Source organism: Poecilia reticulata, chromosome 19, assembly GCF_904066995.2.
Source record: "Poecilia reticulata chromosome 19, P_reticulata-male-v2, whole genome shotgun sequence".
NCBI classification, from domain to species: domain Eukaryota; kingdom Metazoa; phylum Chordata; class Actinopteri; order Cyprinodontiformes; family Poeciliidae; genus Poecilia; species Poecilia reticulata.
In genome coordinates this window covers 22716124-22857095 of record NC_088848.1, presented here as the reverse complement: position 1 = coordinate 22857095, position 140972 = coordinate 22716124, and the positions used below count along the sequence as shown (strand labels likewise).

Here is a 140972-nt window from a genome sequence, read left to right as displayed (position 1 = left end):
AAAAATAAAAAAAACCAGAGTGACAGAGTGCGGCATGTTGTTGTGGTTACACAGATGCCAAGTGAGAAATTGCAGGGATATAAAAGTTTTCTAGATGACATATACGCCCATAAATCACTTTCTCTCTTTGGTGCGACAAAGCCCACGTAAGCCTATAAATACGATCAATTTTCAACACACTGTAAAACAGAAAACAGGTGATCCAAGTAAAAAAAAAAACTGAAGTTAATATGCTGCAAATAATCAAAATAAGTCTATCCATGTAAATATATTAAGCTTATTAAATCGTCGTGTTAAACAAATGGAAATAAATTCGATTACATGTAACAGATTAACTACATTTTTTAAGTTGGTGATCCATTCTGGGGGGGGAGAGGGGTTTCAAAACTTTGCAAATACAAATTTTTCAAACTTTACAGGTAGAAAGTCAGTATTTTTTTTTTATTTGTTCTTATTTTTTTAATTGGAATTCAAGTCAGATTTCTTGGCGCGAGTCCCAAGGGCATGTTTCACTTTTTAAAATTGATGCTATGATAAAGCAAATGATGATCAACCTGCATAAGTCTTATTAGCCCTGCCATGTATCACTTATCGAGCCGTTATGGCAGCACCATGTGCACACAAAGTGACAGCAGCTATTATAAGTAAAACCTGCCCAATTCATCACCAGTTTGCTTTGTTTGGTTTGCTAATCGCACCTTTTTATCACATCAATAAGCAACTGCAGAGCGCAGCACTATGCTTACAATGCCAGCTTGTTCCAAGGCACAGAAAGGCTCCACGGGGCCATATAGGAGTTTTCATGCGCTGCAGTTTGACGGGACAAGATAATAAAGAGGTGATATCCACCTATAATCCTCCCTGCAAACAGTCGCACATGCAGCTGTGTGTGACTGCCAGTAAACCACGCTGGAGGACATTTTTGCAATGAACCACCGCAGCAAGAGAGTGAAAGATGATTGACCGAAGAGCACACAAAACCAAAGACGCGTTCACATTTTCCGTTCCTCGCACACACAAACACACACAAACACACACACACTCTGATCTGGTTCAGTGGGGTCTGTTCTGCAAGTAATGACTGCGCAACACACTTTATTTTTCTTACTCCCTTACAGTTGACTCACGCTCCACTGCCTCTGTGTGTGTGTGTGTGTGTGCGTGTGTGTGCGTGGGCGTGCGTGGGCGTGTGTGTATGTGTGCGTGCGTGGGCGTGCGTGTGTGCGTGTGCGTGCGTGTGTGTGTGTGTGTGTGTGTGTGTGTGTGTGTGTGTGTGTGTGTGTGTGCGTGTGTGTGTGTGTGTGTGTGTGTGTGGACAAGCTAACAGAGTTCTCTCCTCTTGCATGCACAATAACTGATGATGTGGGGCGATCAGTGACTGAAGCCAAAACTATTGCAGACATGTTTCAAAATGAGTTTGAGGAGGAGCTGTTAAAATTTTCAACTGACTGGTCGTTGAAAACTTCAGCTGCTTAAGTAAACAGGCAACTGCGTCCAAACACGCACACACAAACACACACACACACATGCACACACACACATATACTGTACATGCAGGCTCATCCACACACACCAACACGCACAAATGCATACACACAAAAGCCTTGAGGAAACGAGTGATAAAAAGGCAGCGGAAAGCTAACTCATGCTACTTAATGTTAAATCATGGTTGAGCATAAAAAAGTCATTTTATCTGTTCTGCTCACATTTACATGTAAAAGTTAGAGAACAGGAACCAATGGGAAGGCATGATGTTTATAAAAGTGTTCAAACTTTTCATTTTGTCAATGTCACTTCCACACACTTCATCGGATTCATGTTGGATCGCCTGACAGGAAGTAGTGAGTCATTGCGAAGTAACAGAATGGTCCCTCATACTGAGCCAGGTTCTGGTTCAGGTTCTGCTGGAGGTTTCTTCCTGTTAAAGGGGATATTTTCCTTTCCACTGTCGCTACATGCATGCTCGATGTGAGTCTTTACAGAGTAAAAAAGGGCTAAAAACAGATTTTACAAGGTTTAAATAAACCAAGTGTCATGCTAACACGGGGAAACAGTTGTTTGCATTGTTGTTTTACAGCAACAGGTCTCCTGTTTAGGTCTCTAAATTGCACGTAGGAATGTGTGTGTGTGTGTGTGTGTGTGTGTGTGTGTGTGTGTGTGTGTGTGTGTGTGTGTGTGTGTGTGTGTGTGTGTGTGTGTGTGTGTGTGTGTGTGCGTGTGCGTGTCTGTGTCGCTGTGTAGCTCTGGACTAGCAGCCTGTCCAGGGTCTCGCCAAATGATCGATGGAGGCAGAAAGCAGCGCCCCCTATGAGGCTACGTGGGTAAGTGTGTGTGCAGGGATTGGATGGATGGCTTATCCATGTCCTTCTGCTGGAGCTGCAGGAAGAAATGCATTACTCTGTGTTGGTCTATAACATTAAATCGCAATAAATATGTTGAAGTTTGTTGTTGCAATTTGACAAAACGTGAATAAATGCGACGGTTATGAATATTTCAGCGATGGATTTGGTAGCACGCATTGTGGGCCTGCAGTGCAGAGGCGCTCAGTAATTGAAAACAGGCTGAATGATCCGAGAGAATGACAGTCCTGAAAGATTATGTGAACTCAAACATTAACACAATTAAGTGTGTGAGCAGTGGGGTATGGTGCGACATTAGACACTGTCTTAATAGCCCCCCAGCACCAAGATAGAGGAGTGTGTGAGTGTGTGTGCATGAGATAGAAAGAGAGAGAGAGACAGAGAGAGAGACAGAACGCATGCATGACAGCCCGTATCTCCATGACAAGATGAAGAAAAGCCCAGAACCGACTCAGAGGCATCAAATGCTCCTCGTCATATCGGCTTGATTACAAACGCAGAAATTCAACCGGACCACGACAAGAAAAGCACGGCGATAACAAATGCTCTTCTTCTTCTTTTTTCATAGCAGCGATCCGCTTGTTAAAGACAGCCGCTTTATCAGAGGCCGAGCAAAAATGATTCAATTGTGCCCTGGTGATTCCGCACCTTAGCAACAGCCGGCGGGTCGGCGTGGCGGCGGCCCGGTTCTGATTTATCTCGCCAGCCTGCACTCAGGTGCTGTTTTGTTAACAGGATTGCAGCCATTTATAACTGTGTTTCATTACTGTACTAAGAGGCGATAAGATGATCACTCACACACACACACACGCACACACATGCGATGGCACACACAGAGGCGCTAATTCAATCCGCTGACAGGGAAACACGGCAAACAACATCCATTATGGCCTCGGAGCTAATTGGTTATGTGGGGGGGGCTGAAGGAAGCCTGGGTTTGGTGTTGGGGTGCCGAGTAATTCTTCTATTTTTCACCTCCCATTGTTTGCAATTATTCATCGCATTTATCTCTCTCACTCTTACTTTCTATCCCCCCCAAAAAACAACAATAACAACAACAACAACAAAAACAGAAGCAAGTTTCTGGAGCTCGCTATGCTAGCTAGCACTAATTCCTCTTCCGGTCTCTCCTTGTACGTACGCCACGGGGGTGAACTGGAGATGAAAACACCTGCCAATAAAGCTAATGCATCCATCTGACCAGCAGCAAGCAGTCCAAGCCCAAAACAAAGATAGCATCTTGGCCCCAGGTGGCATCAAACCCATCGGTGACATTTAATAATGTCCTCTCTCTGGCTAACCTCCGCCCCCAGCCCCCTCCACCCTCCTCCATCACCTGACTCACTATTACTATTCCAGATAAATCTTCTCCTGTGGAAGAAACCGGGGAGGTAGAGACGGGGTTGGTGATGAATCACCTTCATTCATGCAAAGACCAGATCTTTTAGGATTCCTGGCTTTGGCTCTGTTTATTTACTTCCTCCATCACACCACATCACCCGGCAGAGTGATGGCGGATGAATGGCTTCACGGGAGAGGCAGATCATCAGACAGATGGGGCTGCAGGAAGAAATAAATAACGCCGAGAGAGGTGTTTAAGGACAAAGAGAGAAAGATTATAATAATAAAAGGGCAGAAAAGGGGAAGAAAACGGGTTTGATGGCTTGAAGAAGTGAGACGGATAAACAGATAGAGGCAAGTAGAGACAGAGGAGACAGAGAGCGATGGGAAGGTGATGGTGGTGATAAGGGCTGGGGGTAATTGCTACTGCGTACAATGTTTACATGCAGCAATGTGTTGCTGAACATGTCGGCTTGCTTATGTCATCAGCTGAAGCGCATGCAGTTAGCAGACGATGGTATGAAAACACACTCAGAGCAGCAAAAGGTGCTGACATGTTAAAACAGGGGTGTCAAGCTCATTTTCGTTTTGGGCCAAATCAAGATCATGAATGTTCTTAAAGGGCCGGTCATATCAGAATGTGTTGATAAAGCCCATTAACAAAGTGTTAAAATATTAATAAATAACTGTCTTTGCATTTTATAAGTAGTTCTTAAAATTAAACATCTTTATATATTGTTCAGTCCCTCTAGGATTTTGCAATTGATTTTGTGGGGTTTTTTTTGTTTCAATAAAATCACAAATTTTGTTGAGCTAATTTAGAAATATTTTCAATGAATTTTGTAATATTTACGTTTACATGTGACGTTAAATGTGACTTTAATCGTCACATCGATCACGGACTAATCACTTGACATCAAATAAGGTTAAAGCAGCGATGTTGTAAAAGTACAAAGTACTGCCACCTACAGGAGGGAGTAAGTACTCGGTTAAACCTAATGTTTCTGACCATGTTTGCTGAAAATTTGCAGTTTTGCATTAGCGAGAAAAAAAGTGGGAATCTGTTGATTTTACGTAAATTTCCATAATCACACGAAACTGTGAGGACTGATTGATATAATTCGGCACCTGGAGTCTTGAGGGCCACGCAAAAAACTATGGCGGCCCAGATTTGGCCCCCAGACCTTTACTTTGACACGTATGTGTTAAAACATAAGCAAGGCTTTGATACTTAGCATGTTGGCAGATCCTGTTTAAAGAGCCGGTGTTTTGTGATTTCCAGCCACATAATCACATTTTATAGCACAATCAAGTAACCATGTTACCTACAGTTGCTACAAAAGTGCTGCATATGTGTGATAGGACTTAAAAGAAATGACACTTTTCAAAAACCATTGGCTCTCAGTGTCAGTTCTAGTCCTGGCGTAGCTTCTGTGGAGGTGCGACTCCATCAGTCACCGGGCGAGAGGCAGTTCACCCTGGACAGGCTGCTGGTCCATGACAGGGTGACACAGAGAAACACATGACACGCAACCATGCACACACTCATTCATAACTAATGGCAATTCAGAGTAACCAATTAAACTAGCTTAATGTGGTTCTGTGCTGTGGGAGGAAGCTGGAATACCTGGAGGTAAGCCGAGCATGCACAGGGAGAACAGGCACACCCCACGCAGGAAGAGCAGCAGCATTCAGACACGTCCTGCTGCAGGCAGCAGAGCGAACAACTGCAGCACCACACAGACAAGTTCCACCCATTTCATATTTCTTTGAGATTCTAATAAACTTGAATCGCAATATATTTCAATTAAGTCTTCAGGTTTAAACAGAAGTAATTCCTAAAGGCCTTCAGTTTTTCAACTGCTTTGGCTATTTTGTCTCATTAATGCTGTTGTATGCAACTTTTATTTTAGAAAAACTGTTTTTTGTGTATTTGTTAAATGATCTTTATGTCATGACAGTATAACGCAGATAATCTGTGAAGAAATTGAGCTTTCTCTCAGTTATTCCAGGAGAAGGGTCTTAGCATTGTCAATCACTCTCACTACAGCTGGTTCACCACAACATAGCCTGCCACCAGTGCTAATGCTAGTTAGCATAGCCAGCAAATAAAAAGTTTTCCTGCAATGTGACATTATTTCTCTACCATTAGAACCATTCACAAGGTTGATGGACAGCGCTAAGCCCCTCCTCCTGGCTCTGATTGGTTGCTTTTGACCAGGAGAAGTGCATTTCTTGATCTTTTTTTTTTCTAAGGTTTTATTGGTTCTAATGGCCTTTATTTGAGAGAGGTTAGACAGGAAAGTGGATTTTGGGAAAAGAAGGAAGACATGGGGCAAAGGTCATGAGGCCTGGAATTGAACCTGTGACGTCTGTATTGAGGACTAAGGCCTCATTACATGGGTTGTGCTTTTCGTCTGCGCCACCACAGCAGCCTAGAAATTGATCTTTTCACAGATAATCTGTGTCATAGTGTACTGCCATGGCATGGTGAAAGTTTTAACAAATATGTAAAAAGCATATTTTGTAACATTACATACTGCAGCTTTAAAGGAAAGAAATATCCAAAGCAACCTGGACCTATGTGATTATATCTGCCCCTGAGCCTACTAATGGTGTGTCACATTAGAGAATTTCGATGAAGAACATGAATGGCCTGTTTGAGGTTATGCATCAGTATGTTGATTAGATTTAAGTCTAGACTAAGCCATTCAAAACCCTTATTTTTTCCTTTTAAAGCATTCACAGTGCTGTGACTTGTGTGTCACTGTCCTGTTGTATAACCCAACACGCTTGAGCTTACAGTCACAAGCTGAGACAGGCCGTTTGTGGATAATGGCTCTCAGTGTGGCTCAATAGAGCCCCAAAGTCTTAGAAATGGTTTCATAACCTTTCCCAGACTGAAACATCAGAATTTATTTCTCCTCTGATAAATTTCTTTAAATCGGAGCATGATGTAATACTGTTCAAGATCTTTTAACATGTCTAGGTTCTATCCAGGAAATGTTTGCGACTCCTCAGGTCTGCTTGATGCGGCTGGTGCAACTAACTTCACTTTGCAGTTTATTATTTCCTCTCTTCCATCTTTTCGTCTTTGTGCTCATCTGGAATCATCATGTTCTTGATCCAGTTTGGTCATGACATTTGTCACGTTCTGCTGTGACTTTGGCAGCAATTACTTCTAAATCCCAAACACATTGGGGGAAAACAATACACTCTCATTAAAGCATTCACAAAAAACCAAAATGTGAAACCAAAGATTCTCCTCCTGTTAATAACCATTCACTAATTGCAAGTTCCCTTGACAAAGCAACATACCATCCTCCTAGATACATAGCTGTGAAAAGCATTTCATTACCTTGGTAACACTTTTGGTGCTAATATCCCTGCTTGCCCAGGCAACAGTTTTATCACAAGCTAGAGCATGAATATCATACCTCCTGTCAGGTTAGTGGCATGGGAGAAACAGCTTTAATGACTGCGTAGTGCAAGAAAAGCACAAAGATGGAGTGATGGGTTGCAATTCCGTTTATTGTACACTGCCTGCCCCCGAAAAAAAGGGAAATAAAATTGCCACAAATTTTTTTTCAATATTTTAAATGTTCGCTTGACACTGCTGTCAAAAAGCTGTCATTCAGCATTTGGACCAGAAATGCTTAAAAACTGGACCTTGTATGTAGAATGCAACCAGCTCTGTTTGGTCATTCAGCTCTTTCAGTTTTGTTGTCTTTTCAGCAGCTTTTCTTTACTATTCTTGGAGGAATGTAGGTTTTCCTAATGTTATTGTTTATGCATCTTTAATTCTTCTTATGAAACAGTTGACTGGTGTAATGATGAAGACTTCTCGGGTTGATCAACCTTCACATATCATTCTGTCAGTGTCTTAAATCTCCTCAACCCTTCAACCAAGAAAGAAAATCAAAAGAAACCACAGAACAAATTTATTCCTGAACCAAACTCTAGATTCAAGCTCCTGCTAACAGATCCAAACACAAACCATAAATCAAAGAAGATGCAAAGGCAATGTGGTTGGACTTTATAGATCAATGTGCATGTAATTTGTGCAGTAGTAGATCTAAGCATTATGTAAACATATTTTAATACCCAAAGGAATGGAGGAAAAAAAGCCTATCAGGAGAGAGACGGCTGACATTGTTGAGTTCTTCGACTTCTTCCTGTTCCCCCCGCCCTCCCCCGTTCCCTCTACCTCTCTCTTAGCTGTTACGTTGATGGATGCAGCACACTCAGCAATATTTCAAGGCATGATAGGGGCACAAAAAAAAACCTTTCATGGCAAAACAAACAGGCTTCGAGCAGCTTAGGCATGTGTTGACAAATGGAGAAGGAGCATTAAGTACAGTCAGAAATGGCTACATGAATCCCCTGAAGAATAGCAAGAAAAAAAATCTGACTACTTGGTTGGGCCATAAGGCTGGGTAGGTTTTACACTGACACACATGCGCGCGCACACGCACGCACACGCACACACACACCGAAGCAGTCCTTTGAGGAGCCTCGGGCCTAGAGGGAATAATGGTTAGCAACCTGAAAAATGCCCTCATCACAAAAGGCCTCAGACAGTAATAAATGAAATAGTTGAGCCGACCACATTAATCCATGCCACCGCGTCAGAAAGTGTGTGTGTGTGTGGGGTGTGTGTGTGCGCGCGTGTGTGTGTGAGTGCGTGTTTTACGTGGTGAGTGTGTGCATCCCTGTTTGCGTATTTCTCTGCACTTTGCTGCTGGTATCTGTGTTTTTCTGTCTAGTCACGCAGGCTGGAAGCCGTGGTCTCAATTTGTATGTGTGTGTTTCAGTATGTTTGATGAAAAAAAGAGAAGTCTGTCACAGCGTACGACCGTGGTAGATGCTAACACACTGCCAATGCAAATATCGTTCCTGCCTCTTCAGAAAGCCCGGGATATTTGTGAAAGCAACATGGGCACATGTTAGCATTCCAGTAAGCAAAGTCTCAAAGGGAATATTTGGAAAACTGACCAGCAGGTAGTTCTTCACAAAGCAGCCAATCTTGAAGCACCGTTCATGTTCCTCAGCGCTGATTGGTTAAACCCTAAGACCTGAGATAAGGAAGACTGGGAATGTTAGCTTCTGCTGCACAGCCAAGTTGGTTTACTCTGTATGCAAAAATGCATACATTTGGTATTTTAATTATTAAAATAGGCATATGTAACCTTTAGACATTGTCTCAAGGATTTGTAGATTTCAGCTATTCAAGGGCAGTTGTGGTCACTAACTCCAAAAAATACTGCAGAACTACTGTACTTAAATGTCATGAAAGTAAACAAAAGATCTCATGCCCTTGAACTTAAATATTAAATTAAATATTAATATCAGTTGACAGTGAAGTATTTGGTGATTTATTATGGAGATAAATAATCACAAGAATGATTATTTATTCCACTTCCTCCAACTACTGAGGAAGTGGATTCATCCTGTAGAAATTCAAGTGGGCCAATCAGGAGAAGTTGTGAACGGTGACATTGTTTTTTCTGTGCTGTTTTTCTATTTGTGGTCTGCCTGTAGTTTTAGCTACAGCAGCATAGGAAGTGAAAAAAAAGCCATTCAGTCTGTGTTGGTCAGGCATCCAAATATTGAATTAACATTATGGGTAATTTGGTTCAGATCAGCACTTCTCTCTTCGCAGAGATTGATGGTTGTTTACAGTGCAGGTAGATTCCAATAAGCTTTATGGCGTCAAACTGCCACGTAACATACGTCACGGACAAATGTTAGCAATTGGGTCAAATTTAAACCCTCAACAGAGTCCAAGCTTCCAAGCCCGAAACAATCGTTTCTCAGTAGCCAAGAGTTCAAACTCTCTGAACGAAGCAAATAGCATTGAACCAGGGGCTGATTTTACTAGAATACTGTTGTCGCAAATTTGCCTCAAACCAAAAAACAGCCAAAGTGGAGTATTTACATCACTAATCCCAGCTGGTGAATAATATTCTACACATGTCAATAATCATGTTGGAAACACTGTTTGTCAGTCAATTCCACCCCAAATATGTCTAATTTGAGTCATTTGCATACTAAATACCTGAATTTATGCCTATTGTATTTGCTATGTAATGCTGCTTGACAGTAAAAACACAAATATTAAATGTTTTTACAATTATAAATTAATTCAGACAGTAAGACGTTAAATACACACACACACACACACGCACACACACACACACACACACACACGCACACAAACACACAAGATGAGGGTAATCTGTGACTTTAGCTTATTGATCTTTGAATTCCACCCCAAAATATTGGCACTATTCAAAATTTCCAGGCATGTTGCTAAACAAGCTGAATGGAAGAGCAAAGATCTTTCTCCAGATTGTTGACGGAAATGTTCAGAAATGTAAAACATAGAAGCCTGCATCAGATGCATGTGTAAAAATGGATGTCATCAACGGTTAAACCAACCCTTATAAACTCAGCATGGATTTTTACACTACCAAAATAATTCTTGGTGCTAAATTGATGCTGACCTCAAAACACTGGACATCTTTCTTATGGCTATGTAAAGTTGGTCAGTTCTTGTCTTTATTTAGCCAAGAAAAACAGACTGAAAATTGAAACTTTCAAAGTCTCGTCCAAATTTTACCTAAACAAAAACATTACAAAGTCAGAACTAGTTAGCCCATTTGATCATCTCCAACCACTTTTTAACCGCAGTTAGACATGTGGCAACATCATTCTAGCCCTAACCCTACATTTTGCTTGGGGCACTGCTGTTTGCCTGAGACCAGGTATTTATGTTTCCACTGGAAAAGCACAGACTCCAGCCCAGTAAAACTGGCTTCATGTTACCATCCAGTCTTTGTCTGGGCCAGAAGAAGGAGTCGTAATTATCAGGGTCCAAGAATGTTCCAAGCAGCCAATTAAAATGCTGCAAGTGCCATGTTAAAAACTCACATGGTTTCACTTTTAGCTTGTCTAATTTTGAACAAAAACAAGAAAAACATGGCCATTCCAGATGAACAAATATCAGGTTAAGACAGGAGACGAATAACCTCATTGTCTGTAATCTTCATGTTTCTTAAAACACAATCTGTTGTCCAGTGAACATGGGTTAATGCACAACATAGAACCCCAAGCTGAATTTATAAACTCAACTTGTTTTTGTTACTGATGATTAATTTAATATTTTTTCATTAGTCTTCATGATTTCTTCCTACAATAGCAATTGCCACACAAGTTATTGTTCTAAACACCTTTTAGAGAGGTCTCATAAAATACTGTATGTCTAGTTTATTATTTGAGGAAAAAAAATCATAATAAAATTCATTTAGGTTTTGTTTGGGGGGGAGGTGGTGGTTTACAGTTTTTTTGAGTGCTTGCAACTTGGTGATTTTAAGTCTCTTGGCAAGAAGTTTGGAGAACACTGGTATAAATAAATCTCCACAGGGACCGCATAGGCCTGTGCATAGCTGAAATCAGTGAATGCTTGAGACTCCTTCTAAAAACACTTATAACTGCCTGTTTTATTGGTTCAAACACCAAATATACAGTAATATGCATCAATACAGCAGAAACTGAAGTTAGCAAAAGCTAACATCTACAGATTTCCTCATCTCTTGGGTACAGCCAATCAGTGACAAGGAAAATACAGTTTCTGGATTGGCTGCTTGCAAATTCCACCTAAGACATGTCAGATAGCAATGCAGCCAGGTACTTCAGCTTCTAACGTTGCATTTTCTTTGCAATATTTCAGACAGCATAATCTGCGAATGGATGAATTTTGTGCAAATAGTTCGGAATCATGTTCCACAGAAAAATCCATGAATACTAAACTATGAATAAATGGAGGTCTATTGTATACGTTTCCCCTTATTTTGTTTAGAAAATGCATATTTCTAGTCAGCGCTTAGCTTAGCTTGTTCCTCCACTCCTTCCCTTTGCCACTGCTCTTTTCCTCTCTCCAAACTGTGTGTATTTTGGTCTGTCTGTGGGGAGTCAGGGGTCATTATTAATCTTGCTGCCTCTTCTACCTTCAGGCAGAACAGCAGGGCAGCATCGTTCTGTGTGTGTGCATGTGTGTGTGTTTAAGTGAGAGTGAAAGGAGTGGTTGCAAATGAGTCAGTTATGCTATTCAAGTAAGGTGTGAGTTCTAGGGAAAGCACCGTTCATGTCGTAAGGTGTATTTATGCTGCTGCAACGCGCAAGTTTGTGTGTAATGACTGAAAAGGACGGAAGCTGTATTCTGGCATGATGGATCATGAGAGAGCAACATTCGTAGGACACACTCGCACAGGACACACACCCATGAGAAATGAAGGAGAGAAAGAGAGGAGGGTGGAGGCTTGGGGGGTGTGGGGCGGGTGACAGGGAAACCCAGACCGAGAGAGAATAGAAGGAGTAGAGAGGGAGAGCGTGGTGAGTCCCCCGTTTCTCCTGAACTCATTAACCGCCGTCCTCTCTGCCCTCCCTCCTGCACTCCCACAATGCCGAGCAGCGGCGTGCATCAATAACACCGGTGACAGCACGAGGGGGACGGGTCAGACAAGCAACTGCCATCTCCCTGGCAACCACCGCTACGGCCACCATCACCAGGACAACAAATGCCGAGCTCAAACAGGCTACGGTGGGGAAGTGAGGGGGGTTCCCCTACCCCCCTTCACGCCCCCCACAGCCCGTCACGCAGCGAGGGCCGCCGCGCCCGCTGCTGCTGGATCAGAGGCGAGCTAAATCCCCAGCACGGCTCCGGCGCAGGATGAGGTGAGAGAAAGCTGACTGATCCCCATTCTGAGGTGATCTGAACGGACGGGGGGGTTCAGCCTGAGCCGAGGTTACCAGCGTTATTCAGCTTTTCAAGAGGAGGACGGGGAAGAGGACGCCATGATGGAAGGAAGGGAGGAAAGTTCATCTGCAAAAATTCATGTCCGGAAGGAAAAGTCTACCGTTTTCTGGAGAAAACTAAAAATTTCTGTGCAACCCACAAGAGTTAGGGGTGGAAAATAGTAACTCTATGTCCTAACGCTACCCTTACCCTTACAGAACTATGCAACAATCTTTTTTTATTTTTTTACTTCCGTTACTGGTCCAATTCAGTGCTTAAAACTAGCACTTTTAGTCGATTGTTATATCAGATTAATCACACTCTAAAATTTGTAACCTTGAAGTGTAAAAATGCACATTGTCCTAAATATGTTGAAGAAAATGTTTTATTGTCTCAAACCAAACATCCGATTTCCAGATTTCTATATTTAGGACGGTTTGAAAGTAATTTTGTTTCAAACGTAATTACAAATGTCAACTATAAACTGCTGTGGTTCAGTGGAACGAACATTCATTGTTGAAATAAGTTGCATACTACCTTGTTTTTTATCCAAAGTTTTTTATAAATCAAAATTTGCCGCTGGGCAGTTTGACTCTTCTCGCTCATCTTTAAGACCGCGCTGCTGTGAAGCAGGTAACCCTCCATGGGAGAGAGGTGTTTAGGTCAAACCAGGTGATGCAATTAATCTGCACTGTGTGATATTAAGGCGTTAAACCATTAGTTTAGCAATCTTGATCAAACGTGTAAAAGCAACACAACTTGAATTTGTTCAATCAGTGCAATTAATAGTAGAAGAGCCAATGTAAAAATAAATAATAAAGAAACTGAAACTGACAAAAATAATAGGTAGACTACCTTGGTCAAACATATAAGAAATTAATTGCAACAAACCATTCAAATGGTTCAGCAAGTGAAACTAGGGATTCTAAATATAATGTCAAATAAATAATAAAGCATTATGTGTTCTATGGATAGGATACATTGTCATTAATATTTTGGATTTTTCTTCAATATCAGGACGTGATAATATCATTATTATCAGGACTAGTGATGCACCAATCTCACTGTATAGAGATCGGTGCGTCTTTATACAGAACTACATCTTAGAAAGCCACACCCAGCAAGGGGTGAGAACCCAAAACGGGTCTCTGCTCTACGCTGAACAACACAAACACACTCAGGTTAGTCTTTGTCATGAAAATTGGTTCCAAACTGAAAGTCGAAGCAGCCACAGACGCAGCTCCCACTGCCACTCAGCTTCATCCCCACTCGGTGTCTTTTGACGGTGGAGGTTTTGATTTACTTCCCTGAAACCCGAAGCACAGACCAGCCCATCTCCTAAATCTAAACACCTCATCATCTGGATCAAACCAGGAGCAACAATTATTTGTTAACATCCAACACCTCCCACTGGAGCTCCCATTAGGCTTTGACGGCATGCCAAAGTCGGAGCTTTTGCTCTCCTCGACGCGAGCACACTGTGCATTTTTTGGCACCCAGAAGCACCATTATGCAATGACTGTTCCGGAAGCTTCTGACGGTGCTCACTTTACGTTATTTAGCAGCTAATTGAATTAATACGCAATCTAAAGCTCAAAATTACCCCAACAGATAAAAAACCCTGCTAATTTAGTCTGTTTAGCAACTAAAATGCACATTTATTGGTAATTTTCCTGCAACTGTTGAAGACTGTTAATAGGTAATTAATGATTTCCCACATGCGCCGAGATGTACTTCTATTGTAGTTTAAATTGTTCTATGACTACACCTACCGCAATTCTCAAGAATTACTATTTAAATTAATTGAATTTTAAAGTAACTGAATGTGCTTTTTTTCCTTTTATATATGTTAAGACATCAGGTTATTAAATGCACCATAATTTGAAATATATATATATACTAATACAAATAATGTTACAGCACCTTTTAATTTGTTCAGTATTTTACTTTTTGACTTGCTCACAGCTGATCTATCTTCACCTGTTTTCTAGATCTATTAAGTTGTACCAATCTCTTGTCCACAGCCCTCTCCAGTTGATCATAAGGAGGTAGCGAGCAATGTGAACATAACATTTTATCACAATATTTTGTAGCAATAATCATAATAACAATGAAAGTATTTGTAGCTTATTTTCCGTATTTCTAGGTAACTGCACAATTTCCATTTGGAAATAAGCTTCTTCAGGATATAAGTGATGTAAAAATGTGACTCCTAACACTAAACTGCACATAGTCAATGTATTTAGTCATATTTATTACATGTCACATGGAATCGATCGAACCAACACTACAGTCAGTTTTTGGTGTTTCATACATCTTTCATTGGAAATTATTGTTGCTACAATAAATTTAAAGTTCTTATAAGAAATTTTAGTGATTTGGTAAATGATATGATAAATGCCAATCCCTACTCCTATAGATCTTCAATCACTTTCATTTCTGGACTGGCTAATCCATTCCAGAACATTCCAATGCCATTCATAAAGTTATTCTTTGGTGTGCTGCTGAAAAATAAAATTCAGCTTTCTTCATCAAGAGATTTCCGAACTGTTTATATTGTCCAATACCCCAATCCCATCTAAAGAAACAAAACCCAATAGCATGATGTTGTTACTAAATCATGTTTCACTGTGAGTATATTCGTTTGGTAATTTTTACTGTTTTGGTTTCAAACGTATCTTTGAGAACTTGGGCGGAAATGCACTGGATTGGTTTTATTTTCCCACAAGGTTTAAGGTTTTAGCCATGACAGAGTGTTTCCTTTGCAGACAGGACTTCTGTTTTAACAGCCCCATTTATGGCGATAACAAATCTTGGATACAGCAGGTTTGGATGTGGTTCACACACAAGCTGATTTCACTCACCAACATTCAGACGTCAGATAGGAAATCTCTCAAAACGTCTCAAGACCAAACCTGAGGTCAGCGTAAGCAAACATGGCCGACTGGGAAGAAGCAATGACAATAGTTTGTGGACTATATTTAACAGAAAAACAAAACAAAACAAGGACGTTTTCAATGTCCAACGGAATTTCTCTTGCATAATGGCAGTTGTTGTGTTTTCTGTGTACTCGCCGTCTTTCTGTCACCTCGCTTTCTGATTGGCTAAAAGTCATATTCAACAGGTTGTGCTTTTGTTTGTCCCAAAGAAACACTCCTCACCCTGAGATATAGAGCCAAAACAATCCAACATTTTGAATATCCTCAACTTTAGATCGGATCGGTCCCATTGTCTTTCCGAGCAGACCAGATCACTCTTAACACACCACACACTGCAGGAATTTCTCCTAAGATTAACTTTACAACCTTTCTGATAATCGGGGCATTCTTACGATTGTCAGAAGAGAAAAATCAGGGCAAAAATCTGCATAAAAATCTTGTTGTGTCAACTAGGGGTTAGGTGCTATCTACCTACCAAATGGTTGTAGTTTTTATGTTCTACCATACCAACTTAAAGATTTGCTAAACACAACTGGTACTTTACCTGGTTTGGATGAGATTAAGATCTAGGGCCTGCCCACATGGGAACATTTTCTCCTAAAACAGGTTGTCAGTTTCAAAAACAATTGTGTCCACATGGGACAGTTTCAAGAAATGTTTTTTACCCAAACAGAAACACCAATAATAGCCCAATATACTGTTTACTCCCCCAGATGTGTTAGTGGTGCAAAACATGGAGTATGTATGTGACTCCATACAAGTGTAACAGTAAACAGGACAAGAAAACAAGAATAGAAAACAGGAATGGCAAACAAGGGGCGAGTGGAGTCTTGTAGAACTTCACTCTTGTTGCTATTGTGATGTGTTTGGGATGGTAGATGAGGTTAGAGGTTTGGCTAATATGTCAACTTTTTCACATGAATTTGTTGTGCACATGAATATGTGAGGGCAAACTTTTAACACTCTGGAACCCATTTTGGCTCCCCTAAAACATAGTTTGCATGTGTATCTGAATCTATCTATCTATCTATCTATCTATCTATCTATCTATCTATCTATCTATCTATCTATCTATCTATCTATATCTGTAGATAGAATAAAGGAGTAAAACTTTTGGAAGTTTTCTGAGTCACATAATTTCAAATTTTGAAACTCAGAAATTCCTCAATTTTTTCTAGAATATTTCTAAGACTAATGTAAAAATTTCAGAGTTTTTTTGGCTTAAATTTATTACTCCTTTTTTCATCTACAATGGCCCTGATACTCCATTGTACATCTATCTATCTGAAATGCACATGTATCCGTTAGAATTTTGGACAGATTTGAAAATCCTTACAACGAACATGAAGGCAAAGGAAAAAATGAATATGCCGTTTACTTTGGTAAATGGGTGAGGTTTTAAAAGATACTTCAGAGTTTGCTCATATTTACTTGTATAAAGGGTTGACCAATGAAAAGGTGTGCTGGTTACGGCTTGAAAGGACGGCGGATGGTTCCTTTGAAGACCAGAGGAGAACAAGAGAGCAGCATGTCATAGACATTCGCGCTAAAAATGGAAAGTCCTCCTCCGGAGCTGTCGACGCGGAGTTAAATATCATGTCAGATAATCGTTTGTGCTGTTCTTGTTTTTTATAATTTCAGAACGGTGAAACGAGCGGTGAGAGTCCGCTACCTCCTGATAGATGTGACGCTGCGGCGGGCGGCAGCAGAGAGAGATTTCCTTCCCTCGCGGACGGACAAACAAGGCGCGGAGAGGAGAGCGAGAGGGAGCCAATCACACGTCCAGACCAGCGGTGGGCGGAGCTAAGCGGCGGTGTCTCAACCAGTGAAAGCTCGCGAAGAGAGCCGAAACCCCACGTGGGTGTTAAGATCCGAACGACACCGAGAAGAATTCTGGCCAATCAGGGCCCCGAAAGGTGTTAATCTCGACGCTGATTGGCTCAATGTTTTTTCTCGCTACAGAGTCCCGTCACTCAACACGCTTAGCCCATCGTTTTTAACTCTTTCCTACCACACGGGATGGTGCTGCCCATAAAGCACAAACCTGCTCTGTAATAGCTAAATGTGAATTAATGAATGACTCAGAGGCGGTTTGTTTTTAGAAACGCGATACATAAGTTAGTCCGGACTGATTCAAAGCCTCGTTTCAGACATATTCAAAGAAAGCAAGGGTGACATGGTGAAGAACTATAGTGGAGCAGCGGATCAGTGCAGCAGCTTTCTGTTATTTAACGTGTTGACTTGATCATAATCAAATCAGCATGCAAGAAAACGATTAGATTAAAAGCACATGAGAAGACCATGCTTAGCAGTGAGGTATAACCCACATTCACACACCCAGAGCCTAAAATTGTTCTCCTTCCCCAAACTGGGCACAAAGAGAAGCCGAGTCAGGCACTGAGCATTGACTGAAAGACAACAGTCTCTCCAGTCCATCCTTCTTATTTTAAGAATAACTGCACTGATCTTTGATAGTCGATGACGCCTCACGTGTCGTAAGCTCTTTTCACTTTATGCAACGTCCCCCCTCCCCCTCCACACACACATACACACCCCACACCCCCCAAAAAAGCAATAAACATTAACGCATCCATTTTAAATAGCACTACAGTCCGTCCCTCCGCGCTATGCAGTCATACAGGCACCAACACTGACAAACCGAGCATCAATCTTCTCTCGTTCGTTTTTTTTTTTTCCAACCTCCGAAAAATATATAGGAAAGGTAGTCATATCAGGAAGGAGCAGGAGAAGGCTGACATCGCCTCTCTGTGGTTGCTTTGTGAATAGAAAAGAACCGGTCAGAGTGTGTGAGAGAACAGAATGATTGGATGTGGGTTTGATCTTTTGAGTTATTTGTGTCGTAGTTCTATAGTGTTACTGGATTCCGGGCACGTGCGACTTGATATGCGCATCTCAGTCTACTGAGACGACATGACGCAAAAGTTTATTTACCCCGCAAATCCAATTTAAAAGTCAGTCTGATTTTTAAGATTTTTGAATTTATTATTATTATTATTATTATTATTATTATTATTATTATTATTATTATTATTATTATTATTATTATTATTATCTGACATCAATAAGGCATGTCTTTTAACACAGAAATGCAAGTATTTCCATACGCTTGTACAGAGTTCAAAACTTGGTTGGGTCTTATTTTTGGAGGAGTTACTGCATCAATGCAGCGTGACACGGAGGAGACCAGTCCGTGGTTGTGCCGTTGCCAAGGAAAACCAGGTTTCTTTAATAGCATTGTTGGTTCTGTGGGTCTAGTTTTGGTCATTGGAGTTTTCTCCAGTCAATCACAGTGATTCCATAGATACTAAAGTGAGTATTAGTACCTTTGGCTGTATAGCTAGGTGTCCAGGCTGCTGGAAAATAAAATCATCTTCTCCATAAAACTTTGTAGCATAGAGGGTCAGTGTTCTAAAATATCTATGGACTCAATAAGACCAAGTGGACCAACACTAGCAGGTGACATGACATTCCACATCATCTCAAGCTGTGTTTCCATTACAAATGTGAACAAAAATGTGTCTATTCTCAATTTCTGTGTTTCCGTTAAATAAGAAACGTAATTAAAATCACACATGAATAAGTTTGTTCACATGATTAAGTCATTAAAAACACGCAGCACCATCGTCCTACCACTTCCTGCCGTTTTCTTCTTTGTGGTTTGCATCAGCGGCGTCATCCTGTTGTTGATCATGTGACTCATGTGATGCGCAAAAACTGTTTCCATTGCAGTTTTGAGAAATGAATTCAATGAATTTCAACACGAGAGGGAGCCGTAAATCGCAACATAGCCAAAAACAAAAAACGAAAACACCTCATCCTGATGCCAAAACCTTTAATCGAAAAACACGTTTCTTTGAGATTGAGGTTTATTTTCGAAATATCGACTTGCTCAATTATGGGGTCAATGGAAACGCAGCTACTGACTGAAAATTTCACCCAGAACCAGAAGCATCATGGATTCTGGACTCGTATTTCCACTTTCAAATGAAACATAAACTTTACTTTCTCCTAAAATGTATTTTAGAAAAAGAGGTTGTTGGTATTCCCTCTGGTTCCAGAAGACTTTAAAAGAATGCTACCATTCTGGATACTGACTTCAGGGAAATCCACTCGTTGGGAATTTCCCTGAATCTCTATAACAATTTTTCCTTTCACAGAACTTTCCTTTAATCAACTTGCATACTGCATTCTGTAACATCCAGCTTCTTTACCAGCGGCAATTTACGGCTCCCTCTTGTCAAGTTTCAATGACTGTCTGTGAACAACTGCCAAGTCGGCAATGTTCCCTTCAATTTTTAATTCAGATATTTTTTAATTTTAATTTGCCTATTTATTTTATGTAGTATTCTAACTTTCTAAGAACCACATTTTATTTCTTTTCTCTTTGATAATGATTTGTTTTTTTATATATAGAATGAAAATGGAGAAAGATATTTACAGATGTATTTCTGTAACAAGTGATTGAAATGATCTTTTTATGGACATTGTGGTTGTTTCAGATGGATGTTTTGTCCAGGAAGAATATGTTTTGTAGTGAAAAAAAGTGATCAGAATTTACAGCAGAGACCAGGAGAACTTCCTTTCCCTCTGCTCATCTCTAAAGCGTGGCAAAGGAGCAGAGAAAGAGGGGGGAAAAAACAGAGATGAGGCCGAAGATGAAAGGCTCAGCTTGATGGACATGGAGGAGAGGTTCCACTAAAAACAACCGGTGACTCTCTTTTCTGTTCCACATCCGACGCGTTTCACACCGCCTCGTTTACACCGGGCCTTCGTCGGCTGCGACAGCTAGCTGGTCTCAGACTCATTCACGCCCGCTGCAGCTCGTTTTATTTTCCAGGAAACAAAAAAAAAAAAAAACAGGTCTTAACTTTCTGATTAACCAATTCATAGTTCCTTAGAATAATTTTAAAAAAATAGTCAGGTGCGCAGCTGCCAGAGAATTGTGGAAAATCCCGACATCAGAACTTAAAGAAAGATTATTTGTTTTTTATCTTAGGTTTTGTTTTCATAAGCAAATATTTACAACAGATTTCTGCTCTTTTACCTTAAACAGAAGAATCAGACTTAGCTTTAGTTGTCATCACATGCTCACAGCATTACAAACATGTAAACTTTAGAGGAGGTTATTTAAAAAACAACTAAAGGAACACTATGTACATATCAATGTGCACAGCTAATACTTCCTTGTTATGAATAGTGCAAATATGTTCATCTTGTTTCACAGCAGAGAAGCTGACTTACCTAGGCTGTGAGGGGTTCATTGTGTTCATCAGAGACAGCCTGGGGGAAGAAACGTTCTCGGAGGCGGCTGGTTTTATCGCGTTGTAGCACCGACCTGAAGGTAAAAGTCTAGGCAGTTTGTGTCCAGGATGTGTGGGGTCTGCAGAGATGCTAGCGGCCCCTTTCCAGTAGTAACATCTGACTGTTGATCATGTGACTCACGTGATGTGAAAAAAAGGAGTTTCCATTGCAGCTCTGCGAGACACATCTGTTCTATCTGCAGATGAAAAACCACCTGATCATAGCTCAGAAACTTGAGTGAGCTTTTTCAAAACAGTCTTGTTTCCTTAAGTAAATTTATTTTTGCAATTTCAATTTGCGCAAATTTATTGTCAGTGAAACGCAGTTACTTATACTCCAAAACAGGAGTCTCTAATCCTGGTCCCTACCATCCTGCAGGTTTTCGATGAATCACTGCTTCAGCACCCCTGAATCAAATGACTCATGACCTGCTGAAGAGGTCGTGCAATCACTGTAATGCACGCACACACTGTTGTATAGTCAAAGTTCAATACTCCAAGTTGAGATTCATTTCCGCTGTTAATGTGTGTGAAGTGTGCAGGAAACAGGAAAAGCCGTGAACGGCATCCAAAAGCCTCCAGGTGAAACCCTCTCTTGTTTTGCAAGAAGCGACAACTCGGACAAGCGGCGGACTCAGACATAGATCCGGTTGATCCCGCTTTCATTCACTTCGCAACCTGTGGAAATGAACTGAAGGCCAGACAGGAAGGACGGGGAGGAAGACCGACTTATTGGACTTACAAGAAAAAAAAAACAAAAAAAAAAACAAGAAACGGAGGAGATGAGAACGACTAGAGGAAGAGACAGAGGAAGAGTGTGAGTCTGAATAGGAAGGGATGGTGGGTAAGGGGGTGTCTATGTGGTGATTGTGTGTGTGTTGGTGGTGGGGACTGGGGGAGGTTCACTGTGGGGTACGAGGCAGCACCCTGCAGTTCCTAGTAATGGCAGAATAGAACTTAATAGGGTAGAAAAAGGCTGGAGGCTGTTAACTCGCAAACGGTCATTTTAAATTCCCCGTTCTCCATCTTTCCCTCTCCTCCGTCCCTCCGTGCACTTTGTGCATCTTTAACTCTTCCCATCCATGTCTGCCTGCCTGTGCCCCCCCACTGCATCCCCCGAAACACACACACACACACACACTTTTCATCTCTTTTACCTCTCTTTTAACCACTTCTCTCTCCTACCTCTTCCTTCCCATCACTCCTTGCACCCCCCGCCCCCCGGCCTCTCCTTGGAGGAGGTGTAATGATAGCTATTTGAGTGTCATCAGAGGATCGCTGTAATGGCTTCTAAAGCAACATCCCACGGTTGCCTCAGTGAACCTGGCACAGCCGCTGTCCCAAAAGAAGAGGGTAGAAAAAAGAAAAGAAGAAAAAAAAAACACATCTGGTTGGTTGTAGACAGGCGTCGCCGTGCCGACAGCAGCAGCAGCAGATGATGACGCGACCCCGAGGGGCCACAGAGAGCGAGCTAATGATGCGTGGGATAGGATACATATGAGGACCAAGTACAGTAATAGTGATAATAGAGAGAGTAATGAAAACAATAGCGCTGATAATGATAACAGTGTGTGATTTTTCTGATTTGTTAGCACCATGTCTGACTCTGTCTTCCACATAAATGCACCTTTTTTTTCCTCCTCTCTTTTTTTCCCCTCCTTTGTTTTGAAGATTTTTTGCTTTAATTTAAGGAACGGAATGGAAAGGAGGAGATCCACGATTAGAAATTCAAGGATGCAGAAGCGCAGATCTTATTTCCATTTTAATTCCTTTATTTTTTTTGTTCATTTTTTGATTTTTTTGAAGAGCTGGAAGCTGAGCTGACAATGAATTTCATGCATGCACACGCATGCCCGCCACGGAGCCCGTCGCTTAAACATTAGGTAAAAAAAAGAAGGGAGGAGTGAACGTTAATAGGTGGAACAGGAGAAAACGATTGGATTTCTGATGTTTAAAATAAATGTGAAACTACAGCTTTACGCGGTTCAGGCTTGAACTGGACCTTCTATGTGTTGAACAGCGATGCCCTCTGTAGGTCAGACAGCAGCAGTAGTCAGGACGACTAGAGCTGGTCTAGATTCCAGTTCCTCCTGTTTGCAGCTAATTCTAAGCATCCATTTAATTTAATTCTTTTTCTGTATCATCCTGAAAAATAAGGCAGAGGCAAGAAAAAACAGCAAAGGGGTAAACTTGAAGGTAAGAGGTGAAGGAAACATATTTTTAAAAAATCATTTAAAATGAATTAAGATGTAACATGAATTAAGATGTAACATGAACATACTGTCACTCATTAGGCCTGCATGTCATAATGATCTTAGACTTCTAAACCTCTATTTGAATTGTTATTTTTCCAGAATCGAGTAAAACAGGAACTAGTTGCCAGCGTTTTACTTCTTTTTTCCTATCCAGCATTCGGGATCTATGCTCCACAAATCTGGAACAAACTTCCAGAAAACTTCAAAACAGCTGAAACACTGAGTTCCTTTTAATCCAGACCAAAAACCCACCTGCTTAGAGCTACTGAACCATAATAAATGAAACTTTGACCACCATATTTGATGTTTATCAATAATTTTGAACAGTGACCTGCGTCCGGGCGAGAGAACACTGTTCATCAGAAGAAGTCGTTAAGTTAGGACCTGTTTGCAATTCTACCAACCAATGACCAATTAGATCCTTGGATCACTGGGACTCTCAAACCCCTCCACATGGTAAGGTGGCTGCCTCGGAATCCTTTTCCTGGAGGAACTGGCCCATGTAGCTGGGTAGAACAAAGTCTAGGCCTCTCCCCTTAGACTGTTGCCTCCGACATGATGGATGGACAGACATTGGGGTGCAGCTAAGTTCTTTTTGAGGTGTATGCAGACACATTACAGGCACTGCCACAGTAGTTTTCAATGCACAAACAGCTGTTAAATACAGAAAATGCCAATAGAAATAATTATTCCACCATGTTTTGGCGCCTCCTCTAGTGTGGCATCACTATGCATCGCATATAGTACATACCTACTTTTTGTCCCACAGGATGGACGAATGGAAAGATGAAGGAGGAGGACTACTTCCAAGTTCTTCAATTTCATTTCAACTCAAAAGACAAGGTGGTAAAAATCAAGACACAGTTTGGTGTTCCAGCAGGACCGTGAGCCAAACCCACACCAAAACTGGGTTTGGAAAGAATAAAGACAGCAAACATTAAGTTTCTGGAATTTAACAGTATTGAAAATTTGTGCACTCTGCGCTAAAAGCAGCGTTTGCATCAGGAAGTCGACTAATTTACCATTACAAGAAGTAAACATCCAGCAGAAGGCATGTGAGAAGCTTTTAATGGTCACAAAAATATGTTTCCATATAACTATTTAAGGCACATTCAACATAATATTTGGGGTGTTGGTCTATATCTGAACCTGTATATCTAATGTTTACACCATCTGGACAGGAACACAAAAACCCACAATCAAATCTGTACACACAATTCCTGTTTTTCAAATTACTTGAAATGAACTGAAGTTGAAAAAAAGTGAAAGCTAAAAAACAATGTTGTTATGGCTGTTGATGAGTGGGTGTAAACTTTTCACCGGCACGATTAATAATTATTTACTGAAGGTCTAACCAGTTTCAAACTTTAAACATGTTATGTCCCATCCAGCCTTGGAAAGGTGACAGCAAGATTTGCCCTTTGAATTTCTATATCATAAATTTTCATAATTCTCAGTTTTCCAGTCCAAAACTGTAAGCTTTATAATCCAGCTGGATCCAACTGGATTTAATGTTCCATTTTTTCCTCCTGTTTTCTATTTAGCGCTAATAAATCTCCACAAAACTAATTTGAACCCAGCTGTTTTATCCCCCTGCATCTTCACAGTTACAATCGTTCTCATCTCTCTGCTGTTAGGGTATAAATTTAACATTATTACTTATTATGCTTTTTGTATTTTCGCAATATCAAATTCCTCATTTATTATATTTTTGCAGTATCAGGGCTTGTGGTTATGCTATTTACTTTTATGCTTTCCTTTCCTACTTTATGGAAATGCTCAAGTCTTAGTGCTCAAGTCTTCCAGCAGCATTTTCAGACTTCTAAATTAGAAAAAATTATGTTTTTGTGAATGAAATGTGGCAAGTCATTAATTAAGAATAGAACTTTCTGGTTATAATCATGTAGAAATGTTGAGTCTTAGGTGTTCATTTAAAAATATATACATAAATAACATCTGCCACCAAAGGAGTAAACTTTTACTTCTGAGATACAAAATGCCATATTGTAAAATGAAAATGTATTTATTTTTTCGCATCCACCTGAAAAATGTGTAGTTGCGCCACTGCCTAATGCAATAGTTCACACTACACCATTTTTTGCTATTTTCCCCTTACGACAATCTTAGATCGTTGGCCGATCTAACCGATCATCCTGCAGTGTGTGGTGTGTTACGGTAGATCGTCGTGGCCGCTCCGATCTAAATCAGGGGTTTTCCCCGTCTGGGAGCTTAACACAGCCCGTTGAATGTGACGGGTAGCCAATCAGAAAACGCGGATTCTCCTCCTGCTTTCTGAGGGGAAATTATGGAGTGGAATCCCAAACAGCTGACACGGCGCAACCCGAAGTCCAGCGGACATCGGAGATGATATGTGGTATCATTAATGTTTATTCAGCATTTTGTGCAAAGAATATAGAAATGACAAGGGGAGGTGTTGGAGCCAAATTGCTACCTCAGTTGATAAACCCGGTAAGTTTTCAGCTGTTCTTAACGTGACATAAATAGGTTATAATAATTTTCATTCAGTCAGGACTTTACGCTGACTCTAGCCACATGCTTCACAGATTCTAGTAAAGCATTGATTAATGCCGGATTTTAAAATTAGTTAACTGGACTTGTTGCCATTATTTTGTGCCCATGTGGCTGGACACCACACGGCACGACGAACCCGATCGAACCGTTATACCTGGGATTTCTGTCAGCTAATGTGTGTCTCAGGTTTTGAAAATGGGCCGACAACTCGTGTAATGTGCGCTGGACATTAGACTAAGGAAATGAGGAAGGGAAGGTCAGTGGAGAGCACCGGAGCTGAGCCTTTTTTTTATTCAGTGTCATCAACAGAAAGAAAAAAGGCCGGAAGAGACGATAAAGACGATAATTAAAATGAGGTCGATAGGTTTAATTTATCGTCCGATTAATTGATTTATCGTTTATCGCGACAGGCCCACTTGGGAATAATAAAGCTTACTTAACTTGACTAGCTAGGTGATGCTACTAGTTATGTTCACTTAGCTCACATTACCTGTAGCCCAAACATAAAGAGAAAATGATGTTAGCTTTTTAAATGTTCAAAAATAAACCACCCCCTCATCAAAGTATTGTGTGTTTTCTGGAAGTAATAGTTAGGGTGTGTAACTTCTGTTTCCAGTGTATCAGAGCTAATGCTATGACATTAGCATAGTGTAGTGACATTAGCATAGTGGATGAATTTGACACGTCACTTGGATATTACAACTTTCCAAAGAAAGTTTTAATGTCCAAGGATGAAAACATGTTATTAGCTGTTGCTCTGGAGAAAAAAAAGAATCTCTTGTTACTGCTCCTGTTTACATGCAAGCTAATGTAAGCATTGCAGCATAGCTAGCTGACTCAGATAGCTAGAAAAGTGGTCCCATCACACACTTGTGTGAATTTGACCAAACAGATGTCAAAGCTTATTTGGATAAAATATACTGCAGTATTTGTACTGTTGGGTGCTACAAACGTGCCTTGCTAATCTGCTCACTTGATGATCCTTATCTTTGTCTTAATTTATACTCAAGCCCCCCAAAAACTGGGTTACTTGGTGAGCAAGCCATGGGTTGATTTAACACAATAGGGCTGGTTATCAGTTTGACCCAAACTACTTTGTGGTATTTTCACCTCAAAAATCGGATTGGTATAAGTAATGTTTGATAGTAAAACTATCATGAAGTCAGTTGAAAAAAAAAAAACTCATGTTACATGGTAACTAGATAAGTAATTTTTTGGTAATTAATTATTCATTTTCTACAAAACCAAACTCCAACAGTTTCCCAGGACATATTGCAACACAAACACAGAATTTAGAATTTATTAACATAATGTGCATGACTTGTCTTTTTTATTGTGGAGGGAAACTGGAGTAGTGAAAGAGAACCAATGCATACACAGAAAGGGCCCAGTTAACTTCAAACCCTTGACCCAGGTTTATAGCCACAGCTAACAGTGCTAGCAACAATCTTCAAATAATAAATATCGGCAAGTAACTGACTTTAAAAAACAAAACCCATGCTCACTATATAAAACTGTAAAAGATATGGCTTGTCTATATTAACTTTGTGACCAAGTCTTTATTAGCCACTATTGTCAAATCAGTAACTTTGTTGCTATGTTTAAGAGTTCAGACCCATACAATGACTCTTGAAAAATAACTAAAGTGGCTAGGGAGAAACCTTTTAACTTTTTATGAGTCAACGAAAGCTTTTGGAGACTGTAACATGAAATCACACAACATTCCTGCTCATATTCAGAATCACAAGGCACGGAAACCCAAGTTATTAACATTTATTAATGCAATAATTGTGCCATCATGTGCAGGGTGAATGGCTATAACATTTCATCACCTTCCTAAAATAATGGCTTGAGTCTTTTTTTCTTTTTTTGCCATAAGTAATTTTACAAAAAAAAGAAAATCACCACCATTTTCTTTCAAAAAGATGTCATAGGCCAAAAAAATAAAGAAATAAAAATCACTTTTGTCAAAAATGATGTAGGCCATTGAGTCTTTGAGTTACATTGTCAGCATTTGTGTGAGATGCATTGTCCATTCTAGTTTATGCATAAGTTTAGTACTCGTTCTTCAGGAGTAAACCTCTGTTGGCTGTTGTGTTGTGTGAGGCCAGGGCTAGTGGCCATTTCCCAACAGTAGTTGGACAAGAAGGAGGCAGGAAGGGGAAGACATGTGCTAAGGGTACTGAGGTCGGGAATCGAACCCAGAACAACCACTACAAGGACTATCACTTCTACATACGGGGCACCCACTGTACCTACTGCGCCACGCGATGCCCTACTCTCTGCTTGGTGATGACATCTACATTACTCTGTGTCAGTGAGTCATTTCCACTGACAAGCAGAGTAAATGTCATCATGTGTGATGTGAGGGAGTGTGCGTGTGTGTGGAGTGGCGGGGTGTGTATGTTTGAGGGTTGGGGAAGGGTGGTTGCAGTAGATTAGCCAGGTTGGGATGATTGGGTTGAGGATTAGATGGATTCAGGAACAGACACGTCTGTTTACTCCTCAAAGGCGACCTATAATAGGCTGATTGGCAAGGCTGATTACACACACACATGCACATGCATGCACATGCACACACGCAGAGGCAAGCACACATATTCAAAACCTTGCATGATCATTAAGTTGTTGCCTTTATACCCAGCATCTCCTTTCCTAAATTTAGATGTAAAGTCTGCCTCCCCCTTCATCTCAGACACACTTCCCATTAGAATGGAGAGAGCTTGCAATCAGAGACAGTGTGTAACCAAACCCAGCACAGGCAGGTAAGGGGAGCCGCAGTTAGGCAAGTACCCCAAAGGCAGAGGTAGTGCTCTGGTTACCCGGCGCTATGGGAGCATACATGAGCATTGTCTCTACTCACTTCTATTTATGTGCAGGAGACAGAGGTGAAGAGCAGAGTTCCAAATGAGGTGAAGAAAAAGAGAAAGGCAGGATTAGATACCTTGCAGGTTAGAGAAAGGCAGAGAGGGAAAAGAAGAGGATGGGAAGAAAAATCGTCAGGGAGCGGTTTAAGATTACAAAGGGGAGCATCATTCATAGCTGGCTTGAGTTGTGATAGACAGCTTATGCTTTTAGACGATTGAAGCGGTCCTCCAGTTTTCTAGGGCCTCTGAGGATGTTCTCCATCCCTGCTTAAACTTGCTTTTCACAATCTAGAGTCTGAGGTACACAGAAAGGTAAAGCACAGTGTAAAGCTAGTTGATATGATTGATCCAAACATATTATAGGCAAAGAAGCCAAAGGGAGGAACAGACAACACCCAAGAGAAGTCAAGTCTTGGGGAACCAAATGATTGAGCCTTCGGGGTAAATAACAAGTCATGCAAGAACAGGGGTGAAGCTGTTCAGCTGGAGAGACGAGGGAAAGAGGGATATAGGCTTCACAAGGCGAGCTAAGCAGTCCAGAGCAAAATTAGTCCACAGAGAAAGAGGGGGCTGACACTGGACAGAAAAGAGATCAAGGCTGACTCAAGTCTCTGCTGCCTCTAACCTGATTAGGGAGAACAGGAGCGGTGAAGGAGCTGAGTTCGGAGACCCGATCAGCAGAAAGTTCAAGCCAGCAAGAAAAGAAGAAAAAAGAGAAGGAATTACAAGAGGGAGCCTGACGAAAGAAGCCTCTTAAATCTGGGAGCTGGAATTGGAGCCGCAGGAACTGCAGAGGGGAAGCCACAAAACCGCAGTAAGTAAATTAGGAGGCTGCGGCTGGAAAAATGTATAATGAAGTCATGGGCGGGGGAAAGAATTTGTGGTTTTCGGAGTGCTTTATGTACTACACCTTAATGAATTGATTTCCTGCTTTTACAGCATTTCCATTTCACCATTCACTTTGATGCTTCTCTTATTCTTCACAGCTTAAAAACCTCTCCTCTTTCTTCAGTCTAGTCAGACTTTTTCTTCTGTATCTCCTTTCCCCGGATTTTAACTTCTTATTTCTCTCTCCCAATTCTTGTCACATGTCTTTCCTTACTCTCTGGACTCAACATACCCAAAGGTGAAGATGCCTGCTAACGGAAACCATCCCTTGAAGTTACAGTTTGGTCTCATCAATCATGAGGGTCGTTACCTCACTGCAGAAAACTTTGGTTTCAAGGTAAACAGTGCAAGCTAATGAAACTGTTTTGGTGGTGGTACATGTCATCTGTAGACATAATGTATTTAAAGGACACCTTTTTGTGTCTCAGCTGAATGCATCAGCTCCAAGCCTAAAGAAGAAGCAGATATGGACTCTAGAGCAAGACTCCCAGGAGACCCAAGTTGTGTATTTACGCAGTCATCTGGGACGCTACTTGGCTTCTGACAAAGATGGCAAAGTCACCTGTGAGGCAGATGGCCATAACTCCGACTGCCGCTTCCTCATCATACCGCAGTCAGACGGCCGCTGGGCCCTCCAGTCTGAGCAATACCTCCGCTTCTTCGGTGGCTCTCGTGACTACCTGTCTTGTTTCGCTCAGATAATCACAGATGCCGAGCTTTGGGCAATGCACCTGGCTCTGCATCCGCAAGCCAACCTGCTGTCTGTCGCCCGTAAGCGCTATGCCCACCTCTCTACGGAGGATGGGGAAATCGCCGTGGACAGGAACATTCCATGGGGTGTTGAGGCGCTCCTGACTCTCGTCTACCTGAACGGGAAGTACTGCTTAAAGACCTGTGACAGCCGCTTCCTCAGCAGCGATGGAAAGCTGCTGAAAGAGAATGGGAGGGCCACAGCATACACACTGGAGCTGAAGTGTGGGAAGCTTGCCTTTAAAGACTGTGAGGGAAAATATTTGTCTCCCATGGGCCCCACAGGGACCCTGAGGTCAGGACGATGCTCCAAGCCAGGCAAAGATGAACTGTTTGACTTGGAGGAGAGCCACCCACAAGTGGTTTTGATAGCAGCTAATGGCCGTTATGTCTCCAACAGACAAGGTAAGAAAACACAGACCTATTTTTAAAATAGTTTCCTCTCTAAAATCCTTAGATTCATTGAATCTCTGCTCCAAGGTCATCTTGCTAGTCTTCTAGAAACTTTGCACAGACTCCCAACAAGCTGATTGAATGAACAAAGGCTGACCTTCAGTGCCTTTGCTGATGGTCAAGCAAGCTTTTGCTGACACATGCTGACCTGCTTACATTCATAAAGAAGCTGAAAATGATGATTGGTAAGGGGTGCATGGTAATTATGAGTAATACACTTTGCACTTATTATGCATAAGTTACAGTTAACAGATGCATCTTTCCATTAAAATAAGACAGATACGACTGATTCACAGTGTGGGCCTCGTGCAGAGCACCAGAGGGGAACGGCGGATTTTGGAATGGGACTTTGTCTTTGAGACAAAGTAATTACCCCTAAGTCCATTGGCTTCACCACCTGCCAACCAGCACTGGCATTAACTGAGAATGAGTCAGTATGCATGATGTTTGGCCAACTCTTTTATTTAAATGATATTGGAGGATTTTCCAGCATGATCGACCTTTTCAAGTTCACACCTCAACATCTCTGTCAGAGTTAAGTCCAGGCTTTAGTGATGTCAATCCAAAATTTTCACTTAAAATCAACTTTACATGATTTTGTAAATAATGATAATTTAATGCAAAGTTGGCATTTTAATGGACTTTCAATGCAACCTTTAGAGCAACTTTGCATTAAAAGTGTCATTATTTACCAAATGATAAAGACTTCTTCATGTTCATGACATGTTTATGACAGTGTCATGTCAGTGTCATGTCAGTGTCATGTCAGTCTTATGCACACCCTTCAAATAAAGTGTTACCATTAGTTTTATGCCACATGTAGGAAATTCATCCCTTACAACGCATTTCCATTTTGTCTTGGCAGTCCACTGAAAATTGTCCGGAAAATTCAAGGACATTATCAAGATGCTTTCTGGCTAATTTGTGATGGACCTGTATATTCTTTTTGGTCAACAGTGATTCTTGTCTTGGGGTGTAGTGGTTTTCTTTTTTACATATTTGTTAAAACTGTCACTATGTCGGGACACTATGGTATGAAACTGATAATCTGTGAAAAAAATCAAGCTCATCTTCCTTCTCCCAGTGCTCCCAGTTCTAACTAAAAATGACAAATAACAGTCAGGCGGAGAGTCTTAGCACTGTTAATCATGCTTGTGGTTGCTGCTCCACACCCCTCACTCCCTGCTTTCTGCTATGCTAAAGCGTCTTCCCAACAGCAGAGCCTGCCATGAATGCTAGGCTAGTTAGCAGAGCCACCCATGACGGCAGATAAACAGTTTTTCCTTGAACGGTGAGTTGTGGTATCACATTGTGCAGCGTGTACACAAGTTTGATTGACAGTACTAAGACCGTCACACTTACTCTGATTGGTTGTTTTGGTGGGAAACAGTGTATTTCTTCAGACAGAACATCTGTCTAGTACTGTTGTGACATGTTGACAATTTTAACAAGCAAGTAAAAAACATGTTTTTATAAAAGTTACATACTGCAGCTTTAAGTGATGCAACTGAGGCCACTCCTGAGAATATTTAGTAACCTACTGTTCTGTTTTCTCTATTTGTGGATGATGGCTTTTTATGTGGTTTATTGGAATCAACTTTGTAATCCTTAGATTGGGGCATGAAGTGTTGTTGATGGTTTCATGTTGTGTGACAGATTATATTGAAGTGGTTTTGTGATTGTACAGTTTGGCAGTAATCAGGCCTGAAGGTGACAAGTAAAACTGGGTATAGTGGACCAAGAAATTGAATTAATTACAGTTCATTTGTGATTAAAGCAACTGAGATTTTGTCATAAAATGGCCTCAACATAATAAATACATACGTTAATTGTTTTACATCTCTGCTATCTCGTATGCTTAAAATACATTTTGTATTTGTCCCAGTTCATTTAGCTCTCTGCTCTCAGTGATGCGGCTGCCTGTGTCTGTGTTGATATTGAATTATGTCTTTACTCTTCAGTCTTGTGATAGGGGAACTTCAGGCGTTATTTGATCTTGGTGTTAGGCATGACATCACGTCATTGTGCTGATGGACTCCTCGTTGACCCCAAAGTAGTTTCCTCTCAAAACCAAGGTTGAATTTGATCATTGTAAAAACCAGAGCAGTTCTAAATTAGAGTGTCACGTTTCATCTAGTTGAGTTGCCAGAGTCACTTGCCTAGAGTTTCAGTCGCCATGGTCAAAGGACCCATTGGTCTGATTTCAGAATGGATTTGGAGGTAGATTAGCATAGACCAATGGCGGTTGTCAGCACATTAGGTCATGTCAGCCATCACTAGGCAGATTCTAGTCTGCAAGCTCAAGTTGCTACAACCCTGGATGCTGTAACTGAATCTCTCCTTACTCATTGTTCCTGGTTAGCAATGGCCGCTCCGAGCAGGAACTAAATTGCTGGAAGTATGTAAACTGATTACCATTTGGTTTCATATAAAACAAACATTTGGGATACCATGCTATGTACATTTATGCATGCTGATTATTTTTGGCTACATGCTGCTCCTCATCCTGTTTTTTTTTTTTACTCTTTTAGCCCTCTCTATCCACAAACAAAAGCCTCATATTTTTTTCTGCAGCGCTCGCCCACTCACAATCATGCTATCCTGCTGAGACGAGTGGTGAGTTGTTTTGAATTATTGATGAAGTTGGCCCCCGTTCCTGGAGGGCGAGGGGGGTGGGTGGGGAATCTGCTTTCAGAAACCCAAGCTGCCTCTTACCTGCAGCCAGAACTTCCACCCCATGAGTCCGGCTCTAACCCGCTAATCTAACCTGCAAACAGTAAGGCTGACGGGTTTATTTGGCTTTTATTATACATTAAGAACTAAATGTGTATAATGAGATTTATACACATTATACACATTTGGAGGACAGTGCATTATACACATTTAGTCCACGTTATGGTCAAAATTCCTGTGTTAGTCCAAGAGGTTTATATCCAGCTTTAGCTAGTTTAGAGACAAAGCTAACACTAACGTTTACTTCTTAAAGGGGTAGTATTGCATAAAATCAACTTTTCTGAGCTTTAAATCATGATATGATGTTATGCCTTCATCAAAAACATACTTGAAATGTTACCTTGATTCTTTCATGAATGTTTGAGAAATTTTTGTATTTCCCATGGCAACCAATCAGCTGTGTAAAACACCTGGGTGGACCGAGCACCACTTTCAAGACGCAGCTCCTTCTTGGAGCTGCAGCTTCTGAACTTTCGCCTCTCAGAGTAGCAGTCCTCCACTCAGCTCCTTCAGACTAGCCACCAGCAATTAGCAAACATCTAAAGGAACTGTACACCTGCTGAGCTCTCTGTAAGACCGCTGGTAAAAACATTGTTAAAGGGTTAATGAGGAGCCATGTTGTGATGTCTTCCTGAAGGCGTAGCTTCAGAACGAACAGGAGTTTTTAAAGGGACAGAGGTCCAATTTCAAGGCTCTAAGTTACAAAGCCAAAGTTCTTATAAGTCATATTTGATAATTACAGCATTTTTATAACAACTGAAGGTAACATAGCTACTTGATCGTGCTATAAAATGGCACGATGTGACACACATACTGCTCCTTAAACTGAGACAGATGTTACCAATGAATCACACATCTTAGCTGTGGTTGCCAGGGAAGAAATTCACACCTCAACAGAAATTACTTCAAAAACACCAGTAAATCTATAAAAGCTGATTGAAAATATGATTCTGGATTAGGAAATTTTGAATTTTACAGCATGCACCCTCGACAGATCATGAAACTTTTGGGTTGATTGGACAAACGTTTTGTGCTTTGATTGATGAATAAAACATAAATTGTAAATAAATTATACAGCCTCCTCTTAGCTCTGATTGGTTGTTTTTTGTTGGGAGTGAAGCATTTCTTCAGATGACAATAGTAGCTCAGGGACGAGGTGGACGAGATCAATCTTTTCACAGATTAACTGTCTCATAACAGTTTTAGCAAATATCCATCCATCTATTTTCTTTACACCCTTGTCCCTTAGTGGGGTCAGGAGGGTTTGCTGGTGCCCATCTCCAGCTAACGTTCCGGGCGAGAGGCGGGGTTCACCCTGGACAGGTGGCCAGTCTGTCGCAGGGTTTTGCAAATATATAACATCATATTTTTGTAAAAGTGACATACTGTAGTATAGAAGTATAAAAGATGATTATTTTATGGATTCAGTGAGTCGGTATGTATTGTATGCAGTGTGTAATGTTTAGTCTCATGATCTTTCACTGGTCAGTCACAACTTTCTTGATAAACATTTCCACAAGAGTCAATGTAAAAATGACTAAAGCCAAGAAACAAGCTCTGTATTTTCCAAAACAATAGACTTTCTCCATCCATACACAAAGCCTAGGACAAAATGTGTTGGAAAAAGTACAAAAATAAACAAAGGAAAGTGTAGTCGTGATGGATGAAAAGCTGGGAGCTCATGGATAATAAGGGACGCTGGGATAGTGGCATCGGCTTACTATTAATAATTGATGTCAGAGCCGACTATCGTTGATGGATTAGTTAGGTCTGCCCCACTTCCAGACTTGTAGGTAGGACAACCTGAGGAAGGGGAGCTAGATCTGGGCTTCGATCAGAAATAAGACACTAGAACCTGTGTGTTATTCAGGAGCTCCTGGAAGTGCACTGATCCATTTGTTTCTCTCCTCCTTTGCTTTTTCTTGACCATCAAGTGTGTCAAAGATGCTCATCAACAATACCGTCAATAAATAATCATGCCAGCTCGGATTAGAGCACATCCAATCTCCCTTCCCCTCTTTTTTTGGCTTTCTTTTCCTTCTTCCTCCACCTTTCCTTCCACTGTCGGCTCTTGTCTCATCTGTCAGACAGCAACTATAAGGTCCCAGCTGAGCTCTGTCTGAAGATCATTTCTGGGTTGAATTAGTGTGAAATAGACATACGGAATAGGTAGACTAAGCATGACATTGAGCTGGGATGAGAGAGAATGGGAGTGATAGGCCCCCAGGCGTCGCTACGGAGTGGAAGGGCTTAAATTTATGCTTCAGATGCACTTAAGATCAATGATAATTTAACCAGCTGTACGACCTAATGATACCTAGTTTATCAAGTGTGAATAAGATGTGATTAAACCATCCCTGCAGCTCAGTGAGCGTGACATCTCTGTCGCGTATCATCCCCTCTCTTCTACCGGTTTATCTCTGCGGTCGCTTTTCAAATGCCCCAAAAGAATATTTCAAACAAATTGGATTAACACTGTCACGAACGAGCCGATGAAAGCTGAGCATCTAGTTTGGAGACTTTATACTGACAAAAGTCATCTGCAGCTCTTTTGCCTTTATATTTTGCTTGAAAGAAGTCAGACTTTTTCTCTCACCTGTTAAAGTGCTCTTCAGCTCACTGGGGTTTAGAATGCGGATTTGACTCATTTAGATTTAATAACAATCGCACAGCTTTCCCATGTTGTTTGATTATAAACAAACTAAAGGTTAACACATGATCTGGAACAACAGGGACAAGAACAAGAACAAAATTCCCACTGGCCAGGACATTCCATACTTCACAGGAACTATTTTGAAATCTTCACTGGTCAGTCCTACTGCAGAGTTTGTATAATAATGGCTGCACACCAAACAGGGAACGAGTTCTGACCAGGTAAATGTGACAAGAACAAACTGCAAGAACTCCCAAACTAGAGCTGCAAGAACACAATTTAAAGGGGAAGTATTAAGTGTTTTCTAGGCATATAGTGCCATTTTAGAGCACAATCAAGTAGCTATGTTAACTTCAGTTGTTATAAAAAATGCTGCATATACTAAATATAGCTTAAAAGAAATTTGACTTTTATATTTAATGCCCTAAAATTGGGCCTCTGCCTCTTTAAAATCTCCTGCCCTTTCTGAAACTCCGCCTTCAAGAAGTCACAAGGCTCTTCTATTAACCCTTTAACCCTCTGATGCATGAATTATGAATCCCTGAGTCAAGATTTTTTTTTTTTAAATGTGTTTTTACTCTTCTTGGGGCATAAAAAAAACAAACATGAACTTTTTTTTTCAAAAATTTAATTTTTTCAGGAAGTCACAGAAATGTCCACTACGGTGGACTACATGCGCTTCAGCACTCAACATAGAACAGTATGAACTTAATTGAAGAATACTTTAATCTGAGTTTGACCCCTTATTCCATTGTGGGCTTTGAAAAGCACTTGAACATACTTTCATACACTCTAACATTCTATAGCCCTTCTGTTTAGTCCAAACCAAAAGAACAATCTTCAACAAACACCTGCATCTCCAGAAATTCTCTTCTAACTTTTCTCCTAACTCATTTTCCTAACTCCTAGGCTACATAAAAATTGGCAAAGCATCCAGGGCACAGTGCCACATGGCACTGTTTGGAGATGTATTTGGTCTTCCTTGAGCATGCAGCATCGTGGCATCTGTTTGCATTTTTGACTTGGGTGAGTCCAGGCCAGTGATTTTCTGCGCTGAACCTGACTTCACTGGGTACTTTGGTCACTGCTCTGCACTTTGCTGAAGGTGGGGCTCCATTGGGTCTTCCTCTACTGTTTTGCTGAATGGAGTTAGAATTTATCAGTGCATGGGCCACAGAAGCTTTGAAGATAAGGAGATTCATATTTTCCAATCCAGACATCAGGTAGAGTCGCCAGGCATTTACAACAGTCACATCCAAAAAATGAAAGAACACTGATGTTCCATCGCTTGTTTCTACATCTGTGGGGATACATTGCCACACACTGGTCAACAAGATCCACCCCACCCATGTGTTGGTTATAAAGGGCCACTGAGTAGGGATGTTGCACACTGATCTTGGTTTGTTCTTTCTTCAGCCATCTTTGGGCCGTGTCTTCAGGGGACTGACCTGCACAGGTTGATGCCATGTGGATGACTGAGCTGTCAAGCCAACGTGTGACAGTGATGTTACTGTTTGTACAACAGAGCAGGCTCCTCTGCCTTCTTTTCTCAGTTGTTTTTCACTCTTAAGTTTCTGACTCGCTCCTTTCACTCTGTTTGCTCTGCGTGTACCTGTGCCATAGATGCCTAGGTATTTCAAGGCCTCAAGGAGTGGAATGCTGCAGAAGAAGTTGTCAAAAAACACCTTGTGGTTTTGGGGCTTTAATTGGCGCATCACTACATCTCCAGTCATTCCCAAACCACTGCTCTGACCTCTAATTGCTGAGCCCTGGTACACTTCAAATTTGTACATACACTGCTCAAAAAAATAAAGGGAACACTTAAACAACACAATATAACTCCAAGTAAATCAAACTTCTGTGAAGTCAAACTGTCCACTTAGGAAGCAACACTGATTGACAATCAATTTCCCCTGCTGTTGTGCAAATGGAATAGACAACAGATGGAAATTATTGGCAATTAGCAAGACACACTCAATAAAGGAGTGGTTCTGCAGGTGGGGACCTTCTGCTTTCACACTCGTGGTAGCATGAGACGGACTCTACAACCCACACAAGTGGCTCAGGTAGTGCAGGTCATCCAGGATGGCACATCAATGCGAGCTGTGGCAAGAAGGTTTGCTGTGTCTGTCAGCGTAGTGTCCAGAGGCTGGAGGCGCTACCAGGAGACAGGCCAGTACACCAGGAGACGTGGAGGAGGCCGTAGGAGGGCAACAACCCAGCAGCAGGACCGCTACCTCCACCTTTGTGCAAGAAGGAACAGGAGGAGCACTGCCAGAGCCCTGCAAAATGACCTCTAGCAGGCCACAAATGTGCATGTGTCTGCACAAACGGTTAGAAACCGACTCCATGAGGATGGTATGAGGGCCCGACGTCCACAGATGGGGGTTGTGCTCACAGCCCAACACCGTGCAGGACGCTTGGCATTTGCCAGAGAACACTAGGATTGGCAAATTTGCCACTGGCGCCTTGTGCTCTTCACAGATGAAAGCAGGTTCACACTGAGCACATGTGACAGAGTCTGGAGACGCCATGGAGAGTGGTCTGCTGCCTGCAACATCCTTCAGCAACTCAGAATTTGCTCATATCTGTTTACAGACATACCATCTGCAATTATTAAAAGACGAAGGTCATCCTCACTGGACCAGTACATCCTTGTCCAAGGATACTGAATGTGCCCCATGACCATGTTGAAAAATGTGCATTTCTTCGCTTGTCACTGCCAGATTTTCTTTCCCTTTCTGCAGCACATACATGTTGGTGTTATGCACTGTCTCATCAATGAGATCTAAGGGAAACAAATACCTAAAGAAATCAATTGGTTCTCTTCCATCAACATTTACCCTTCTTTCTCCTAGAAAAGGTGGCAGGTCTCCATCAAAGTTAGTCTTGAACTTTGCAGACATATTTGCGGGGTTGAGTGCAGACATGGCCCTTGTGAACATTTCTCTGAGTAGGTATCATGTGGACATTTTCCTCAGCTCCCTCATCTTGCTGACCTCCCTCTGCAACTTGTCCTTCATCATCCTGACTCTCATCATCTTGACTTTTAGCATTCTAACTGTCTGCATCTCCTTCATCATCCATATCTCCTATATTTCTAGTGTTCTCTGGTAGCCACACCTCATCACTGCTGTCACTATACTCATCATCAGAGGAGTCAGAGGGAATTTCCTTGACTATTCTATAGTGTTCCTTATTCTTTGCTGCACTTGTGGTCTAAAAGTATGAGAAAATTATAATTTTACTAAGAAATTATAAAAAAGTATATTTTTAAAACTAACTTATAGATATACTCAAAATGAATTAAATTACAAGCAAAACAGTTATAATGAAAGATAAATCAACTACATGACTTATGTTAAAAATATAGTCAGCAATGCATGATGTCCACTGTGTTGGACACATGGTTAATCACAATTTCCTACTTATGTGAAATAAAATTTTCCAAACTAAGTTAATAATATTGTTACTTAGATACTCCTACATGTCAGCATATATTTTTTACCTCTAGGATTCTCTTAGAATAGAAGGATTGAGAGGATATTCCAGGAGTGGTCATCGAGTGTGTCTGTCTGCCAGCCATCTTGGACTCCGATGACATTAACTTGTAGTTACAACAATTTGCCACTGAATTAACCTCAATGGAGGGGAGCAGTAGAGAGCATTCTAAGGATTGATATGCAATTCCACCATAGAAACCATTGCATTTAGGAAACAATGAATTTTAAACAGCTGTCCACTGTAGTGACCGCTACGCACCAGAGGGTAAACCATGTTTTTATCAGCGTTTGCCTGAGAAGTAGCTCCCATAATGCTAATTGCTGCTGGCTAGTCTGGAGGAGCGGAAACTCGGAAACCGCAGCTCAGAGGAAGAAACGTCTGAAGGCGGTGCTAAGCCAACCTAGGCGTTTTGCAAAGTTTAATGGTTGCCATGGAGATTAAAGGATTTCCCAAACATGCATGAAAAGAATCAAGGCAACACTCCAGTGGTTTTGTTTAGGGAATAACATTATAACATCATGTAAACCTCAAAAAAGTGGATTTTACATAATACTGCCCCTTGGAGAATGAATTCTGAAAGCACAGTGCAGTTATTGTGGAGTATTTTTTAAAATTTTACAACACAGCTACCTGCTACGAGAACTCAGAACAGTAGTACTCAATCAAACTTTCATGAGTTATTGCTTCAAATGTCAAATGTGCCTCTCACTTTTTGACATACAAAAACATTAGGATGGTGTCTAAAACTTAAAACTGATCACATAAGTTAATTCAGTTGATTATCCATATATTACAGTTGTATTTCACATTTGTTTTGGTTTTAATTCCCATTTAAGCCAGTTGACTCTAATGAAATACAACTGATTTGTAATGTATATAGTAGAAAGTAAAGCAAAGCACAAACCAGGAAAGGTTAAACCAGTTTTGACAAACTCTTACAATATGCAAACGGCTTTCTGGTAAAACTCTGCTAGGAAGACAGATTGATGAGTGACTGGTACGATAAGCATCAGCTATTCCATAATCAGGAAGTGAAGTTTCACCCAGCACTGGTTTCCCTGGAAGGTCTCCTCTCAGACTCAGACCTCGTTTATCTCGAAGACGTAGCTGACAAGAAAAGTGAAGTGTCTGTTTACCGGGGATTGTTGCGCCCACAGGACCGTGACGAGGAGACTCTATAGCCTGGGAACTGGGGAAGATGACGTCACAGAATGTGGTAACTCTGGTAGCAAAGGGGGGAAATGTCAAGCACCTGTTTGAAAAATAAATAAAAAAATAAAGTAAAAAAATCACCCCAGTTTCTTATTTTAATTTAAACAAGCTGAATAGATAATCAAAGCACAGCTGGTTGCTGCTGGAATTTAGAAAAGAAACAGTTCAAACCCACGAGTCTCTTCTTCGGACATCATTGGATTTTTACAACGTCTTCATTACAGTCTGCTATGTAACAACATTGTGTTGGATAATCACTGCAGCAAGGGACTTTTTGTCATAGTCAGCATGTTTAGCTCATTAGTTGTTTTTATTGCTCTCTAAATAAAGACTGGTTTCCAATACTGATGATTTATTGCGTCTACAGCAGTGTTTCTCAACCCTGGTCCTCACTGCCCCCCTGTCCTGCATGTTTTAGGTATTTCCCTTCTGCCACACACCTGAATTGTATCTCTGGGTGATTAACAGGCTTCTAGAGTACTTGATGGTCATGCAATCATTTGAATCAGCTGTTCTGGAATAGAGGCACATCTAAAACATGCAGAGCAGGGGGGCGGTGAGGACCAGGGTTGAGAAACACTGGTCTATAGTCAAAGAGTCCATCCAAAGCAAAGTCAGCATCATGCTGTCAGTGTTCACTGACTGTCTCAATTTCAGTTTTTTTGTTTTTTTTATTAATTCAAGTTTTCCTTCCATCAAAACTGTTGATTCAAGTTTGAATGATTTTCAAATTTCTGATTTGGTCTTGTTGTTATACTGATTTCATGTTGCCTTTTTCTATCTTCAATCATTGTGTTTTCATGATTTCATGATATTTTGTGTCTCGGTTTTTATTTAATCTTGTATTGTTTCCTAATCCTCGGGGCTGAGCTGACCTGACCACTGCTGTGCAGCACTTTGGTGGAGCTCCTGCTTGTTTAAACTGTTCTAGAAATAAAGAATTTAAACTTTGCCTAACTTCAAATTCTTTTGAAGGTAAGCAAAAGCAACTGACTGCAAATTTGTTTTGTTTTTTTTAATGTGTGACATCATCTTTCTAATGTTTGATCAGCTGTAGTTTTATTGCCGTATGGTTTAGGATTGGTTGCCAATTATTTGCTACGTTTGGCCCATACAATCCTCTGCTCATTTCCTGTTTTTGTCTTTATTCCTTTTTTTTTGTAAGGAAGGAGCGGGGATTGCTCTAAAGCTGATTATATCTCAGCCCCGCTGTGAAGAAAGCAGACATCCGGAGCTGCGGGCGGGGTAATGGCTCGGGATGGGGCTTTAGGGAGTCAGGGGTATGCAGGGAGACGCAGGGAGAAGGGGGGAGGGAACAGGTACAGCTAACAAGAACAGGAAGAGATAAGAGGCATGGAGATTAGCGTTGTTAAAGGATTAAGAAAATGTTTGGGGGATATTTTGAGATGCATCTAATTAAGGATTTGGCCCTCTGCAATCTGGTGGTGCGGCAAGCATTTATCCCAACCGAAGCAACAACCTGTTTGAGATGTTGGTTATCCTTACGGCTAAAACAGAAACCATGTGAAACACAGTTTGAAATGTTTAAGAGTAACTGGGAGAGCTGGTAGAAGAGCAGGTTTGATGGTAAAACTTCATGTTTCCTCCCTCACCAGGATGTCACACCGTGGATGGAAGGGTGTCAGAGTTTGTTTGTCGGAAACATCTGTGTTTATCCTCGATGTATAAGCAACGGAAAGGCAAAAAATAATTGCTTTCCAAGAGATTTGCTGAAAATATTTCAAAGGTGTGACTTTTCATCAGGTGTAAACAACAGGAACTGCTGTTTGTAATTGCTGCTACGCGCTAAAAAGAAACCTGCATCAAGTCAGGCTTATTTCTCCTCCACTGGCTCTTTTATTGTATTTACTTTCCATGTTTTTAATATTACCTCAGAAGTAACTCCTCATTTCTTTCTTTCTGACTATACTCTGACCCTTTCTGGGAGGGATAAGGGAGGAAGACGGAGTAATTAGCATTTTAATGTATTAAACTCTTTACTAGACCAATTTTTAATGTATGTATATTGTGTACCTTTTATAGATGTTTCCAGCTGTACGATTTTTAATGCTGTGTGGATGTGAATTAATGTGTGAGCAACAGACAACTTTAATTTCCCTACGGGATTAATAAAGTTTTACCTAACCTAACCTAACCTAATCTACTGAAAGTACCAACTGGCTTTGGTTCTATTCTGTTTCAGACCTGAGGTTCAGTCCAAAACCTAAAGCTGCAGTTATTGTGTTTTTTCTGTAAAGTTATTATTTTCTCATAATTCTTTTGTGCATTTCTGCAACCTTTATTCCCAGTTGCAGCTCTAGGTAACCTCACAGAGCATGAACCCCTTTTTGGTTGTTTCAAGCAGCTAGCACTTAGCTGCTTGAAAAATTAACAAATTTGGAGTTTAGGTTATTTATGAGCTAGTATGTTTAAATTTTGAGTCTTGTAAAGTTCAAGAACATCCACAACAGGTTTTCTGTGGGGTTAAAATCCCCAAACCCATTCCAAAAAAAATAAAGCTTTAAAATACAAAGTTGAATTTGGGTTTTAGACAATGAGAAGTGCCAGAGTCACTCTTCATTTACCGTAATTGAGTTCGATTTTTGAAAGCAGAGAACCCGAGATGAGTACGTCTAGGTCTTAAGTTATAAAATAGCTTATTTTTGCTCATTTTTATGTTGCTAACTACTAATGGTAATACCAGATGACAATAAGGCATTTCTCTCCATTTTGTATTCAAGTAGCATATTCAATACAGAAGTCGTACTGCACTATCTGTCTCTGTGTTCATCTAAAACGCGCTAATAAATAGTTTGTACCTGCAGCTTTTTTTTTTTCCTTCTAATTTTTCGTCGAGTTAACGGCGACATGCGTCTTTCCTGTGGCCCTCCCAGGAGTAAGCCTGGCCGCTAATCAAGAAGACGAAACTGACATGGAGACGTTTCAGATGGAGATCGACAGGGACACCAAGATGTGCACCTTCCGAACCAGCCAAGGTTTCTACTGGGCCCTGGTGGCTCACGGCGGCGTCCAGAGCATCGCCACACAAGTGTGAGCGAACGGCCGCGTGATGCGTTCAAATGTAGTCTCGATAAAACCCGCATAGGTTTTATTTTGCACTATTATTAGATGTGAGTGGGCGGGAAACACTAAAACATAGTTTCTGAGCAATTAATTATTTCTAATGTTAAAAATAAAGCCAGTTGGGGAATTATTTTACCTTAAGGTGAGGAAATGCAATGACCTCACCTCATCATAATGATGATGCTTTCATTATGAAAGCATCAGTCATATAAGCTTGGCATATAATCCTAAATTAATTTCTGCCGAAAAATTTACTTAGAAATTTTTGAGGGGGGGAAAAAATCGTGAGCTTGAAAAGTTGAACATCTGCGAGAGAAAAAAAAAACACCGATATTTTGAGATGAATTGCAAAAATTTTCTAGAAAAACTTGTGGAGCTCAAAAATGTCCTTTTTTTCCAGAAAATGTCTGAGATGAATCCCAGTTTATGAGTTTTTTTTAGCAACCTCCTTTTTTCTATCTATAGTGACCCTAATATGTTGTTTTATATAACTTTTTTTTTTACTATGAGAAATAATTAGAGGGATTTTTTTTTGCCGACAGATCTGCAAACACCATGTTTTCAGTGGAATGGCTTAGCCACAAGGTGGCGATAAAAGCAAGCAATGGCAAATACATCTGCACCAAGAAGAATGGCCAGTTACTGGCAGTCAGTGACACCATAGGTGACTACATCTCTCTTTCCTGCCGGATCTCCTCATCTCTAAACCCTCGTTGAGCCGACTTGTTTGGTTTTTCCTCCAGGTGAGGACGAGCAGCTCACTCTGAAACTGATCAACCGGCCCATGCTGATCCTGAGAGGGGACAACGGCTTCATCTGCCACCACAGGAACTCCAACACGCTGGACGCCAGCAGATCAGTCTACGACATCTTCACCCTGAAGTACAGCAGTGGAGCCTATCACATTAAAGGTCAAGTCCAGTTTAATACCATAACACATTCAGCAACAAGGCAGTGAAACGTGCTTTACATCGTTAAGACATCTTACAGTCATCAATTGTGAAACAAGCAATAAACATTACATTTTGTACATTTATTACTAATCAGAAGTGTCTCTAAACAAGTTGGGTTTTCAGCCTGGAACTCAGTGTTTTGGCTGTTTTTGCAGTTTTCTGGAAGTTTGTTGAAGATTAAGTGTAGCTTAAAAAACTGAATGTTGCTAATCTCCCCCACTCAGCTCCTTCAGACTAGCCTGCAGCAATTAGCAAAGAGCAAACATCTGGTTGAACTGCATCAGCTGAGCTCATTATAAGAGCTACTTCTCAGTGCAACGCTGGTTAAACATTGTTAAAGGGTTAATAGAGGAGCCATGTTATGATGACTTCCTGAAGGTGGTTTCAGAAAGAGCAGGAGTTTTTTAAAGAGACAGAGGTTCAATTTCAAAGTGATAAATTACAAAGTAAAAATTCTTTTAAGTCATGTTGTGATGATTTAAAATCACATGAGTTTAGATTTTTAACTCACAAATCATGTAGCCCAGGGCTCCAGTTTCAACAAGTTAAATTACAAAGTAAAAATTCTTTTAAGTCATATACAGTATAGCATTTTAATAACAACTGAAGGTGACATTGTTACTTGACGGTGCTGCAAAATGGCACCCTGTACCTGAAAAACACATAGTACTGGCCCTTTAAGCTCCCACGCAGCAGGTCACCGGTCTGCCCCTCACTGGTTCCTCTGTGCCGTTGCAGGTGTGGATGGGCGGTTCTGGTACGTGAACAGCGGCGGGCTGGTGTGTGCAGACGGCGAGGCTCCGGAGGATTTCACCCTGGAGCTCCTGGAGCGTGGCCGGCTTGCCATCAGAGGGAAAAACGGAAAATACCTACGCGGAGACCAGGGAGGGACGCTGAAGGGAGACGGACTGAGCCTCAGCAGCTCGGCTCTGTGGGAATTCTAGAGCGAACCAATACGAGACCCAACTGTTCTGCCAGGCTCGGAGATTCAGAGGAGAGTCTCTAAAGTTTCCTGGTGCTGAAGAAGGGGTTGGATGTTCAGCTGAAGAAGAGCTGGAGGAGAGACCATGCAGTATGATCAGCCAACAGAAGTATTTTCCAAGATCTGTAGCCTCAAAATTAGCCTGAATAAACATTAGTTTGGTGATTTTCTTTTAGATTGTTTTCCAGTAGATACTTGATGCAAGAAGAAATTCATGTCTGAAACTGTAGAAATAAAGGCATTCAGTCATAAGTGGAAATTTTCTCTTCTTTGCCTTCACTTTATGCTATTAAAATCGGGCGCTAACAGATGTAGAAGTTAATCATGGGTACAAAATAAATCTCAAACTAATTTAGGGATTAAGTGATGTATTTCAGGCTGGTGTGATCATAACAGACTCCAATGTTTTTTTTTCAGAACAAGAATCTATGAACACAAGAGCTTCTGTAATTTCTAAATTTCAAAAAATTGTTGCTGGGAAAACCCACTTATTGTATCAAACAGCAAGCTTCCAGGAGAACTTTGAATATTTGATCACCCAAATGGTAGTTCACGTTTAAATGGGTTTGCTTCCTGGCAAAGAACCAGCTTTTAAATCCAGTTCATCCATTTTTGATAAGGCTGAGGTTTGGGCCATATTAATAACCTGCGCTGTCCATTCCACGTGTGTTTATAGGCTTTTATTTCACGCTGAAGTTAAAGAATTTCAAATGGTCCTCCTTTATCATACCACCAAAATTCTGATCTGATTACAGAAAGTCCAAGACAAATTTACGATTGTGGAGTTTAAAATGCATCACTGGCCAAGTTTTCATTACAAATGCTCGCAAAACTTTGTTAATATTCCACTAATATAAAAAAAAACAACACAATTTTGCTATTTTGCCGTTTTCATTGAATATGAAACGCAATTCAAATCAGACGTGATTATCCTCCTACCACTTCCCCAGATAGCACAAAATGTTAAATCAACGTTGAAAAATAGTTAGAATCGTTGATTTTTGGTTGAAGTCGACAAATGATGGTGGATCAACCATCAAACAACCATCCAATCAAACCGTTGAAACTGTCATTGAATCAACGTTGTTTTGTGGTTGAAATCTGATGACTGAAATGCCGAGGTCGCATCAACGTCTGATCAATGTTGAATCAATGTCAGCTGTTTTGCTGAATTATGATCACAAAGGTTGAATTTATGATTGAGGTCAATGACAAAACTGGAGCAACCATCAAACAACCATTCAATTCTAGCCAATTAACTAACGTTGAAAATGTGTCATTGAATCAATTTTGTTTTATTGTCGATATCTATTGATTGAAATGCCAACATCGAATCCAGTGTGTTTCAGCACTGGTCCTCCAGGCACACTGCCCTGCAAGTTTTAGGCATTTCCCTAATTCAACACACATGATTTCAATTGACGTCTGATTAACGGGGTTTTGCTGAACTGAAAACACGCAGGTCAGTTTGCCTTGAGGACAAGGTTTGGGGAAGAACTCGTGGTCTAAATGTTCAATCAATGTAAGTTGTTTTTCACACCTCCCTTCCCCCTTAAATTTTCACATTTTATTTTGTTAAAGATTTTTTTGGCTCTAGTGGTCTTTATTTGATAGTTAATTGACAAGAAAGGGGGAAGTCATGCAGCAATGGTTGCCAAGGCTGGGAATTGTACCTGCGACAGCTGCATTAAGGACTAAGGCCTCCATATCTGGGTTGTGCTTAGCCAACCCCTGCGCCACCACAGCACACCCCATTTTAGGTGAGGGTTAGTCACATTTTTAACTTAAGCACTATGTGTTGACAACATTGAGTTGTGATTCTGTTCTGTACCCAGATTGCACATGATGCCAAATCAACATTGAATTAACATCTTTTGCCAACAAGCCAACAGCAAAGCAGCTGTGTGTTTGGGACATCTCACTTATGTAAATAGCAGGGGTGGACCGCTTCACTCCTTGTAGTAAGTCAGGGGTGTCCAAGGTCGGTCCTCGAGGACCGGCATCCTGCATGTTTTAGTTCTCTCTCTGGTTTTACACACCTGGATCAAATGATGGCTTGTTAGAAGCCCTAAGAGGAATATTGACAAGCTGAAAAGGTTGTTACTACCACCAGGGAGAGAACTAAAACGTGCAGGATGCCCATCCTTGAGCTCTGGGTCAGAACATTTTATTACTAAGTGGGGGTTAATCATGCTTCAAATTAAGCACAACATGTTGAGAACATTGGGTTGTGATTCCTTTATGTACATTTTCTTACTTGTCTGCAAATATTATTACTGACTGTGCATAATGTGTTGACACAAAAACATCTACAAGTCTCTACTAGGAGTTGTACAGTCTGACTCCCCCTTTTTACACTAGTGGTTTGTCCCAACCTAACAGCCATTTTGCTGCTGGCTTGCTTGCAACCGGCTTCTGAATTGAATTCTCCTCTGAGCAGTTTTATGGTAAGTTTTTCAATATTACTTTGATCTTAAATGTGTTTATTGAAAAATAAGGGCATTGTTTTGTGCCTATACTAATTCTGGTTATTTTGGGGCAAAACAGATATTTTTAATAATTCAGGTCATGTCTCATTTTGCATTATTTTCATCCTTAATTTTATTAAAATATATAGTAAGATAAATAGTAATGAAAGATTAAAATTAACTTAACAGTGAGTGTACATGGGGAACTATATGGCATTTGTTCTCAGACCTGTAACCAGTACAGTTTAATCTTTCAGAACTTTTCAAATGTTTACCATCTTTCTAACCGGCACCTTCCTCACTTTTATTTTTGTGTTTTCCAGCCGTTGCTCTGCAGTTTGACCGAAAGCTGACTCTTGAGGACTGCAGTAAAACTGTCAAGAAGTGGCTTCATTACACGCCAGAACGAGAGGAAGACATCACATGGAATCAAAGTGACTCCACCCAGAGTCTAACTGGGGTTACCACAACTTGTACCGTTTCCCTAGTCCATACAGTACAAAGCTTAACCTCATGGACTCTGTTCTTTTGTGGACAACAGACTGTTCTGACAGTCAAAAAGTCAAATATGTTTAAAGACTGTCCCTCTTTTCTTAAATAAAATGTTATATCAAACCTAATGTTATTTTTAAACTTTTGTACATACTTTACCCATGATCTGCCAATAATGTAGTGTTTAAAACCAGTGAAGAAACTTTTAGTGGTATGTTATGTAGACCTATCAGACCTAAAAATGTACATAAAATATACAATATACATAAATCCTTAGCTTTCATTCAATATGAAATCAACCCAAATCTGCACGTAGAGCCACATTCAGATGATTGAATCAACATTGATTCCTAACTGATTCAATGTAAAAACAGATATGCATGCAGATCCACAGTCAAGAGTGTTGAATCAACATTGATTTAATGTAAAATCAACAGAAATATGCATGCAGAACCAGATTCAGATGAAGGTTGAATCAATGTTGATTCCCAACTGATTCAATGCAATATCAACACAAATATGCATGTAAATTGACATACAGATGGTTGAATCAACATTGATATGTCAGTTGTGGTTGAAACCCTAACGTTGATTCAACATATAAGTCACCAGCCACTTTCAATGTTGATTCAATGTTTCTGGCCGACATTGATTCAATGTTGTTTCAATCATTCTGTGCTATCTGGGTCCTGTCTTCCTTGTGGTTTGCATCAGTGGTAACCGTAGTAACATTCGGTTGTGTATCATGTGACTTGTGTGACTCAATAAAAAGTGTCTCCATTTAAGTTTGGCGAAATAAACCAGTTCAATGTGGCCAAAAGAAAACCCAACCTCATCCTGTCGCCAAAACGTTTTAATCAAATTTATGTTTGAAATGTCAAATTACGCAACCTCTCTGAGACACAGAGTGTTTCACTTTCAGCAGATAACCCGGTTCTATTCATGTTCTCCTTTTGCTGCTCAGTTAACCTGGAAGCTTCATGTTTCTGTTCTCAACACATTTATGGTGTAGATCAGTCAGCGATCAGAACCAAACTTTCCGTCAGAGGAAGAATCATCTCATCTGCCCACTTCCTCCAGTTCCAAGAGACTACAGATCAATCAACCACATGCAAATTAGACAGGATTTATTCCTTTCTCTTCACAATATACAACAAAGGAAGAGAGTTTGATCACCAAGTCCCACAAAACTCAGCTGACTTTTAAAACTTAACATCAAAAACAATTCAAACTAAACTGTAAATAAGCCAAGCTAAAAACCATGAAAGTGGAGTTTATAAAAATATATTTAATGTAGATTGCTTTCCAAAACCACTCGGTGCTTTTTCCCATTTTTTATTTTTTTTTTACTTAAGCTTTAGTTTATATGAAAGTAAGACATAACTGTGAAGAGGAAGGAAAAATAAGCATCGGCCTTTTATGTTTTGTTTTTACCAAATCCTCTGTGGCATTCAGATTCAGCTTCCTTTCCTCTGATACCCCTAAATAAAATCAGTGGAAGAGGAAAACCTGCTGAAGGCTGCAGAGGAGACGAGACTTTGGTGGAGATTCACCTTCCAATAGGCCGACCAGACATTCACCTAGAGACGGAACGATCAAAGCATGTTCAGGTGTTGGAATGGCCTAGTCAAAGACCAGACTTAAATCAATTTGCCAAGACTTTGGAAATCTGACTTTTTAGCAAAAAAAAGGAGAAAAGTTTCCATCTCTAGGTGTAAAAGGCTGGCAGAAAAATACAAAGGTACACCACACTTTTCAGTCTTTTCTTAATAATAATGGTAATAATAATAAAAACAGAAATCAGCTTCTCGTTTTTCTTACAGATTATCCTTCACTTTGTGTTGACATGACACCTAAAATCCAATAAAATATATTGTCTCTGTGGTTCTAAAAGCCAAAGCAGTTCAAAGGGTCAGAATACTTTGTGATCCGAACTTTACAGCCAGGCCCCGAATCCTCTGCTGTCTGAGAGGAACTGCAGCATGAGAAGATAATTAGGCAGCTTCATCATCATCCTCAGGTTGGAGAAGGTAGCACGGGGTCGAAGGTCAGCTGAGTGGGTGTCAGAGCATGAGCAGAGGGCCATCTCTGAGCTGCTGGTAAACACGCAGGAGGAGCGGCGTCTGCCCAGAGGACACGCCCACACTGCTGGCCTCCCAGACCTGACCTCGCTGCTCCTGACGGCGCAGGAGAGAGAGAGAGAAGAGCCACGCTATTGGTCGCTTTCTGGACATTTCAGGTTTAAGAGTCATACACGTCTCTTGTGTTCTACACAGGATTGAGGATAAAGCCCAGTGTTACCTCAGCTTGCTGTAGCGCTAGCCTCAAATCTGCAGTGGGAACCGTTCTGGAGGAACCGGCCTTCTGCAGCAGAGTCTGTGTGAGAGAACAGAGCCATTCGTTCCAAACAGACACAAAAAAGGTCCAAATTTGAAGATGTAGGACAGCAAGTAGGTTAAATCAGAGGTTCCTAAACTTGTCCATGCCATGGCCCCCCAAACACATTAACCTTTAGCTGCTGACCGCCTCTGCAATCCACAGAGAATGCTACAGTATGTACAGAAAGGCTGAACTTTACTTGATTTTGTTAGAGGAATTGCTCTAGAAATAAAATTTCTAGAGCAATTTTGCTATGCTCTATAAATATGATAAAAGTAAATCTTATGTTTTGTACTTTATTTAGGAGAAAAAAATTAGAAATTTGTTTTGTTTTTCAATTGTTTCTATGTTAATATGTCACCTATTCACTGTTTCATAATTACATTCATGTAGCGCACATGCTGCCTCATACCTTCTGATTTTAGTTGGCAGTGAGTTCTGTTTTTGAAAATGTTTTCATCAGGTATTTACATTATGACTATTAATCTGATGTTGCACATCTTATCCACCAATCCCCTCTTGCGGTAAGAGGATATGCAATATTTTATACTAATCACATTAAATTGGATTTAACCTCCACAGTTCTTCTGGGTTTTCTTGTCAGAAACTTTTCCACTTCTAGCCTCAGAGCAGTTTGATGAATTTGACAGGCAGCCAATCACAAAGATGATCATTTTAAATTTATTTTTTTCTGCATTTCCGCTATGTGGGACAATAAATGTTGTTTCTATCTTCTATCTCCATATTCAATTTTATTTTAACTTATATTTTATACCAATGATTGATTAACAGAATACATTTATATATGCAAAAATATGACTTAAAAATATATCTGTGGAAAGACTTAAATATTGCTGCTCACATACAACCTCATGTGGAACACAAGGTACTTCCACAATGTAATACCTCAGTGAGAGAAATAAAAATGAACTCCACACTTTTCAGATTTTTATCTGTAAAACATTTTGAAAACCGTTTTCCTGGAGGATAAGTTTCACTTTTGTTGATGACTGACACTGGGGAGCACGTTTAACTGTGAGTTAAGATTATCCACTGTCATAGCAAAGGCTGATGGGAATAAAAAGACACAAAAACAATCGCACAGAATTAAGGATATTGGAGCCGATCGATTGGTTAATCTCTGAATCCTCCATGAGAAAAAGTGAGAACAGGCGATTCTTCTACAAATAACTTGGAGTTTCATTCAACATAACACTCTGGTAAGGTTTATGAAAAACAAGACTTCAGTCCATCTCAACACATTTGGGCGTGACTGTTTGTTGACTTCGGTTGTGTTAAACAGGAGCTGGAACACTTTCATCTGCTTCCTGTCGTCTCCTACCAGGTTAAAAGGAGGAGACAACAGCTAAGCTTAAGGTCGTCTTTAACAAGTTCTAGAAAACTCTGACTGGCAGATTTTGAGTAAAAATTTTAGAATAACCTGTAAGCTCCTCTGAGGTTGCTGGTATATTTAAGAGCGCAGGGTGTGTACCTGAATGCGACGCAGCAAGGCGTAGTGCAGGCCGCACACAGCCGCAACTGACGAGCTCTTCACCTGAACCTCCATGGTGACCAGGGGTTTCGTCTTCTCCTCTACGTTTACCTGCAGACCAGAAGACGGACGCTCGGGTTAAACCAGAAAACGCCAGTCGGAGTAACCAGGTCTCTCCAGTAGAGGGTTCACCTCTTCAGCAGTCAATTTGACTGCAGCGTTATCCGGTGCACTGCCACAGATCACCGAACTGCTCCCGTCAGTCTTGATTCCTTTGCGCTCCGTCTTCACTCCACCACAACCTTCAGACAACAGCCACTCAAGCAAAGAAACACGGGGGCTCCCGGGGGCCAACCCCAAAGCGTCCCTCAGTAACTCTGACGACACACGGACTCTAGCAGAATACTCCTCCGGTCTGGACGCCTGGCCTCCTCCTCTGCACTGGAGCTGCCGTGAGCTTATAAAACCCTGGAGGAGGTCTGCCAGGTTGCTGCTGGACCGGGCCGGAGCCGGCGGGTCGCTGAGCCGCAGGGCGTGCAGCCAGTCCACCGTCAGGGTGTTCAAGGGCAAACTGAAACAGGCGCTCTGCAAGTCCAGAGGGGCCGTCGCCTCCTCCTGTCCCAGAAACCTCCAGAGGGAGAACAGGAGCGAGCAGGTCACGGTAACGGGGAAGGAAGCGTCGCCCGCCGCCGCAACCGGCAGAGACACCTCCACCGACTCCCCCGGGCCGAAAGCGCCTAACGGGAAGGAGTAGTTCATAGACGAGGCTTCCCCTCCTGCTTCTAGAGGACAGGACAGCGGGAGGACAGTGACACTCAGCGTCCAGCCGCGCTCCAGGACGAAAGGACTCAAGTTCTCCAGGACGCATGTCAGGTTCAGGGAGTCTCTCTGAAGCAGTCTGCTCCACCGTACCGAACCACGACATCTGACCGGCTTCAAGTCGGACTCTGAACGGTTCGACAGCAGGAAGCTGATGTTCATCACCTGATTCAGCTGCTTCAGGATCTGATTCTTAGATCTGATGATGGTTTTCAGCACTGATGCTCTGAAGGAAAACAGGATGAAAGCACTTTAGGTTTGGGAAAGTTGGGACACAAAGTAAAACACCCGGAAAATATTATTTAAAATATCATTAGAGGGATATTTAGTTAACAAACTTGGTAAGAGTTTCATTTTCACCCAGTAGCTATGACTCCATTACAAATGTGCACAGATCTTTGTCTATATTTTGCTAAAAAACAATATTACATAAGAAATGAAATTAAAATCACACATGAATCAGCTGTTCATGCGATAAGAAAATAAAAATTCTGGCAGTGATGGATTTAAACAGTTACATTAGATGTATTCATAATTCAGCCATGGTGCTAGCACTCATTATCTATCAGCCAATCAGAGGAGACGTCAGCGTCTTGTTCAGCTGTTGGAGTAACCAGCTCCCTCATATGGGAGCTGCTATGTATGCGATGGAATTATAATCGGCCATTTTACATTAGAGCTGTGGATTCAACATGTTGGAATTACACACAACTTTTTATGAATTGTGATGTTGTGAGAGGAATGAGCCAGCAGCACATAGTCCAAAAACAAAAAAACAAAACAAAAAACCCAACAAACAAAATAAACGCCTCCATTGCAGTTTTAAGAAATACACCTTCTTTGCTATGGTTGAAAAACCACCCCATCCTAGCACAAAAACTTTTGATCAAAAAAACGTGAGTTTTTTTCTAAACGTGTTCCCATTAAGCAAATTTATTTTCCTAATTTCAATTAGCGCAGTTTTACGGTAAACGGAAACGCAGCTGGTTGAACTCATCTCTGGTTTCGCTCATGAATCTAAAACAAACGGACGTCCTTCGGTTGGTGTACCTTTCACAAATGTCCCCAATGGCAGACAGGATGTCCCCGACGCTGCGTCCAACCTGGGAGGAGGGACGCTTGGACAAACCATCCTCCTGTGTCCCAACAGGGAGACGAATGGACTGCAGCCGCCCTCTGACCGACAGACTGAGCAGCTGAACTTCACCTGGGGGTGAAAGTCACACATTACCAACCCACGACCTTCAGGACGCCACACAGAACGGTTCAAAGGTTAAATACGATTAAAGACTCTAAAGAACTTAAGATAAAGGCTTCCAAACCAGACAGTCACTTTATTACTATAACAGAAGGTAGTGAATGATTGAAAAGAGGAAGAGTATGAGTCTACAAGTTATTATAAATTAAAATCGAACAGTTTTGCAGATTTAGAAAGTAAAATTATTTCCAATTCTTCAATGCAAAGAAGAACTAAAGCTCAGCCAAGGTTAGATGGAGAACGTATGAACTATAGATGTAACTTTACTGAAATTCACAAGACGAGACTAAATGACACAAGGTACAAAGTTCACAATCACATATTAACATCACTTTCAACATTTTCAAATTTAGATCAAATTTATGCTGCAAAAAGGCCTTTTTCTGATTTGTTTTTTTTATCAACTACACACGGTCTGCAGTACATTTACCATTGCCTAGTTGCTGTAGGTAGTTGAAGCATATTATACTGCAACTTCATCAGGCGAAGCCAACATGATGGCAACTGATTACCGATGAGTTAAGACAGCAACTAATGATTATTTTTGACAATTTATTAGTTAATCAGATAAAAAAGTTGACATATTGTGAAGATTTAAAGTTAAACTAAGCAGATTTTCATTGGGGGCCCCCATAGCAACATGTCAACACCAGATTCTTCATTCCTAACCAACATACCAACTATCATTAGCATTATTTGCAATTAGCTTACATCGTGCTGATGTTATTATGGCTGTTGATTTTAAACTTACAGGAGTAGCAAACTAAAAATAATTAAATATTGGTTTTTTTGTGGTGTTTAAGTGTGACATATTATTTAAAAACAAGTTTGATATCTCATATTTTCCCAACAGAGGCAGCAGCCAACAGCAAGAAGAAATCTACCTATTATATGTGTAATAACTATATAAATGATATATTAATCATTTTCCATGTGAAACAGCATTTAGTTTGAATTACTCAATGCTATTTTATATAAATAAGTTTTATTTATCATGCTAGCTTGGTGCTTTTGGGGCCTCCTGGTGGTGTGGAGGGCCCTAAGCAGCCGCTAGACTCGCATCACGTCCAAGTCTTTTTTTTTGCCAGAAGTCTATTTTTTTCCCCCTGAATCATCTTTTGACAAAAAATAGATGGTGATTTTTTTTCTTTTTTTTTTCCAAAATCACTTTTTGCAAAAATACAAAATAAAAATAAAAGACTTAGGACATTTTAGGAGGTTGATGATATGCCTTGGACCTGCTCTGCGTGAAACACATTCAATCCTGCACTGGAAATGTGACAAAACATTCAGGGGGTGTGAATATTTTTGCATGGTACCATGTGAGGTGTCATCCATTCACCTGCAGAGCTGCATGTAGGCTGGTGCAAAGCTGCGACTCCGCTCACGTTTAAACTGATGGGTGTGACGAGGGCAGCAGGGTTGGACCGGGATGCTTCGTCCACCATGTCCCCCTGTCTTCCTACTGTCCCAGAAGAACCGTCCCACAAATCCACCATCAGTAGGTCTGACCCGGTGCTGTAGTAAACACGGCTCTGATCCATACAGGCACACTCCACAGGACCTGGGACGCACCCCAGGGTAAACCTGGCGCCGCCACCTCCATCCAATCCGGCCCTGCCAGCCCTGATCAGAACGGCTCTGCCTTGTTTGCCCAGAGCTATCAAGCACCCTGCGCAACCTGCATCGGTTTCCATGACAGCAGATGCTCCGACAAACACGACCGACTGCTCGAGGCTGTGGAGGATCCGGAGCCTGGATCCCGGGATGCGCAGAGGGAGGAAGGACAAGCGTCCGTCTGGCAGGCCGCAGAGCACAACCGGCGATTTGGAGAGCGCCGCTTCTGCCCCAAACAGACGCCTGAAGAGGAGAGGCTGGAGGGAATAGTGGGAACGAGGCGGACGAGGAGGGGAGGAGGCGGTCAACAAGTCGCCGGGATACACACACACCAGCACACATCTGGATTCTGTGTCACCTTGAACTTTAGGCGAGACCAGCGGCAGAGAGAAGGAGGCGAGCAGATCGCAGGGGTCGGACTGGGACGTCCGTTGGGTTTGATACAGAGTCAGTGACCAGGACGCGTCGGTCCGGCAAAGGGTCAAGAGCACAGAACCAACGACCAGGAGGGACGACACCCTGTCGGCGACGGCAACGAGAGACTCAGTAGAGATCTTCAACTCAGTGGGACCAGAACCTGCATCATGGGAGAAACTTTGACCCCCAAACAGATGAAGGGTCAAATCAGATTTACAGACATTAGAGGCGCACTGACAGCAGCAATCACCCATCCTCAAAATGCCAGAGGATTCCCCAAGTGTATTATAATCCTGGCGGGCCATCAGGCCTTACCTCTTGCTGGTGGATTTCCTAGCGGCCCCTACCACTAGCAGGGATTAGCAGATTTTCAGGAAACCTTGATAGACCTGATATACGATTTGACCAATTCCAAGTTTTTTTGTCTGAAAGTTAGACTTCTGTGTGAACAGTTTACAACTAATTATGACCCATGTCTGATAAAATGCACATTATAGTTCAGACTGCAGATGCTTTAAAAACATATCCAATACATATTGAAAATAGTTTCTCATGTGGTTCAGATTGGATTTTTTGCAGGTGAAAAGATCGGAATTGGACCGTTCAGATGGGTACGTGTCAAAAATTGGCAAAAAATAAAAAATAAAAAAATCAGATTTGGGTTGCATTTGCCTGATGAGTGAACATAGTTTATGCTACTGAGTGACGGGAAGTGATTTGTACCTGGGTACCAGCAGCTGGATGTTGACGCAGTACACTCCACTCCAGCATGCCACAAACAGGAGCTGCTCATCATGGCTGACAACCAGATCCCTCACAGCAGCAGGCATCTGAAGAACCGCCTGCAACACAGCAACCAAACAGGAAGTAACAGGAAGGAGTTCTGTTTTCATCAACTGTAATGAAAACACAACATTAGAATATTAAGTAAGACCAATAAAAACGCACTTTTAATACAGCCATCCATCCATCTTCTTACACCCTTATCCCTTAGTGGGGTCAGGAGGGTGCTGGTGCCCATCTCCAGCTAACGTTCCGGGCGAGAGGCGGGGTCACCCTGGACAGGTCACCAGTCTGTCGCAGGGCAACACAGAGACACACAGGACAAACAACCATGCACACACACACACACACACACACCTAGGGGCAATTTGGAGAGGCCCACTTTTAATACATTATGGGAAATGTATTAATTTCCCATAATGTAATGACCGCTGCCTTGCCTGCTGGTCCAACAGACAGGCACTCCCCCCCCACAGAGGGCAAGCTAAAAAAGCAGGCTGGTCACTGTGCTGTGTTGGTGAAAAGTTGACATACTTTTCAGTGGTTGACATTTCTGTTTTTAAAATGTATTTTTATTGGTCTTATGTAATATTTGCATTTTCTAAGAAACCTAATTGGGGATTTTCATTAGCATCGAAATGATCAAATGCTTATTTCAACAGTTTGTGTGAAATGAATCTACAGTATATAGTACAGGAAGGACCTTCGGAACTGATTTACAGAAACATAAACTTTCCAGCTTGCATCTGTGAATTAATCACTTCAAACATAAACCTGCTTACCCTCAGTGTTTTCTCCTGCGCAGTGAAGACATAAACCTCCTCACCACCAGTACAGATGAAAACATCCGTCCCAGTTCCACACTTGACCAGCGGTGTTCCAGATTTTCCTAAAAGGCCGAACTCAGCCCAAGACTCAGCAGCGCACCGTCCTTCCATCATGACTACAAAGTTTCATCAGGGCGACACGTTTTCTACACATCTAGTTTATCAGCAGGGTTAGTGGCGAAGTCAACTTTGTGACCAGCTGTTGACAAGAAGAAGACGTCAGAAGTCCCGCGCCTCGTTATTTTAACCAATGACAGTCATGAACTACATTACCCATGATCATTAGACGGAAATGCTGTGAAAAAAAGACCGAGGGTTTTTCTTTTTTCCGCTCTATCCTCTTGTTTTACTGAAGTTAGAGGCTCTAGAGCGAGTAGGTTTAAAGTATTTTCATTAAGCAGAGAAATAATAAATACAATTAAAAACAAACAATGCTGACATTTAGAAAATTACCTTACTTATGTTCCCACAACACCAGAGCTCTGTCTGACACTAGGTGGCGTCCGGTCAACGTGTCGAGCTGTTTAACCACCTACGAAGAAGAAGGCAAGCAAGGCCCAATCAAAACAGCCGAAGTGAACATCCGCCGAAATTTGAAAACGCCCTCTAGCTTAGCAGTTGTTAGCAGATAGAGTTTGAGCTAAGCTTGTGAAACACATAATGGGCCCGTTGAATGAAAAGGATATCGAGTTCTATTTTTTTGAGAACAGACTTAAAACCTTTCAAGGGTGGCCGTTTGACGAAGACTGCGCGTGCACTCCTGAGAACGTGAGTATGAAATGGTGAAGTACCGCAAACTCCCACTGTTAACTGTGTAACTCTTTTCCAAGTCTGTTAGCATACAAGATGTACATTCTTCCTTTCTTTGGCTCTACAGTAACAAACCGTTAGACAAAATAACTTCATATGAAGCTGCAACATGAAACCTTTTGTTTTTTCTTTGGGTCATTCTAGCTGGAGGTTACATACTATTGTTATTGCTTTAGGTGGCTGGTTTTCAAAGATTTTATAAGTAACAACAGCTCACTTAATATTTTACAGTTGGCTTACGAGACATTTTAATGCAGCACTACAAATAGACATTGGAATATCGGCATGCGCTGCCATTTGTCATGTCATTTATTCATTTATTTATTTTGTTAATACGAAGGAAAACATTTTAAGTTTCCAATTCAGAAAAATTAACAGCAAAATCCAAAGGGAAAAGTCTAAAGGGAGGAGCTAAGCTTTTCACCAACCCCAATTCAATATGGCTTCTTTAGAGAACGTATTCACTTCTACCAGTTTGTATATCACTAAATCTTCCCCATACCTACACAGATACAACTTCTGTTTGCAATCACAGTTCTTTAGACTATCCCATTCTAACCTTTACCTCTTAGTATTATTGGTTTCCACCAACTCTTTGCTACAGAATAGTGGGCCCCAAATGTAGGAGCACAGCTTCTTAAAAACAGAGACGTTTCAGTGATAGCCTTGGAACAGTTGAGGTCCTAGCTGCACTAGCAAATACATGCAGGAATGTGAATTTTTTTTGTCTTGGTAGAAATATTTTTTATGCCAGAAAAGCCTCTGTAATATCCAGGTAAAAGTATTTGTATCACTAAGTGGGAAAGATAAAAATGTTTCTCATTTTAGAAAATTAGAGCCTGGATGAGTGTGGAATATTGAAATGAAAAGCTTGTGGACATGTGTTGTCTCAGTGCTGTCTGTGTGCTCATGTGTTGGTGTAGATGGCCAGAGCTGGTTTTATCCACACGCCATCAGAGAACAGCCCGGACACGGCCATGTGTTTCTTCTGTCTCAAGGAGCTGGAAGGCTGGGAGCCAGAGGACGACCCAGAGTAAGAACTGCACTTAACTGGGCCACATGTCTGGTTACCAACCTTACAAATGCACTGTAACTCTTTTCCAAGTCTGTTAGTATACAATATGTACATTCTTCCTTTCTTTGGCTCTACAGTAACAAACCGTTAGCGAATGGAACTAGATAGAGCCAAATACACCTTTACAAACAATCTGAGCAAATAAAGGAGCTTGGTTATTTTTATTTTTTTCCTACTACAAAAAATGGCATCTGGTTGACTGTCATTTTTTTCTGCCTTTGAATTTTGAAAAATATGGTATTTGGTTTTAGTATTTTTCCAAATTAGGGTTACTGTTACAAAGCTCTGAAAATCAGCCACTGTCCTCCATTGCTCTGAGAGACTGATAGACCCGCCAAGCATGTGCAGTTAACAGTCAACTCCTCTTTTACAGACTTTTTAGACAAAAAAAAATTGAAATGGCAGATCAGGCTTTTTAAATATTGGTGATGGACCAGGAATCAGTGCAGCCCATCTTCATCTTAAATGGGACTTCTGTTCAGTTTGGATTACTTTGCTTTTTTCTTTGCCATCCAGAACAAGACTTTTTGTATTTAACTGCAGACGGAATGTATGAACCTGCAAATATTTATCATGATCATTAAGGTTGCTCTGTTTTATCAGGAAGGAACACAGATCCCATTCGTCATCCTGCCATTTTATCGCCCTGAAGAAAAAAGTAGAGGAGCTGACCATGGAAGAATTCTTCAAACTCCAGAAGGAGAGGCACAAATTCGTAGTTGTACGTTCTTCTTCACGGCACGCCGCAATTCCTGATTCCAGACTGCTGTTTTTGGATCGATTCAGAACTTTGTTTCCTTTCATTCACAGAACAAAACTGGAAACGAGGCCACTGCCAAGTTTGAGGAAGCAGCCAGGCTGAGGCGAGCAGAAATCATTAAGACGGCCATGGGAGAGGAGTGATCCAGGATGGAGAGATGAGCCTTCCCTCACTCTGACCATTTTCTGTTTTTAGCTTCTGTGCTGTTGTTTTCTTGTTTCTTGCTCTTGGTGTTGTTTGTACCATGTGCTGGTTCATAGCACTATGAGGTTTTACATTAAACTTTTATTATTTACATGGTTTCATTAACCCATTTAATCCCACCGGCAACAATTGTTGCCAGACATTTTTTTCTAACTTCTGGAAGCTCTAGAAGAATTGTTTTGACTTTTGGCAGCTAATTGAAGTTTTAAAATCAAATAATAGTGTGTCTACTCTAAGCAATATCAATTTCATGCATCTAGTGTGAAAGGTCACATGACCAGACCTCTTTACTTCCTGGAGTTAAATGTCAGTTTTAACCTGAACAAGAGGAAGTCAGTAAAATATTTTGAACATATGTTCTTTCAAGTGTCTTCAACTGATATGTAAAGAAAATTGTATCCATTCATTTATCTTTTGATCATAAGAGTGATTGTAAGCATGGCAACAATTGTTGCTGTTAGCATAATACATAGCACTATGCTATTGTCCATTGGTTTGTTGTTTATTCTATATGCCTTGCTGTTCCCACACAGCTTAAAACTATCAGATATTCTAGACCTGAAGGAACCTCAAAATGTCTTCTACATCCCACAGTTGAAACCCTCCCATATTTCACCCCCCCAAAAGGTGATCCTTTCCACAAAGTGTGGCCTATGCACAGAATGATGACTACAAGATGACGCCACGCCTGAAACTAGTTTAGGACGAGGCCACGGTCTTGTGCTTAGTCTGGTGGAACTGGGGCAATGTCCTCTCAGATGCACATTTGTTCATACCAATATTTTTACCTGATTTTGCCTCTTTGATGAAATGAGGTCAAAGGTCGCTTGGCACATTGAGACAATGACATCTGCAGGATGTGGCATTGAATCTTTATGTATCTAAAATATTTCTGAACACTTGTAACCATTCTTTGTTGTAATAGGTTGTGCATGTCATGATTTTTCTTATTTTTTAAAAATGTATAAATAGTTCAGATTTGTGTAGTTTAGACTGCTGTTTCCCACCGGCAACAACTGTTGCAGAGTACAAAAACCTGTATTTTCACTAATCAACATAAAATGTAATAATTCATAAATGTGTTCAAGGATTGAAATGCATGCACTTATTTTGCAGGAAAAAATTTGGGATTAAACGGGTTAATACTTTTCATGCTTTTCTTTGTTGCCATGAAACAGTTTAGTAATGGATTCAGTACCTTGTAAAAAATGATATATATAAATCATGAAGTGGAGCACAGTGCTTTGCTGTTTTCACATTTTGTTACATTACAGCCTGACTGTAAATTGTATTAAAATGTGATTTCTTGGTTTTCTATTTTTGAAGACATGGGTTATTTGCGTGTAAAATTTTGAGGAAAGAGATTCATGTAGTGCAATTTAGAAAAGGGGAATAATATAAAAGAAATGGAGAAACACGAAGCGGTGTGAATACTTTATGGACTGCAACATAAAAATTTGTTTTCCAGCCACTTGATACTTTTACTCTTTATATTTGCTCCTGAGCTTTATAAAATTCAGTATACTAAATATAGAACTTCAATATAAATTATGCAAATCTTTTTCTCTTTATTTGTTCTCTTTGCCCACCTTACCTGATGCAATCAGAGCTTCTCTCACAATAACGCATTATTTTCTTCCACTTCAAAACTTTTGTTTTTAGCAGAAACCAGGCAACCTAGTCTCAGTATTGCAAACTTGTTCAAGGTACAACAAACGGATATCTTTTTTTTTCTAGTTCTTGGGTGCTTCGGCCCTTTCTAATGCCGCCCTGGGCAACTGCCCCTACAGCCCATATCAAGAGCTGCTAATCCAAATAAAGCATCCAAATAAAATGTAGCCGATGTTTAACGGTATACAGGACACTGTTTTGCTTTTATAATATTTCCAGAGTTCACCCTTTGAGCTTGATGTTTTCTACCAAAGCATAACCTGGTCTCATCAGGTCGCTGGTCACCGACCGACAGTTCCAGTTTATTAAAGTGCCTGTGCCTGTCTCTCCTCTCCTCTCCTCTCCTCTCCTCTCCTCTCCTCTCCTCTCCTCTCCTCTCCTCTCCTCTCCTCTCCTCTCCTCTCCTCTCCTCTCCTCTCCTCTCCTCTCCTCTCCTCTCCTCTCCTCTCCTCTCCTCTCCTCTCCTCTCCTCTCCTCTCCTCTCCCTTTGCGTAAACGCGCTCGCTGAGTGAATCAAGTCCCTCCCAGATAGAAGCTGAGAGGAACTCTGCCGTCAGAGACCCTCTCCAGTTTGATGACAGAATTTTCTTACAGCCGTTCGGAAAAATATTTCTTTTCTTTTCTGAACGTTGTCGTGCGTCGCAGAGACGGTGGGAAGCTTTGGATCTCCGCCGGGGACTGCGCGTTACGCACGAGGCCGAACCTTCAGCCGCGCACCATGAAGGTAACCTTTGGCGCTCTGGTCATCACTGCCGGGGTCTGCGGCGTTCTCAGCTTCGCCTTTCTGGCGGCTTCCCTCGGAACCGATTATTGGTACATCATAGGGATGAACCCAATGAACACGACCGAAGTTGAGGATATGAGCTCTCACTCGGGGTTGTGGAGCATCAACGAAGGTAATCTGCGCCTTTAAACTCACCGTCCAGGAGGTCTAGTTAAATCACAGCGGTAGAATTCTATGGCTGTTTTTCTCCTCTTTACATCCAGGAGGGAAGATGCATCCTGACTCCATTGATTCATTTGCAGCCGATTCCTCCAAATACACCGAGACCGAACTGCGCATGCTGAGTGAGACTTAAGCTTTATTTCCTCACAAACTCTCTCTGTGTGTGTGTGTGTGTGTGTGTGTGTGTGTGTGTGTGTGTGTGTGTGTGTGTGTGTGTGTGTGTGTGTGTGTGTGTGTGTGTGTGTGTGTGTGTGTCTTAGCTCAATCCGTGTGTTTCCGCTCCAGGCATGCACAGAGCCATCGTGGTGATGCTGCCACTCAGCCTGGTTCTCCTGTTGTTTGGGGGAATCTGCGGACTGGTCAGCGCCCTGGCTCGGAGCCCCGTCCTGCTCACCGGCACGGCCTGTTACTTCTTCATCAGCAGTAAGTTACGACTGAAAGAGCTGAAGCTCCACAAACTGGAACATCAACAAAAAGTTGTTTTATTCCGAAGAACTAAATTTCATGAGATTCTTTTCATCGTGCAGAATATCTTTCACACGTCTGTTGTTCATTTTGATGATTATGGCTCAGATCTAATGACAACAAAATCAGTTTCTCAGAAAATTTGAATATTAAATAACACAAATTAATGTTTTCTTTTTAACGCATACATTTTATGACAGCTAAGTTAGCTACAAAGGGACGTTCCTAAAGATGCTGGCATTTCACAGACGGCCATTTTGAGTGCCACATTCAGGCATATTAATAGAAAACTGGGTGGAAGGAAAAAGTGTAGACAGTTGTTTTTTGCTTTTCTTTTCTTTTTTTTCATTTTAAAATCAAGGTCTCTGAGGTCTGGAGGAAGAATTGAGAGGAACTGAACCTAAGATTCTTGAGGTCCAGTGTGAGGTTTCAGCAGTCAGTGAGGATTTTTTGAGCCATGTCTCCTTCTGGTGTAGATCCTCTGGGTTTTATCAAGTAAAGTTGAGAATCGATGAGAACACGTCAAGAGGAAGATGAGAGCCAATACTGCAGACGAGCTGAAGCCTGTTGGTCGTCTTCAGCACCTGAGCAGAGCTCTGGCTTCCTGCCTCCACGTCGTACCGCGCTGAGAGCTGAGACCTTACACTACATGGCAGCAGCTTTGTGTTAAAAAAAACTTTCTCATCACTCTTGTGAAATATTTGTTGAATCTGAGAGGCAATATTTTGAGTTTCCAGTAGCTATAAACCAAAATCATTCAAATGAACATAAATTAAGACCTGAAAATATCACGATGTGTGAAACAAATCTCTATAACATATAGTAATTCAACATTTTCAATTGGATTTGTGACATAAATTAAACTTTTAGATAACATTTTTAGACATAACGACTAATCTGAATTGTCATAGATGGTAAAAGACAAAAGTATTTTATATGCTTCACTCATTCTAACAAGCAAAACAGTGAAAATTTGCACTACAGACTAAATAACTCCAAACTAAGGCTGTAGGGTTGTAAAGTTTGCACCTTATGTGGGGGATTCTCGCCTCATATGTCACCCTGTTGCTGTTATGGGAGCAGCCAAGTTACATAAAAGCAGCAATAACACATCACAATAAGCATGAGAGCAGCTCTGCTTCGCATCACTGTGGCGTGGAGTCAGTGGAACAAGTCCAGCTGCTCCGAAAAGTTTCTTCAGTTCGGAGCCTGGATGGAAGTAAGAGGCTGAAGGTCATTAAGGTCACTGCAGTGAGGCCGGCAGAACACGTGGCTCCTCTCCTCTCCTCTGTTCTGCTCAGTGTTTGATGATCCAAACATGTCTCTAATGACATGAGCCGTTCTGATCACACGCCCCGGTGTGAGGGCTGTATAAAGCCTCCTGTGGAGACGAGAGTATTTGTTCAAAAGGTGAAACCTGATCCCAACACCTCCGTTTAGTTCTGGTAGGTTTTCCTCCATCCATCCATCCATCCATCCATCCATCCATCTGTCTTCAACATCCTAAATTTGCACATTGATATCATATCTTGAAATGAGTGTCCTTTATCCTTTTGTGTAGCTGCTGTTGTTTCTCCAATCCAGAGGTCTGAACATTCCTCACTGCAGTGGTGTGTTACACCACTGTGTGTGTGTTTGGGTGTCTTATCCTTGAAATGAATCATTCTGAGAGAGCTGTTGGGTTTTATGTCATGCTTGGAAAATATCCTTCTTAGTTTCTCAGAATCTCCAGCCGCATCCTGTGATGATCTTTCCTTCTCCTTTTCTTTTTTCCTTCATTAGGGTGAGTTGTGTGTTTTCTCGATGTTTGAAGTGTGTTTCTCGTCGTTCACTTCCTTCCTTGTAGGGATCTGGTCGACTCTGTGCCGCAAGGTTTTAGTGACGGAATGTTTTTTGTTCCAGAGTTTATAGAAAACTGGGCAGGGGGGTTCTCTGGTTCTCTCTGAATGTATGCCAGACGATGCAAAAGGATAGTTTGTTGTCATACCATCCTCCCTCGTAAACTTGATTTTGCCTTCACTCGGTAAAGGCTTCCACTTCTTTGGCCTGGATTTTGACCCAGGTGTCATTCTCTTATCTGAACCAGTGGCTACGTTTCCTGACAGTTTCCCACTGTGAGCAGCAGAGGTGATAAAAGGACGGAACATCAAATGATGCAAACTCTTCTCCTGGATCTTGTCTCACCGTACCTGTGGCGTTGTGCCTGTAATGTGGGGAGAGGCACTGCGACGAATGAATTCAGTAAACATTTCAACAGTGACGTGTGGCTTTTATTTGCATTCCGATGTTAGACTGTGGAGCTCAGTGCTGTGAAGATTTATTTAATTCAAATAAATTAAATTAGGTGTACTCAGCAGAAAAAAAGGTTAGGAAAAAATTTGAGCAAGTTAGACAAGTTTTTAAGACAAAATCTGTGGATTGGTTATAGTAAAACATTGTGTGATGCAGGCAAAAAACACATTTTTGTTGGTAGAAATGGGAGGGAATCCAGCTGCTGACCACTGAGGTGGACTGATCATCTTTTGAACTTTATTCACAGCCAGTGAATAAAGCTCTTCACTGCTGGGTGAAGGAATGGATGTGTGACAAATGTTTGGCACCACAGAAGAGACTGCTTCTGCGCTGCTCTGTCTTCTTGCATTGAAAGAGTTGATTTAAAGTTCCAGCACAAGCAGCGTCTCACAAGGTGAAGAGAATATCCCTGGGTCATGTGATCAACATGAAGACCTCAGTCAGAACAAACACAATCAAGATGACGAGAAAAACTAGCTTCAGTCTGTTCTTATGGACGGATGTGAATCTCCCACCAGGGCTTCTACCAGCCACCGGTTTGGAATATCTAACCGATTCCTACGTTTTGGTTGTTGGTAAAGTTAGCTTACTCTTACTGATCTTAACACTGTTATGTTAATGTGGGTATTTCTGGTAATCAGATTACTATTGGACTCATAAAGCAATCTTCTGAGCTTGTGGCACACCTCGTCCAGCTTGATCTCTGCTGCCTTATGACCTCCATAAAGAGAACCTTGTGACAGACAGACACTTACCTACAAAGACTCTTTATAGTTTTCCCTTAATAGTCAGCGCATGGTGAGGAGCAGGATGGGGTGAAGGTTTGAATCCGATTAGAACCTTTTTGTGAACTTCTTGACGTCCAACATTTAGAAAAACGATTTTTTTTTTTGATCATCAGTTGCTACTTATTTTTAAGCTAGCATTTACTAATAACCTTTAAAGAAATACTCATAATGTGTTTAAACATAAAAGAAAACAACATCAGAATGAAACTTGGAAAATATGCTCTTCTTGTGTTTTTGTTTCTCACAAATAACTGAAAAGTATTCACCCCCCTGGGATGTTTTACCCTTTTACAAATCAATCACAATCGACAAAATGTGGCATTTTTTTGACAAAGGAAATGGCAGATTTAATATTAATGTGAAAACCAATTTCTACAAAATAATGAGAATTAAATAAAAACAATTAACATTAAATAAGTAACTGTATAAATATTCCCCCCTTCACATCAGTAGGTGGTTAAATGCAGCTCTGGCAGCGGTTAGAGCACAGCAGGTCCGTCTCAGTCAGGCTGCAGCTAAAACCGATGAAATGATGAAAACTGAAACTGAAAAAAACATTTTTGAACTGAAAAAAACAGTCATAAGTAAATCATGCTCTTATAAAACAAAGGATCACTGAAATTATAGATGTAATATCCTTCGCTTTAGTGTTTATGGATCTATTTGTTAGCCTTTCAAATTGATGTAAAATACATTTTCTTTTTACCCACACACAGAAGTTTACATGATCATCTGTCTGCAAATTACAGCACTCCATCAGCTAAAGTTGGAAGAAAACACCAGTTAGTCATCATTCAACAATAATTGAATAAATGAAAAACGTAACTAACTAACTAACTGACTGACTGACTGACTGACTGACTGACTGACTGACTGACTGAATAATGCTTTGTCCTGAATTTATCAGGATAAAGGCAATATACTTGGCTTCCAGCAGCACTATGTCATGCAATAAGACCTTCATAAAAAGTAATGAAGTTGTTTTTAATGTCCTACAATATGAATAAAAAAAAAATGCACATTTTGGAGCAACCAATGCACAATCAAACCATCAGACCGGCAGACTCATCTAACCTCTCCAGAGAGACATGATTACAGCTTGTTGGCTGCCATCATAACGGTTTCCTATTATTACAAATAAAGTGTGAGACGGTTTCCGTCAGAAAGGAGAGGAGGAAATGTTCAGCAGGGATCGAAACATTACAGGATTCAAAGGATTAGCCCTGAACTCCTGGTTTTGTGGAGCTGGTGTGGTTTCATGCTTCCTCCGTTATGTTTGTGCCACGAGGCGAATGATGCATCTACTCCTCACCAATCATCAATCACCAAGAGAAAAGAGCATTTTAAGATCCAGGAAGCAGATTTGTGTTGTGTAGACCGGAGCTTAGATGTAGCCGTGTAGTTACTGTTGTTACAAAGATTCAGCATCTTTATTCCAACATGAATCTGTTGGGATCTGAACCGTTCCATTGTGGCTGTGAGTGAGAATAAATAAGTAAATAAGTACGAACATTCTATTCATAAATTCATTGGGAGTACAAGTAGAAAAATGGAGGACGGTGTGTTCAAGTGGTGGGGAGTGTTAGTGTTTGGTGATAAAGAGTGTGTTGGATGTAAGCTAGAAAGCTCAGGTTTGGTTCGGTCATTCTCATGGTTGCTGGGTTTCCAACACGACTCGTTGTAACTGGACTGGTTTGTGTTTTCCTTTCGGATGGACGGCCACGTGCTGGTAGGTTTGTAGAAGTGACACTTCTTCCATTTTCAGATGATTGACTGAACAGAGCTATGTGATTTATATTGTTTTAAGTTGAATAAACACAAATTCTCCTCAAATTTTCTACCTTTTCTTGCACACCAGATGCTCTTGGTAGCTAACCAAGCAATTTCAACAAACTCAAACAGGAAGTTGGATTTTTATTTATTTATTTTTTGTAGTCATTCTCTATAAATATAGAGAGTTGGTGGGGAGGAGAAAGTATCTGGTGCACCAGAGTTGCTGTCTGGTGCGCACAAGAAAGCATTTGGTCTTCAAGAGATACTGACTGGTTCACATGAGAAAGTATCTGCTGGAAACAAGAAAGTATTTACGTATATCACTGAATACAAATAAATACTGCACTTTTTAGATTTGCATTGATGAAGAAAATTGAAAACAATGTATCCGTTTTTCCTTCCACGTTGTCAGGTGTTTTTATAAGATCCTATCAGGTTGGAATACAGGCCATAACTGGTATCTGACAGGTAAAGGTGAACCATTTAACTTTAACAGGAATGTCAACACTTTTCTTTACATCATAAACTATATGACTACAATCCTCCTGATAACACAGAGGTGATGAATTTGACACCAGCTGATGGGAAATACTGTTTACATCCCAACAACAGAAAGCAAAGTCTTACTTTTTTTCCCACCTGAAAGATTTAAAGTTGACAGAAAGACCTGAACCCACCTGAGTGAAGTTGCCCCCCCACCTTCTTCAAATCAGACAAAATTGGTGTCAAACGTTTGTGCTGGTTTGTGCAGCAAAAATGTCCGTTTGTGCCGCTATCATTTTAAAGATATAAAGAAATGTTTCTAGAGGTCATCCAAGGTCAACCCCCCCCCCACCTTCTTCAAATCAGACAAAATGGGTGTAAATCAACTCGGCTACGTTTGTGCTGGTTTGTGCAGCAAAAATTTTGGTTTGTGCTGCTTTGGCTTTGAAGATATTAATGAAAGTGTAAAGGTCAAAAGGTCAACCACCACCCCCACTTTTATGAAATCAAACAAAATTAGTGTCAAACGTTAGTGCTACATTTGTGCTGGTTTGTGCAGCAAAAATTTTCATTTGTACCGCTATCATTTTAAAGATATAAAGAAAGTTGGATTTCATAAAAGTTGAGGGGCTGGTTGACCTTTTGCCCTTTACACTTTCATTAATATCTTCAAAGCCAAAGCAGCACAACAAAAAAATTTGCTGCACAAACCAGCACAAACGTAGCACAAACGTTTGACACCAATTTTGTCTGATTTGAAGAAGGTGGGGGGGCAACTTCACTCAGGTCCTGAACCCACATCGATAGCAACTTTTGTTTCTGAAGCAGAGGAAGACAGTCAACTTCTGTCCTTCCTGTTTGCTTCCCAGCAGCGTCTTCATCCTTTTCTCTCTCCCTCCAACTCATTGCCGCCAAGAGCATAACAATGAGACATCAGACTCGGTTCCTCATCACATCCCCCTCTCTGTTGCGCCTCAGGGTGTAATTGTAATAAAATCTTGATTAGTCACCACCCTGGGTAGCTCCACTCGCATCCACTGAAACCAGGAGCACGCTGTCAAAATTAAAACGGTTTCCAATAGCAACACAGTGAAAACCAGTAGGTCTTGCTTTCTTTTTATGTAGATAAGGGAGGCTAATATCGCTCACATCAGTGCATTTCCTCTCTCAATATGAGATTTCTGCCAGCTTGATTCTTGTCTCTTAGATTAGTGCTCTTACCGCCAGATCCAGGTGATGTCAGAGGCCACAAACTGATTAAAAAAGGTCTTGACTGGAGGATGTGGAGCTTCCACCGTTTTAAATGTTAAATCACATATATGGGTTATTGTGTTTTTGAAGACTAATTTCAAAATAATTTTAATGTAAAACAAATTTAAATCAGTATTGATTGTGTGTTAAAGTTCATTTCAGTACATAAATATTTCCCAGGTCCTGTGATGCGGCACATCGTGGAATAATTTCACTCTGTCTCTTTAAATTGATCCGATTCCTGGACCTGATCAGCAATCTGTATCTGACCAATCGGCTTACAGCAGTGCTAGCCACGCCCACTGAATTCAATTGAAATCAAACCAGTTCAGTCTATTCATGTGCTACTGCTAAGCAGACAGTCAGAGCAGATGTAGCTTCTTTGGAGGGGAAAACATGAATAAAATAAGAGAAAACTTGAAGTTAACAGTTTAAATAGCAGTAGATAATGTAAACTGGAGAAGAAAATGAGGAACAGTAGTCAGTTTGTTCTTCATGCTAGGATTATAGCATCATAACTGATAGCATAGATCGGGATAAGCTAACATCAAGAATGAGGCATTAGAGACTCTCATAATGATTACATAATCTAATAAATATATATTTCCATGAAGACTCAGACCAATTAAAAGTCAATAAATCCACACATCACATTTTATCTCAATCAATAATATTTCTGAAAAGGACCTTCCTTTTATTTGCTAAAACTTCCATAAATATTTTACAACTGAATTAATAATTCTATGGCTGCACTTTATCTGACAGTATTAATGGATCATAATGGGTCGCCGTGATAAAAGGCCCTGCAGCATCCGCCTTGTGCAGACTTTCTCATGAGAAGCACTCGATGTTTATTTGTTGCGCAGATGATCTGCTCTCTCTCAAAATAAACATAAAAGAGAAATGATATTCCTCTTTTTTTTCTGTTTGCTTCCACATCCAGGCCTGCTGACTCTTTGTGGTGCGAGTCTCTACATCGTCTACTCCTACCAAGCTTTGGCAGAGACGAAGCGCCTGGTGGGGCCGGAGGGCCTGGCCTACATCCACACCTCCTTCGGCTGGTCTCTGGGCCTGGCCTGGCTCTCCTACGGCCTGGAGCTGCTCACCGGAACTCTGATGCTCATAGCCGCACTAAAGGCCAGGCTGCGGCAGAGAGGGCCCAGTAAGGCCTGACGCTGTCTGCCGTGCCGATCCCTGAACGTCAAAAAAACAAACTGAAGTGTTGTGGACAACTTGCATTTTTATTTTATATTTTATTTTTGTGCAGGTGTGCAAGAGTTTCACAGGAACAGTGATTGAGCTGTGAACAATTGAGCCCCCTTGTGGTCCCTTCTCATTTTGGAGTTGTTGATCATGGTGTTTTATTCAAGTATATATGTAAAAAGTAAAATCTATAAAGTTGTCCACTCTACAAACCTTATATCTGTTTTCATCATTTCATGAGTCCTATTTGCTGTTTTCAGTTGGATAATGAAAACAAAGTGTTGCTATGTAAAATGTGCTAAAGAATTATTATGTAGTTTTCTCACATGTAATAGTTAAAAAATGTCCATATGCGGAAACATTTTTGCTGCTTTCGGACATTTCAAGATGGTTTTCACTTTACTGTACAGTGATTTATATGAGTGTTCATACTTTAACCTTTCTATGAACTGTTGGGTTGCAACCACAAACATCAATGGATTTTTTTGGTAGTGTATGATTGCAAAGTAGTTTTTAAAAATGATAAAATTCTAAAAACTGTGCCCTCCATTTGTACTCAACTCCCTTGATTCGAAAAGCCTGATGGTGTGATTACTGGAGACAAAATTTGTCGACTGAGACCACAAATCCCGGTCTCTCTGTGGAGACCAGGCTTTGGTCCTCACAAGGAGCCATGGGTCCCCACAACGTAGTATGTGTCAGGAAAATGGTCCCCACAAGGTATTACAAACACACGCATGCGCACGCACCTACACACACACACACACACAAATATATATATATATATATATATATATATATATATATATATATATACACTGCTCAAAAAAATAAAGGGAACACTTTAACATTTAAGTGAACACTGAAGTGTTCCCTTTATTTTTTTGAGCAGTATATATATATTCATACATTTAGAATTTACTCATAAATTCTAAAGTAAGCTAGAATTAGTATTACATAAAATGTACCTTTAAGTTTGAAATGAAAACTGACGGCCTAATAATGCCACTGCTATGAACGAACTAGCGAATTCAAGAATGAACGATTAACTCGGGTCTCAGTGAGAGACGTTCTTAACTTTGCTTGTTTACAATGTTCTGCTCACACTGCAGTAAGTCTTGTTATTCTTTTTCATTTACAAATATATTTAAGAAAGGGCTGGATATGAGCAGAGTGGATTCTCGTGCTCTGCTTGTTTTCGTCACACGTCACGGCGGCTCTGTGCCACACTGAGTTCACACAGCAGCAGAGAGGAAGAGGAGGGTTACGGTGAGCTAACTTCTTCTTGTTTTATTCTTGCTTGTTTCTCTTTAGTCAATGTTGATAGTTAAGTGTTGCTTATAGTTAGTTTGTTACCTTCACTGTTATATTTAATGACAAATTACAATTTTGCTTCTACCAAAGCCTCTAAAATCAACTTTTTTCCTCTACTGTTTATTATATTTTCCTTTTATTTTGTTATAACAAGTAACACTAAAATGTTATCAATGCATACAACATTTGTATGTAGCAAAAAAATAAATAAAAACTACATGAGTATCTGACGTTTATGTATTGAAATGTTATATTTTATCAAAATATACACATGTTTGTGCTGTAAACACATACTGCGGTTATTTAATAAAGATGATTCAACTTTTTTGTGAACGTCACCCATAAAAACTATGAAAATAAAACTATGTTACGAACAAAATGGCTTGTTCGTAGAAAATTAACATTTTCAAAAATGGATCATTTGAGAGACATTTGACTAACAGTAGGTTTTCACTATTTGAGTTGTGAATCTCAGTACCTCCTCCAGAGTCATCATGGGTTTCTTTGCCACTTACCTTTTCAAAGTTCTATAAAGTTCTGTTTCCAATTTCTTTGTACATTGTAGGTACAAAGAAAGTGGGGTCAGGAGTAAATTTCTGCCAAAAGACTCTAGATAAACTTTGAGATAAATCTCAAAATAAAATACAAAAAAAAAAAAAGACAAATATTGATTTTCAAAAGTCAAAACATATTAGACTGTTGAAATTAAGAAATTTCTCTTTTTCTTTGTCTAGAAAATTTCTGACTTTCTCACCAATTTTTGAATTTTCAAACTCAGAAGTTTCCTTATTTTTCTTGAAAATTTCTGACATTCTCAAAATGTCTGAGTTTTTTTGGTGGAGATTTTCTCCTTTCTTTCTATTTACAGTGACCCCAATACACCGTCGTAGTTTTCTCAGCCGTGGACGGCACAGCGATCAAAGCTTATTTCATCTAACATTGGGATAAAAACCCCTTACAGCTGTGCATATAGTAGAAAACAAGAGAGTCTGAGCAACAGCATTTAGATCAAAGGTGAGTTTGGAAGCTTGAACTTCGTTGTTGTGGGCTGAGTGGCACCATATGACCTTTGACCCAACTAGATTTCTGCTGCTGGCATCCATCCTGAATCTCACAGCTTTGTGAACATCTTTCTCAGAAATGAAGCCCCCACCCCGCCTCCACCTCCACCATATGTTTTTCAGAGACGTGGGAACATGAATAATATAATCTCCCTCAGCATGAGGTCAGGGTCGGAGGCTCGGATAGTTTGGGGCATCGAAAGAACTACGGAAGCCAGGAAAGAAATTTTTGTTTATTTTTTCCCTAAAGACCCATTACTTAAGTTTGACTAAAAGTTCTTTGAGCATATGACCTTACAAGCAACATGTACCTTCAAAAAATAATGCAAAAATGTGTGAAGCATTAAATTTGATTTGATTTTTTGTGTTTTTCCATTTCAAAGTGTGTTCTCAGAAGCATCATCATCATCACCAAGCTAGCTTTTAAAACCATTGACTTCAGCAATACTAGTTATAGTTTGCAATGTTGCGCAGCGGAACGCCTTACTTTAGATACAGGGACAAAGTTTTTCTTGAGAAAAGTCACATTTCTAATTAAACATTTCAGAATTCTGGGGAAAAAGTCAAAATTTGAAGAAAAAAAAAAGTCACAATTCTCAGAATTCTGACTTTTGATCTCATGAGATTCATAGAAATCTTTAATTTTTCCAGTGGCTATAACCTTTTTCTGTAGTTTTCATATATATTCTGCCAAATTACATCAATGTGAAACGATGTTCAGTATTATTTAACTCTTAAGAAGTACTCAGTGCAAAGGCAGCTTTTTATTCATATTTAAGGAGTTTTTTAATAAGTTTCATTAATACATTTAACTACAACTGGCCCTTTAAAGACAGTCATAATCTTCATATGGCATAAATTAAAAATGAGTTTGGCATCAATGAACCAGAGTGTAACATGTTGGATCACTTCTATTTGAAAATCAGGAAGGAATGCGGAGTCAGGAAATTTTGTACATTTTAAAATTTTGTACAAAATTTCATCAAGGACAGAGAGCACCTGAAACATTTAGAAGGCAGATAGATTTTATTCCTTATTTTACATCAGCTATACAGTTTCTGTGTGAACAGATGAAAGAGTACAGAAATGCAACAGAGAGCAAACAACATACTGTCACAGCACAGATAAGAGTCAGTGATGTTACCATAGCGATGCTCAGATTTGTAGCATTAAAAAGGGTTTTATTTGAATGTGGAGAAATAACTTGAACATGGCTGTCAATTAAAAGGTACAGTAGGTTGTTTTAAACTTCGTCCACAAAGGGAGTTGTTTTGAGGTTACCAGAGGAGGCCATCGTCTTCTTGCCCGTCACAAACTTCTTGGCAGCCTGGGAGGAGAGGGAGAGCAAAAACAGGAACAATGGTGACCAAATGTTTTCCTGAAATGTGACATCATTCAATCATTTTATTGGTTCTATTTGTATATTTTTGCTGTTTTTACCTTTACTAGATTAGTTTGTATGTTTTAACGTAGTGTGTGCTAATTCCATAAATATGTAGTGTTTTGCTGTTCACATTACACCAGCGCAGGGTTTATGTCTTCATCTATTATTTTAAAACCTGAGCCTCATCAGTAGGTAGCAGATATTTATAAATGATAACTGAGACTGAACTATTTGGCTGTTATTTTCTTGATAATCAATTGGTGCCCTGACTTGGTCATTTTGATCTAAATTACTGGCATTATTCAGAATTGCTCTAAGCAATTATTATTATTCAAAGCCAAAACTGGAAGATGAAGCAGCAGCTGAAACAAAAGGTTTCAACCTGCAACATTTTAATCCATCACAGATAATAAAAAATAAAAATAAAACACAAAATCTTACATTTGCAACATCAGTCAGGGAGACGTTGTCGATGTACTTGGAGATTTCTTCTTGAGTGTGGTAGGATCCATCAGTCAGAGCCTGACAGCCCATGGCCTCCAGCAGACCCTCAGACGTTTCCAGAGACATCAGGAACTGACCTTTCAGCTGAGCCCTGAAGAGGAAAACAGTTATGTTTACTGGTTTAGAGACAAAAAAAACAATAGTCATGTTACCTTAACCCTCCAATTGTCTTAAGAGATTGGGTCAATTGGACCCCGCAAGTTTTCTACAATGTTTTCTTTTTTTTTCTTTTTTTTTGGTAGTGGTTTCGGGAACTGACGGTCTGACGGGACAGAATAAAAAAACCCAGCATCAATCTGGGTTACTAATAAAATCACAAGGTGTTCCATCAGTTGGACGACATCAAGTGTAGTTCAAGTTCACCTCAGAAAAAGAAACCCCATGTTTGTACTTTAGACACCAGTTGAACATAAGCATGAGAAAGACAACGGCTTTGTCCTACAGTGTAAACCGAGTCTGGTTTATGTTTCCGACTGACCATTTTTACAACAAATGTCAATAATATCAGTTTTATCTGGTACTCGTGATTAGAATTTGTTAAAGTTGAAAACAGGATCAGGTGCTGAGTTTTGATTAATTTAAAATATGACTGAAACTTTCTTCTGCTCATAAAAAAATAACTTTTACTTGAAGTAAAATTTTAATGTGGTAGTTTTCAACTTGTATTTGAGCAACATATAACACTTATAACTTTCCTTGTATTTAAGTTGATCAAAGTAACTGTACTTTTCCTTGAGCATGTTATTTTTGTACTCTGTCAACTGCTGGTGGAACAAAACCTGAGCTCCTTTCTCAACCAGCTGTCCATGTGTGTTTCTTACTTGGCCCGAGTCAGGTCAGCAGCTGTGACTCCTCCATCAGCAACAGCTTTAACCTGGGTCAGGGCAGCCCTGACCACCTGACAGGACAACAGAGGACAGCGAGCGCATTAGAAAGCAGGACGGAGCATTAGGGCCAGAAAAAGGAAAAAATAACTATTTTAATTCTGAGAATAAAGTCAGAACATTAGGAGAACATATTTTAGATGAACTCCAACATGAAAAAGCAGATTTACCACTGCGTTAAATGAGAAATGTTAAGCATTTTATGGAGCTTGACTTTGGTATTGGTTTGACAAATGAGGAAATCTTGACGAAAGAACTTCAGCTTTATCAATCTTAACTTTCATCAAAGAGTTTCTTTTCTTTAAAAATGACTTTTTCCTAATAATTTTACAACTTTTTTCTGGTAATATTGTGTCTTTATTCTTGTAATTACATTTTATATTCTTAGTCTGACGCCAATACTCAGAGATGTTGATCTGTTGGATAAACATACATCACCAGCCGCTGCAGCCTGGGCGATGGTGTAGACCCCAAACAGACCGGAGTCAGAGTAGCTGGCATGGAAAGCACTCACCTGGGAAAAAAAGAAAAAAATCTGCTTTAATAACCGCACATAAAGACCTTCAGTCAAGTTGATTCATGCTATGTTGATCAAAGTGAGGATATCAGAAGCTTGCGTTTCTAAATACACTTTTTCAGTCAGGAAATTTAAATATTATACATCTATTCCTGTACTAGTTTTTTTTCCTTTCTTGACTTTTTTGAAAGTTAAAAATGACAGAAAATAAAAAGCAGATAAACATGTTGAAACTATTGTAGACGTAAGGTCAGGGCGATAAATGGATTGATCAGATTTGCTGTTTATGAGGAAATCATTTTTGGAAAACAGCCTCGGGCTCCGACCCGGCCAGCGCCGCCATCTTGTTTTACTGATGGCTGAATTCAGGTCAACTCTTGAAGGAGATGAATGGAATAAAAGCAAGTTTTTGAAAAGATTTTCTGTCATTTGTAAGTACTTTATTTTAAAAAATGAAGAAAAAAAAATGCTGGTTTTATTTTGAAGTCTTATCCCCCAGCACTTTAAAGACTGCATGACAAAGTGACTGCCACCCACATCAAAGGGGTCAGCGGTTGCCTTGGCGACCCCTTGGACCAGCTTGCTGGAGCTGCCGGAGCCCCTCTTGATGTGCGGTCCGGCTCCCAGGACGTGCTGCAGCACGCTGAACGCCAGGGCTTCCCCAGTGCCGGCTGCAGCCGACTGGCTCACCACGGCAGAGTGGACCAGGCCGCTCAGGCTGGACAGACGGACCTCTCCTGTGGACCACAGTTACAGGTCTGTACAGGGACTACAGGCCCCCTGGGGTCCAAATGGATCATCATGCTGTTGCGGCGCTGAGCTCACCTCCGCGGTACTGCGCCTTGGCCCCGGTGGCTCCGGCTCCGCCGCGGATGTTGAGGAACTGCTCCCCGACCTGCTTCAGCACAGAGTGCTCCACACCTGGAGGACCAGAGACCAGAGGACAGCACAGTCACAGCTCTGGACGGGAGAAAACCATAACCTACAACTACTGTGAAGACGCCGTTTACAGGTTGGCACCTCTGGTAAAAACACACAAAAAAAAAAATCCTGAAAAGAAATGAATCTGTAGCCCCATCAGGACTCTAAATCATTAATGTTGATTTCATGTCTGGTGAACTTGGTTCACTTTCCACCGAGCTTCACTTTCCTAGTAGATTCTGCCAAATATTGCTGTTTAACATCCTGATGTTTGAAAGGGATCTTGGAGGAAAAAGGGGCCCACAGCATCATAGAACCTCCAATGAGGTGACACTGATGGAGTTCATGTCCTGCCAAAATGTTACAAATACAATACATTTCACAAACTGTCCTTGCGTACAAAACAACGTGCAGCAACTTTTAACAGCAGAGGGCACCGTGGAGACGCCTGAAACCTGCTACATGCTATATAACTACATACTTTATAAAATCTATTCCATCTAACCACAGGTTTCAGTTGTCTTGATGGCGCCCCCTGCTGTCATAAGTGTCATGACTTTTTGCAGAACCTTGTTGCAGCGTGTTTGTGAGCAGATGTGTTGTGTGTGAGCGGAGACACTTTCTGAAACATGTTTTATCTGTTTGCAACATTCTGGCAGGAAGTGAACCCCATAAATACTTCCTGGGCACTCGATTTCAGAGCATTGACTGAACAGTTAATAGTGTGTTCATTTGTTTCTTTTACTCCTTGTACCGTGTTTGAGAGTTAAATTATACTGAGAGGCCATGAGATGCATTTCCTTTGTTTCATGTCTTTGAGTCTGTGGCTCAAACTCAATATTTTCCTCAAAAGCAGGAGTTTTTAGCAAACCTTAATATTTGTGATGGAAGGACAGACACCTTAATTATCGTCTTGCTCACCATGTGTTGGCTCCTCATCAAGCTCAGTATAAATAGAATTAAAAACCCAAAAGTGATAGATGATATTTCTTAATGTGGGATTCTTCTCCCTAAAGAATTTGGATCTTTCTACATTTCTCAGTGTGAGATTATGTTCCTGTTTTATGTTTTTTGCCAGAGGTGTCCACAAACGCAGCCAATAGGCTTTCACAACACTGTTGGGTTAAATGACGACAGTCTTACCAAGTCCTACAAGAGCCATTCTTGCACTTGTGAAATTGTTTTGGACAAACTGGTGAAGCTGAGGAAGCAGAAAACAAGTGGATGAGGAACAGGCCTCCTCAGGTCGGCATTTCAGAGCGGGCAGTGAGAGAGCGCGAACTGACTCACATGTTCAGAATGGATGTGGTCAACCATGTGGTCTGGACAGTACAGGGAGTTACACAGAGCGTTCTTATAAGCTGCTGCATGGAGAGCTTCGACCACACCTGGACAAGGACACAGAGCAGAAACACACAAACTGGATTTCATGTCTGGAGAAACCAGAGAACTCTTACCGAAACACAGATTTCCTCATCTATTCTACACAGTGACATCATCTCTCCAGTGTAATGACACCACAGTGCCCACCTAGCTGGGGGTTCTGTGCAGCCTGTGCTTTGTCCAGCTTGACCCTGGGCGTGAGGTCAGACACCTCCCAGGGACGGAACTCGGGAGCCGTTGTCACGTTGATCAAAAACTCCATCACTGTGTCGCTGCGGAACAATCAGGATGGAGGGAGGAAAACATGAGCAGCTTTCATGGCCGGCCTCTGAAGGACGTACCAGACGGAAACACTTACATGTCGTCTCTCAAGCAGTCCACTACGTACATCATATTCTCTCTGGACGAACTCACACTGCAAGAGAAACATCCAAAGATAACAGAGCTGAGTGACTCTGGTCATGTTGTTTTCCTGTCAGTGGAGGGAGGGAGGGGCGGCACTGACCTCAGGCTGCCTCCCACCGCCTCGATGCCGCGGCAGATTTTGAACGCTGATGCTCCTTTGGTTGTCTAGAAGAAAATAAGCATCATATTGTATGATAATAGCAGTAAAGGTTCTGTTCATACAGCACCACTCAGGACTTACAAAGATCTTAAAACGTTTTTTAAAACAAAGGAGCACTTCAGAAAAAAGAAAATTCACTGTTAAAAATAATTACAGTATTTTGAAGGATCATAAAGAAGTGATAAAATACAACAAATACACAAATAAAAACAGTGTATGCAAACACATGCCAAAGTGATATATTTATACAGTCATGTTGGCACCTTTTTCCTTCCACACAACCTTCTTTGACAATATTAAGAATTTTCTGAGACACTGAAATGTGTGTTTTCTTTATATAATCAACAAAAATATAAAAGAAAAAGGCATTGACATATTAGTTCACTCTATGTGTAATAAACTATTGGACAACTTTATGAAATTGTAGCTAAATTCTTTTTATTTTTTTAGCTGTACTTTAATATTTACACTACTACAGCTACACAATAGGGACTAAAAGAAAGGTTTTGCTATTTTCTGTATTGAAGAGTTTCAATAATTATCCCAATAAGGTTTAAAATTAAAAGTCTGGGTCTTAAGATTTATGACAAATTGAAAAAGCATAAATAAATTTAAAAAATGTAATAAAACATTGGTAATAAATGTAGCTTCATACCAGGTTGGAGGCCAGCCTGAGCAGGTGGGTAACGCCTTGGTTGTCAGGGGTTTCATAGCGACAGCCGGCCTTGATGAAGACCCCAATTTTGGAGACTGGGGAGTAATTCTCCAGAGACGTGATCACCAGTCCGCTGGGCAGCTTGTTTATCTGAGCAGGGCGATAAACAGGGTTGCTGTTTGCCAGACACACCACAGTCTCTGCCTATAAGCTTCTAGAATGATCTGCATGCTTAGGTGGACAATTCAGCAGATTCAAATGAAAGCAGAACACAGCAGGATGAGTCCACCGCCAGACTCATTCTGCATTGAGACATCCCAACATACATGAACGTCCTGGTAGGAGTGGGCAGCCCCCGGAGAGAGCTTCAGACCGACCAGAGGCTCGGTAAGGGACTGGCCCTTTCTGGCCGCGGCATAGAAGCGTCTCTGTGGAGGAGAGAAACACGTCAACACCTACTGACCTGCACATCCTGAGGCTGAAACCCAGTCACCTCCACCTTATGGGCAGCTTGGGCTGCGTAAAGCCTCGTCTGGAAAAACAGAGAACATAGGAAGGCGGGACATTACAGCTAATGTGTTTCTGTCTCTGTGGTGGAAGAATGAACCACAGAGAACTCCTCCTGTGGAGAAGACCCTAACCCAGCTGGTGACCATACAAGCTTTTTTTGTTGGCCAGATGGTCGGAGCGTTTAAAAACAGCTGATCTTTAATTGATTACCAAACTCACCATATCTAAGAAAAACACTATTCAGTGTGGAAGTGTGGAACACACAAATTGCCATATTTTCACTGAGGGGTGATCACACCAAAGCTGAAGAAGCTTTTTAAAAGGAAGCTGTTTCCTACTGCTCATAACCTTGGGCTGCGTTCACACTGCAGCCTGAAGTCACCCAATTCCAATTTTTTGCCATATCAGTTTTTTTTTTTGTCGTGGTCATTCACACTTCCAAATAAGTGCGACCTGTGTGTGTTCTCCACTTTGAACGGGCAAACGACCTGAAAGTGTCCCACATGCGCAGTAGAGGGCGCAATAACTTCAGCATTCTCAATGTTTTACCAAATGCCATAAAAAGAAGTACACAGTGTTTGCGGAAGTAAACGCGGATGGAGGTTAACGGTGGAGCTTAGCTTACAATTTGAAGTTGTTGTCCAACCGGAGCAGCACATTAACAACTTAATCCTCATTATAATCAGTCATGGTGGTTGTTTTTCTTCCTGCTTGCGCATTTCAGGAAGCAGAATAGTGACGTTTGTCGAATATCAGTGACGTTCAGGTCAGATGAATGTGACCTGAACGTTAGGTCACATTTGAATCTCATATGTATCGGATACCCAAGAGGCCTGGGTCGCATTCGAAAAGAATCCAACCTGTGCTGTTCAGACTGTCGTGACAGGATCAGATACAGGTCACATAACGTAAAAAAATAAAAGCGGAATTGGGTCACTTCAGGCTGCAGTGTGAACGCAGACTTAGATCAACATTTAGTATGAAACTTTTTAATATCGACCTAGTGAAACTCCTCTTAGATTACAAATCTAGAACAAACTTAGAAAGTACCATCTACCTTATAGAATCAAACATGGAGAACAAACATCTAGTTTTATCAGACCAAAAATCCAGTGAAACCCATACTAGTTTAGAAATTAAGAACTATTTATTCTTATTAAACACTCAGAACCAATATGTAGTTTTATACTTTTACCTTTTTGTCTTTTTTTGTTTGCCGTTTTGTTTGTCTTTCCTTCTAATTTATATAAAACATGACATTCTGCTTTCTGCTGTATGATGTTTTAATGTTTTCTGAACAGGTCTTTGTTGAAAATGAGAATTTGTTCTCAATCAACTTACCTGGTCAAACAAAGGTTACCATAAATAAAAATAAACAAAATAAGTGACATCTCACAACAAGAAGACAAGAATAAAAATTGAGCCAATCCCCCCCCAAAAAAATCTGTGATTAATGCATCTCTAACTGTATACATTACATGACAGACCAAAGCACATGATGGTGCATCTTGACAGTTAGCCCTGCAAAAGAAGCACATTCTCACAATGAAAAACATTCACTTGATCCTGCAGCTAGGAATGTTGAGCAAATGGTTATAGTTATGTATTGAATTATAAAAAAGAATGATTCACAGGCCCTAAATTAGGTTTTCATCTGCAGTTTAATAAATATAAACAAAACACTCAGCAGTTTAAAAATACCAATGCACCTGAATTTGGCTTGTGACAGGAAAGGGCCTAATTACAACTTGAATAGTCACCTCTATTTTGATTATAAATAACTAATGCCCCTTTAGAGCAAAACGTCTGGAGTGTATATTGAATGTTGTTCTTCTCATAAATGCATATAGACTACAGAAAGATATTGCAATCAGCTAATAACTCAGTAGAATATTCACAAAAACCAAAGGATTGAAAATCCCCCACAACATTCTAAAAGTGTAGACTAAATGTAGACTTGGGAAACTGAAGTACAATGAAGGTAAATTTGCACTAAATGTTACCAAATTTATTTTATATAAACCATTCTGACAGTAAGTTGACAGCTAAATCCGAACACAACATATGAAACAAATCAACATACAAGACGCTAGCAGCTACGAGCTAGCTGCCTTAATGCTCCCAAAAAATGGTTTTCTGTTCTATAAGCGAGAAGTGAACCCAAACCTATTAATAAAAGCTACAATGTACACGGTATGTATGTGTTTATAATGTAACATTCCCAGGTCAGACTTAAGCTAGCAGCTTCCTCGGTTGCTCTTCATCACAGCCTCCCTCGACAAGAACCCAGCAGTTTTTATTTTTACCTCATTCAAGAATAAACCAAAAGAGCTCGAGTGGGTGAACGTGTTCCCCCAGTATTCAGACATATAAGCTACATGAAGTGAGCCCTCACCGATAACTGACTGATTCCTCGGATCCCCTTCATCTCTCTCCTTCAGTCAGGACGAAAAACCAATATGGCGGCCTTCAAAGTGCCCTACCCAGAATGAACCGCGCGTTCTTCGCTCCCGAGACCTGAAGCAGATACGCAGTGAGGGCGAGTGAGCGCCCTCTCGTGTTGACATGAGAGTTGTGTCCAAACTACATGTTTCTGTGGTCATTTTGACTTTTGTCTGTTTGTCTGACATGTCGCGATTTTAGATTGGCCTGTATTAAGTATTACGCACTGAAATAACAATATTAATTACAATTTAATCCCAAGACAAGATATTTCAATGTGTTTTTGGATACATTGAGTTTATATGCGCTAATATTATTTGTTTGTTTTTATGCCAAGCTGTCTATGAAATGTAAAAAAAAAAATGAACAGGAATCGAATTTAAAATCTTATAAAACACGAAAACTTCTACAAAAATGGCTGTAAATAATGTTTACTCCAAAATGATTGGTAAAAACATATTATTTATATTTTACATCCTACTTCTGTCACCCTTCAATGAAATTAACTTACACTACTTAATAATGTATAATATTTATATTGTTCACGTTATTTTCCACAGATCTTAGCCCCACCCTTTAAGATAAGGTCATGTACCAATTTAGTGACATTTCATATAAAATTTTATGGCATTTAATGTCTAACATTTTACGGCTAGTTGTTGGGAGGGAAAATAATGATACATGTGAAGGATGTGAAGAGAAAGAAAATGTAGAATGTGTATTGATGAATTGTAAAACATGAGCCTGAAAGGGAGATAATGAGAAAAAGTAGCAAATACTGGACAAGGATTAAGTCTTAAATTAATATTAGGAACTGAAGGAAACATAGTGGATTAAGTAGATTAAGGAAAGTATTATTTAATACAAAATTAAAAAGAAATTAATTGATGTGAAGTAGTGTCGCTACACACTCGTGTACAGTAGATGGCGGAATGCATCTGAAAGTTGCTTGTGATTCGCCATAATAGAACAGAAGAAGAAAAAGCTCCGCCCTTTAATGACGACAGAACGAACCGAACGAACGCTAGGTGAGAGGACAGTCGGAAGGCGGGTCGACTGGTTGGCGGAAGAGGTACGACCAGACTGTGAATGGTTGGAAGGATGTCAGAGGGAAATGTGACAGGTAGTGATTGTGCGGAAATGGAAGAGGGTGCGTATGATGTGGAAAATGAAGGACCTTGGCAGATTCAAAAAGCTAAGCATAAACGGAAAAAATCAAGGCAGCAAATAGAATCATCTGTTTCCGAGGATGAAGGAGAAGCTATTAAGATGACAGAATTTAAAGTAATCCTGAAGTTTGTCAAAGAGGGTGTGTCCTTTGGAAATTGGAATCCAATAAAGCTCACAAAAGAAATCAATGCTCTGGTTGGAAAGGTGAAATTTGTTAAAGTATTAAGAGATGGATCGTTGTTGATTATCTGTAATGATATTAAACAAAAAGAAAAGGCGATGAATACAAAAAGAATCCTGGGTGAGAATGTGAGAGGAAGACTTTTGGATGACAAAAAGTATGTATGCGGAGTCATTTCGGGGATTCCACCCGATGTACCAGTTGATGACATCAAGTCTAATGTTTCAGGAGGGAAAGTGGTGGAAGCCAAACGATTGAAAAGAAATAAAAATGGAGTGAGGAGTGATAGTTTTTCTATCATGTTAAAATTCGAAGAGAACAGTCTGCCAGATAAAGTGTTTGTGGGATATATGAGCTATGATGTCCGACCATTTATTCCTCCGCCCCTGCGGTGCTTTAAATGCCAGAAGTTTGGACATGTCGCTGCAGTGTGTAAGGGGAAACAGAAATGTGGGAGATGTGCTGGGGATCATGAGTATGGGAAATGTGAGGAAGGAGCTCCGCTGAAATGTTGTAATTGTGGAGGTGGGCATAGTTCAGGATTTAGAGGATGCACAGCTAGTAAAAGAGCTGAGGAAGTTCAGAAAATCAAAGTCACTACTGGCATTACTTATGCGGAAGCAACGAAAAAAGTTCCTGTTCAACCAATATTATATCCAAAGAAAGTGTCTGGAGGAGAAAAAGAAAAATCTAAATGTTCAGAATGCTCCAAGATTAAAGGTGACACTCTACTCATGACAAAGGAGGATTTTGTATTGTTCATGGTAGAAGTAGTTAACTGTACTGCTCAAACACAAAGGAAAACAGAAAAAATCCAAATAATAGTGAAGGCAGCCCAAAAGTATCTTGATTGTAAAAATGTTAATTGGGAATCAATTAAGGAAAAATTAAATGAGACACAATCTTCTCAACCTCAATCATGCAGTGGCGGCCCCTCCTCGTCATGTTAATTATTCTCCAGTGGAATGCAAGAAGTCTTATTAGTAATGGTCTAGAGTTTAAGAAATATATTTCAGATTTGACAATTAAACCTCACCTGATTTGCATTCAAGAAACCTGGCTTAAGCCTCATCTGGATTTCAAAATTTCTGGGTATGCATCAATTAGGAATGATAGAACAGAAAGACAAGGAGGGGGAGTAGCAACTTTTGTTCTAGACAGTATAAGATATAAAGTGGAATCAATAGGGAAGAATTATGAATCAATAGTTATTAAGATTTGGATAGAAAATGATCAAATGTTGGTGACAAATTTTATAATGCTAACAAGAAGTTGTCCATTCAAAATCTTAATGAAGTAAATGATCAAAATGTAGGTAAGACTGTATGGTGTGGTGATTTCAATTCTCATAATGTTATATGGGGGAGTCTTAATACAGATGCAAATGGATTGGCTATTGAAGAATTTCTTGAGTTACATTCTCTGGTTTGCCTTAATGATGGCAGCACTACTAGATATGAATGTTGTAGGAATCTAAAGAGTGTTTTAGACCTAACATTGGTTTCAAATAGATTAGCTGGAATAACCTCTTGGGAGGTGATGAGTGATTCTCCAATGGGCAGTGACCATTTTCCTATTCTAGTTTCAGTTGGTTCTGAAGTGATAAAAGAAGAGGAAGGACAGATTCCAAGATGGAAGTTAAGTAACGCTAATTGGGAGTTGTTTAAAAATTTAGTTGATAGTCAATTTAATAAACTGAGTGAAAATATGTTTTGTGATGTGGAGATGTGTTATTCAATGATTAAGTCTGTCATTATTAATGCAGCTGAAAGTTCAATTCCTAAATCAAAGGGAAGAGGAAATAGAAAGTCTACTCCATGGTGGAATGAACAATGTAGTATTGCTATAAGGGGAAGAAATAAAGCTTTTAAATTGTTAAAAAGATGTCATACCTTTGAAGCACTAATTCAATATAAGAAAGCACAAGCTATAGTTAGGAAGACCATTAGAGAAGCTAAGAAGGCTTGTTGGAGACAGTATTGTAATTCCATTGGAAGAGAGACCAAATTGTCAGAAGTATGGAGAGTTATTAAGAAAATGAATGGTGTTAAAAAGAGTTTTTCCTTACCTGTTTTAGAATTAAACGGAAAAATAGCGATTAGTAATAAAGAAAAAGCTGAATTATTAGCAGAAACGTTAATTAAAGTACATAGTTCAGAAAATTTATCTGTAGAAATGAAAAGTAATAAATTAGATTTATTGGACAAAAATCCAGAAGTTACTACTAGGAGAGAAGTCACAAATCAGGATATAGATATGCCCTTTTCTATGTATGAGTTAGAAAAAGCTATTAATAATGCTAAGCAATCAACTCCGGGGAAGGATGGAGTGTGTTATGTAATGCTCAAACATCTTAAATATTCATCTCTTACTGTTATATTAAAATTATTTAATCTGATTTGGATGACTGGAAGAATTCCGGCAGAATGGAAACAGTCAGTTATAATTTCCATATTAAAACCTGGTAAAAATGCAACAGACCCATCAAATTATAGACCTATAGCTCTCACATCCCAATTAGGGAAAATAATGGAGAGGATTGTTACAGATAGGCTTTCATATTTTATTGAGCGTAAAAATAAATTTTGTTCATTCCAGAGTGGTTTTCGTAAAGGGAGAAATACGATGGATGCAGTTCTGTGCCTAGAGTCAGAAGTAAGAAAAGCTCAAGCAAACAAAGAGTTAGTGATAGCTGTGTTCTTTGACATAGAAAAGGCATATGATATGTTATGGAAAGAAGGATTATTGATTAAATTAGGGAAACTTGGTATAGGAGGTAAAATTTATAATTGGGTTTTGGATTTTTTATTTGGTAGAGAAATAGAAGTTCGGGTTGGGGCGAATTTCTCCTCTAGATATGATGTTGAAAATGGTACCCCCCAAGGTAGTGTGTGTAGCCCAATTCTCTTTAATATTATGATTAATGATATTTTTGATGAGATAGATAGTAGTATAGGCAAATCTTTATTTGCAGATGATGGTACTCTATGGATTCGGGGACATAATCAGGTATACTTGCAGAAAAAGATGCAGGCTGCCATTTTGAAAGTGGAAGGGTGGGCTAATAAATGGGGTTTTAGGATATCAATTGCAAAGACTCAAGTAATTTGTTTTTATAGAAGACATAAGGAAGTTAAGTTGAACCTTTATAATCATAAACTTGAACAAGTGAAAATAGTGAAGTTTTTAGGTGTCATTTTTGATGAAAGCTTAACTTGGAAATATCAAATAGAAGCAGTTCAAAATAAATGTAAAAAAGTAAATAATTTGTTAAGATGTCTCTCAGGACAGGAATGGGGAGCTTCAAGAAATGCATTGTTGGGAGTTTATCAGGCGCTCATGAGATCTACTCTGGACTATGGGAGTATAGCATATATGGCAGCTGCTGACAGCCATTTGAGAAAGCTTGATAGTGAGCAAACAAAAGCATTGAGGATTTGTTGTGGAGCCTTCAGAACATCATCTTTAGCTGCTTTACAAGTAGAAACTGGTGAGCTTCCTTTAAGATTAAGAAGGTTGAAATTAATGTTAATGTACTGGGTAAACCTACAAGGACATAAGTGTGATCATCCAACTAAGATGGTGCTGAAGGACTGTTGGGAACATCATAAATTAAATTGTAATAGTTTTGGATGGATTGGGGAAATAAAGGCAAAACATCTTGGTTTAAATATGCTCCAGTATAGTGCTACAGTTCCTCAATCTGAAATTCCTCCATGGTTATTTCTAACTCCAGAAGTTGATCTTCAATTAAGTGAAACTCTTAAAAAGGGAAAGACTCCAGAATGGGTTGTAGTTAATAAATATTTTGAAAGATATAAAGACAACATAATTATATATACAGATGGATCTAAAGATCCAAATAGTGGTAGAACTGGAGCAGCAGTGAATATCCCACACCATAAAGTCTTGATTAAGAGGAGAGCAGCTGATCATTTAGCTGTTTTTACAGTTGAATTATCAGCCATTATATTGGCCTTAGAATGGTTGCTTGATACTGATACTAGGGAAGTAAGTACATTTATCATAGCATCAGATAGTCAAGCAGCATTATTAAGTATTAAATCTGGCAAATCCTGCAGATTAGATTTAATATTAAGAATATACCAATTATTAGTTCATCTTCATAACAATAAATGCGTGGTTAAATTTGTCTGGATTCCTGCTCATGTAGGTATAGAAGGAAATGAGGAAGTAGATATTTTAGCTAAGCAGGCCTTGAAATCAGATATTGTTCATCTGAATGTTCCTTTGAGTAAAAATGAGGGTAAATCTATTATTCAAAAAGAAATTATTAAGATTTGGCAGGAGCTATGGGATAATCATGAAAATGGGAGACAATTATATTCAATTCAGAGGAATGTTGGAGATAGTAATTATCTGAGTGGAAGGCGGAAAGAGGAAGTAGTTATGTCTCGACTTAGAATTGGACATTCTGGACTTAATAGTTCGCTCTTTAAAATAGGAAAGCATGAGAATGGGGCTTGTAGTTATTGCAATCAGGTGGAAACAGTGAAGCATGTCTTGTTAGAATGTGATAAATACTTAGAGGAACGCCAGTTTTTAAAGTTGTCACTAAGCAGGAAGAATATAGGACTGTCTATGATAAATCTATTAGATAATAAATCAAATTATGTTAGAAATCTTTTATTTAGGTTCTTAAATAACACTGGGTTAATGAATCGTATTTAGAATATGGCCAAGTATGTGTGTGTATGCCAGTGCATGCTCATGCATTAATTCATGTATTAATGAGTGTGTTAGGATGTGGATTTGCACATCCTACACATCATTGAGGGAAAAAAAAAAAAATTTCCCTCCGAGATCTCTGATGACCACACTCCAGTCTGGTAGGTGGCGGTAAATGCACCTTAAGTTGGATGCCAGCCGCCAATAAAAAACAAAAGAAGAAGAAGAAGAAGAACGAACGCTAGCGTTTTGCTAACGAGTCAATGCGCATGTGTAGTACTTTTCGCACGTGTGGTGTACGTTCGGACTGACTGTATGCAGCAGAGCTTACAGAGTTAGTGACGCTGTTAAATATTGGGTAAAAGAAACGTATCCTGCGGTTTTTTGCTGCTTTTTCAGAGCTAGGAGAGAAACAAGAAGTCCTCCGTGAAGCATTTCGCCGAGAGGGCCGGAAAACTAGGAAATATATTGCAATGGTGAGTTCTGTGTTCGGCTAACAAGCTAGCTCTCCGGCTAACTGTTAGCAAGCATGTGAATCGACTATGAGCGCATTTTAAAGTTGAAGCTGAGGTTTTTATTTTGGTTCGACGCGTGTCTCTTGTGTCTTATCTGGACTTATTGTTTGTGTTTTATTAAGACTGAACCACAAGTGAACCCGAAGGCCTACCCGCTGGCCGACGCTACACTGACCAAAACCATCCTGGACTTGGTGCAGCAAGCATCCAACTACAAACAGCTGAGAAAGGGAGCCAATGAGGGTGAGAGAAATACACAACCAGATCCGTCTCATATGGAACATACTGTCAGATCAATAAAGCTTCAAACAACGACGGTGCCAATAGATACGTTAGTAAAACAAAGTTGTCAAAACATCTTTCCATTAAACATCCAAATGATGCCAACATGCATTGAGTGAAAAATATCAAAAATTACATTTGGAACAATTACCCCAAATCAGGTATTTATCTCAAAATGTATCTTTTAAAAAAATGTTAGTAAATATTCTTAAGTGGATGTTTTGCTCTTTTGATTGCAAAAAAATACACGTGGTTAATTTGAATAATTCTCAAAATCTAGAACGATACATGAGAACATTGTGGCATAAGTCTGCTTCAAAAATGTTACAACGCATGTTGTGTGGAGTCAACATGTAACGTTAATCCAGTTAAAAAAGTTTTTACCTGCACAATGTTTTTTGCTTTCAAGTCAGGAAAGATTTTATTCACTTATCAATCCATTGATCTTCAGAATATAGAGACAGACAAGTTGGCTAAAAGGGGCAGTATTATGTTTTTCAGACATATATTCCATGTAATTTTGTAGCATAATAAAGTAACTTTGCCTTCAGTTGTTAAAGAAATGTAATGCATACCATGTAAGAGATTTTACTTCCTGATTTAACACCTTGAAATTGGGCGTCTGTCTCTTTAAAAACGCCTGCTCTTTCTGAAACTCTGCCTTCAGGAAGTCATTGCAACATGGCTCCTATTAACCCTTTAACGTTTTTACCAGTTTGCTAATGGCTGCTGGCTAATCTGAAGAAGCTGAGAGAGAGAGAGAGAGAGAGAGAGGATTTCTCAAACAATTCATGTTGTTTTAGTTGGTTTTTTTGTCTCTCGCCGTTTGTTCTTGTAGGATTCTATGCATTCATGTGATTGTAAACCTATGTTTTTTGTTTTTTATTTCTCCCTCAGCCACTAAAACCTTGAACAGAGGCATCGCCGAATTCATTGTCATGGCAGCCGACGCCGAGCCACTAGAGATCATCCTCCACCTGCCGCTGCTGTGCGAGGACAAGAACGTGCCATATGTGTTTGTGCGCTCCAAGCAGGCGCTGGGCCGGGCCTGCGGCGTGTCCCGGCCCGTCATCGCTACCTCGGTCACCATAAAGGAGGGCTCCCAGCTCAAGCCTCAGATTCAGTCTGTTCAGATGGCCATCGAGAGACTGCTGGTGTGATCCGACAGCAGCACTGCTGGTTGATGGGTCCATCCACTCTGTCCTCATGTTGGATTATTTAAAACATTTGGCATTTTTAAGAGGATTGCACGTTTTTTATTTTGTAGGACCATCAACTGTATCTTAATAAAAAATTATTTTTTTTTTTACAACTTGTTTAAATTTTTTTTATTTAAAATGTCATCCTAACTAAAAATGTTGCGTTTATAAATCAAATGTACTTTTCCCTGCAGGGGGGTACGGCAGAGTATTAAGGCCATTGTAGATGGAATATATATTTGCTGAAAAACTCCCAAAATTTTGGGATTAATCTCAAAAATTGTCCACAAAAAACATGGAAATGTAAGGATTTTTTAAACTTTGAAATTTGAGTTTTCGAATTAAAAAAAAAACAAACTTTTTCTTGAATTCTGAGACGTCTCAAAATTTTAGAATTACAACGGCCCTTGTATGTCATTGTAGATGGGCAATAGAAACGAGTTGTTTCAAAGTGTTTTTTCCATTTCTTAATGACATAAGTTGAAATTATTGAATGTGAAAATCGTCTTTCACATTAAATATTGAAGTCTTTTTGGAAATGTATTGAAAGAACTTGCCTGTTTAATTTGTTTTCCTGGGTCTCCTAGAGCTGGTCTTATTTTAGTGTCGTTGCACAGACACAACAGTGAAATGTCATCGCTTGGCCACCAGAGCAAACACACAAAGCTAACCTTTCATTTAGAATTTTAAAATTTCACAGAGCTTGATGTGATCTGACACTGAACCTTTCACACTTGGTGAAAGTGTCATGCTTTTCCATCACTATTATCAAAACCTTCCTGACTGCATAATTAGATTTTTGAACACATCTCTAATCATGACGGAGCCACCACTGTGTTTTACTGACACTAGCTTTGTTGCCATCAGTGTTCAGATCGCTTTGAATCTTTTTGTAAACCGAATAATGGTATGATACAATGAGAGCATTATTAAAATCCTAAGCAAATAATTATGACAATGAATGCAACAAAAGTAATTTAAGTATAAACAAGGTGAAGGTTTTCCTTAAAGCAGTAATGTAGATAACCAATATCTGACCAATAAAACTTAATCATTTTGGGAAAGTTCAATCAACTTTTATGAGATATTGGGTGTATGTTTTTGAAATGAGTCATCAGATTTATAATCAGTTAATGAGGCTATTTGAATTTATCCATTATAATTTAGTAAAAATATTCTCAAATTCCACACAAAAACTTAGACATGGTGGCGTTTTAAATGTAATCATTTCTGCTGTTCGTATTTAGCCAGGCTTTCTGTTTATGGGCAGATGAATGAATGAGTGAAGTCATTTCCTTTGGTGGTTTGTCAGCAAACTAAACCTCACCGGGTTCAGGTGGAGGATCTCGGTTTAAAGCCTCATTCCGTGTCCGTATCTGATCATCTTAAAATTCACTCAGTTTCCCTTTTTAAACTGAGTTAATGCTAACTCAGGTGGATTTTATTCCCTCTCCATTTATAGATTTTCTCTCTTGCTTGATGTTCACCAAGGAAAGCTCTGCAAAGTAACAGCAGACTGCCTTTTACGACAGTGTAAGTACATTGAACGCAGCACCGTTTCCGAGGAACAGCCTGTTTCCCGCTCCATTCTTCAGGAGCTCTGAACGCAGCTCAGGTTCCAGTGAGGAGGATTGAACTTTTGCCCTCTTCGCTGAGCAGAGACCATGGCCGAGCCTCCTGTCATCATCTGGCAGCAGGAAGTTGAAAGTGTGCTCCGTTACAGGGACCTGGTCCCCCGTCTGGAGGACGCTTTGGGGAAGTTCTCCCGGCGGGACCGCGCCGAGGTGGTCCAGCCTGTGCGCGCCGCGGTGCCGCTTCAGAAGCACAGCGGGTAAGGCCTGCGGCTGCTTCGGTTCGGTTCGGCACACATTAACAGACTGCTGCCAGAACAGCGGCTCAATCTGCTTCTCCTTCCAGCTTCATGGGGCTCATGCCCACATACATGGAGAACGACGGAGTGCTGAGCACAAAGTTTGTCTGTTTCTACAAGAGGGAGAAAGGATCCACTTTGCCAGCCGTTCAGGCCACCGTGGTTCTGCTGGACCCAGAACGTGGGAACGTCAAGGCTGTGAGTCAAACACGCCTGCAATGATTAAAGCACCTGGAAGATTTTTCACATTTTGTCACGTCACAGTTTCTGTAGAAAATTTCGGAGATTAATTTTAAAATGTCCCAAGTTTTTTGGTAGAAATTTACCCCTTTTTTAATCTTCAATGACTGTAGGGAAATGATCCCTGACTTTCAAAATGGCCCAAAAAATCTGAAAGTGTGGCGTGCATTTGTGCTCACCCTGCATGCTGTAATACTTTGTAGAATCACATATATTGTTGCACTCACCAGTATTCAGTACCTGAAAATAAAGGATTCAAACCTTTGGATGTTTTATCCTTTTTACTGATTTTACAAATTGATCAAAATCAGCTAAATGTAACTTTTTAGACAAAAAAAGGCTCACACCTTTAAAAAGTAAAGGTGTGTGTGACTGAACCATGTAAACACTGCTGGAACGTCCCGCCTGCAGGTGATGGACGGGGAGGTCATCACGACCATGAGGACCGCTGCCGTCTCAGCCATCTCCGCTAAGGCATCTCTGCTGTTGACCTCGTAACACATCAGCCTCTCTGTGCAGTGAGACTCTGCAGTAACTCGGACCTGTTTGGTGTGTGTGTGTGTGTGTGTGTGTGTCCAGCTGCTGATGGCGTCCGGAGCAGAGGTTCTGGCCATCCTGGGGACCGGCACACAGGCTCTGAGTCACTATAACATCTTCACTGAGATGTTTTCTTTTAAAGAGGTACTTGTTCAGCAGCGACAATAAGAAGAAAGGGAAACATTTTGTGTGTGTGTGGTTTTTAAAGCATTTCTTTAAATTGTTTGGGTCGTATGTGTTGAGTCATTATCCTGCTTTTCATGCTAAACTCACCTGGAGTGTTTGAGAAGCTCCACTAGCAAAGTTCAGCAAATTGTTTATGTTTGTGATGGTAAGACAGAAAAAGATTTTTACTGTTATCTCCATCTTGTTCGCATGGAGCCAGTGTCTCATGGTTGCAATGGAGACAACAAGACACAACCTAGCATACATCTGATCATCGTGACTCACATTTATCCCTGTTAGCTTTGAGATCTTAAACGGTAAATGTCTTGACTTTCTTAATGCTGCTGGTTTTATTGCCATGCTGCTTCTTGTTTATAAAAATAGATATAGGAAATACAGATTTTAGCAGTTTTTTATTTATTTGGAATAAACTCCTTTTTGCGTGCATCAGTTTCTACAAGCGTAAAACGTCCCATAGAAGAAACTGTGTCAATCCTCTTGTTAATATTTTACCTTCTTCTTAGTTTTAAAACCTAAAAACAGGAACAAAATGGTGGTTCTTTAAATGTGACAACAAATTTCCTACAGCTGATATTCATTAGTTGGTTTTTTTAATGTTGTCTTTTTCATAAGAGGTTATGTAACATTTGCAGCTCTCGGCGAGTTTTATTTTGCTGAACCAAAGAGACTAAAAATGTCTCTTTAGTTGGTAACGGTCGGAATCCCGTCATGGTTTGGCGTCTTTCTACATCCTCGTCGTTCTTCTTCCTCAGGTTCGCGTTTGGAGCCGGACTAAAGAGAATGTGGAGAGGTTTGTCCGCTCAGTGGGAGGCGGTGTGAGAGGATGCGGCTCGGCGGAGGAGGCGGTGAGGGGAGCAGACGTCATAGTGACGGTGACCGGATCCACGGAGCCGGTGCTGCACGGTCAGTGGGTCAAAGCAGGAGCACATGTGGCAGGTGAGGTCCAGTCAGATACAAAAACCAGTATAATCACAGCCACGAACCAGGATGAACCCTTTGACTTTGCGGAGCAGCTGTGGGAGCCTGCAGGCCAGACTGGAGGGAGCTGGACGACGTGCTGATGAAGAGCGCTGTGGTGTACGCGGACAGCAGGGAGGGGGCGCTGTCGGAGTCTGGTGATGTCATCCTTTCAGGGGTCGGTCTACTTTAGATTTGATTTTGAATCCAGTTGGAAAACTGAAGGTGAGCAGAATGAGAGTCGGTGTGATTGTGTCTTTCAGGCTCAGGTGTTTGCAGAACTGGGAGACGTTATCAACGGAACCAGACCTGCTGAAAGGGAGAAGACCACCGTCTTCAAGTCTCTGGGTGTGTTGGATGATAGAATTATATCACTTTGTTGTAGTTTTTAATGAACCTTAATGTGTTTTCTTGTTTTTGACAGGAATGGGAGTGGAGGATGCAGTGTCTGCTCAGCTGGTGTTTGACCAGTGGACAGCTAAACAAACCAAACCATGAGATTTGTTCTTGATTTCTGACGTCTCAGCTGGAACTTTACGGTCACAGAGGTGGAGGCAGACGGCAGTGTGTCCGAGGTTTTAGTTTAGTACGAACCAACACTGACCAAACTGCTGTCTGCCGGTCACTTCCAGTCTCTGACATCAGCTCTGGACCGGTCCAAATCTGACCCAGCAGAGCTGGCAGCTGGCAAAAATGTTGGCACTTTTAAAATATTTCGAAGCAGTATTTTCCCTGACAAAATCAAAATAGAGTGTAGCACAAATGTTTTGTCTTTTAACCACATATTTTTCTTTTAGTTTAATTTAATAAAAAAAAAAACTATTCAGTTTTGTCACTTCATAAACTGAAATCCAAAAAGGAAACAAATAATCCTGCAAAAACAATAAAAAATAATAATAAACAATGCCAGGCATGTATAGACATCACTCAAGATCAAAATGTGTATAAAAGAATTAAAAATCAATCCACTTTTTGTTTGTGTTGAACGCTGTCTGGGAGCCTTTTCTGCTTCCTCCTCCCAGGCTTCATGTAAACAAGCAATAGAAAACTAGTTTGGGGCTCAACTGGTAGATGACTTGTTTCCCCACAGGTTGGTTGCCCTGGGTAGGGAGCCTTAGTCTTACCATTGAACAGCTGCTGAGTGCAACTGGAATGAGCTGAACAGCTTTGAATAAAATGTCTTCATGTTCACATCAACAGAAACCTTTTGGTTGGCAAATTTCCCAGAAACCTGGTTTAAGAAAATAAAATTACCGGGAACAAAAGTCATAATATTTCGAGAATAAACTCATACAGGAGTAAAGTTATAGTATTACAAGAATAAAATCACAATAATAAGAAAATAAAGTTGTAATATTGCAACTTTATTCCTGTAATATTCCAGGTTTTTTATCATTTTATGATTTTATACTCATAATACTATGACTTTTTAAAAATAAAATTATGACTTTAATCCCATAATGTTACAAACTTATCACAGTAACACTTTGATTTTATTCTTGTAATGCAATTACTTTTCTCATGAAATGATGACTTTTTCTCGTAATGCTACGACTTGATTTAATTTTTATTTGACATATTTTATCAGTGCTAATACGCTGTCATGGTAACTTTATTAATGTTCAGTAAATAGTGAGCGTAAAGTAAGGCTGCCTATGTTGCTTTGCCACACATCCACAGTCACTATGATACTTTCATTTCATAAAAAAGTGACTGTAGGTCAATGGATGGAATAAAAGAATCTTTAGTAAACATAAAGCACAGGTGGTTTAAAATTTCTCTCCACTTCACTTCAGGAGTTCCAGAACGTCCGCTGTCATTAATCCGCTCTGCTGGCCTCAGCGACAACATCCCTGTTTTTAAAATCATGAACATATAAAAGGAATCATCTGCATTATGACAGGCTGCAGCTTGGCTCCGGTTTTTTAGCGGGTTTGGCGTTCAGGCCCACCCTGGCGGTTTCCTCAATCACAGCCTGAAGGCCGTGCTCAGTCAGAGCCGAACACTCCAGGTATGTCACCGCACCTGGGTTTCAGAAGAAAACAGGAAGATGAACACAAGCAGAATGATTCAGTGATATTCAACAGGTTTAAGGAAACGGATGCAAAGGCTTGGAGAAAAAAAGGCCTGAAAAGCTTAGCCACCTTTACTCTGATACCCCTAAAGTAAATCAGGTACAATAAATTTACATTAGAAATCACATTTTAGTAAATGTAGTTATGGTCCATCATGGTGCTTTGCTTTTCTATTGTGCATTTTTCATTCTTTTCTCTTGTTTCAAAAATAACTGCAGTCTGGAATTTTGTTCTTTTTATACTTAGAGGTAGATTGACAAAATTTAAAACCTGATCAAAAAAACATTTTTCTCTTTTTAATAAGACAAAGAACACCAAAAATTTAGTAATACATTCTTTTCAAGGTGACTGAAAAAAATCAATAAGCAGGTTGCAGTATGACGTCATCTCACCGTCCCGCCGCGGCCTCCAGTTGGAGGGTAAAACCATAGACGTACTATATATATTATGTCACCAATATATATATGTCACCAATATATATATTGGTGACATAATATATATATTATGTCTATGGGTAAAACTGCTCACTGGACGACGACTACAGTTGGTGTTAGCTGTTATGTTGTCAACATAACACGCTAAGCCTTAAATGTACGTGTGATATATAAAAGAAAACTGGACACAATGCTTTGTCAAAACTACAACTAGACAACCAGGTCAGAAAAAGTTTTAATAAATAAAAAATAACGAGGGAGAGGAAAGTAGGTCAGTCATGCTAGCTTGACTTTAGCAACTTAAACATGTAGATGTGCTGAGCAGTTCGGTGTGTTTCAGTTCAGTTAAAAATAAAAATGCCTACACAACAACCATGACAGATCATCAGTAGAGAAGGGGCTTTAATTAGCTAGTCAGCCACCACTGTGTTAATTTAGCTAATAGCAGCGGTAGCTAATCTACTACAGTAATCAATTATTAATAATAATCACAAAATAAATATCAAGTCTGAAAACAGAAAAATGTAACAGACTGAATGTTCTGTTCTTTATGTGGTAAATGGTATTTCGGTGTTGAACCCTGATACATTGGTGGCGTTGCTGTTAGCTGCTACGGCAACAAACAAGTTTTCAATGTAGCTGACACAGAAAGCAAGAAAAAAGAATGGCTGAGTAGTTTTGAGTTGTTCTTCAATGGTTTTTCTGCGTTATTTTCCCCTGTGCTGTGGCACACCGCACTAAATTAAACATACCTACAGCTCCAGGTTTCCAGGTTTCATTTTGTTAAAGGAACTGTTGTAGCATAACAGGGCGGCTGCAGATGTTAAATAAAAGAACCGCCTTTTTGTCCTCCAGCGCAAAATTTCTAGATATAAACAGTGACATGCAATATGTCTATTACGACTGGACAACCCAATTATGCTGAAGTAAAAATGACCAGTGAGACCAAATCTTTAAGAGTACAGAAAAGTTGACTCGTTTCTATTTCCCTCTCATAATAATAGATCCATTTAAATCAAACTAAAAACATCCAGTAGATCAGAGAACAGATATCTACCTATTTCTTCAGCCATGGCCAGGCCCTGGTCATAGGTGATGGGAGAGAGATGCTCCTTTTTCAGCTTTTCTATCCTGTCTTTGTCGTCTCTGAGGTCCAACATGGTGCCCACCAGGACGACTGGCACTCCGGGGCAGTGATCTCTGACCTCTCCGGTCCACTGCAGCAGGAGCATGGAGACTGGATCAGTGTTCACGGTATGGAAGCAGCGTTTTTATTGGCAAATTATCACAACAAGCAGAAATGAGAAGGCTCATGAATGATGATTTGCATCCAAAACATTAAGAGTTTTATATGCATGTTTTATTATTTTATAATATCAAAGTAAAATCCAAAACCTGACAGTAAAACTTCTGATTTTTTTCTTTTTCAAACTGTACATTTTTTATTTGTGTTCTTCGGTTTAACAGAGGTGTGCAACCTGTGGCTCTGGAGCCACAACGGCTGTTTACAACTTGATAAAGAACCAAGTCATGATTTAAATCTACAATAGAACGACACTAAAAGCAACAGTTACATTGTTTTGATCTATTTTACTTTGTCTATCATTAGATTGGAAACCACATGCTCTTTTTTGTTTTTTACATACTTGTATCAATATCCGGTTGAAGAAAATACACCCACCCTCTCTTTGCAAGAGGTTTTCAAGTTTTTGCTTGTTGTAAAATCTAAAAATAGAAATAAAATTGTGAGGGTTTTTTTTTGGAAAAGACAACAAATTCCCTATAGTAAATATTTATTTAAAAAATGGAAGTTGTCGTTTTTTCAAAACTTTGTTTATGCTTTGCAGCTCTAAATGTGTTTTATTTGGCTGGACTGAAGAACCAAAATGGCTCTTTGGATTGTTAAGGTTGCAGACCCCTGGTTTAATGTCTTCAACATGTTAGTTATGAGTAGAGTCACCTTGCTCCGCACATTTTCAAAAGATGATGGACTGGTGAGGGAAAAGCAAAGCAGGAGCACATCCTGCAAGGTAGAAAAACAACCAAAGTCAAAATTCCATGTACAACATACAAATATTTACACGCTTAATTCACATCAGATGTTGGCAACAATACGAGTGATCCAGGTACAAAGTTATGGGTGCAAAATTGGAAAAACATTTAGAATCTTCCCATATGGTTTGACTGAACTGACTATATTTATTCATGAACTGAATTTGTTTGTGTTGACATGTGAATATAAATAAAATTAATTATGTTTCTATTGGGGATCATTGTGATAGACCCACACATAGTAGAGTAAAACTGTGAAGTTGCAGGTAAACGATAAATAATTTCAGTCGTTTCTCACCTTAAAATCTGAAAAACATACCATACATCAATATTTGGCTACTCCTACTCCAACACCCTTAACAAAAAAAAACAATGCAACTCGGCTTCCATGCACCTCAAACTTCCAGAAAACAAAAAAAATCCAGAGCACAGAGTTCCTTTAAATCAGTACTGAAAACCCACCTGCTGCTTTTGAACCATAACTAATGGGACATAAACCAACGTGTTTGATGCGTATTGATCGATGGCACGTGAGAAAACACAATGTCTGCTACTGGTTCCACAACAGCTGACTGAATGAAATGGTGTTTGTGCTAACAGTGGCTAGCTGCTGTGGGTCTCCGTGGAAACACACCGTCTGTGGGAAGGACAGGCGTCTTAACTGGTCATAGTCGGACAATCCGGTGGGGTCCCACACATCCAGGTTCACCTGGTTCCTGTCCACCGTCACACTGACTTTATAATTGTCCATCCTGCAGGTAGAAACATTCACTTTCAAAACGGATGACTTTCATTTAATCTTCAGTCATATTAACAAAATAAATTCACCTATTCCCATCACAGTTACTACGACCACAAGGTGCTGCTGTGTGTGACTTACACTGACGGGGTCCAGTCCTTAGGAAAGCCTGCGGTGTAGGTGATGATCATGGTTGATTTACCAACAGCCCTGAGAGGATCAATGAGGGAAGCTTTTTCACGGACGGTTAACCATTCAGAGTCGTTGATTTTAATCAATATGTTTACTGATGCAGGACAGAAAATAAGTATTTGACACACACACCACCATTTGTTTAAGCACGGCTAAGTTAACTAAGTTAGCTTTAACACTTTCAGTTCCATCTTCTAAATACGTTACCACTAGCACTTGTTCCTGGGTTACTTTTATCCACTTCAATTAAATGCAGATTGTTTTTATGTTCTTCAGCTGCAGCACTTTCTATCTGAAGCAAACATCTGGTTTTGTTTGAGTCACAGTTAAGAGCTTTGGTTATTCTTTATGTACTATTTTGTACAACATGCCAGTATGAAGGTTTTGTTAAGTTTTGGTCCAAATACAGTATTGTAACATTCAGATGCTGTTGCACCTAAAAAATACATTAAAACACACCTACTTACTATTGTTGAAACATCCATGTAAATCTAATTCACCTGTACAGGCACATTATGTCACCTGAAATCTAACTTTTATCAAAGTTTTTTGTTACTAATAATTGTGTCACTATATCACATTTGACTAGAGGCTTGTACTTGGCATTAGCAGTCTGAGATATTTTTAGTACACACAGCTGTGTTCATTCTGTACAAAGACAGTAAACAGCCAAAGGCTTCTTAGGCTTCTTAATCTTTAGCAGCATCTCCACCGCAGTGATGCTGTGAATTCCTGGGAGCTTTTTACAACATTTAATTTCAGCTGAATTTGATTGAAATATGTGTGTGATTACAAAGTTTTAAAGCTATTTATAGATTTTAGCACTCAAAAAAGGGAACCAAGCAGCTCCAGTTGCTCAAAAGTACTGCGTGTAGCCTGACAACAAACAAAATCTGCTGGCATGTTAGACCTACAGCCACCAGGTGATTTCTAGATTAACCCAAACATTTACACTGACTTTATTCCCACTGATGAAGACAAAATATAAGGTAATATAGTTTAATTTGGAAGAAAACTTTCCATTGACTTACCCGTCCCCCAGCAGCACACACTTTACCGTCTGCATTGTGTAACGGTATGGCGTCAATTTCCTGTAAACCCCCCCCCCAAAAAAACTGGAGTTTATTAAGCAATCACAACAGTGCGTAGTACATTTCCATTTGCTGGCGGGTCCATGAACGCAGCATGGCGAAAACTTAGACAAGGTAACAGTTCTGATTGGTCAGATTTTCATCTCAAATCCGATGACAGCAACCACGAGATTTTGATCTAATAGGGGAAGAAGAAGAATACAAAGAGGGGGATAAACATAGACATAACATAAGAGTAGACCCCGCATTGGCTGCTCCGGTACAGGAAATACGGCGGCCATCTTGGAGCTGTTGTGCCTCCTACTTTGCTCAATCAAAACAGCAGAAGATGCTCGGATCGATGGACTATTGATGTGAGGGCTCCACAAACAACATTTCTCAAGTAAGATGGACATATTATTGTGTATACTTTGTGATTAGAATATTACTTTACTGTATTTATGTCCACCGGTGAGATACCAGTTAATATTAGCTACACCGCAAATTCAGAAGTGCCAGATTTCCAGTACAAGTGTGGCATGTTAAGAACACAGTGTTAATTCAACAACATGAGTGTTAGATTCCCTAAAATGTTCTATAAAGTTTGTCCAGACCAGTGTTGATTTCTATTATTATTATTTGAATATTTTTATTGGATTTCAACAAAGTAGATTACTAACCCAAACATTCATATCCACACATCCGTTACAGAACAGAGAAAAAAAAAAAAGGGTTGACTTAGTTAACTCCATTCTGGACTGACTGATTGACTGGAAGTCCCTCAATGTGACACAAGAATGGCCGCCACACTTTGTAAAATTTGTCCGCAGAACCCCGCACAACATATCTCTGTTGTTCAACTTTGAGAATTGAAAGCAAGTCCTTAATCCATTGTTTATGGGAAGGAGGTGACTCTTTTTTCCACGATAGAAGTATGAGTCGACGAGCAACCAATGTGGAAAAGGCTACAGCTGAAGCTTGTTGGGTGGACACACAACATGTCTGAGGAACAACCCCAAATATTGCAGAAAGAGGGTTCGGCGGAATATTAATAATCCACGCTTCTGACAGGGTCTTAAAGATAGCTCTCCAGAAGGTCTGCAGTTTTTGGCATTCCCAGAACATATGACCAAGAGTGCCTTTCTCGCTTTTACATCTTGGGCACGCCTCATCCAATCCTGGAAACAACTTTGCGAGTTTACTGTTTGACAAATGAAGTCTGTGAACCACCTTAAATTGTATTAAACCATGTCTGATACATATTGATGAATCATGAATAAGCCTTGCTGCCTGCTGCCACTCTAACTCAGTTATTCTCAATCTCATCTCCAGCTGCCACTGTTCTTTAATTTTGTCTAATGAGGGTGCAGCCACTGTATGAATTAATGCGTATACCTTCGATGTGGCCCCTCTCTGCTTGGGGTCCACCTCCAGGCACTCGTCAATCCAACTGGAGTGTCTGTGAGAAGTGTTTTTTAACAAAACTCCGCCAAATGATTCCTGCAGCTGTTGAAAGGACACAAGATGCCCGTCTTTGAACAGGTCTCCTACAGTCCTTATCCCTTTATTTGCCCAGGCATGGAAAGCAGAGTCAATTAGAGAAGGAGGGAACAAAGCATTCATTGATATGGGAGCTGTTAGGAGACCTTGTTTTTGTTTGAGATGGATCCTATCCAGTGTTGATTTCTAACTCAACACTCAGTCTGGTGTTGATTTAGATAGCTTATAGAGTAGGGTGCCCCACAGTTGACTCAAGGTTGCTAAAAACTTTACCAGACTGACTGATTTTAGTGACATAGTGGGTGTAAAATATTGAATAAAATGTTGTGCCACATGACTGGCTTTATTTTCACTCTTGTATTTAACTTTATGACACACAAAACTACAAATGAATCGTCCTTATTGACTCCAGGTGCATTCTGGGTAAAGCTTGTCACCAACTTCATCATCAGTCACTTGGCAACAAATAGCAAACTAGCTAGAGCTACGGAACGTTAGCATGTTTTGAATTAGTGACCAGTAGCCTCTTGTTTCTGTTCTTCTCTTGGTTTGTTGTACTTCATGTCAGATGGACTTCAAAATGACATAGTCGCTCTCTGTGGTGGTGAAACTTGTTAGCTCCGCAATGCGGGCATGTCCATGTTGTAAAGTTAAATGATCATGAGCTTTATTATGTGGGCCCGGTCATTAGCCCCGCCCCCCGGCCGACGCCGTCATGTTCCGCTACTGCGTCACATGTTTGGCTGAGGAGCGGAGGCAGCAGTATGACGTCTTGTCTGGAGCTTATTATAACAAGGTAAGTTCCATGTTAAAATGATCATGTTTTTGACTATTTTTTATGGAGGCATTAATTTTACGTTTACACAAGTATTGATTCATATACATAGTTTGCTTAACGTACGTTTATTTGTTTGGATATCACGGTATATATGACTGTTTATTATCTTAACCGAACATTAAAACTGTCAGGAAAATCTGGAGGCCATTTGAGTTAACATATTTAGCTGCGGAGGTCGTTTAAGTTTTTGGCTGTAGACTGCAAAACGGGGGAGTGGCTGTGCTGGACCATTGGCTTGATCTAAGCCACAAGTGTCAAACTCCAGTCCTGGAGGGCCACTGTCCTGCAACAGTTAGATGTGCCGCTGCTGCACCACACCTGAATACAATAATTAGGTGATTAGCAGGACTCTGGAGAACATTTCTACACAATGAGGAGGGAATTAAGCCATTTGACTCTGGTGTTTTGTACCTGTGGCACATCTAAAAACTTCCAAAATGTTTATATTTGTCAGTGTGTCATGTTGGTGACTGAAGCCTGTTATGATGACTTCATCACATTTCCTCAGACAGGTTGGCACAACTTTTAATGCTGTCCAAACATGTTTCTATAAGCTGACTAATTTCTTTAGTAATTATTTCTGACTTTTTTATGCTTTGTCTTGTAAACCGGGTGGGCAGAGTAATTTGAATGACTATGACGGTGACACACACACAGGTGAGTCTGATTAGTTTTGCTCACACTACTTTTTAAAATATTTATTATTCTAATGTTTCTGCTATATTTCTTGTTTTTTCTTTCCAGACTGGAAGTCTTCCTCCTTCATATTGGTGAAAACAAGAGCAGCACCGAAGACACTTCACTATCGGTGACCACAAGACCACCCATGACCGCTTCCAATGAACTTTCAAAGCTTCACCTTCAGTGCAAAGTACCATGAATGTATGACCTTTGTTGTATATTGCTGTCGGTGCTGTTTGATGTTTTGAAATAAAAGTATAATATGTTCTGCGAATGGTGCTGGTGTTTTTGTAGCATCTAATGTCTTAAAATGAATTTGGAGATTTTTGATGGCCAGTAGTTTCTGGGGGAACATAAGTTTTATTTGCTCTACTGACTTTTATTTTGGAGTGAATTGACAGAAAGGTGGGTAATGAGAGAAGGGGAAGACCGGGAAGCGAACCCACGACAGCCGCATTGAAAATTAGAGCCTTCATATGTAGGCTGTGCTTATGGGGATAAAGAAGGTTATGGCAGGTGGTTTTAACGTAAAATTAGCGTCGCCACTCTTACGTTCCAGATATTTGAAATTGGTTTATGACCAGACATTTTATTTAATTAAGACGTCTCTCATTGCATTCTAACTAACATAAATGAAGATGTACCATTAAGTTGTACGGAGGTTCCAATTCAAGATATTTGCAATTACTGACTATCTGAAACATAAATGTTCTGTGGTGATCTGTGTTTTTCTGTTATTTTGATGTTTTCTGTGTCCTGTTTCCCCTGTGAGTCTCTGTGTCGTCCTGATTGTTCCCAGCTGTGTCTCGTTTCTTTGATTACCCTCCCAGTGTACAGTGGCGCAAAAAGTGGGTATGCAGGGTATGCAACGCATAGGGGCGCAGCACCAGAGGGGGCGCAAAAAACCCAGTCTGGAGGGGGCTTTACGCTCCTTCACCTCGCGCACAAAACGAGGCAAATGTAGCGAGTTTTACCCTTCATGTATCGTCGCCTAGGGGGGGAGTGTCGCTCCCTCACCCTGACGTTCCTTCCCGTGGGGGTGGGGGTGATGGGGGGCGCCGATTTATGTTTTCGCATCCACCTAAATAATGTGTAGTTGCGCCACTGCCAGTGCATTTAGTCTCACCTGTTGTCTTTGTGTCGGATCCTCGTTGTGTAACCTCGTGCTGCCTGTTGTTCCGTTCTGTGGATATTTAATTAAATCATTCATCACTTCAACCTGGGTCTGCCTGCGTCCTCCCTCACCTCAACAACCACAAATCATGACATGTTCGTCACCTCGAAAGAAAATTTGAACTGTCAAATTGCCTGATATCAAAAATTCTGATAATGTTAGACACCAGAATGTAGATGCAGCTGTGCAAAATTATCCCTCAGGATAATTAAAATGCAGTTGTGCTTCGTCAAAAAGTATTTTATTTAGATATCAAAAATGTAAATCAGACGAAGCCGAATGCAAGACGGACCAAGCAGGTTTTATGCTAAAACGGCCTGCCATACACGTCTCCAGAGGGCGGTGGCGCATTCGTGTTGCATTACTAATAAAATTATATGGCTCTTATCTGACCGGCGTGGTTCGGCCTTACCTGTCTGATTCACAGAGGAACGAGTTCCGATGGTGCGAAATGTGAAAGATTTTATTTTAATGAATGAGTTCAGATGAAAAAGCCAGTGATAAATGATTTTGTGAAATGAATACCCAAAAAATCTAGTTCTTATTAAAAGCTATAAAATATATCATAACTGAAAGTCTTCCTTTTATCTAAAACTGGAAGGAACGTTTGTCAAGGCTTGTGGTTCTTTTGTGAGAGAGTTTTTGTGCAGTAGCCAACAGGAAGGTTTCAACCACTATAGTCAAACTACAGTTACAGATGTGTGAAGTCTTACAGAAGAATTCAGACCTGCTGAAATGTTTCACATTTGTCATGTTTCACGCACAAACTCCTTTGGACTTAAACAAGACAGACCAACACAAATTACTGTACAATTGTGAGATGAAAAAAAAAAAAGATCCATGGCTCACTAGAAGTGTGTGACTATATTTTGATATTGATCCGACACCCAGGTGTCGGATTGGCAGTATTGCCAATACACATATCGACACTTTTATTTTTAAAATTCGATAAATCATCAAACTTCTGACCTTTTTTGTGTCTCCCCTTCCCCTTTCAATTATTTTCTTAAAATCTAGAATAGAAATTGGAGAAAGTTTATACAAAATACTTTAATACAATATTAATATAATTCATAGAAACAATAGAAAACAGAACAAATTTGTGTGTAAATTTTCCTAAATAAAGTGCAAAAGATATTATCATCTGAGAGCAAATCACAACCTTTTAGAGGCGGAGCTGAGAAACTACAATTCTATGAATAAAAAAAATAAATAAATACATTTGAGAGGGAATCTGAAACTAAAGTAACGATCCTACCGTTCTAGTATGGATCTGATTACCTTATCAACATTATCAATATTTTGGATCAAACTGCCCACTTATTGTTAATTAAATTTGACAAAATCAAAATAATTGGGTTTATTTGTAAATTTGTTTTCAGCCCTAAAGTCAGTTTTGTTATAACTCCGCCTCTCCGTAGCTAGAGCTGCAGATCCGTTGAGGTCTGACCAGTTTTAAACATCAAGCATCTTTTTTTTTTTTCTTGTGCTTTTTTTAGACTTCCTCTCTCTTAAGCAGAAACACTTTGATGAATGTCTGGAATTATGTTCATGTGTCACTGCTGATGATCAGGAGTGACTGGTTTATTTTTGATTCGTGAAGATTGAGCAGATAGTACACCAAGATGAATGTCAAACAAGAACTAAACCCTCACTTCTGCGAAATAAGACAATTAGATTTTAGCCCAGACTTTGACAAGGCCACTGTGCTTGTTTTTGTACAGGCGTACCTTCTGCTGTGTTTTGCTGTGTTACCTAAAGCAGCATGTCGTTTTGCCTCCGTCTGTTTTCTCAATGTTGTTGTGAACGGAGTCAAGTGAGAAGTTGTTCTCGATTCTGTTTAATCTTTTACTGTGCTCTTGGAGCAACTTTGGGTCGGTTAGACAAACTTGGGAAGGTCAACTGTTCCGTGATTTTTGTGGAAAAACGGTTTGTTGCGGTTTGTTTGAGTCCAAAAACATAGGAGTAGATTTGCAACATTTTCTATCTGTTCTCGAATCTCTTCACGCGGGAAGATGATGCGTTGCTTTTTCAGACTGTGTCGCCTCCTTCCTGTTGCTCTGACAGGTTCTGCTAAAAGTATTCATTTATTCCACATCTCAGGCAGCATTCCAGCTGGTGAAAGGTGAAACTGAACACATCTATCCAAAAACACGTTTAAAGGTCATAACTGACCACGTCCATGTCTCTGTAATGGACGCTGAATGAGAGAAGAATGTACCATCACAGGTCAGATGTCTGGAGGGAATGTGGAGGTGAAGAACATCCAGTCAGCTCAGCATTGGCTACCTTTGAATTTAGAATAATGTGTTTTCAGTGGTTAATTATTTGAATAATCTATCAGAAGTCTACGAAACAGGATCAATTTGTTTCTCAGAACAGAATTTATTACCATTTGTACAGATTTAGTATAAGCACATTGAAATTCTTGTTTATCCAACTCAAGAATAGTGAAGGTTTTTTTAAAAAGATAGAACATAAATATAAGATAAAACAGACACATAAAAACCTATTGACCTGTTGAATGATCTTTATAACAGATTTAAACGAGCAAGGAGAATTTCTGAAGAAGTCTCAGACTGAAGATTTATTCAGCATCAGTAATATGATCACACTTCCATCAGAATTACATGAAAAATACTACAGAAAGCACAATTTATGTGATCAAAAAGGATTTAGTGAACATTACGCTACGGCTTATTTTCAAAAGATTCCAATAAAAAACACGGGGAAAAAAAAATATTGCAAAAAAAATTCCACAAACCACTATTAGAGATAGGAACCTTTAAGAACAAGAAAATGAAGTTATTGAACATTAAGTTAACATTTATGTAAAGTTTAATGGTCCTTCAGGAGAATAAGGAAAGGCACTAAATTTGAACACTGACTAGACGTCTCCCCTCTTCAATGCAAGAAGGAAGAGAAAAGGAAACATTTCAAGTTTCAGAGCCACCTTAGTCAATTTCACTGGCACCAGGAAAATACATTAGAAAAAGAAGAAGGCCTTACTGTGGTCTGGATCTTGTGTCAATGAACCAGACTGCCTCTAAACCTGGAGTTCTGATGCTCATCTCCTGGGTTGCTTACTGGGAAATTCCCAGCACAGCAGCTGGACAAACAGGGATTAAAGATACTTGTGTGCAGCAGGGAGGGACTGGTTTCCTCTGGTTCATGCTTTGGGTGTTTGGACAGAATCCTATCTTGGTTTTGTAACTGACTGACAAACAGCGAAGAAATGCTCTGTTGCTGTGTTTCCATGGACCGTGTAACCGCACAATTTAACATATTAATTCATTTAAGTTTATTTGATGGGGACAGACATCAATAAACTCGACATAGACAACCTGGACAGAACAGCAGTCCCATGTTTGTGTCATAGTGCTTGTATCAACAGCTATCAAACCACATGTCAAAAATAAATTTGGTTGATTGAAACATAACAATTTCGAAACAACTCATTCGATGAGTTTTTTGGCACTAGGATGACGTTTTCCCAAGACAGCAATAGGAACACATTTTTCGCATGACATCAGTCACACGATCAACAACAGGAAACAAACTTTTCATGTGCGACAAACAGCAAAATGTACAGTGCCAACAAAAACATTCATCACTAACAGATTTCCTGAGCTCAGAGCAAAGGATTGTTGCTAAGTTGACTCTGAGCCAAGAGATTCTGGATATATATGTCATGGGATTGATCAGCCAATCAGAACCAGCCGGAGGAAACACGCAGCCAATAAGAAAAAAGAAACATTTTATTTACAGGTGTTTGACTCATTCAGAGATGGGGAATGCAGACAAGCTCTCTGTCACATGAAAGGCTTCAAACATGAAACCATTTGACTGAATAAAAACACAAACTCACCTCAGAGTTTAAAGCATTAATCACTATTTTAATTTACAAACAAATATGGATAATTACTATTTATAAGAAAACATAATGAGATGATCCTTCATATTCAGATAGTATGACAGATATTCAGACAATACTAAGAGAAGAGATCACTTCAGGTTCATAAAAATATTATTACATTTAAGATTCGCAAGACCGCTAATAGTATCCACGGATATTCAAAGCACTTATTGGGTGGAGGTAGTTAGGGAAGGTGAAAGGTCACATTATGAGTCTCCTATGCTCTACACCAACCTGTTTATGAGATTTGCTCATAGCCCAAGAACCTTGCAGACCTTTCCTACGTCTTCTGAGAAAGGTCAGAGGGTGGAACCTAGAGTTAAAGCTACAGTAGTGATTGGGTTTTCAGAGGATTATTTGGGTGTTGCTTGTGTATCTGTAATTGATCACTTTGTATTGAGTCTGACTGTCTGAGAAATGCTGGTTGATTGACAGTGTATTCTTGTAACAGCAGCTCTGTGGATCTCACTATATCACGGCGCACTTCTTCTTGACCTTCTGGTTGGGAGCGGTCACAGAACACATCACCACCCTGACGGCTTCGTCAAACACGGTCTTGAGGCCGCGCTGCGTCAGAGCCGAGCACTCCAGGTATTTCATCGCACCTAGTTTGAGGCAAGAACAAGGAAAACATGTCCATTGTATTTCCAGAATGCTTTATCCTTCTGTGTCAAATCAAGTTTTCAAATGACATGTGCATCTCAGTAAGTTTGAATATCATCACCTAAGAGTTGATCTACTTCAGTAACTCAACTTTAAACAATGAAAGTCTTTGCACATCACTCTCTCGACCTAACACAAACCTGTAGCTGAGTTTCTATTAACCATCAAATTGCGCAAGCTGAAGTTGCAAAAATACATTTGCTTAATGGAAACACACCGATTTCTAAAAAAAATGTTGTTTTGGTTCTAGGATGAGGTGGTTTTTCAGCTGTATACAAACAGATGTATTTTGCAAAACTGCAACAGAAACACTTTTTTTGCATCACACGAGTCACGTGATCAACAGCCGGATGTTACTACTGGCAAAGATGACAAAGAAGACGACAGGAAGTGGTATCAAGATGATGTTTTTTGTCTGTTTTCCCATCGTTCAGCTGACTCCACCAGAACTCCCACAGCATCAGTAAGTTTGAACACAACTCTTACAGAGTTGTAAAATCTGTAAAATGGCCGATGATGCCTGAATAAGACGCCGGCACCTCCTCTGATTGGCTGATAGATAATGATGGCTGAATTATGAATATATCTCATGTAACAATTTCAATCCATCCCTGCCAAGATTTGCAATGACTTATTGTATGAACAAGCTTATTCATGTGTGATTTTAATTTAATTTCTTATTTAACGCAAACACTACAATTGTGAAACTATCTTTTCTTCAACATTAGCAGAATATAGACAAATATTTGCGCTGATTTGTAATGGAAATGCAGCTGGTGTGTGGTGGAGTCCAGCCCAGGCCACGCCTTCAAACTCTTAAATTTGCTTCACGATCTTCTTAATTCTGCAGGAATTCCTGTTGCTTGTCTATTTTTGCCTGTTACATTTTAAACTTCCTATTAATACGGTTGGACACAGAACTGTTCTGAGGTGTTAGGTCACACGTCTTCCTCATGAGTGCACAGGCCATAGCATAACATTGTATTTCTCTTATATAGCATTAACATTTTCTGAGAAACTACATTTTGGGTTTTGGATTTTTATTACGTATGACTAATAAACATTTGAATAGTTCTGAGTAATAATCTCCAAAATGAATTGAAATAAGTACATGATTTATACTGCAGTGAACACTGAATCTATGCACACTTCTTGCTACACTCAAACTAACCAATTTTTTAAAAAGAAAAGTCACTCTAAACTCATGTTTTAAATGTTTTAATGCTGAACATGTGTTGGTGCATGTGTGGACTGGACGACTGACCTATTTCCTTGGTCAAGGCCAAACCCTCGGGGTAGGTGACGGGACAGAGGTCCTTCTCCTTCAGCTTTTCAATCATGTCCTTGTCGTCCCTCAGGTCAGACTTGGTGCCCACCAGGATCATGGGGGTGTTGGGGCAGTGGTGCTTCAGCTCCACACTCCACTGCAGGAACAGCCAGCAGGATGTTTTCAGACCAACTGACACGACAGCAGCAGGATCTGTTTCCTTTCGTTCTTTAGCAATGTCTTATTAATATAGAACATTTCAGCAGCAAGACGGATCAAAGTGCTTCACATGATGAAAACATGAGACCATAACTAAATGTACCATCACCGAATATACATCAAATATATGAATGAATCAATGATTTGGTAATTATTTATTGAAGAAACTCTAAGCTGGTGGGTTTTGAGCCGTGATTTAAAGGAAGTCAGTGTTTCAGCTGTTTTGAATATTTCTGGTAGTTTATTCCAGATTTGTGGTGCATAGAAGCTGAATGCTGTTTGTCCATGTTTGGTTCTGCTTCTATAAATGCAGAGTAAACTAGAACCAGGAGTGGGGGTGTACGGGCTGCTGTTTTCTGACCGATCGCCAATTACTGCTCTTTAAGAACACTGGCCTGCCAATTCTAATTTTGGTAGATCAGTTTTCGGTCTGAAATGAAAGAAAATAAGTCGGTGAGTTGGTGACAGTGCTGTGATTATTGTTAAACATGCAGGCATGACCTGGTGGGTCAATCAGTCAAACCTTTCTGACAGACGAGCAGAAGAGGACAGTGGCTGATTTTTAGACCATTGCTCAGGAAGAAAAGATTGATGGATGATATCAGCTTCACTTGTAAGTATCGGCCAATTACCGATCTCCAAAAATGAAGGAAAAGACCCAAATGCTCTCAAAGGTTGATGTATGGATCAATACTAACCTATCAATACTTGAGCTTTATGCTTTAAAACTGTTTCTCAAATCAAAAAATTTATACTTTTGGTACTTTAGTTGTTTTAGGTAAACGTTTCACAGTGGAAAGAAACAAAACTGTTGAGATTTTATTGTTTGTAAAACCAGTATGTTTACGATGTCTATATTCAAAACATATATGAAATGCATTTACTGCATTTGCAAATTCCATGAAAACCTCCGATATGTCAAAATGTCACATTATACGAATTTCTATTATATGTAGAACTTCATTTATTCATTTAGGTCATTTCTGTAGGAACATATAGTAATGCAAATATAAAAGTAAATACATAATCAGCTCTGGTGTAACCAGTTGACGTTGCAGGGTCTTACCTTGGTACGGACGTTTTCATAAGAAGCTGGACTGACCACTGAAAAGCAGACCAGGAACACATCCTAAGAAGGGAAAGAAAGAATAAACTTAGTTGTTTGTCTGTGCTCTCTTGCAGATGTATGTAAACCCACCGTCTGAGGGTAGGACAGAGGTCTGAGTCTGTCGTAGTCCTCCTGTCCTGCTGTGTCCCACAGACCCAGGGACACTGGTTTCCCATCCAGTAGCATACTGGCAGAATAATTATCAAATCTGAAGGGGAAGAGTTTTCAGAAATAAACCGACTTATCTTGGTTGTGACATTTCACCACGTACAACACAAAAACAATAAAGATATTAAAGACATTAAAATCTGCACATTGTCTTTAATAATCCGGACTCTACATTACAGTTGAACATGACCACATCTGGTCACTAGTTGGCGCTGTTTGTTCCGTGTGGTACTTACACTGTGGGGATGTATTCTCCTGGGAAGGCATTGGTGGTGTAGCTGATGAGCAGACATGTTTTACCCACAGCCCTGAGGAGGCAGAGAGAAGACAAGAAGACCAACTGTTCAATATGAAGCACATTTAGATAATACAAACAAGAGCAACACTAGCCTAGCAAAAACCAGCATCTTCTACTGCACTTCTCTTTATCCAAAGCATTTGGGTTGTTGAGAAACGATTGCTAAAACTACAGACAATTCTAAAGCAGCACAGCAAACCAATATCATTGTTCACAACTTCAACTTCGCTGGTTGGTCCGAGTCAAGAGGAGAGAGCCCAGGCTGTGCTGGAAGTGAAACAGTTTTTGCAATGGACAGACTAGCATAGCACAGTGCAGGAATAATTAATAAAAGTCTTCAAAACTCCAAAATTTCTAGATTCGCACTGAAAATAATTTCTGACCTATTGTTCAAATGTCTGCTTTTTGGTTTCTGTTATAACCAGGATATGTTATAATCTCTACCATCCACAAACTGGTACCAAACACCAATGAGGGGCTGTGAAAGACGGCAGATGACCTAAGAGGTAAGATCATCACCAAGATAGGAAAACATGGCCTCTGTCTTATGCTAGCGCTATGTGATTAAGAAACATACTGTTGCTATGTCCAAAGTTTTACATGCTAAGCCAAAGGAAATGGCCTGGAAGTCCCACAGTCAGAGTGGTAAACAATCCAAAGTAAGGTTGAGAAAGAACCGGGTCAAGACTCTGTGGGACATTCAAGCCCAGAAAGGTCAGCGGTACCAAATCTCAAAACTGTACCAAGGGATCAAAGAGGAAATAACTGCCGAAAGTCAAGACCAAACTGCAACCATGACTTTCGTTTTTTCAAGGAGGAACTTCTGAGATCTGAGTCAAGAAGAGCAGAGTCCCAGAAAACGCTAAGATGTAGGAGAACATTTAATCTCCTAAACCTGCTGAGGTTTAGGAGATTGAATGTTGTTTAGGTTTATGTCCATGATAAAGAGGGGATTACATTTTTATTTGAGTTTGGCCACAAATGTAAAATATGCTTCCTCACAAAAAGCATGAAAATAACCTGATTATTATTGTACACTTTCACTATCGCTTGCTGTAAGGGAACAGTGACAGTAACTGCTGCAGTACAGAACCGACTGGACCTTCTGTCTGCCTACTTCCTGTCTGAGTCCCGTCATTAAAGGCCACTAGTTCCAAACAAGAAGAGTAAGAAAAAGTGAAGGTATTTAAAATCTTTCTTTTGAAGTTGAATATTTTTCTTATAAATAAAGGTGTACAGTCGTCACTGAAAACGTTGCTGCAGCTGATGTTGCTCACCTAACCTGATAAAAACATATAAAATATGTTTGTAAAGAGCCACAGGTAATGGTGTCTATTAATGTTCAGCCTGGCACCTCCAGCAAGTGAAAAAACCTGTTCCACCATGACTGTACAACATGAGGATAAACTAGTTTGGACTGGTGGAACTGTTTTCATGAGCGCTATTTTGTGACCCAGAAAACAATTTAATCAGCCTTTTCTTTCTCTGTCTGGCTCTTTTATATCAGAAAATAATCAGAAATGACACTTTAATGTCTAATAAAGACAAAAAATACAACATTTTACACTAATGTGAGCTGCTTTGTGATTATTTGATATGAGAACCATTTTCTTTGCCTTTATCTGGTTATGGTTTACATACAAACTAGTTTGATTTTTAAAGTAAATATTAGAGAGGGGGAAAAACGGCTTCTGTTGGCCATGTTTGTTTTTTTGTTAAAATACATTATGAGAAGTGAAATACAGGTGAGAAGGGAAAACTGAAAAGTCACTTACCCATCCCCCACCACCACACACTTAATGGAATTTTGCATCAGACACAGCGAGCAGGTCGCCTGGACAAAAGGAGGATGAACAGGAATCTGTTGTCCTAAACGCGAAGCAACCGGAGGAAAAGCTTCTGGAGAGACTCATCCATGCTCTGCTTCAGGACGAGAGACTGCAGCACCAATTATTGGACTTCCTCTCCAGTACCAGGAACAACACCCTGATTTATCTCTGGAATCTTGCTCAGGTGTTGTCTTTTGGAAAGAATTTCATTCATGCAGATGTCTGCACAGTTCGCAGAACAAAGCAAAATGTCTGACAAGCATTGAACTGTGATGCTCATCAAAGGGGCAGTGTTGAGTAAACTCAATGTTTTTGAGCTTTGCGAGATGTCATAATTCCTTCATGAAAAACACACCTGGAGTGTTGCCTTGATTCGTTAATAAATATTTGAGAAATCCTTTAATCTCCATGGCAACCATTCAGCTGTGCCTGTGTGAATCTAGCTCTGCCTTTTTAGGACGAAGCTCCTCCTCTGAGCTGCAGTTTTCTAACTTTAGAGCTTCTGCCTCACAGTCCAGCTGTGACCTACAGCTCCCTCACTTTAGCTCCTTCAGACTAGCCAACAGAAATTAGCAAACACCCGGTGGAACTGCTACATGTGCTGAGCTCATTGTACGAGCTACTTCTTAGTGCAACTCTGGTAAAAACATAGTTAAAGGGTTAACAGAGGAGCCATGTTGTGATGACTTGCTGAAGACGGACTTTCAGAAAGAGCAAGAGTTTTTAAAGAGACAGAGGCCCAATTCCAACGTGCTAAATTATAGAGTCAAATTTCTTTTAAGTCATATTTGACTTAACATTTGAAGGTTACATACTTTCTTAATTGTGTTATAAAATATCATTATGTGCCTGGAAAACACATGATACAGCCCTTTTAAGAATGCACTTTGATGAAGTCGAGTCTCCAGCAGGGCTGCCTCCTTTTGTAAAGATAAAACAGACCTAAAATAAACAAAACTTTGATATTATTCTGTATTTGCTATGTGCAAGTTCAGAATAACATCAAATCATGTTTGTTGATCCAAGCATTAATAAAGCCTTCTAAGACCTGAGCTCCAATGGTGTGAAAAAGTGTTTCTTCCCTTCCTGATTTCCTGTTTTTCCATGTTTGTCCCACTTCATTGTCTCAAACAAGCAAACACAGAATGCAGTTTTTAAATGAAGGTGTTATTATGGGAGAAAAAAAAGGAAATCAGGAAAAGGACAAACAGTTTTTCACACTGTAAGTTATGTGGTGTGCAAACAGCTGAAGAAAAATATTATATATATATTATATATTTATATATATATAAAATCAGTGAATAAATGAAACACAGGAACATAAGAGCACACAGAGCATGCTCAATGCTCTTTGATTTCGTCACCTGTCATGGTGGCAGACGTTACAGTGCTGTGCTGCCTGGCTTCATGCAGCAGGAGAGAAAGTCAGGGGCGCTCCTGCTTGGCTGCTTCTTGCTTGTTGCTCCTTGGTCAGTGTTCGTAGTTCAGTGTTTACCACTACTGCATTGAATTAATTGCTATGTTTAAAGGTGCAGACAGTTGTGGTTTCTGACATGGGCAAACGCCCAGGGCTTTATGTTTTTAGGAATGGCATGAGACCTCTGTCAAAACAGAATACAGAGTTTCAATTGATAATTATATTGGTTACATTTATTTCTGGGTGTTTTGATGGGAATGTGAATCTTTCAGATCAATTTGAGAAGCAATTTTGATAATATTTCACATTTTATTGTGTCATGCTGGTCTTGGTCTAAAAGTCTTGGTCTTGTCTTGATCTCGATACACTCCAGTCTTGCTCTGGACTTGGTCTCTACAACACTACATGTTGATTTTTCATTGTTTTCTATCATAGTGCACTTTTCTTAATCCACACAGCCAATTCAAAAGTGTTAGATTTCCAGTGTAAATGTTGTATGTTAAAAATACAGTGTTAATTCAACAACATGAGTGTTAGTGAGTGTTAAAGAGTTCCAAAGAGTTAAATACAAAGCAATCCTGTAAAATGTTTATTTCTAAATTAACACCAACAGCAACTCAGTCTGGTTCCTTCCACAATTATAACATATTTGTGACGTCACTTCAGGGAAGGAGCTACAGGTAGTGATGGGCTATCAGATAGCCCATCACTACCTGTAGCTCCTTCCCTGAAGCCAGGCTTCCAGGCTTGTACCGAGTAAAAACGGGGCGTGTCCGATGAAGCCCCGCTTCTAGGCTTGTGTCGTCTTGCTGAAAACCACGTGACAGGCAACAAACGATGCCTCGCATCACCTGGATCACGTGACTGCTTCTTTTTGCGTGAAGGTTTTCAAAATAAAAACGCGGTGAGTGTGCTGTGTCATTGGTTGTTGTCCATTTGGTCGCGTATCAGAGGAGAATATTTGTCTTCAGTGGCTAAAATAAAATGAACATTGACCAACATATTTGATGTGTATTGATGATGGCACTCATCACAATGTAATGTTTGTTACTGGTTTTCTCAATTGTAGATTATGGTTTTTTTTATGACTTTATATTTTTTGTGATTATGTGATGTAATTCTCTTTGAACTGCATTATTGCTGAAACGTGCTACACAAATAAACTTGATTGTCTGAAATGGAGCCAGCAAGAGGAAAATCTCTGACATCTGGGAATACTTTGAGACAATCAATAAAATTCTTCTTAAATAAAATAATTAACCCCTCCAACTCCCAATTTCTCACCTTCTGCAAAGTTCCACTATTATTTGTAGTCTGATTAGTAAAGACATATCAGTACTGCACACCAGAAACAGATTTAATGCTGTTGAAAGACTAAAATTCAACATGCAGCCAAATATAAGGGATCAAAGCCAATTAGAAGTCCAAGAAAAAGTGAATACCCCAACAGGCACTGCACTCCCAAGACACTAAAACATCAAATGTCTTTATTGTCAAATCTGTCTATGACATAAATGAAACCCCAACACAACCACTGATGTTAAATATATACCAGGATTAGATTAGCTACAAATCATTTTAATAATTAAAACATATGACAATTAAATGTGGTTTCACTGATTCTCCTGTTACTAAACATGAGTTTGATGAAATCTTTGTGACAATTTTTGTAAGTATGATCCAACTGAGTGACAAGGCTGTTACAGTTTCACCAGCGGATGTCACTAGTGAGTGAATGAAGCATCGAGTAACGAACCTTTATGCAAAGCAAAAGGTTGGAAAGCTTCTTTGCTTCATGAGGTTTCATTTGCCCATCGCTAGATACAGATAGGGAGAGGGTTGCAGCAGATCCAACTTTTACATCACATCAAACTACCCCAGTAGGTTATATAGTAGGGTGCCCTATTGTTGACTCAAGGTTGCTAAAAACTTTACCATACTGACTGATTTTAGTGACATAGTGGGTGTAAAATATTGAATAAAATGTTGTGCCACATGACTGACTTTATTTTCACTCTTATATTTAACTTTATGACACACAAAACTACAAATTAATAGTCCTTATTGACTCCAGGTGCATTCTGGGTAAAGCTTGTCACCAACGTCATCATCAGTCACTTGGCAACAAATAGCAAACTAGCTAGAGCTACGGAACGTTAGCATGTTTTGAATTTCTGTTGTTTCATCATTAGTGACCAGTAGCCTCTTGTTTCTGTTCTTCTCTTGGTTTGTTGTACTTTATGTCAGATGGACTTCAAAATGACATAGTCGCTCTCTGTGGTGGTGAAACTTGTTAGCTCCGCAATGCGGGCATGTCCATGTTGTAAATGAAATTATCATGAGCTTTATTATTTGGGCCCGGTCATGATCTAAGCCACAGGTGTCAAACTCCAGTCCTGGAGGGCCACTGTCCTGCAACAGTTAGATGTGCCGCTGCTGCACCACACCTGAATACAAAAATTAGGTGATTCGCAGGACTCTGGAGAACATATCTACACAGTGAGGAGGCATTTAAGCCATTTGACTCTGGTGTTTTGTACCTGTGGCACATCTAAAAACTGCCAAAATGTTTATATTTGTCAGTGTGTCTTTGTTGGTGACTGAAGCCTGTTATGATGACTTCAATACATTTCTTCAGACAGGTTGGCATGACTTTTAATGCTGTCCACATTTTTTTCTATAAGCTGACTAATTTCTTTAGTAATTCTGACTTTTTTATGCTTTGTCTTGTAAACCGGGTGGGCAGAGTAATTTGAATGACTATGACGGTGACACACACACACAGGTGAGTCTGATTAGTTTTGCTCACATCTTTTTAAAAATATTTATTTATTCTAATGTTTCTGCTATATTTCCTGCTTTTCCTTCCAGGCTGGAAGTCTTCCTCCTTCATGTTGGTGAAAACAAGAGCAGCACCAAAGACACTTCACCATCAGTGATCACAAGACCATCCATGGCAGCTTCCTATGAACTTTCAAAGCTTCACCTTCAGTGCAAAGTACCATGAATGTATGACCTTTTTTGATGTTTTGAAATAAAAGTAGATTATAGATTATATACTGCAAATGGTGCTGGTGCTTTTGTAGATTTAAGTGTCGTCTAATGTCTTTTAAAATTTGGGGAATTATTGATGACTAGTAGTTTCAGGGGGCGGCGGGGGTTTAATTGCTCTAATGGCTTTTATTTGGTAGTAAATTGACCAAAGAAAAAGTGGGTAATGAGAGAAGGGGAAGACCGGGAAATGAACCCACGACAGCCGCATTGAAAACTAGAACCTCCATATGTAGGCTGTGCTTAACCCCTGCACCACTACAGCACACCCTGCCAATAGTATTTTAAAACTCAGATTTCTATGTTAATATATATTTTACACCATTCTGTATTAGATTAACATGTTCATTGTGTTAACTTTTGACAAAATACACTAGTGTTGGGTAAGTCAACACTGTGTGTTTAATTTCAACTACTGTGAATGTTGATTCAACTATATCACAAATAACACTTTCGAAAGTGTAACTTCTACACCATCCAGAATGGACCAATATAGACACTTTCAAAGTGTTGAATTCAACTCTGTAGGAGTTGAATTCAACACTTCCAAATTTGCTGTGTGGATGTGAAATTAATATTCTTTGGAAGAATCCTGTAATATTTTAACAAAACACAAATCCAAGAGAGCTTTGTAAATACTTTATTTGCTTAAAAACCCCCCACTAAAGACACTGCTGTATTGAAAACGATTACAAAGTGTCCAGAATTTATGGCTCTTCAGAGAACCTGTACTAGTTTAGTTTTTCTCATATCATTGGACAGCATTAGGCATGGGCCTGTTACAGTTTAGAAAAATTATAGTTTCCAAAACTGAGAAATCCATTCTTCTATTTACAATGGAGTCCATTTATTAAGTGATTGTGACCTGAGTTTTCTTAGATCTATGAAGATCTTTCAAATGGAAGTCAGACATAATACCACTTCCAGGTTAGCAAGAACACAGAGTGAAGAATGCAACGGCGTGTCAGGTCCATTGAAGATACAAATGTTTTTAAAAAGAAGTACATTTCCTCCAACAACTTGGAAAGTTTGAGACTCATCTCTGAAATTTTCTAGAAGAAACGAGGGAATTTCTGAGCTTGAAACTATAAATTTGCTAGAAAAGTTGAAAATTTGAGATTCATCAGATTCATCAGAAATGTTATATGGAACATGTGGACATTTCTGAGTTTCAAAAGTTGATAATGTTTGACTTTTGAAACTCAGAAACTTCCTCGATTTTTTCCAGAAGATTTCTAAAAGTAATCTAAAAAATTAGGTGGAAATTTACTCCTTTTTCTTTTTTTTCCCCTCCTATGTACAAAATGCTCTGATCCCGCGTGGTAGAAAAGCTAGTTGTAGGAACCTTTGTGCTGTTTCTTCTTCATCCTGGCTGTGTGTTCTGATCCGGACGGGTCTTCCTTACAGTACAGTGCACTTCCTCCTCCTGGGCTTCTTGGTGGGCTGGGGGCACAGGACCGCCCTGATGGCTTCATCGAACACCGTCTTAAGGCCGCGCTGCGTCAGAGCAGAGCACTCCAGGTACTTCACTGCACCTGGTTTCAAACAGCATCACAATCCAACTATTAACATATTTCTCATGTTGTTCTATAGGCCTGTTGCAGGAACTAGTGTTGCTGGATGATAAATTGTGTCGGTAATTATTACAAGAAATGATAATATTGTTGTTTTGTGGACATTTTCAAGTAATATGTTGATAATGGCAGAATAATGCATAGTTTGCCCTCTCAAAGGGGGAACTTTGAACTTGAACATACACGGGCACACACACACACACACACACACACACACACGCACACACACACACACACACACACACACATACACACACACACACACACACACACACACACACACACACACACACACACACACACACACATCTATATGAAAAGCCAACTTTGCTGCACATAAATCAAATTTTATTTCACTTATTAAACTTGGTTAAATATGGCAATGGTTTTGAAAGAAAGTGAACCAAAACCGATTTTATAACAGAATAAAATTGTTCAACTGAACTTAAAAGAATTAAAGAAAACTAGATACCTTTCTTTTAATACAGCAAACATAAAAATCCTTTGAAAGTTTTGGATCTACAATGAAAAACATTCCTTTCCTACAAAAAAGAAAAAAATGGGACCTTTCAGTTTTTATTTGTTTTTTTCTGGCCTGTTAGTCCTTCTGTAGCGCCTAGATACATTTAAACAGAAAATACGAGAACCAAAAACTGACCGATTTCATCAGCCATGGCAAAGCCCTGCACAGTGGTGATTGGAGTCCGTTTCTTCTCCTCCAGAGCTTCAATGGTCTCACTGTCGTTCCTCAGGTCCACCTTGGTACCCACCAGGATAATTGGGGTCATAGGGCGGTGACTTCTCAGCTCTTGAAACCACTGCAGAAGAAAACAGGTTGTAAATAGCTCAGAAATAATAAAAACATTTCTCCATCCACCTTTTGGTATCTTATATGTTCTATTGTCTAAAACCAAATATAGAAATGTAGATAAACTTTATTTCTCAAGTAGACATTGGGTTGTGTCAACGACGGCCCTGTTTTCTACTTAGTGGTGAGCAGATGTGAACATCTGGCCTTGTTGCAGAGAGCAGGCTGTTCTCACCTTGGCACGAACATTCTCGAAGGAAGATGGACCAACAACAGAAAAGCAAAGCAGAAACACGTCCTAAGATGGAAGGAAGTAAAATAAAAAACATTCATAAAAATCTTTTAACACAAACTTTTTACAGTTTAATGTAAACTATTGAAAACTCTGTTGGACTTGTAATGAATGTAGTGTTTTGCAAGTAGTTATGTTAAGGCTCTAACATTTTTTGTTTTTTACTTAAATATGTTTTTTGGACAATGTGTGCTACAAAGCAGCATTTACTGTGTTAGAAAATAAAGTATAGGAACAGTGGTGCCTGAGTTTATTTTGTAATCGTGTTATTTAGCTTCTGTAGCCAAAGTTCACATTGCCAAGGTTGTCCAGATGAACACTGGTGTTAATATTCATCAACCTCCTCCTCTTCTTCTCCCATGATGGAAATAGGATTTGATCTAATCATGCTCCTCTTGAAATCAACAATCATCTCCTTTGTTTTGTTTACATTTAAGATGAGATGATTATTCCCACACCATGACACAAAGCGCTCCACCAGATCTCTGTACTCAGCCTCTTGTCCATGTCTGATGCACCGACAACTGCAGAATCATCTGAGTGTTTCTGTAGATGACAGAAGTTGGACTTGTGCTGGAAGTCTGAAGTGTAGAGAGTGAAAAGGAATGAAAAGAGTCCAGAGCCCTGTGGTGCTCCTGTGTTACTGACACACTGTCCTTCAGTCTCACAAACTGCGGTCTGTTAGTGAGGTAGTCATAGATCCAGGTGATTGTTGAGGCCTCCACCTGAGTCTTCTGGAGTTTCTAACAGAGCAAATCAGGCTGAATTGTGTTAAATGCACTAGAGAAATAACATGATCCTCACAGCACTGCCTGCTTTGTCCAGATGACAGTGGATTTATTGAAGCAGGTGTATGATGGCATCTTCAACTCCAATTTCACAGCGATTAGCAAACTAGAGGGGGTCATGAGTTTCGCCAGGACTCTCCAGGAACTTCATGATGTGGAATGTCAGGGCAACAGGTCTGTAGTCGTTGATGACTGATGAAAATCAGTTTTCTTCGAATCAGCCAGCATGTCTTCGCTCTTCAGAACTCTTGGGCTGACACCATCCGTACCTGCAGCTTTGTTCCATTTTAGTCTCTCCAACTGCCTCTTCACTTGACTTCTAGATACAGAAAAGTGAGAGGAAGGGAAGAGAAGGCAAAGGGAGCATCAGCATCTCCTGATTTGGTTGAAGACAAACTTGTGGAAGCAGAAGAGTCCATAACTGAGGTGGAAAATAGGACATCTGATGTTGTTCCCTCTTCACCAGGGGGTTTGTATTCAAAGCAGAGAAAAACAAGATTATGATCCGATTTCCCCAGAGGAGGTCTTGGTTTGGAGACATATGTATCCTTGACATTAGCATAAAGCAAATCCAAAATCTTGTTTTCCTGGGTGGAGCAGCTGACAAACTGGTGAAAAGTTGTCTGAGTTGAAGAGGCATGATTAAAATCACCAGATATTGCCACAAATGCATTGGAGTGTTGTGTTCGTATGTTGGCAACAACAGAACTGATGACATCGCATGCATTATCGGCAAGAGCTGAGGAAGTAATGTAAACAGCTGCCAAAATGAACCCTTTTGGTAAATAATATAGTCAGAAACTTACTGCCAAGAGTTCAATGTTTGGTCTGCGGAGACGACACTTCATCATCATCATCAATTTAATTTATAGCTTCACAGTAACATGTCCTGGGTGACACCATCTGTTGTTCACAAACACTGCTAATCCACCTCCCCATTCTTTATAACTAATCTCAATTATGTCAATAGGCAGTAATCATTATGTCAAATAATGATAAACCATTATGTGACAATTAATCATAAATCGATTATTTGTTTGCATTCCTACTTGCTACCACTAGTGTAAGCAGACATACTGAACATAGACCCACCGTCTGAGGGTAGGCCAGAGGCCTGAGTCTGTCATAGTCCGCTTGTCCTGCTGTGTCCCACAGACCCAGGATCACTGGATTCCCATCCACCATTACATTGGCAGAATAACCATCAAACCTGGAGGAAAACAGCAAATCGTTAGCTTTCAGTGCAAACTGTCTTTGACATAGTGTTCCACTTATTCTCTTGTACTATATCTCTGTATCTGTCTTGTTTACTCAAACTTTACTCAGCTCTCTACTGAATATGACCACATCTGGTCAGAAGTTGTCGTGGTTTGTGCCGTGTTGGACTTACACTGTGGGGATGTATTCTCCAGGGAAGGCGTTGGATGTATAACTGATGAGCATACATGTTTTACCGACAGACCTGAGGAGAGAAATAAGACAATAGTGAGAGTTATAACTTAATAAGAGTGTCCTCTAATGATGGCTGACCATTCTGATGTAGTACTGTCCATGTTTGTCTGTATTATACCCAATGTTTTATACCAATCACATAGATTTATCAGCTCATATTTTCTTCTTCAGGTGAGGAAAGAAATGACTGTAATTCTCTGGTTTTTCTGCCTCGCATTAGGAGTCTGTTTACAAGTGTGAGTGAGAAGGATACCAGTCTGCACTCAAGGAGGGAAGATTCTGATTTGGTTTTTTTCCATTAGTTCTAACTACTCTGTACGACTCGACTCGTCTGTCTGTAGTTACAGGGTTATAGGTTACGTAGTCACTGTTGCGTCTCCAGTCCAGGCTGTTGTCCAGATTTCTATTCTACAGAATTGCTCTTTTATATCAAGAAATAGTAAGTAAAGTTTATTTATAAAGCGCTTTTCACAGACATAAAAATCACAAAGCGCTGTACAATATTAATCGACCTTAAAACCACACAAAACATGAAACCAACATAGGAAACACAATAAAATCAAGAGATAAAAGCCTGGGAAAATAAAAAAATGTTTTAGTTGCTTTTTGAAGCCTCCAGAGTCAGCAAAGCTGCAAGAGCCAGCTGTTCCACAGCCTTGGGGCCACTGACTGAAAGGAACCGGAACAACCAAAAGATTCAGCCTTTCAGAACAAAGACCATGAGCAGCAGAATATTTAGATTAAAGCTGGCAAAGTTAATCAGGAGCCTGACCATGTAATGTTCTAAATGTCAGCACAAGTACTTTAAAACAAATTCTAAAATCAACTTATCATATATATCATATGATTAAAATGTTCAGGCAAAACTGTTAACAATATTGACTCAAAGTAAAACTATGAGAAGCTTAGAACATCAACTGCCTAAGCCGAAGAACATGCACAAATTTTCCTTCAAGTCTTCTTGTTTACAAAGACTAGAAATGTTTTTGGTTTGTATCAATGCAAACATGCTGAATTTAAACACGAATGATGTTTCAAATAGCACACTAACTTTGAATCTAGATCAAACACTGAATAAAGTGAGAACAAAAATCTAACTTACCCATCTCCCACCACCACACACTTAATGTTAATCATATGGTGAGTTAACCTGGACAAATGAACAGGAGGTAAAGTAAACCAGAGTCCCTGTGTTGTCTGAAGTGCACAGCAAACTAAGTGAGCTGTTGTGGAGTTTCTGGTTTCTGTCTTGTTACAGGAATGATCAGTTCCTGTAACCTATTCATTTACCGCCAACAACAGCCTGAGAAATCTCTGGAATTCTGACCAGGTGTTGCTGCTGGTAAAGGTGACACACTGAATATGGGATTTTCATTAGTTGTCAGTTCCAATCAACAATATATGAATATATGAACATGAGAGAGATATATTACTAAGATCAACAAATGTGGCCCAATGTGATCAGACACCATGATGTGAACATGTTGATTCTGTGTGGCAATTAATTTAATTTTTCATTGTTTTCTATCATAATACACTTTTCTTAATCCAGCCTAGATTTTATGGCAGGTTAGTTTTTAGTAACTGATTACTGGGGGAGTGACCAGTAATCAGTTAACCCCTCCGCCCGGTAACAACTCTTTTAAGAAACTTGATACTATGAATAACATTTCATTTTTCCTTTGAGATTAATTAAGTATTTTTGAACTGTTTGTTTCAGATGGATTCCAAACTACAACTTCCATTAAAGACTCTAAAATATTGTTGAAAAATTGACTCTGCAGGTTTATTTATTTCGAACATGATAGAAGAATAAAATCACACACAAGGAATGCAAAATACATTTTTGTACTACAATAATCTTAACATGCTTGAAAAGGAGTAGGAAGGAGTGAGAAACATATGAACTCCGACCCCATAAACTCGTACCATATTTTCAGATGGACTCATAAATCAGATAAAAAAATAAACATAGGTTAATTAATGTTCCATTTTATTTGGGTTTAAATACGTCGAAATATATATATATATATCCATCCACACACTCATATGCGTTAGCCTCAATTTACACACACATTAGTGCTGTCTCTCACCCATATTTCTATATCTTGTAAAATGACCTTATATCAACATTTTAATTGTATTCATTTTTGACTTTGTTTTAGCTCTTCATTTAATTTGTTCCATAATTTTACCCCATGAATTGAAATGTAAAAGTTCTTTCTTGTTGTTCGTAAACTACGAATCCTTAAGTTTGACTAACCCCTCAAATTAAAACCCCTTCTCTTTCAGACATGTTCTGAATGAGCTCAGGTAGCAGTTTATTAGATGCCTTAAACATAATTTGAGCAATTTTAAACTTCACCATATGTTCAGATTTGAGAATTCAGAATAAAGGGTTTGTGTTCTCATAAACATTGACATTATGGATGGTTCAAAAGGCTCGTTTCTGTAGGATACTCTGTAGTTGTACACAACTTTTGTAATTAATTCCCCAATGCCTCTGAACAATATGATAAATATGGCGAAATCAGAGTTATTTAGAATATAAGATGATTATACAGAATGTTTAGTTTTTGCCAGGATTGATATGTTTCTACATAGTTGATTCTGTAAATGTTTAATGAGGTTTCCAACTTTTGTCATCTATTATTACACCAAGAAACTGATTAACATATACCCTTTCCAGAGTTACACCTTCTGTCTGAACTTGAATTTGAGTATTTTTGAAACAGTTTTAAAAAAAAACATGATTTAGCCTTCTCCAAATTTAGCGATAATTTACTATTGTCAAACCGTTTCTTTAATTCACTGATTTCTGAGGTAAGATTTTACTGGAGACTAGAATATTTGTGTTGTCAGCAAATAACACAAATTTTAATACATTAGACACTTTTGCTTATGTTGTTTATATACGAATTAAATAAAACTGGTCCCAGTACTGAACCTTGTGGTACTCCACACACAATCTTTGGGCAATCGGATTCAATATTTCCCATCTTCATAAATTGTTTTCTGCTCTGTTCCCAGTTTTCTTTTAGGTCCGACCTAAAAGAAAACCGGAAGCAGGTTTTGTCACCATGTTTTTGAAAAAGAAATCACATCCTTAGTCAGTTTGAAAGCAACCAGAAAACAGGAGAAAAGGACAGCTGGACATTGTTTACACATTAAAATGAAATTTCACATCTTCTCTGTTTGTAAAGACGATTTTTGTGGGAATTCTGACTCATGGTCCACATGGATCTCCATCAAACTATCTGGCACCTCTGTTTTTTCTGGACTTTGGGGGGCAGCATGACCGTCCTGATGGCCTCATCAAACACAGCCTTGAGGCCGCGCTGCGTCAGAGCGGAGCACTCCAGGTACGTCACTGCACCTGGTTTCAGCACACAAAAAAATTTGTTATCACATCTATGCATCACATTGTGCAAAAAATGTATGGATGGATTTTGTATATATACTTACGTGCAAATTTTGTAAATAGATATGGACTTTCAGTTTTTTGAGTTCCCAATTCTCCAATGACGAGTTCAAATCAAATAAAAATATAAAATTTATACGGTGCTGCACCACTAGAAAAAGTATTACAATATGAGGTATTAAAGCAATTCATTGACATCATTAGGGCTGCACAATATATCTCAAATATTTATATCACACTGTAGTGCAATAATTATGGACCAACATATTCCAAGTGTTCTGACCTTTATTTTCCATTCATGTAATGCTTAGCCTGTCGGACAGAGGGTCACAACAGACATATTTGACATCAACTAAAATGTTAAAAGTCACAGAGTGATGGAAGAACAGGTGAGAAAGAGGAAAGAAAAAATAGGCAATATTTACAAATATTAAAAGAAAAGTTCACTAGGGGACAAGGGTGTTAGACTGGTAACCTATCATTGGACCTAAGAGTCCAATGATGAAACGGTCAAATTCACCTGAAGCATTTAATCTTCTTCCTCTTCTCAGACCCAGAACGAACCTGAACCCATGCAGATCGGCAGACACAGCCTTACTCCTGAAGAAAGAAAGAAAGAAACTAATATATTCCAACCTCTGTCCTTACTGTGGCTCCCCGGGTCATTACATTGTGGTCATTACATCCAAAAATTAAGCCAATAGGTCGAAATCCCAAGGAGGAGTTTGTTAAAGTTTGAAGTGTGTAAAAGTGAAAAATGGCCAAAATTTGTCCTTTGACCCAAAATGGCTGCCTCCTTGAACCTCCAAGAGGCTTTTTGTCTTGATTTAGCAGGAGTGAGGGTGATCTGCTTACATACCGAATTTGAGATATCTACGATCTGCAGTTTGCCCCATCTCGCGCTAGAGAATCTGTAGAACAGTTTGGCCATGCCCACTTGCGGTTTCACTGGAATCCCAAAATTTTATATGTCGGAAAAATAAGAAATCCTGTGATTACAATAGGCCTTCACAGCGCTTTGCTGCTTGGACCTAATCAAGGATAGAAAGGAAGAGAGACAGGACATCAGGAAGAAACAGTGAAAATAAAATGAGGCAGGACACAAGGATGGAAAGGAAGAAAGCAAATGGCATAAGACACAAGCAAGGAAGGATGGAATGACAGAACCTGCAACCTGAAACTATTATTAATCTATAACCCAATTTAGAAAGAAAGATAACATTTCTATTCTACAGAATTGCTTTTAAATCAAGAAATTATCAAATGATTAAAATGTTCAGGTAAAACCATTACAGTATTGACTCAAAGTGAGAAGCTTAGAACTTCACTGAATTAAGTGAGAATAAAAATCTAACTTACCCATCTCCCACCACCACACTTAATGACATTCATCATAAGGTGAGTTAACCTGGACAAATTACCAAGAGACAACATAAACCAGAGTCCCTGTGTTGTCTGAAGTGTACAGCAAACTAAGTGAGCTGTTGTGGAGTTTCCGGTTTCCGTCTTGTTACAGGAATGATCAGGACTTCCTCTTGATTTACTGCAAACAGTGGCCTGAGAAATCTCTGGAATTCTGACCAGGTGTTGCTGCTGGTAAAGGTGAATAACCAAGCTGTTTATTGTGATTCTTAATAAAGAAGTGTCATTTTAGGGAGAACTTGCCAGATCAAATCAAAGTTTTGATGAATATTTTTTGAAACTTCGACCAAAATGATTTTTGTTTTCCTGTAAAGGAACAGTTCACACCATACTGCCACTACAAGCTGGTAATGCATTTACTAGTATCATTTAATATAGACATGAAATTAATATTCTTTGGAAGAATCCTGTAACATTTTCACAAAACACAAATCCAAGAGAGCTTTGTAAATACTTTATTTGCTTAAAAAAACCACAACACTACATAAAGATACTGCTGTACTGAAAACGATTACAAAGTGTCCAGAATTCATGGCTCTTCAGAGAACCTGTACTAGTTTAGTTTTTCTCGTATCAGTTGGGCAGCATTAGGCATGGGCCGGTTACAGTTTAGAAAAATTATAGTTTCCAAAACCGCAAAACATGTTCCTATTAAACCATTCTTCTAATTACAATGGAGTCATTTTTGCTAAGTGATTGTGACCTGAGTTTTCTTTGGCGAAATAGAACACAATAGCACCGCCCCCTCCCCAACGTGTTGCTGTGTTGTCGGGTTAGCTGGCAGGAAAAAGGACCCCAGTTGAGCTGGAACCACAGGTGGCGCTACTGAGCACCTTTATGAAGTCAAAGCCGTTTTAAAACAGTTTGGGTCCACAAGCAGCCAGCAGACAGTCACACTGACCAGCTCGTTTTTACTCCCACCATTACTGAAGAGCAGCTGGGATAAAGCTATCAAAGTTCAGCTTTCAACTGGACTTCTGCTCAAAGTCTGATTAGTAATGTTGTTGCAGCATCTTAGATAGAATAAAACAGCTTTGTTATCATATGTAATTTTTGTTTGCAACAAAACGTGTAATTTGAATCAGTCTGAGAATTTCCAACCAACCCATGTCTAATTTTTATTCAATATTAAATGCCTAACACTAATGAGCTCCACCCATCAGATATCACAACACTGACTCACTTCTGTATACCTCGGAATAAAGCATGAAAAATCACAAACCTTCATGACAACATAAATATGTCTGAAATAATAATAATAATAAAGATAAATGCAGTGAATGCAACTAAAATACTGTCCTCCAGGAGTTCGACTCCTTTTCCTTCTGTCAGTTTTTGCGGGTTATGCGTGACGTTGCCATGTCCTTCACATGTTGAAATAAGGGGTGCACCGATAAACTGTCACATATTTCCTCAATTTTTAAGAAAATTGGCAGACACTCAGATGGAAAAACCGATCTTATCTGCCTCCGCAAAAAAAAAAAAATCAGCTGATTTTTTGATATGAATACCTATATATTTAATCGCTTTTCAGACAATTGACAAATTGCCATCTGTCAAAACTGGAATTGGCAGTTCAAGCTTTTAAAGATCAGAGAGAAAATCGGTGCGACCCCAAGTGAGAAAAACAAACATTAAAACTAAAATATGATCAGCAATCTGGGTTTCTGCAACCTCCATCTGAATGAAGTCATGTAAACAAACCAGTCTGTCGAGCACAGCTAGCAAAACAAGTGACATTTTAAAAAAAATTAAATGTATCTAAAAAACATTTTTGCATAAAGTAAAATTCAATAAAGGCAGCAGGAATCTTAGTGTTCAGGGCAAAGTGAAGCACTGGAACTTCTTCTGTAAAAATCTAGTAATATGACAAATCCACATTCAAGTAGTGTTTCTTCACTGCATATGACAAAAATACATGAATATTTTTCATAAAATTTCCAATTGTATTCTTACCCTCACATCCTGAGGGCTTTTCAAAATTGACCATGTACTAATGGATCTGAAAGAGCCAGATGTCAGCAACCACACGGACATCTGGTTCCACTCATTAAAAAAAGGGGGAAAAAAGAAGCTTTACTGAGATCTATGAAGATCTTTCAGATGGAAGTCAGACATAATACTGCTTCCAAGAAGCAGCATCTCCAGTCAGGGCCACTGGAGGTAGAAAATTTCAAGACTCACCTCAGAAATTTTCGAGAAAAAATGTGGACATTTCTGAGTTTCAAAAGTTGATAATGTTCGACTTTTGAAACTCAGAAACTTTGTTTTTTTTCAGAAAATTTCTGGAATTAATCTAAAAATTTCAGAGAGTTTAGGTGGAAATTTACTCCTGTTTCTTATTTTTCCCCTCCTATGTACAAAATGCTCTGATCCGGCGTGGTAGAAAAGCTAGTTGTAGGAACCTGTGTGCCGTTTCTCCTTCATCCTGGCTGTGTGTTCTGATCCGGACGGGTCTTCCTTACAGTACAGTGCACTTCCTCCTCCTGGGCTTCTTGGTGGGCTGGGGGCACAGGACCGCCCTGATGGCTTCATCGAACACCGTCTTAAGGCCGCGCTGCGTCAGAGCAGAGCACTCCAGGTACTTCACTGCACCTGGTTTCAAACAGCATCACAATCCAACTATTAACATATTTCTCATATTGGTAGAGGAAAAAGGGAGACATTCATAATAATTGCTGGAAAAGCAGCAAGTTGCACAGATCTATAGACCTGTCACAGGAATTAATGTTGCTGGTTGATAAATTGTGCTGATAATTATTACAAAAAATGATATTATTTTGTGGTCATTTCCAAGTAATATGTTGATAATGTCAGAATAATGCAGAGTTTACCCTCTCAAATACTAATAAACTTCAGTTTGGTAAAAAACATGCAACACTGGACCTGGAAGACATTTTAAATATTCAAAGTAAAACAGCAGCCAAAACAATAAATAAAACTAAAATAAAGCTTATATACAATCAAAAGCATAAATAAAATGGATTATGAAGCCTCCAAATAAAAATGCCCTTTAAAAAAATATTCATGATCTTATGGGAATTATTAAGCTCATTTTAATTTAGTGTGTGATTAATTGATCAGTTGCTTATTGCAAAATGTTTACAGGATTAAATTAAATTAATTTTGTGTCTCTGAAATGTGTGTGTCATCCTGAATAGTTCATGTGTCGTGTTCATGTTACTTTAGCTGTGCAGCCATCATCACTTAGTGTTTTAATATTGAACGATGAACAAATGGTCGAGAGCTGAAGCTCTGGAAGCTTCCAATGAGTTAGAGAAATAATAAAAAGTTATTTCAAGCATCCAGCATACTGAGGTGAGAAAAATCATCAGTGGAGATAATGCCAAAAGTAATCATGTTAATTATTGGTCATTGATGCAAATCTGAGTCAAAGGTTGAGTAAATGCTGGCTCAGTAGTGACAAATATGACAGTAAAAATTGGTCTGGGGTGTGTGAAACAAAAACTGACTTATTTCCTTAGCCATGGCCAAGCCCTGTGGATAAATGATGGGAGAGAGTTTCTTCTCCTTCAGCTTTTCAATGGTGTCCTTGTCATCCCTCAGGTCCAACTTGGTGCCCACCAGGATGATTGGCGTCTTGGGGCAGTGGTGTCTGACCTCTGGATACCACTGCAGGACAACACGGGAAATCACTTGCAGAACAGGAAGTATGAGGGTGCTCCATTGTTTGATTAATGCCAAGCACACGTCTGTTCATTATTAACAATATTCCCTTAAAATATCAATTTACCGTTTCAAGCTACACTCCATGCTTTGCTTCTCATTGGGGGGACACCGATAAGTTGATTTCCTTAATTGGCCGATGTTTACAACATTCATCTATATTCTGCTAATGTCGGAATAACAGTTTTGCAATTGTGATGTTTCCATTAAATAAGAAATTTAATTAAAATCACACGTAAGTTGTTTACACGGCAAGTCATTAAAACTGATATATTCATAATTCAGCCACCACTTCCTGTCGTCTTCTTTGTTGTTTTCAGCAGTAGTAACATCTGGTTGATGATCACGACTCATGATGCAGGAAAAGGTTTTTCCATTGTAGTTTTGTAAAACTCATTTCAATCGGGCCTCATCCTTACACAAAGACTTTTTATAGAAAAATGTGGGGGGGTTTCGAAATTGGCGAGTTTTCATCAAGCAGATTTTTTTTTCATAATTTCAATTTGCGCAATATTATGTTCAACTGTAACGCACTGTCCCCCTTTAAGCTGCTGTGAAAGAGGGCTGACTGATGGAGCTACCCACATGTGTGGTTAATAATAGTCACCCAACTGTTGCTAACTTAGCATATATTGAGATATAAAAAGAAATTCTTGTCATCCAAATTCGGAATTGGCAGGTCAGTTTTCTTAAAGATCGGCGATCTTTAAGAAAACTGCAATCGGTGCAGCCCTAGATCCATAACGCAGCCCAGGCTCTTCTTACCTTGGCCCGGACGTTTTCAAAGGAAGCTGGACTGACGAGTGAGAAGCAAATAAGAAAAACGTCCTGGAAAAAAAACAAAAACAAAAGTAAAAAACTTGATTTAAAAACGTCACTGAAAGTATTCATACCTTAATATGAGAAATCATGTTGTTAATCGAGTTAGAATACATAGAATAGAATAATAATGACATAACAGCACAAATCAGGACTTATTATATTGGTTAAATACAGAGTGACTGTCTCTCTCTGTCTCTTGAACAAAGACCAGATTGTTGTGAAGACAAACGGCATAAACAAGAGCTGCTTTTTACTCCATCTTACTGTTCTCCAGACTCTATATTATTCACTGTACTTGTCTGAGAGGGAGATTGTTTTGTTAAATAACTCCGAGTGAAGACAGTGTTCTCTCTGGCAGTGGCTAGCTAATACAGATCTGTGCAGGACAATGGACAGAGAGGGGTTGTGTGTACGCTCACTGTCTGAGGGTAGGACAGCGGCCTCAGCCGGTCGTAGTCCTCCTGTCCTGCTGTGTCCCACAGACCCAGGTTCACTGGTTTCCCGTCCACCATCACGTTAGCAGAGTAGTTGTCAAATCTGCGAGGAAAGAGCTGAAAATGAGCTTTCAAGCACATTCCTGCTGACCAGAAGTTTACTCTAACACATTTTAGGTCCATCACATTAAGAATGACCAGAGTAGAGGAGTGTGGGACTTACACTGTGGGGATGTATTCTCCTGGGAAGGCGTTGGTGGTGTAGCTGATGAGCAGACATGTTTTACCCACAGCCCTGAGGAGGCAGAGAGAGAGAGAGAGAGAGAGAGAGAGAGAGAGAGAGAGAGAGAGAGAGAGAGAGAGAGAGAGAGAGAGAGAGAGAGAGAGATTGCTACAGTAAGAACAGTGGATTTCATAAGCAGCAAAAAGTATTTCTAATTCAGAGACTAGGAATTGGGAAACACAACTTGTATTGGTGCTCCAGGTCAGGACTGGAACTGACCATTATTTTTAGCGATCGATGATTCTGACGATCAATCGGATTAAAACAAATGGCGCATTCTGCCGAGTTTTCATTTTACCTCCTAAACCTTTTTTTTTTTTTTTTTTACACAATATGAAAAAAGAATTGTATCTTAAATGCAAAACGTAATTTTTTTTTGTCGTTTTGGCTTATTGCTCTCAGTGTTGTTCTTTTAGCAAAATGAACCAAACCTACCTATAATAATAAATACTATTTAAAATTATTTTATTTTGGCATGATTCTAACATCTCTCCGTTTTGTTATTGCTGTGGTTATTAGTGCAATTTATTTTTAAGGTGAAATACACTTAAAGACTTTCTGCACATTATCGGACACCTATTCTTACCGCTAACCAGTCAGAACAATGTTCAAAAACTCACACATGGCAATATCTAAAAACTAAATTAATTATAAATTAGCAATATAAATTATCTCAGAATTTCACCTGAATAAACGATTACACGCTTTTAATCTACAAACGTGATATTGGATTCATTTAGAAGTTCCTTTCAAACTCCGTCAGGTGCCACGAATTTGACATTCAGCTTTTATTAAAAAAAAAAATGTTACTAGTCGCCCACTTTTGCTTAAAGTGATTGCAACTCAAACGTTAGGAGTATAAATAGTTCAGATATATTGACTTAAAAGGTATAAAGTAGCATGCTGCGTCTGATTGAGGCCAAATCTGCGACCCGGCTGGACGGACAGCAGCCACCACAGCAGCTGTCAATCTATCTGGGACTGTTAGCCGCTAGCCAACTGTTGCTAACTGGGTCAAACAAAAAACACAATTTTTAAACTTTAATTCTACAACCTACGATTCAAACTCTAACATTTGAGGTTAGAATGGGAATAGAGATGTAAATTAACTCACCCGTCTCCCACCACCACACACTTAATGGCCTGCATTGATCCCAGTTAGCTGGTCAAGCTAACAGCAGCTAAATTAAAGCAGTCTGCTTGTGCTGCCTGAAAGTGCAGCGAAAAGAGAGATAATAACTCCGAAGTGATTTATAAAAATTCTACATAGAACGAACTATCTGACTGTCCGTGTCTGGTCAGGAGCAACACCCCAGTAAAACTTCGGAGATGTTAAACGCACAGACAACACCCAGAAGAAAAAAAAAATCGAAGCAAGAGTGAAGGAAAAATACGCCCACGGTTTGATTTGGAAACTGTAGATCCCTGGAAGTCTTATCCGGTCCGAGCCGAATAATGGTCAAAGCCCGCCCTCTAGTGGTTATTATTTGTGTGACACACAGCGATTGTCAGTTCTCAGAACATTTGCATTGTTTTTCTTTATCTTCAAAACCTAAACAGAATACCTAAGTATGGCAACCAGTGGTGAAAGTAGTTTTAAATTTTTGTGTTACTGACATCGTGGAGATTCCTACACACGTCTACATCTTGAAATAGCACCTGACCCAAACTCTTGCCCGAGTTTGGGTCAGTTTGGGTTTTTTGTTCTTGAAATCTGCCTTTGAAATACAATCATGAAGCCTTTTTATCCCCAAGGCTCCTGAATGACACAAGCCAAGAACTTTTGGGTTCTGGACCTCAATAAAATGATGTATAAGTGCAGGTCTGAATCGCTCTTCTGCTTTTGTTTCTTATGTTTGGTAAAATAGTCACAGCATTAAATTGTCTGCAAAAATTAATAAAAATAAATATAATAAGTCACAGACTGTTCCTAGCACTGTGCAATGATTAATACATGAATAATCCTAATTGATTACTAGTAATTAAAAATAATAGTAGATCAAAGGCTTCAGAACATTCATACCACAGCAGGTATGGAAAACCGCAAAAGCAAAAATTAAATCATATACAAATCTATTAATCTCTTCATGTTAAATAAATAAAAAGTATAATGTTTTATTTAAGAATTTATGTCAGCTTGAGTCATGCAGATCTTATCTAATCATTTCCATAGCAACGATCAGAAGCAATGTGTTGGCCAGAAGTCCAGTGAGCTCACTGATGAGGCCATAGATGACATCATGCACATCACAGTAGATCAAAGAAGTTCTAATGCTTGAATACTGGAATCTCTAAGCATCAGTGAGGATCCAGACAGGAGTTTCAGATTTGTTTATAGCAACAATGTTCAGTTTTGCGACGGCGCTTGTTCCCCTGATATTCCCGGTTGGTTGGGGCATCGGATATGCCGTGATGACTGGGATGAAGAAAGTGTGCGATCGTTTCTTCCCAGGAAAGGATTCCAATGAAGGATACGATCAAGATGAAGAGGACGATCTGTTCTGGAAAGGATTTCCATCCACTTCCAAAAAGCAAACCGACCCGGCTGGGGAGGTTTGTTCTGAGATGATGGTACACCGTGAGGGTGAGACTGCAGTCGCAGAAAAATCTAACCCGGCTGGGGAAGATTTGTCTGCAGCTGATCTCGCAGCCGAAGCTGTGGCTGAAGTGACAGCCAAAGCTTTGGTTTCGCTGGTCCCATCCTTGCAGGAGAGTCCTCTGAAGGCCACTTTCACAGGGTCCTTTGACAGTGTTGAACATTTGTCTGAAAAACCATCTCTGAATGTAAAGATTTCCGTTGATGTCGAGGTTTCTTGTTCTCCTGGAGTTAACTCAGAAGATAGCGTTGGGTCGGATCTGCTAGATGTAGGGAAGACATCTGCAGGACCAGGACAAGCGGAGGAGAACTACTTCAAGTTCTCCGATGAGCTCCAGAACAGCTGGGTGAACGCTGCGTTCCAGAGCATCCTAAAAATCAGCATCACCAAGCGGTGTCTAGCTAAGGAAAGGGTTTTTCTGGAGGCATCGTCCATCCCCTGCTCTGGGAGTCTCCTCCTCTCAGCTGTCCGTCAGCCCGGCAAGCATTTTAGTCAGAAAGACCTTTCCCCTGTTCTGATGGAGCTGAGGGAGAAGAAGCTCCTGTCGGACGTGGGAAAGGACTACGACATCAAAAGTTTGCTGGAGTCTGTGCTGGTCTGGCTGGATTCGTTTGGCGGCGACACAGATAGAGAGTTGTATGACAACGACTCGTGCTCTAACTGTGGAGCCACTTCCCTCAGGCTCCTGAACGACAGCGCCATGATTGCCCTTCCACCAGTATTATTTTCAACCAGTATATCTATACTGGTTGAATATTGGTTGGATTTGGCGTGCAAGCGCCGTTGTTCAGGCTGCGGGTCACCCTGGCAGAAAAAACACTGCCTGACCGATAACAAGGTCCTGGTATTTTTTCTGCACAGGTTGACCAGGAAGCACCAAACCAAAGCCACTCAGACCATCGATGTGCCTGCAGAATGTGGGACGGAGACGTACCACCTGTCCTCCGTCATCTGTGGGGATCCAAACCTGACAGACGTCTACTGTTATTTGATGAAGGGAGAACGAACCGTGAAGGCAGACAATGAGTATGTCTTCACTGCAGACAGTGACTGCAGTGAAGACATGTCCAACAACGGTTTCATTTACATTTACGAGAAGAATTGATCAGACACCAGAGGACAAAAGGTAAAAAGATTTGACAGGTTTCCTGTTTGCAGGTTTCTCTCCGGGCGCTCCGGCTTCCTGCCACAGTCTGAAATCTCCATGGAAATGATCCAGTAGGCAGAGGTGGACCCTGGAGGCGGGTCCAGCGGACGGCGCCGGTGCAGGGGGCAAAGAGCACTGGGGTTAGAACTGGGAAGCAGAGCCTCGGACAAAACACAGGGAGGCAGAGGAGCAGAGGGAGACTCTCTCTCTAGGTAGGTAGGTAGGTAGGTAGGTAGGTAGGTAGGTAGGTAGGTAGGTAGGTAGGTAGGTAGGTAGGTAGGTAGGTAGGTAGGTAGGTAGGTAGGTAGGTAGGTAAGTAGGTAGGTAGGTAGGTAGGTAGGTAGGTAGGTAGGTAGGTAGGTAGGTAGGTAGGTAGGTAGGTAGGTAGGTAGGTAGGTAGGTAGGTAGGTAGGTAGGTAGGTAGGTAGGTAGGTAGGTAGGTAGGTAGGTAGGTAGGTAGGTAGGTACTACAACTAAACACGTATGGAAGACCAAAACCGACATAATAAGAAATAACAAATAAATATGTAAAAAAAAGAATAAACATATATCCGACATATATAAAAAAATAACAAATATATAAAATTATATATATATATATATATATATATATATATATATATATATATATATATATATATATATATATATATATATATATATAAAAAGCTGGGTATCTCTTGAATTGCTACAAAATAAAGCTGTATTTCCTCCCTCAGCCCACTGGAATCCCAGTTTTCCATGTCTGGCATATAATAAATCATTTTATATTTTAATCTGTTTCTATTGATCTTGTGTCCAGACAGAGGGATCATCAGTAGCCTATCGCATCATGACCTGTTTGTCCTGAAGATCCTGCAGCTTCCACTTCATCTTCCTAACATGGCGCCTCCTCACCCTGAATCTCATACTGATAGGAGGAACCACAGAGCTCTGTTAGGTTAAAGCACATCTTCTGAAGTTCGGATATTTTTCCTCCAACGGGTTCCAGAGGAATCACCTCAAACCGGATGTTGGACTTTTCAACAGTGGAGCTATAAAGGTTGAAAAATTTTATTATTTTGGAGAAAATCTCATCAACATCAATATTTCCAGTAAATAAGAGGCAAAAAACAAAGTTGTTTGATGAAGGAAAAGCCTTTCAGACTCTGAACCCGACAGCACCAAACTATTTTTATATTAGACAATTAATTTAATTTCACATAATTATCGCGGTAGAAGCCATTTGTTTGTTAAATACCTAATGAAACGTATTTACCGTGTTTGATGTTTGTTGTAAATGACATATAGTCACAAAGAACGAGGTAATTAGTAAAAGTTTGTCGTTTGTTGAGTGTTCAGAAATTACAGCGGCTGTAATGAGCCAAGACAAAGACAAACAAAGGTAAAACAACCTGAACAGGTGATCAACTCTAAACCACTCACACATTTTACTCTCCATCTCTCTCTGTCATTTGAGCACACCCGTTGCCATGGCAACCTCTGCGCCCCACAAGCTGACCAGAGATTATGTTAAAAACGTTCAGTCCGTTACGATATCAGGTTTTCAGGCTAGATATTTATTTTACGATTATTAATAAGCCTCTCATGAACACAGCGGTGGTTGATTAGTTCATTTTAAACTCCTGCTGTCCTCGTTATGGAACCAAAACGCACAGAATTGCAACACCTTGTTGAAACAATAATCACTG

The 140972-nt window shown here is 39.9% G+C and overlaps 11 protein-coding genes and 1 long non-coding RNA gene across 22 annotated transcripts; 6 read left to right on the top strand and 6 right to left on the bottom strand.

The window, feature by feature from the left end:
• Positions 1 to 28266: 28266 nt before the first annotated feature.
• Positions 28267 to 45883, top strand: fscn2b (fascin actin-bundling protein 2b, retinal). Of its 2 annotated transcripts, XM_008437823.3 has the most exons (7): positions 28267 to 29226; positions 29539 to 29637; positions 29729 to 30455; positions 43500 to 43656; positions 44232 to 44353; positions 44433 to 44600; positions 45381 to 45883. In XM_008437823.3, the coding sequence occupies exons 2-7, from the start codon at positions 29545 to 29547 to the stop codon at positions 45584 to 45586; spliced, it is 1473 nt and encodes a 490-aa protein (XP_008436045.1). In that variant the 5' UTR covers positions 28267 to 29226; positions 29539 to 29544; the 3' UTR covers positions 45587 to 45883. The 2 variants fall into 2 exon arrangements, with proteins under 2 accessions (XP_008436045.1, XP_081456629.1); XM_081600503.1 differs by lacking the exon at positions 28267 to 29226 and having other exon boundaries at positions 29487 to 29637.
• Positions 45884 to 49694: 3811 nt separating this feature from the next.
• Positions 49695 to 63757, bottom strand: faap100 (FA core complex associated protein 100). 5 transcript variants are annotated; one of them, XM_017310627.2, is made up of 10 exons: positions 63616 to 63756; positions 58630 to 58708; positions 58132 to 58375; positions 57290 to 57408; positions 55875 to 56743; positions 54325 to 54481; positions 52648 to 53500; positions 52456 to 52566; positions 50886 to 50960; positions 49695 to 50761 (listed from the first exon to the last, which is right to left on the bottom strand). In XM_017310627.2, the coding sequence occupies exons 3-10, from the start codon at positions 58288 to 58290 to the stop codon at positions 50648 to 50650; spliced, it is 2457 nt and encodes an 818-aa protein (XP_017166116.1). In that variant the 5' UTR covers positions 58291 to 58375; positions 58630 to 58708; positions 63616 to 63756; the 3' UTR covers positions 49695 to 50647. The 5 variants fall into 5 exon arrangements, with proteins under 5 accessions (XP_017166116.1, XP_017166118.1, XP_081456627.1 ...); XM_017310629.2 differs by having other exon boundaries at positions 55875 to 56668; positions 58132 to 58708; positions 63616 to 63757; XM_081600501.1 differs by having other exon boundaries at positions 58132 to 58708.
• birc5a (baculoviral IAP repeat containing 5a) lies at positions 58804 to 62175 on the top strand. Its single transcript, XM_008437825.3, has 4 exons — positions 58804 to 58944; positions 59910 to 60019; positions 60665 to 60782; positions 60872 to 62175. Exons 1-4 carry the CDS (start codon positions 58837 to 58839, stop codon positions 60962 to 60964), a joined length of 429 nt encoding a protein of 142 aa, XP_008436047.1. The 5' UTR covers positions 58804 to 58836; the 3' UTR covers positions 60965 to 62175.
• tmem235b (transmembrane protein 235b) lies at positions 63163 to 72114 on the top strand. Its single transcript, XM_008437824.3, has 4 exons — positions 63163 to 63592; positions 63684 to 63764; positions 63928 to 64065; positions 71638 to 72114. Exons 1-4 carry the CDS (start codon positions 63271 to 63273, stop codon positions 71865 to 71867), a joined length of 771 nt encoding a protein of 256 aa, XP_008436046.1. The 5' UTR covers positions 63163 to 63270; the 3' UTR covers positions 71868 to 72114.
• A 3165-nt stretch (positions 72115 to 75279) lies between these two features.
• On the bottom strand, positions 75280 to 84128 carry uqcrc2b (ubiquinol-cytochrome c reductase core protein 2b). Of its 2 annotated transcripts, none has more exons than XM_008437832.3 (14): positions 83991 to 84128; positions 81549 to 81617; positions 81086 to 81235; positions 80371 to 80435; positions 80224 to 80280; positions 80013 to 80137; positions 79773 to 79870; positions 79626 to 79683; positions 78387 to 78482; positions 78099 to 78298; positions 77478 to 77558; positions 76982 to 77058; positions 76098 to 76251; positions 75280 to 75599 (listed from the first exon to the last, which is right to left on the bottom strand). In XM_008437832.3, the coding sequence occupies exons 1-14, from the start codon at positions 84021 to 84023 to the stop codon at positions 75516 to 75518; spliced, it is 1347 nt and encodes a 448-aa protein (XP_008436054.2). In that variant the 5' UTR covers positions 84024 to 84128; the 3' UTR covers positions 75280 to 75515. The 2 variants fall into 2 exon arrangements, with proteins under 2 accessions (XP_008436054.2, XP_008436053.2); XM_008437831.3 differs by lacking the exon at positions 81549 to 81617 and adding an exon at positions 81412 to 81513 and having other exon boundaries at positions 83991 to 84113.
• A 6189-nt stretch (positions 84129 to 90317) lies between these two features.
• snu13b (SNU13 homolog, small nuclear ribonucleoprotein b (U4/U6.U5)) lies at positions 90318 to 92181 on the top strand. Its single transcript, XM_008437833.3, has 3 exons — positions 90318 to 90553; positions 90715 to 90835; positions 91772 to 92181. Exons 1-3 carry the CDS (start codon positions 90551 to 90553, stop codon positions 92032 to 92034), a joined length of 387 nt encoding a protein of 128 aa, XP_008436055.1. The 5' UTR covers positions 90318 to 90550; the 3' UTR covers positions 92035 to 92181.
• Positions 92182 to 93619: 1438 nt separating this feature from the next.
• Positions 93620 to 97621, top strand: crym (crystallin, mu). 3 transcript variants are annotated; one of them, XM_008437834.3, is made up of 8 exons: positions 93621 to 93904; positions 93991 to 94141; positions 94595 to 94657; positions 94763 to 94864; positions 95659 to 95842; positions 95920 to 96041; positions 96127 to 96211; positions 96288 to 97621. In XM_008437834.3, exons 1-8 carry the CDS (start codon positions 93738 to 93740, stop codon positions 96359 to 96361), a joined length of 948 nt encoding a protein of 315 aa, XP_008436056.1. In that variant the 5' UTR covers positions 93621 to 93737; the 3' UTR covers positions 96362 to 97621. The 3 variants fall into 3 exon arrangements, with proteins under 3 accessions (XP_081456299.1, XP_008436056.1, XP_008436057.1); XM_008437835.3 differs by lacking the exon at positions 94595 to 94657; XM_081600173.1 differs by lacking the exons at positions 94595 to 94657; positions 94763 to 94864 and having other exon boundaries at positions 93620 to 93904.
• LOC103481975 (ras-related C3 botulinum toxin substrate 1-like) lies at positions 97413 to 102468 on the bottom strand. Of its 2 annotated transcripts, none has more exons than XM_017301699.2 (6): positions 102387 to 102468; positions 101305 to 101373; positions 101059 to 101176; positions 100333 to 100395; positions 99430 to 99589; positions 97413 to 97888 (listed from the first exon to the last, which is right to left on the bottom strand). In XM_017301699.2, exons 1-6 carry the CDS (start codon positions 102419 to 102421, stop codon positions 97758 to 97760), a joined length of 576 nt encoding a protein of 191 aa, XP_017157188.1. In that variant the 5' UTR covers positions 102422 to 102468; the 3' UTR covers positions 97413 to 97757. The 2 variants fall into 2 exon arrangements, with proteins under 2 accessions (XP_017157188.1, XP_081456300.1); XM_081600174.1 differs by having other exon boundaries at positions 100345 to 100395; positions 102387 to 102451.
• Positions 102469 to 102834: 366 nt separating this feature from the next.
• Positions 102835 to 114002, top strand: LOC108165647 (uncharacterized). The gene is made up of 6 exons (XR_014084960.1): positions 102835 to 105275; positions 105384 to 105420; positions 105508 to 105645; positions 110986 to 111125; positions 111448 to 111660; positions 113866 to 114002. It is a non-coding gene; the product is annotated as an uncharacterized LOC108165647 (long non-coding RNA).
• On the bottom strand, positions 108984 to 116242 carry LOC145547529 (ras-related C3 botulinum toxin substrate 1-like). The gene is made up of 6 exons (XM_008437837.3): positions 116033 to 116242; positions 114196 to 114267; positions 113882 to 113999; positions 113750 to 113812; positions 112462 to 112621; positions 108984 to 111139 (listed from the first exon to the last, which is right to left on the bottom strand). Exons 1-6 carry the CDS (start codon positions 116068 to 116070, stop codon positions 111003 to 111005), a joined length of 588 nt encoding a protein of 195 aa, XP_008436059.2. The 5' UTR covers positions 116071 to 116242; the 3' UTR covers positions 108984 to 111002.
• Positions 116243 to 121177: 4935 nt separating this feature from the next.
• Positions 121178 to 127138, bottom strand: LOC145547521 (ras-related C3 botulinum toxin substrate 1-like). Of its 2 annotated transcripts, XM_081600511.1 has the most exons (6): positions 126571 to 127137; positions 125407 to 125478; positions 125109 to 125226; positions 123172 to 123234; positions 122787 to 122946; positions 121178 to 122089 (listed from the first exon to the last, which is right to left on the bottom strand). In XM_081600511.1, the coding sequence occupies exons 1-6, from the start codon at positions 126603 to 126605 to the stop codon at positions 121956 to 121958; spliced, it is 582 nt and encodes a 193-aa protein (XP_081456637.1). In that variant the 5' UTR covers positions 126606 to 127137; the 3' UTR covers positions 121178 to 121955. The 2 variants fall into 2 exon arrangements, with proteins under 2 accessions (XP_081456637.1, XP_081456638.1); XM_081600512.1 differs by lacking the exon at positions 123172 to 123234 and having other exon boundaries at positions 126571 to 127138.
• Positions 127139 to 130749: 3611 nt separating this feature from the next.
• On the bottom strand, positions 130750 to 136973 carry LOC103481976 (ras-related C3 botulinum toxin substrate 1-like). Its single transcript, XM_008437840.3, has 6 exons — positions 136652 to 136973; positions 135478 to 135549; positions 135240 to 135357; positions 134764 to 134826; positions 133785 to 133944; positions 130750 to 132906 (listed from the first exon to the last, which is right to left on the bottom strand). The coding sequence occupies exons 1-6, from the start codon at positions 136684 to 136686 to the stop codon at positions 132773 to 132775; spliced, it is 582 nt and encodes a 193-aa protein (XP_008436062.2). The 5' UTR covers positions 136687 to 136973; the 3' UTR covers positions 130750 to 132772.
• Between the last annotated feature and the right edge of the window lie 3999 nt (positions 136974 to 140972).

Bases quoted from the DNA above. Each gene is read 5' to 3' on its own strand.
- birc5a (XM_008437825.3), top strand. From the start codon at position 58,837: ATGGGCCCGTTGAATGAAAAGGATATCGAGTTCTATTTTTTTGAGAAC. The intron at 58,945-59,909 runs GTGAGTATGAAA...GTGTTGGTGTAG, and splicing joins GCGCGTGCACTCCTGAGAAC to ATGGCCAGAGCTGGTTTTAT. The intron at 60,783-60,871 runs GTACGTTCTTCT...TTTCATTCACAG, and splicing joins AGAGGCACAAATTCGTAGTT to AACAAAACTGGAAACGAGGC.
- tmem235b (XM_008437824.3), top strand. From the start codon at position 63,271: ATGACAGAATTTTCTTACAGCCGTTCGGAAAAATATTTCTTTTCTTTT. The intron at 63,765-63,927 runs GTGAGACTTAAG...TTTCCGCTCCAG, and splicing joins GACCGAACTGCGCATGCTGA to GCATGCACAGAGCCATCGTG. The intron at 64,066-71,637 runs GTAAGTTACGAC...TTCCACATCCAG, and splicing joins CTGTTACTTCTTCATCAGCA to GCCTGCTGACTCTTTGTGGT.
- snu13b (XM_008437833.3), top strand. The intron at 90,836-91,771 runs GTGAGAGAAATA...TTTCTCCCTCAG, and splicing joins GAGAAAGGGAGCCAATGAGG to CCACTAAAACCTTGAACAGA.
- LOC103481976 (XM_008437840.3), bottom strand. From the start codon at position 136,686: ATGCAGGCCATTAAGTGTGTGGTGGTGGGAGACGG. The intron at 135,550-136,651 runs GTGAGTTAATTT...CTGCCTCCTCAG, and splicing joins TGTGTGGTGGTGGGAGACGG to GGCTGTGGGTAAAACATGTC. The intron at 134,827-135,239 runs GTGAGCGTACAC...TTTTTTTTCCAG, and splicing joins CGCTGTCCTACCCTCAGACA to GACGTTTTTCTTATTTGCTT.
- LOC103481975 (XM_017301699.2), bottom strand. From the start codon at position 102,421: ATGCAGACGGTAAAGTGTGTGCTGCTGGGGGACGG. The intron at 101,374-102,386 runs GTAAGTCAATGG...TGATCCTCTCAG, and splicing joins TGTGTGCTGCTGGGGGACGG to GGCTGTTGGTAAATCAACCA. The intron at 99,590-100,332 runs GTGACTCTACTC...CTCCTGCTGCAG, and splicing joins TTGAAAATGTGCGGAGCAAG to TGGACCGGAGAGGTCAGAGA.
- uqcrc2b (XM_008437831.3), bottom strand. From the start codon at position 84,023: ATGAAGGGGATCCGAGGAATCAGTCAGTTATCG. The intron at 79,684-79,772 runs GTGAGTCAGTTC...CTGCTTCCTCAG, and splicing joins ACCACATCCATTCTGAACAT to CTTCACCAGTTTGTCCAAAA. The intron at 78,483-79,625 runs GTAAGACTGTCG...CTGGTCCTCCAG, and splicing joins AATGGCTCTTGTAGGACTTG to GTGTGGAGCACTCTGTGCTG.
- crym (XM_008437834.3), top strand. From the start codon at position 93,738: ATGGCCGAGCCTCCTGTCATCATCTGGCAGCAGGAAGTTGAAAGTGTG. The intron at 93,905-93,990 runs GTAAGGCCTGCG...TTCTCCTTCCAG, and splicing joins CCGCTTCAGAAGCACAGCGG to CTTCATGGGGCTCATGCCCA. The intron at 94,865-95,658 runs GTACTTGTTCAG...CTTCTTCCTCAG, and splicing joins AGATGTTTTCTTTTAAAGAG to GTTCGCGTTTGGAGCCGGAC.
- LOC145547521 (XM_081600511.1), bottom strand. From the start codon at position 126,605: ATGATTAACATTAAGTGTGTGGTGGTGGGAGATGG. The intron at 123,235-125,108 runs GTGGGTCTATGT...CTTCCATCTTAG, and splicing joins CTCTGGCCTACCCTCAGACG to GACGTGTTTCTGCTTTGCTT. The intron at 122,090-122,786 runs GTCAGTTTTTGG...GTTTGAAACCAG, and splicing joins TGCCATGGCTGATGAAATCG to GTGCAGTGAAGTACCTGGAG.
- LOC145547529 (XM_008437837.3), bottom strand. From the start codon at position 116,070: ATGCAAAATTCCATTAAGTGTGTGGTGGTGGGGGATGG. The intron at 114,268-116,032 runs GTAAGTGACTTT...CTGCCTCCTCAG, and splicing joins TGTGTGGTGGTGGGGGATGG to GGCTGTGGGTAAAACATGTC. The intron at 113,813-113,881 runs GTGGGTTTACAT...TTCCCTTCTTAG, and splicing joins CTCTGTCCTACCCTCAGACG to GATGTGTTCCTGGTCTGCTT.
- fscn2b (XM_008437823.3), top strand. From the start codon at position 29,545: ATGCCTGCTAACGGAAACCATCCCTTGAAGTTACAGTTTGGTCTCATC. The intron at 30,456-43,499 runs GTAAGAAAACAC...TGGCCCTCCCAG, and splicing joins TTATGTCTCCAACAGACAAG to GAGTAAGCCTGGCCGCTAAT. The intron at 43,657-44,231 runs GTGAGCGAACGG...TTTTGCCGACAG, and splicing joins CAGAGCATCGCCACACAAGT to ATCTGCAAACACCATGTTTT.
- faap100 (XM_081600501.1), bottom strand. From the start codon at position 58,290: ATGATGGAAGGACGGTGCGCTGCTGAGTCTTGGGCTGAGTTCGGCCTT. The intron at 57,409-58,131 runs GTAAGCAGGTTT...GCTGTGTTGCAG, and splicing joins CGCAGGAGAAAACACTGAGG to GCGGTTCTTCAGATGCCTGC. The intron at 53,501-54,324 runs GTACACCAACCG...GTTTTCCTTCAG, and splicing joins ATTGGGGACATTTGTGAAAG to AGCATCAGTGCTGAAAACCA.